Source organism: Corythoichthys intestinalis, chromosome 13, assembly GCF_030265065.1.
Source record: "Corythoichthys intestinalis isolate RoL2023-P3 chromosome 13, ASM3026506v1, whole genome shotgun sequence".
NCBI lineage: Eukaryota > Metazoa > Chordata > Actinopteri > Syngnathiformes > Syngnathidae > Corythoichthys > Corythoichthys intestinalis.
Genome location: NC_080407.1, coordinates 42,169,938 through 42,314,116, shown reverse-complemented (window position 1 = coordinate 42,314,116; position 144,179 = coordinate 42,169,938). Strand labels below are relative to the sequence as shown.

Here is a 144,179-nt window from a genome sequence, read left to right as displayed (position 1 = left end):
TCAAATCTCATCCGGCCCCCAGCCTCTGTCATAAAATCAATAACGTCTGGCCCGCACACAGACTTAATAAATTGGTCAGCAGTACTGCTACCAGCACATGAAGTAGTTTACACACAAAATGCTGCTCCTCTTTTACCCACTAAAAGGCAGCAGCACTCTAAGCAACACTACCCCATGTGACCCGTTACTCCCAATTTTGTAAAATGGCGACAATCAACAAAAAAAAAAGAAAGTTGACTGCGACGGCCGACGCTTCAAAGATAGGTAGAAATTGGACGATTACTTCACTAAAATACGCAACAACTGTGTCTGCCTCATTTGCAAAGAGACGGTCGCTATTTTTAAAGAGTTCAATGTGAGGCGATATTACCAAACAAGACACGTTGACATGTAAGACAAGATTACAGGGAAGGTACGTAGCGAGAAATTGAAGCTAGTTTAATTTTACAGCAGCAGTTTTCACAAGAGCCCGACAGTCAAAAGAGAACGCCACAAAGCATAGTTGCAAAATTGTTGAAATTATTAATTTAAGGCTGAAAATAAGTGTTTTTTTTTTAAGTGTTTTTTTTTTTTTTTTTGCATTGAAATAACAGTGAAAAAAAGGGGGTCGTCTTATATTCGTGGTCTAGACATTATACCCATTCACGACGCTAAATGGCGCCAGATATCATTGAAGCGATGTTCTGTCATGACAGATCTAAGCTACTCTCAAGTTTAACCAGTTAGCATTATTTTATTGCAATATTTTTCCTTATTCAGATTTGTTTCAAGACTACATTTACAGTTAGACTTCACTTTGATGGTCAATGCAGTTATTGCAATTTTGTCGTTTTATCACAATAGATTGGTTTATTTACATTTCAAAAACCAGAAGCCATTCATTTACGAATGTGATTGCACTTTAGTTTACATATTTAAATGTTCAGATATTAAGATTTGAATGAAGCAAAATAACATGCTTTTTCTCTCAAATATATTGTTATAATCATTTGTTTCGGATGTACCGTAATTATTTTCTGTATAAAAATTAATTTGGTGTTCAAAAAGTCTTTTTTTCAAACTTGAGTCTTGTAAAAGAGGGGGTCGTCTTATATTCGGGCCAATACGGTAATAAAGCAAATGTGACACACAGAATGGCTAAAATTTGCTTAAACATATTGTTCTACGTAAAGGACGTCAGCCAAGATCGGCCCCTCACATTTTTACCACACCAAATCTGGCCCCCTTTGCAAAAAGTTTGGACACCCCTGCCTTAGGGTTAGGGACAGTGTGACCAAGGGCGTAGGTTTGCATAGGGATGGTAGGGACATATCACTACCAACTTTTCAGGATGCTTAAAATGTCCCCACCAACTTTTACGCAACCTTATTTGCATTACATAATGACTTCAATTATATAGGTAATTTAAATTGTCTTCCCATGTTGTAAGGACAGAATTAACCCTACCCATATTAAGTGAATTACTATACTTTCAATATGTTCAGACTTACATTGACCCCTCTTCACTTGCTGAATGTGCTAGTCCATTTCCCCCCCCTCAAACGCAAATTTGATTGGCTGATGACTTGACCCCCCCCCCCCCCCCCACATTCACACAGCCGTTGTTCTGTCAAAATTTTCACCCTGATACTATTTTGCTCCCGAAGCTTTTGTGGTGGTGAATAAACACTCTTTTAAATTCAGTTGGACCCTCAAAGTTATCCAAAGGTGCTAAATAAACAAGACATTATCAGATTAATTAGATTGTTTTTGCCAGCGATGCCGAGAAGCTGTAAAAGCTGTAGTAGGAGCAAGTTGCTCTACCGATTTCACCAATGAGACGTCGCAAAAATCACATGACTCCATTATACTAATCAGACGCAAGCTTGCCGTTCTAGCTTCACGCCAGCCTGCTCAATCATGTGGTCTTTAGCACTTTTTATATTGAGCGCTGCTCCTAACATGACTCGAAAGTGCGGATTTCAACCTCTATCTCAGTTTTTATTTGGCACTGATTGACCAAGGAAAACCAGATATATGCTCGTTTCGATTTCCAAATAGTAATAATGAAGGAACGCTTCGCTATTAAAACTAGGAACTGTTTTCTCCACCAGAGGGCACTCATGCTCTTTGGACGAATAATGCCTCATTTATGTTTTTTTCCTCTCATTCAGTGGCGCCCCCAGGGGGTGGCCAGGGGTGGCCTCGGCCACCCCTAGAAATTGGTTGGCCACCCCACTGGCCACCCCGCTTGCCAGTATATCGTTAGATTGTTATAGCATCAGTTATGCATTTCATCCCAAATGAATGCATTTATTTTGTTTTGTTAAATGTAGGGCTGTCAAATTTATCGCGTTAACGGGCGGTAATTAATTTTTTAAATTAATCCCGTGAAAATATATATCGCAATTAAACCATTCGCGGTGCGACTCATTCACGCATTGCCGCAAACAGCCTACAATGGCTCCGTTTTACTTATATACACAGATCAGAGGCAGTGTCACGTGAGTGGAGTAGATACAAGTGCTTTTAATTGGCAAAAGTATATTTTAAAAAACTATAATTATTGTGGGAAGCAACGTGGGGAATGACAGGAGTTGATCTTTTTCCGAACACCCTGTGGTGTACCTAACGCAGAGAAGATATATAGCATTTGCAGCCACCACACACAGTCATGGTTGCACGACTTCCCATCATGCATTTGGGGAGAACAGTTAAGTCGCTACAGTATCGTTTACTGAAAGCTCAACAAATACACTAGATAGCAATATTTAGTCACAATATACAAACTCACATTTATCCTTTAGGAATTACAAGTCTTTCTATCCGTGGATCCCTTTCACAGAAAGAATGTTAATGGCATCTTGTGGATGTATTGTTATAATAAACAAATACAGTACTTATTTACAGTATGTTGAATGTATATATCCGTCTTGTCTTATCTTTCCATTCCAGCAATAATTTACAGAAAAATATGGCATATTTTAGAGATGGCTTGAATTGCGATGAATTAATCGTAATTAATTTTCAAGCTGTGATTAACTCGATTAAAAATTTTAATCGTTTGATAGCCCGAGTTAAATGTACACCTTATACCTGATATATACATAACACAATAAAATAGAATTGTTGTGGAACTCAAAATGTTGACTGGACAGTTACGGACTATGCACATTAAATCATTAGTAACATCAAATATTACACAATACACCAAAGTATATCAGTATCCGTGTCCTTAAGTCTTTCTGATAGTTTTCCCCTGTCCATTTTACTGCAAAAATATAATGAAAGCCTGAAATTATGGCTTTTAGTTTTGGCCACCCCAAGATTTTAAGTGGCCCCATCTGGCCACCCCTATGAAAAATTTCTGGAGGTGCCACTGCTCTCTTTGGAATTCAATGAATAATCTTTTTGTATTTCTTTGGCTGAATGTGGTTATGTAATGTGTTATTGTCCAGTATCATAACAACAATTCATATACCATTGTTTAAAAAAAAAAAAAAAATCAAACAAAAATAAGCAGTTACTCTTACTTGAGTATTCTTTTCACTGTATACTTTTTTTACTTGTACTTCAGTACATTTTGTGGCTGATTACTTTTACTCTTACTTGAGTAATATTATTTTGAAGTAATGGTAGTCTTACTTCAGTAAAAGTTTTGGCTACTCTACCCACCTCTGCGTTTAAATATTGCAATTTAAATTTGCTTATAAAATCCAGACACTTATTCTGGAAGTTTTCAAAATGTTTCTTTAGTAGTTTTTAAAAACAAAGATTTAATCAAACGGTTTACCACCGAAACCAATACATATGCACTGCAACCCCCCCGCCAAAAAAAGCTTCCCTCGTTTTCATTGTAACTCTACTAGAAATAAGTGAAATTATCTGCTAGTGCTTCAAGTAAATTTTACTTACTTAGATTTCTTGAAATGAGAAAAAATACCTAGCTGAAAATAAGCTTTAAAAAACTTGTCAGAAATGTTCTTAATTCAAGAATAGATATTGATCAAAACATTATTTGAAAGCATTTTTTCTTGATTTAGGTGAAAAATGACCAACTTATAGTTGTATGGCCTTAATAAGAACAAATACTGTAGTAATAGTAATATTTACTTAAAGTAAGTGGAAGAATCTGATGTATTAATCTGTTAACCAGCCTTTAACACTCAGAACAAGATAGGGAAAATTATTCGACTAGATTTAAGAAAAATGATCAGATTAAGACGTTATAAATTTGAAGTGTCGAAGTTAAATAAATTTGTATTGCTTTATTTTGCATTAATAATTTAGCCTATCAATTAACTTGGTTCACGGTAATCGGCACATGTCTACTGCGGAGTAAAGTCCTTTTGGCTGCTTGTATCCGGGATCTTGTTCTTTTGGTCCCCATGTACACTACCGTTCAAAAATTTGGGGTCACCCAGAAATTTTTGGGTTTTCCTTCAAATGTCACACTTTTATTTTCACCTCCAACAAGTTGGATTAGCTTGATGGGCACTTCTTCCGTACCATATGGTCAAGATGCTCCCTAACAGCTGAATGGGGTTGAGATCTGTTGACTGTGCTGGCCACTCCATTACAGATAGAATCCTAGCTGCCTGCTTCATTCCTAAATAGTTATTGCATAATTTGGAGGTGTTCTTTGGGTTATTGTCATGTTGTAGGATAAAATTGACTCCAATCGAGCGTTGTCCACAGGGTATGGTATGGCATGGCATTGCAAAATGGAGCGATAGCCTTCCTTATTTAAAATCCCCTTGACCTTGTACAAATCTCCCTCTTGACCAGCACCAAAGCAACCCCAGACCATCACATTACCTTCACCATGGTTGACAGATGACATCAGGCACTCTTCCAGCATCTTTTTAGTTGTTTTGCATCCCACAAATTTTCTTCTCTTTGATCCAAACACCTCAAACTATGATTCGTCTGTCCATAACACTTTTTTACAATCTTCCTCTGTCTAATGTCTGTGTTCTTTTGCCCATATTAATATCCATCCATCCATCCATCCATCCATTATCTTCCGCTTATTCCGGGGTCGGGTCGCGGGGGCAGCAGCTTCAGCAGGGAAGCCCAAACTTCCCTCTCCCCAGCCACTTCAGCCAGCTCCTCCGGCGGGATTCAAAGATGTTCCCAGGCCAGCCGAGCGACTTAGTCTCTCCAGCGTGTCCTGGGTCGACCCCGGGGCCTCCCGCCGGTGGGACATGCCCGGAACACCTCTCCAGGGAGGCGTCCAGGAGGCATCCGAACCAGATGCCCGAGCCACCTCAACTGGCTCCTCTCAACGCGGAGGAGTAGCGGCTCGACACCAAGCCCCTCCCGGATGACCGAGCTTCTCACCCGATCTCTAAGGGAGAGCCCGGACACCCTGCGGAGGAAACTCATTTCGGCCGCTTGTATCCGGGATCTTGTTCTTTCGGTCACGACCCACAGCTCGTGACCATAGGTGAGGGTAGGAACGTAGATCGACCGGTAAATCGAGAGCTTCGCCTTTCGGCTCAGCTCCTTCTTCACCACAACGGACCGGTGCAGAGTCCGCATCACTGCAGACGCTGCACCGATCCGCCTGTCAATCTCCCGCTCCCTCCTACCCTCACTCGTGAACAAGACCCCAAGATACTTAAACTCCTCCACTTGGGGCAGGATCTCATCCCCGACCCGGAGAGGGCATGCCACCCTTTTCCGGCTGAGGACCATGGTCTCGGATTTGGAGGTGCTGATCTTCATCCCAACTGCTTCACACTCAGCTGCAAACCGCCCCAGTGAGAGTTGGAGGTCACGGCTTGATGAAGCCAACAGCACCACATCATCTGCAAAAAACAGAGATGAGATGCTGAGGCCACCAAACCGGACCCCCTCAACGCTTCGGCTGCGCCGAGAAATTCTGTCCATAAAAATTATGAACAGAATCGGTGACAACGGGCAGCCTTGGCGGAGTCCAATCCTCACTGGGAACGAATTCGACTTACTGCCGGCAATGCGGACCAGACTCTGACACTGGTCGTACAGGGACCGAACAGCCCTTACCAAGGGGCTCGGTACCCCGTACTCCCGGAGCACCCTCCACAGGACTCCCCTAGGCACACGGTCGAACGCCTTCTCCAAATCCACAAAACACATGTAGACTGGTTGAGCGAACTCCCATGCACCCTCGAGGACCCTGCCGAGGGTGTAGAGCTGGTCCACTGTTCCACGGCCGGGACGAAAACCACACTGCTCCTCCTGAATCCGAGATTCGACTTTCCGACGGACCCTCCTCTCCAGCACCCCTGAATAGACTTTACCGGGGAGGCTGAGGAGTGTGATCCCTCTATAATTGGAACACACCCTCCACCACCACCCCGGTCTGCTAATCCAGAGGCACTGTCCCCGATGTCCACGGGATGTTGTAGAGGCGTGTCAGCCATGACAGCCCTACAACATCCAGAGCCTTTAGGAACTCTGGGCGGATCTCATCTACCCCCGGGGCCTTGCCACCGAGGAGCTTACCAACCACCTCAGTGACTTCAACCCCAGAGATTGAAGAGCCCACCTCAGAGTCCCCAGACTCTGCTTCATATTAATAGTTTAATAGTTTTCTTTTATTAGCCTGTCTCAGATGTTTTTTTTTTGTTTTTTTTTGCCACTCTGCTCTGAAAGCCAGCATCCCGGAGTCGTCTCTTCACTGTCGACATTGGCACTGGCGTTTTATGGGTACTATTTAATGAAGGTGCTAGATGAGGACCTGCGAGGCGGATTTTTCCTCGTTTGTGCAGTGGGGCCTCCCGCTTCTCTTTCTACTCTGCTTAGATCTCGTTTGTGCTGCTCTCAGAAGGGAGTGGTACACAGCGTTATAGGAAATCTTTTCAATTTCTTGGCAATTTCTCTTATGGAATAGCCTTCATTTCTAAGAACAGATTGTCAAGTTTCATGTGAAAGTTGTCTTTTTCTGGCCATTTTGAGAGTTTAATCAAACCCACAAAGGTGATGCTCCAGATACCAAACTAGCTCAAAGGAAGATCAGTTTTATAGCTTCTCTAACCACCTAAACGGTTTTGAGCTGTGCCAACATAATTGCACAAGGTTTTCTAATCATCTATTATCCTTCTAAGGCAACTAGCAAGCACAATGTACCAATTAGAACACTGGAGTGATGTTTGCTGTAAATGGGCCTCTTTACAAAATTTCGTAGATATTGCATTAAAACCGGACATTTTCAGCTAGAATAGTCATTTACCACATTAATAATGTATAGTGTCTTTCTGATTAATTAAATATTATTTCCATTGAAAATTTTTATTTCAGAAAGGAGGAAATTTCTAAGTGACCCCAAACTTTTGAACGGTAGTGTATATATGGTATTTTATGGACTATAAGTCACACTTTTTTTCAGTTAGGCAAGGCATACTCTTACCTCAGGTGCAAGTTTTTCACACAGACAAAACAAGATGGGCATTGTAAGTGTCTTTTTCTTCTAGAGGTGTTCAGCAATGAAAATGAGGGGTCTTAAACTCAATCTATCTGGGTCATACTGATGCTAACTCACTTTAGTAAACACTGATGTTACTATTCTGTATGTGATTTAGATGTAATATAGCAGGCCACAAAAATACTTTTGCATGGGCCACAATTGGCGTCCTGGCTGTCAATTCGATGACATTAACTGTGATAGATGTCCAATTCATTTGGGTGTGCATTTCAGAATGAAAGAGGATTGCAACAAGGAGACGTTGGGCATCGTGGTGTCCTACAGAGTCAAAGTGAAACTGGTTGTTTCTCGCGGGGGGTACGTAGACACAAAATGTAAACAAGCGTAACCCAAGTAAACTGAAAATGTCGTGTTCCTGTAGAGATATCTCATTGGAGCTTCCTTTTGTTCTAATGCATCCGAAACCCAGCGACCCGCAACCAGGTGACTCAGCCGCCAATCACCTTGATTAATCTGCATCGGGATTAGAGCTCAATTCAATTTGTGTCGTTTGCAGCGGCTCTACCGGTTGACGAAGCCGCGGCGGCAGAGCCCGCCGACCTCGTCACTTTTGACAGCGGGTAAGCCGACGTGGTTGAACTCGTGTTTGATTTGCTTTTCAGTTCGTCACCTCCTTCATCTTTGTGCAGGGCTTCATGTCAAGCCGACGAACTGGTGTTTCAAGACTTTAGTCGTCTGCGTTTAACCGGGGACGACGGTGACCCTCTCTTTTAGTGGATTAAACCATTGGATTGCAGTGACGTGTTTGTACATGATTAAGCTCTTTTTTTAATTGATGAATTCCAATCGTTACACACAAACTATAGTCCAGATGAATTTGCAGTTTTCTTGTTCTTGAAGTAAGTCCCAATAAAGATGGCAAATTGACAAAACAAGTTTTTTTGCTACAGTGGAGGCGGCGGCTCCAACATGACTTCGCACGTTCGTCCCAGTTCTCCCAGTTTGACTTTGGCATACTCTGCTCGGTTGAGCGCCATTTGACAGTCCTTCCGGGACGAGTAGGTGGAGCCCTCGTGCGGTTGCCCGGTGGCGACCTGGAAGAAGCGCAGGTCAATTCCAGTCGGCGTTCACGCACAGAAATGTAACGTGTGCGCGTTACCTGCGTCAGGTAACGGATCTGGCCGCTCAATTCGCTCTCCACTCGGTTGACTGAGCTCTGGAACTGGACCAGCTGTCTGTCCAGCAGACTGGCGTTGTGTTTGTCTTTGGAAAGTTCCATCACGATGTTGCCTGCACAAAAATGAAGTTTTCACCTTTTTCAAAGAGACTATACAACCCCTAGCAAAAAGTATAGAATCACCAGTCTCGGACGAGCACTCACTCATTTTATTATGTAGAACAAACTCCAATAAAAAGCTTGTAGAAATAATGAATTAGTTCAAAAGTGCTACTCCTTTGCATTCAGAAACACTAAAAGAAATGAATAAAAACATTGTGGTGGTCAGTAAATGTTACGTTTATAGAGCAAGTGCAGGGAAATATAGAATCACTCCATTCTGAAGAAAAAAATACGGAATCAGTCCATTTTGAGTAGAAAATACCGACAGACCCAGTCTATTTCCTTTCCTTAATTGTTCCCCTGCCTCAGATTAGATCTGCTCCTTAGTCAGAGGTTAAAAACAGTGCAGTTATCGAGAGCTGTCCCGACTAGTCGACGTTGTCGACTTCATCGATGACGTAAATGCGTCGACGGGCAAAATATACCGTCGACGGGTTAAAAAAAATTACATTCGGATGAAGTTTAGAATGGCAGGCGCTCGCGATACAAGCAGTTGTTACTGGCACCTCCAAGGGGGCCGCTGTTATTTCAATGTGACCGGCGTTGTCAGATTGAGCAAAGAGGAAGAAAGTGGGTGAGCGAGAGAAGGAGCGAGATCGGCGAGTTGGAAAAGTTGCGCGGCTAGCGCCGAGTTGAGTGGCTTCATCCCCCACGTTTTTGTTTTGGTCAATAAAAGTATCCTTAAAGAGCCCTCAGATGCCTCTCGGTGTTTTTATGCACGTCGCCGCCTTCCCAAGGAGGAAATCGGACGAACCCAGACGAATCGACGACAACGAGCCAAGTGAATCGCCGGTGAGGAGTTGAAAACACCGCCAATTTCCAAAAAGGGCAGAGATGGTTACACGTGAAAGCGGCATAAAGCCAAAAAAGCAGACCAGAATAACCAGAGGCTGGAATTATTTCAAGGTTAAATATGGAGGGTGCCACTGTGTGTACTCTTTGCTAAGCTGAGCTCGCATACCACGGAAGCAAGTCAGCTATAAACGAACACTTGAAGCGCCGTATAATTTTCGAAGACAACAAGAAACAACAAGCTAGTGGATTGTAAGTCCATACAACTAACAATTTTTTAAATGGAAGTTGCCCTTATGTGCGTCGTATCAACGCGCATTTTTATTTGATAAAATAATATAATTTTATATTTTTAAAAATTATTATTAAATTTATTAGGATCATGGAAGCACCCACGTATGGAAAATATATACATATATCCTATATATACAGTGGGAAGAACAAGTATTTGATACACTGCCAATGGGTTTTCCTGTTGGCAGTGTATCAAATACTTGTTCTCCCCACTGTACATAATATAAAAAATATATATGGAAACGCCACTGGCCTGCTTACTGTAATCCATGACTGCACTAATTACACTAGTCATTTAATAAATATATATCTCTTGAGACCAAGGAGAGGATTATCAAACTTCTTGAAGAAGGTAACGCTACACGTATGGTTGCCAAAGATGTGGGGTGTTCACAGTCAGCTGCAGAAGTGTGCGAAATTTCCAATTCTTAGATATTAAATATCTCAACTAAAGCTGAAGTAAAACACACTCAGCGCACCGCGCGGTCTTCGGAACGCAATGAGGAACTGAGCGAGAGTAGCTAAACATCATGCTTGTCATTACCCGGCCCCTCGGGTAATGCCAATGCTCAACTCATGCCGTGAGATAAAAAAACAACAACATACCTGACTGCTGCCGAAAGTTGCTACAATGTACGTCCACATAATGTTAAGGTAGATATCATATTTATATAGGACTACATGCAGAATAGACTCGGTGGCGATAGCAGCGCATGTAGAAAAAGCTAGATGCGGGCGTGAGTAAACGGCTGCCATCTTAAAGCAGACTTCCCTGCAAGGCTGTTGTAGCGAACCTTCCAAGCGAATCTAATTTACTTTTTATCTAAAATACTTCTAAATCGGTAAAATATTGACTTGAATCTATCTTTGAAATAGTTTTAAAACTTTCACATGTCGAAAGTAGACAAAAGGGAAATTATGGAATAACAGGAGCAACTTTAACGGTTGATTGACAACATTAAATTAATTGAATGTAGTTAAAAGCTGCTGATACAGAATGGGGATTCTAGTATATTATTTATTGTTTTTAACTGTTAAAGTGATACTGAAATAGTCGTTTATTTAAGCCTGCGAGTTTTAAAAAAAAAAATTTTTAGTTTTTGTAACTAATGTCCAAAACATTAGCAGCTAATAGCTGGGGGGGGTCATCAATAATCGATTTATAATCGAATCGTAGCCTCTGAATCGTAATCGAATCGTTAGGTGCCCCAAAGATTCCCACCTCTAGTCAGCTGTATCAAAAAATGGACCAAGTACAAACAGCATGGCAAGGTTGTTAAAGTTGAGCGTACTGGTAGACCGAGGAAGACATCCAAACGTCATGACAAACAACTAAAGGCCATATGTCTTGAAAAAAAGATATACAACAAGACAAATGGAGAAGAAATGGGAGGAAGCTGGAGTTAAGGTATGTGACAGAACTGTGCAAAATCACCTAAAGGAAATGGGATTTTCATCCATAAAAGCTAAAAGGAAACCATCATTGACACTAACACAGAAAAGAACAAGACTGCAATGTGCTAAGGAGATGCAATCATGGACTATGAATGACTGGATGAATGTTATTTTCAGTGATTAGTCAAGAATCTGCATTGGACATGATGCTGGAACTTTTGTTTGGTACCGTTCCAGTGAGATTTACAAAGACGACTGCCTGAAGAAAACATCAAAATTCCCTCAGTCCATGATGATATGGGGATGCATGTCAGGCAAAGGCACTGGGGTGATAACTGTTGTTAAATCTTAAATAAATGCACAACTTTACATTGAAATTTTAGACAGCTTTCTTATCCCTTTGATTGAAAATATCTCATTTTGCAAGATGACAATGCATCATGCCACAGAGCTAAAATCGTTAAAGCATTCCTTGGAGAAAGAGTCATACAGTCCTGCAAATAGCCCTGATCTCAACCCTATTGAAAACCTGTGGTAGAAATACGGAAAAAAATAGTCCACAGCAAGGCTCCGACCTGCAAGGATGATTTGGCAACTGCAATCAAAGAGAGTTGGCAACAAATTGATGAAGAACACTGTTTGTCACTCTTCATGTCCATGCCCCAGAGACTGCAAGCTGTCATAAAAGCCAGAGGTGGTGCAACTAGATACTAGAGATGTGTTTTGATTGTTATTTCTTTGTTTGTTTCTAATGATTCCATATATTTTTTCCTCAGAATGGAGTGATTCTATATTTATTTCCGTGCATTTACTCTGTAAAAGTAACATTTACTGACCACCACAATGTTTTCTATTCATTTCTTTTAGTGTTTCTGAATGCAAAAGAGTTGCACTTTTAAAATAATTCTTTATTTTTTTCAAGTTTTTTATCTGAGTTGTTCTACATGATAAAATGTCTGAGTGCTCGTCCGAGACTTATGATTCCATACTTTTAGCAAGGGATTGTAGTAACCTGATGATTGCTACGGAATGAGTACTTCTCGTTAAGTGATGGGCCTCTGCTCGTTTTGTAGACATTCAAAATGGGTTTTATATTCAAAACATGATAATTCACTGCTTTAGTTACAATAAACGAGAATGAAAAGCGTCTTCAACTCATCCACAGTGCTAAAAGGCTTAACTAAAAACCAAATACTCCTACACATTGCCTTTGTGTGCTTACCGGCACACTGCAAGACCATCGCGATCTCCTTCTCGACCTCCTCAAGAGCTCGCAGGCGCTCGTTCGCCATCAGAAGCACTAAAAAATAAGACCTACATTCAGTTTGGAGCCGAAATTCGTCAACAATAGCCCAAACTACGCATGCGTATACTGTCCGCCATGTTGTTTTGCTACGGATAGTCCTCTAAGACAAAATGGTATCGAATTAAGAGTAATAAAAAGCTGTTTTATTTATTTTTTTAAAAATTAAAAACAAATAAAATAACAATTTCTTAGGGTGAAATACAAACTCCTGTGTCCAGACTCATGAGAACCAGTGAAAGAAAATAAAATTTGTATCTCATCCGTCCAGCTAAAGTGACGTCACTTCGTCGCGCGTTCTTGACGTCAATTTGGCAGACGGGCAAGATGTCGGCAGCGTCCTGGTTAAACGGCGCGGCCGCGGCGCGTTTGACTGAAGGTTTGCTGTCGGTTCTGAAAGAACAGCGTCCAGAGTTTTTACCCGGCCTTTTGGAAAACTACCGCCAGCATGGCGTCTTTCGTTCGCAGGTAAAGCCGCAAAGCACGCACACACACCGGCCAATCGCTCGCGTGCTCGCTCGCCAAGCTAGCTTTCCTATCCGCTTTTGTTATCCATTTATATTTAAATGAGTGCGGGTACACCATTCATACGCAAAAGTAAGACTAGACTAAGTATAAAGTACACATTCTGAAAAGTACAAAAGGAAAAAAACGCATTCTTTACATGCAGATATTCACAATATGTGTTCTGAAATAATGTCACACCTGAAGAAATGACTTTTCTGGCTTCAAATGATAATTGAAAATGAATTATAATTAAAATATCGTCCTCAAAATTGTTAGGCAGCTACTTGTTTAGTTTATTCATTCACCGAAAATAACGGTCCTACACGAACCAGAGTTCCTTTAAAAAAATGCTACTATACAGTCCCTGACAAAAGTTGTCGCTTATCCATTTTGTAAAAGCAATTGCTAATAATCTGACTTTTAATTATTCAATTGGTTTCAGAAATGGCTCATATGAAAGCTAAGACCCTCCCAAATGATGTTGAATTTACAAAACTATATTTTTTTCACTGAAAAAAGATTTATCATTTAATGAAGACATAAAGATCACATTTTGGTAAGATAAAAGTTTTGTCGCCTACAGAAAGTAGTGTGAAAACTGAACAAAAAATGTACTTCAAAGTTCAAATACAAAAAAATGTTACATAGCATAAGCGAATTAAGTAGTGGTGCTGTGAGATCCAAATTTAATATTTTGTATGACTTCGATGGGCTTCAGCAAGGATTCATACAATTTATTGATGAAGTCATCAGGAACATCAAAGAAAGCAGTCTTGCATGCCTCCCAGAGTTCATCAACATTCTTGGGTTTTGTCTTCCATGCTTCCTCTTTCATCCTATCGCAGACATGCTCAATGATGTTCATGTCTGGTGACTGGGCTGGCCAGTCCTGGAGGATGTAGATTGAAGTATACGATGGAGCACCATCCTGCTGCAGAATTTGTCACTTTTTGTGGTTAGGAACGTAAGCAGTAGCTAAGATTTGTTGATATTTCAGACCATTTATGTTGCCTTCCACCCTGCAGATCTCTTGCACACCCCCATACTGGATGTAACACCAGACCATGATTTTGCCACCATCAAACTTCACTGTGTGAATGAGTGAATCTGTGATCCATGCGGGCTCCAGTAGGTCTCCTGCAATATTTGTGGCAAATGTGGTGTAATTCAATTGGAAGATTCATCTGAAAAGTCCACCTTTTGCCACTTTTCCAGCGTCCATCCTTTTGACAGGCTGTGGGCCTTGGCAAATGCCACACTTTTTTTTAATTGTCTGCACCCTGAGAGAGCTGCAGGGTGGAAAGCAACATAATTAGTCTGAAATATCAACAAATCTTAACTGCCTCTTACATCTCTAACTAGAGCTGGGAATCTTTGGGCACCTAACGATTCAATTACGATTACGATTCAGAGGCTCCGATTCGATTATCAAGCGATTATTGATGCACCCCCCCTCCTTTTTTTTCCCCTTTATTTATTTATTTATTTATTTATTTAAATGTTTTGTACATTAGTTCCAAAATTGTTCAAAAATACTCTCAGGCTAAACCACACTACTATTTCAGTATCAAGTTAACATATAGCAGTAAACAAATATACAAAAATAACATTAAATAAAAAACTCCAGTCCCCATTCTGTATCAGCAGCTTTAAACTACATTCAATTAATTTAATGTTGTGAATCAACCGTTAAATTTGTTAAAATTGCTCCCGTTATTCCATAATTTCCCTTTTGTCTACTTTCGACATGTGAAAGTTTTAAAACTATTTTAAAGATAGATTCAAGTCAATATTTTACCGATTTAGGAGTATTTTAGATAAGTTAATTAGGTTTGCTTGGAAGGTTCGCTACGACAGCCTTGCAGGGAAGTGTACTGCTTTAAGATGGCGGCCGTTGATAACGCCTGCATCTAGCTTTTTGTAGATGTGCTGCTAACACTACCAAATCTATATTGCATCAAGTCCTATATAAATGATATCCACTGTAACATTATATGGATGTACTTTGAAGCCGCTTTTCGGCAGCAGTCAGGTATGTTGTTGTGTTTTTTTATCTTGTTTCATGAGTTGAGCTAGAGCCGTGAGTTGAGCATTGGCATTACCCGAGGGGCCGGGTAATGGGAAGCATGATCTTTAGCTATTCTCGCTCCGTTCTAGGGCTGTCCCAAACGACTAATTTTCTCACGATTAGTCAGCCGACTATTTTTACGATTAGTCGACTAATCTAATAATTTAAAAAAAATTTTTAAAAACTAATTTAGCAATGAAATTTTTGTTGACGCTTATCAATTCACAAAAACATATTGGAACACTTATTTATTAAAGTACAAATAAACACGTAAATCACAATAATAAATCACAAATAAACAATGAGTTCAAATGCTGATAGAATTAACTAGTGCAAAAGAATGGAATGTAAACAGATTCAGAACACTGACTTCGCCTTTCCAACATGATTCAAAACAATTCTTAAAAAAAACACCTAGCATTCATAGTATAGCATAGTACTATATATAATAGTATTATAATAATTATAATAATTATTCATTGCCAATCAGATTTTTCATAAAGGGTGTCATTTTAAAGGCTTAGTGTAGAATTTGAATTCTGAAGTATGTGGGATTAACTTCAGAAATCGCTATTTATATGATGAACATGACATGCTTTTATTTTGAAATGTTCACCGGAAGTACGTTCGCTAAACCGCTAACTTCAGCTTTACATTCCTCAAAAAAAGCACTTTTTGTCATTGCATGTAGTGTCAATAATAGATTTTTTGGGTCATTTTTTTCGTTTGCAAATGCTGTTAACCAGCGATTTTTCATGTCTGAAGTGTCACCTTTTAACCGCAAGTTTGCTTTCACGAGACGACTGCCAAAGTTTTATAGCAGGCTAAAGTAAGTTGCCTTTTCGGAGTTTGGATGTTTGTGAATCCTTCTCGAATCTTCCACGGCCGAATCGCGAATAATCTAAGAATCGGAAATTTTGTACACCTCTATCTCTAACCATAAAAAGGGACAAATTCTGCAGCAGGATGGTGCTCCATCGCATACTTCAATCTCTACCTCAAAGTTCCTCAAGGCAAAGAAGATAGAGATCCTCCAGGACTGGCCAACCCAGTCACCAGACATGAACATCATTGTGCATGTCTGGGGTAGGATGAAAGAGGAAGCATGGAAGACGAAACCCAAGAATGTTGATGAACTCTGGGAGGCATGCAAGACTACTTTCTTTGATGTTCCTGATGACTTCATCAATAAATTGTATGAATCTTTGCCAAACTGCATGGATGCAGTCCTTCAAGCCCATGGAAGTCATACAAAATATTCAATTTGGATCTCACAGCACTACTACTTAATTCGCTTATGTTATGTAACATATTTTTGTATTTGAAGTAAATTTTTTGTTCAACTTTCACACTACTTTCTGTAGGTGACAAAACTTTTGTCTTGCCAAAATTTGACCTTTATGTCTTCATTAAATGATAAATCTTTTTTTCAGTGAAACAAATATATTTTTGTACATTCAACATCATTTGGGAGGGTCTTAGCTTTCATATGAGCCATTTCTGAAACCAATTGAATAATTAAAGGTCGGGTTATTAGCAATTGTTTCTACAAAATGGATAAGCGACAAGACTTTTGTCAGGGACTGTAAGTTATATTAATAAAACAAAATGGATGTTGAAAGGGCTCCAGCACTGTCGGTGGTCTGCTCGGTTTCAGCAACGTCAAAATGGCTTCTAGCAAAACCAAGTGAGTATCTTCTCCGTTGTTCACACACGTTGCCATTTTGCTTGCATCGTACTAAGTCACCTGTCGGCGTTTGGCAGATTTGAGGGCCTGTGTCTCCTCTCCATGCTGGTCCAGGACAGTTCGTCCGAGCTCTTCCAGCAACACTGCCTGTCGTGGTTGCGCTCGCTGCAGCAAGTCATTCAGGTGAAGCTCAACGCAGGACAGCCGCGTGTTGGATGACGTTGTCTTACAAGCTCTTCTCCAGTCGCAGGCCCCCGTTCAGACGGTCCAACTGGCCGTGTTTATCTTGCAAGACTTGCTGCAGTACTCGTCTCAGCTCCCGGAGCTGGCGCGGGAGGTGGGCCTCAACTGCATTCTGGGAATTCTCACTTCTCTACTCGGCCTCAAGACAGAGGTGAGTGACACAAGATGGCGCCGTGTCCTGTAGGCATGTGCCGGTTACAGGTTTCACGGTTTGCCGTGGTGTGAAAACGTCGCGGATTCAAAACCACTAAAATTCTCCGTCAGACCGTAGTACGGTATCCGCTATTTTTCATGTGTCAAAAATGCAGCCAGAAGTGGCTTGGTGCAGCAGTGCTCACCCCTTCCCGTTTGTTGCTGTGTGTGAAAGTGACGCTATCGGCTAGACAGCCAGCGAACCCAAAAACAAATACTCCAAACACAAGGCGTACTTTTCTTCAATTTATTGCGCTCTCAAATCGTGGTAAGTGGAATGTACAAAATGAATACATTTAATACGTTGTACAATTGTATTTTTCCATGTGTGACTAGCTTCAACAGATTAGCACCATGAAAAAGTTCGCTAAAAACAAAACACATTTTCCTTTCAAATTCAATATACAAACTAACTAAAAGCTTACAAAGACGAATGTTAGTCTAGGCTTAACTTCGTCGAGTCTTACAGTCGCTGAGTGAGAAAACAAGCTTGATTCGCTTGAATGAAGGGGAAAAGGAATAGCGTCAAAGTTCGCTAATTACGAAAGATGATCTTTCCCTAAGCACAGATCCACGTTCACTGGATCAAGGAGAGGTCTCACTCCCAATGTTTTTTTTTATTTTTTAGATGAAACCGTTCCACAACAATATTTACATTAGGGATGCAGCTATCGATTATTTTAGTAGACGATTAATCGATGAACCATTAGTTCAAATAATCGAGTAATCGGATAAGGAACAGGAAAAATTAAATTACTTGAGCTGAGCTGAGCCTAAAACGGTATAAACATCAATAAATAAATGATCTATGTACAACAAAAGAACAATTGGCTAACTTACATAACATTTTATAGCATTTAAACTAGCGGATTTTTGCTAACTGTTTTACAATGCTCTTAACAGATGGTTCAGACACATATTCCCACAAAAATGGGCTAAAAATACCTTTAAACTAAATAACGAATGCATTAAAAAAAATTAGCTCCAACAAAAACATAGCTTATGTTGGTCTTAACAGGGAGCACTTGGATTCAGCCATGTGAAATGAGGCAGACTAGAAGGCAGAGTATCCACCCAAATCAGGGTACCCGCGGGTTATTAAAAGTATTGAAAAAGCATTGAATTTAGTTTTCCATTATTAAAGGTATTAAAAGTCTTAAATTAGGTGTCTGGAATTTTTTCACCGTGGTTTAAATTTTCAAGAACATCTCAGTGCAACCTAAATTATATCCGTGACAAAGTTTTTTTTTTGTTTTTTTAAAAAATCCATAGCGAAGATGACGCGTAGAATTTTTACGATGCACTGCACCTCGTGCGTGCGCGCCGTTAGCATCAATATCACAACAGCAGGCAATTGCACAGTACTGTGTGCTAACGCAAGGAACTGCTCAGATGCCTTAGTTGTTATGTTCAAAGAAAGCCTCAATAAGACAACCAAGTCCGAACAGTTGGACAAGCATGTGAGGTATCGGATCGGCGACCAAGTCGCATCCAGATACTTTGGGTTGCAGTTTATGGGTCATGCGAAGGCAGTGGACCTGCTTAACATTTCAAAGTAAGTTGCCAATTTCTCCAATTAAAATGTGTTAGATGCAATAATGTATTTCTGCACGGTTTGCCTTTCGAATGAATGTGAATTTCGCAGTTTTAACTCAAGAGTTAGCCATGTTCATTGGGGGAATTGGCAGGTGCACTAGCCTTAGCATGGATAAACCGGAGTCGTAGATTCACCATCACTGTCAGATACACAACACGGTTGACACTGTCTATTATTGGAACGAGTGCGGGGTAACGTTGATCTGAATAACATGGCATGGTGATAGGCAAAGTATAATGTAGATGATAGTAAAACACCTCCTGGTATATTTGAATGTTTTTCTTGATTAAATAAGAGTATGGATTTTCTCTATCTGATTAAAAGAAATGTCTTCAATAGCTAACAAAGGATTAACATTGTTTTGCATACTTGTAATGTGATTAGAAAAAAACAATTCCCAAGGGAAATGGTCATGTGTAGCTTTTTTATTTTGTGGTAATTAATGGTAAACTACTGCCGTTTAGTGGCTGTTTTTTAAACTTTCACTGCCAATTGCAAGCACTTTACAGTTAAGGTGGCCAATTTGACAATCACCTATCTACCACCTTGACTAGGTCCTCTTAAAAGGGAAACCTGTTGTATTGCAAATGTAATTTCTGAAGTTGCTTTACAAAAATAGTGTAAAATCCATTTTATCCTGGGAAAAAAATTCTGAAAGACCTTATATCTAAATGTGTTTTAATTTTATCTTCAATAAATGTGCATTCTTTTGTCAAACACGCTTATTAATTGAGGTTAAATTTGATATTCAGTGCTTTATTGTTTTAATATGATTCAATATTATCAAATAATGGGTACAAGTATTCATTTTCAGTTGAAACGGCATTAAAAAAGGTCTTAAAAGTCTTGAATTTAGATTTATCAATCCTGGGGGGGGGGGGGGCCTGCAAATCAATAAAAATAAATCCAAACACTTTTAAGATAAACCATTGCAACACCACTTAAACGAATACTCTGAGCAGCAAAATTTAATTCGAATCTTTTTTTCGAATCGAATACTCGAATTAATTGATTATACGTTGCAGCACTAATTTACATTTTAACTAACTTATACATTTTTAACTAACTTATTAACTTATGAATTCTTTATGTTCTTTTTAACACAAAGGCATGACATCATGTAGACTAGAGTTGACACAGTGGCTGAAAATGACGAAACTTCACTTGAGCTTTTCTACCCTCAAAAAAAAGTAATGCATTATACAGGTAGATTTTAAAAATTTTATTCAGAAGTGTTTTTACTTTTTGGTAGAAATTATTTTGTTCTTGCTCTAATCTTGAGCAACTTGAGCTGTGGCTGTGGGTATAGTCTATAAGCTATATTTATTTCAATTTTATTTAAAATGTATATATTTTTATCGATAATTTATTTTAACAATATATTCATGTTCCAATTTGCAACTATGTTCTGAAAAATAATCCTGTTCAATAGAAATTTATTTATTTTCAACCCATACATCTCAAAATAACACATTTTGGAGCTATAATTGCCATCAGTGTTGTTAATAACGGCGTTACAATATAACGGCGTTATTTTTTTCAGTCGTGGGTAATCTAATTAATTAATTTTCTCATCTTGGCAACGCCGTTACCGTTACTGAGGACGGAAAGGCATGCGTTACTATGCGTTATTATATTGTTCGAAACGTCTGAGGGAGACGGACTCACCGAGACGACAGAGCAGAGCAGGAGTGGGGAGGAGGCAAGAAAGTTGTGACGCCGAGCAAACGCGATGCTAGGTAGCTCCAATAATACCTGTTGTAGCCGATAGCGTACAAACTACGCCCGCATGTTATAGTAGATATGCTAGACATGGTAGATGTACTGTATATAGATATAACTAGATGCAAAATGACAGAAACGGCACTAGATGCGGTAGTAAACAGCCACCATCTTAAAGCAGTAGACCTTTTATTACGGCTCTGTTGTAGAGAACCTTCCTAGCGAACCTAAGTAACTTTTTATCTAAAATACTTTTAAATCGGCAAAATCTTGACTTGAATCTATCTTTAAATGATGACACAGTTTTAAAACTTTCATACGTCGAAAGTAGAGAGAAGGGAACTAATGCAATAATGGGAGCAATTTTAACAACTTTTAACAGTTGATTCAGGGTAAAGGGTAAATTAGGGTAAAGAATTGGGCTGGGGCCAATTGTACCAAAAACCTTCACAAAAAACTTTACATAGTGTGGCCAATGTTTTTTTTTTGAGTAAAAAAAAAAGAAGTAATTATCACCAATTACTTTGCCAAGTAATTAATTACTCTTACATTCAGGTAATTGAGTTACTAACGCAATTACTTTTTGGGAGAAGTAATTTGTAACTATAATTAATTACTTTTTCTCAGTAAGATTAACAACACTGATTGCCATACCGTGATACCGCGGTATTTTTGCTCACGGTTATCGTACCGGCACATGCCTAGTGTCCTGTCAGCGACACTCATTGTTCTCTTGTGGTCTCAGTGCGAGCTGGCGGCCATGGAGGGAATGACGGCATGCATGACCTACTACCCCCGAGCGTGCGGATCCCTGCGGGTAACGCGCGCGCCGTCATGTTTCCGGCGCGGCATTTGTCTGATTCCAAAGTGCGTTCTTATTTTAGGACAAACTGGGGGCCTATTTTCTCTCCAAAATGGACAGCACCAACAAGAAAACCCAAGAGGTTTGTACCATCAGGGCTCCGTCGCCCCCGACGAATCCGCGCATCACATTCCGAGTTTGCAGATGGCTTGCCGCTGCTACGGGCGCCTCCCCTGCCTGGGCGGCCTCACCGACCGGGCGGGTGCCGGTAGAGCTGACCGCTGGACGGATCAGGTTCACTGCCTGTTGGCCTCTGCCAATGCAGTGCTCTCTCACCTCTACCGGAGCTCGGAGGCGGGTATGCTTTCCGCCCGGTTATCACGCCCGTCGCGCATTCGTGTGTGTTGAAACGTTGTTGTCGTTGTCTCCGTAGACAGAACAGGGCAATACGAAGGTCCCGGCATGGAACTCGGCTTCCCTCATCTCAACCAATCGGATGCACTGCTACCATTGCAGCTGCAGCATAGATACACAGCGGTGTGCCTCGCACTCAAGCACACACTCAGGTATGCAACCGTTGCCTGGATTCATTGGGGGACCCAACTCTACCCTACTGTGTAAAACCATGAAAGTGCTACCTGTGTGCCTTAGTGTGGACCCGTCGTCAGCCGTGCGTCTTCCCGTCAGACCTGTTCTCAACCTGGTGTGTCGAGCTCTCGCCATCAGCGCCAAAAGCATCGTGAGTATCCGTCCGTGCTGCACCCACGATGGCACGAACTCCCGAGTAATCCGCCTGTGTTTTGCGTCCCGTGCCAGAATTTAACAGGTGACGGCAGCGTGAGGCTTCTGCTCCTGCCCGCCGTTCACATAGGCACGCTGGAGGTCCTAACGGCGCTCTTCACTGTGTAAGTTGAGAGGCGCGTGTGCCGAAAAAGCCCAGAGATGTTGACGCCTCCTGTTGACTGCAGCGTGCGGACCAGCATGGTGCAGTACGCCGCGGTGCTTCAAAGACTCTTTGCCCAAACCCTGAGTGCCTGGACACCACCGCCTGAAGCCAGCCCTGGTCAGCAAAGAGCTTACTGGTACGTCAAGGTTCCTGACTGCTAGGAAATTGCATGACTGCATGTTCTTAATGGTCTTAAAGTGCGTACGACACGAGAAAAAAAGTCTTAAATAGGATTATTATGTGAATTAGAATCATATTTTGAGACTATTCGACTATATACAACAATATAGCAAAGCGCACATGACGAGAAATGAGTCTTTTAATCTGCCGGTTAGCCACACCTACCATTATAGGGCTCTAGCGTCCCCAACAGGTGGATGATGTCAGCGGAGTCACGATTTTATCTGATTTAGTATGCAGCCCATTGAGTGGGAATCATTCACAATGACGAAAACACGACGAAGAAAGCCGCAAAATGTCATTGTTTCAGTCTTTCTCCTCCAATATTTTTACAGGATATTCTCTTTATCAAAGTATTTTCCCCAATAGCTAAATAAATGGCTTGAGAAGGACCAGTCAGCCTGTTGAGGGGGAATTATTCAGAACGAGGAAAACGTGACGAAGAGAGCCGCAAAATGTCACTGTTTCAGTCTCTCTACTCCAATATTTTACAGGATATTATTTTTATCCAAGTATTTTCCCCAATAGCTAAATAAATGGCTTGAGAAGGACCAGTCAGCCCGTTGAGGGGGAATTATTCAGAACGAGGAAAACGGGACGAAGAAAGCCGCAAAATGTCATTGTTTCAGTCTCTCTCCACCAATATTTTTACAGGATATTCTTTTTATCCAAGTATTTTTCCCCAATATCTAAATAAATGGCATGGTCATGACAAATAAGTCTTGTGCTAAATGGTCTATGAAATAGTAAAAATGTATTTATTCAAGACGACATGGCAAAATGACTCCATAATGGTCAAAACTGTTGACTTCAACTTTACTGTTGCACCTCCTGAATGATATTTTATGCCACCTAAATCGGGTTTATGTCATTTCCCTTCCCCGGCTTCGGAGAATGTAAACAAACCAAGAGGCATGACAGCTAACCGACACGCTAACCCGAACCAAGTGATGTTTCAAAGTTTTCGAAGCGGAAAATCACACATAACTAGCCCGGATTATTTCACATGACGACTGGGTTGTCGATTGTCTTCGCTAATCGGCAAACCGCCCGGAGGAGAGCAATTTACAGCTCGTTCCCCTGCTAATACGGACAGGAGAGCTCACCGAGGAAGCAGCTGGACAATGACCGCTGAACATTTACATGTTAATCCATGATCAAACGTAATTAGTCCTTTATTTAAAGAAAGTTTGTAGTGTTGACTTTGTAATTGCTGTATTCGCAGCTATTTTTAACTCAAAGTTGCAATTTGTGATCGGTCGGAGAATTTGACAGATCACCGGGCACATGAGCACAATAAGCCGAATATAGTGCTCTCCCTGCAGGTGGATGTGCGACAAGCCACTGGTGTTGTGCCGTCATGCGCATGTCAGCCACAAAATGCAAGCCACCTACATATTAAAATGATCCCAGTATTTGACATAATACAAAACACGATGTTTACTCACTTCCTCTTAAGTCCCATGGTCCCACAGTAGTAGGGCTTGTTTTGGCCAACATCCACCGGTGAATGGGAACCTTTTGAAACCCCGAAAAGGCGCACACGCCTCTCCCTTGTACAGCAAGATTTTTCTGCAGCCGTTTGACTGGCGTGATGCGAAAAATAAACATCTTAATCCGCAAAATCAACTGAATCAGTCCTTATACAACAGTACGGCTGTATAGTGAAGAGGACTCCTTCCTCCGTACACGTCACAGCGCCCTCTTTCTCAACTTGAGACTTTTGCCGGAAGTCACTCATTTTCATGGCGTTTCTTCTTCTGTTTCTTCATGCAGCCTGGTGCGCGTGTCGGTCTACAAGAGCCTGGAGGCCTGGGTGCAGGTGGCCGGAGCGTCCGCAGGCATCCTCCAAGGGAGCCCCTCCCACACCGAGCTGCTTTACAGCCACCTCCTGGATGACATCACGCCCGGGGCGGAGTCAGTCAAGGTGTGGCGCGTTCTTTATCTGCTGCATTCGAGGGAGTTTTATGGGATCACTGAGGTCTTCCGGTCCCCGCAGCTCCGCGCTGGCTTGTTGGCCGACGTGGTACCCGGAGGCAAACCGGGCCCTCGCAGAACAAAACCATTGGTGATGGCGGATGCGGTCGGGCCATCCCTCCAGAGGAAGGGTGACACCTTGGCTAATCAGGACACCTGCCTTGCAGCTCTCAGGGGTAAGCCGATCAAACCTGCTCTCTTCAGGCATGAAAATCTCTCACCTTCAGGGCTCCGGAGTGGCTAAGCTAGCGCGAGTCAATGGTTGTTGAAATCAACTCCTTTAACTAATTAAACCCCCGCTAACTCGAATATTAAGCCTTTTGTGAAAAATTAAAATGGTCAAATTCGCCTCATGTAGGACGTTACGCCGACGGAGGACAATTTTGCAGAACGCCAGAACATATTTCCTCCATACCCTTCTCACCTTTTTAACCCCTGACCCATTTTCATGCCTGTCTCTTCTTTTCGGATAACGAACAAGTTCTATTACAGTGGGGCAAATAAGTATTTAGTCAACCACCAATTGTGCAAGTTCTCCTACTTGAAAAGATTACAGATGCCTGTAATTGTCAACATGGGTAAACCTCAACCATGAGAGACAGAATGTGGAAAAAAACCAGAAAATCACATTGTTTGATTTTAAAGAATTTATTTCCAAATGAGAGTGGAAAATAGATTTTTGGTCACCTACAAACAAGCAAGATTTCTGGCTGTCAAAGAAGTCAAACTTCTTCTAACGAGGTCTGACGAGGTTCCACTCGTTACCTGTATTAATGGCACATGTTTCAACTGATTATTGGTATAAAAGACACCTGTCCACAAACTCCGTCAGTCACAATCCAAACTCCACTATGGCCAAGACCAAAGAGCCGTCGAAGGACACCAGAGACAAATTGTAGACCTGCACTAGGCTGGGAAGACTGAATCTGCAAGAGGTAAAACACTTGATGTAAAGAAATTAACTGTGGGAGCAATTGTTATAAAATGGAAGACATACAAGACCACTGATAATCTCCCTCGATCTGGGGCTCCATGCAAGATCTCACCCCGTGGCGTCAAAATGATAACAGGAACAGTGAACAAAAATCCCAGAACCACACGGGGGCACCAAGTGAATGACCTACAGAGAGCTGGGACCACAGTAACAAAGGCTACTATCAGTAACACAATGCGCCGCCAGGGACTCAAATCCTGCACTGCCAGACGTGTCCCCCTGCTGAAGCCAGTACACGTCCAGGCCCGTCTGCAGTTCGCTAGAGAGCATTTGGATGATCCAGAAGAGGACTGGGAGAATGTGTTATGGTCAGATGAAACCAAAATAGAAACACAGGTTCTCGTGTTTGGAGGAGAAAGAATACTGAATTGCATCCGAAGAACACCATACCCACTGTGAAGCATGGGGGTTGAAACATGCTTTTGGGCTGTTTTTCTGCAAAGGGACCAGGACGACTGATTTGTGTAAAGGAAAGAATGAATGGGGCCATGTATCGAGAGATTTTGAGTGAAAATCTGCTTCCGTCAGCAAGGGCATTGAGGATTAGATGTGGCTGGGTCTTTCAGCATGACAATGATCCCAAACACACAGCCAGGGCAACAAAGGAGTGGCTTCGTAAGAAGCTTTTCAAGGTCCTGGAGTGGCCTAGCCAGTCTCCAGATCTCAACCCCATAGAAAATCTGTCGAGGGAGATGAAAGTCTGCGTTGCCCAACGACAACTCCAGAACATCACTTCTCTAGAGGAGATCTGCATGGAGGAATGGGCTGAAATACCAGCAACAGTGTGTGAAGAGTTAGAGAAAACGTTTGGCCTCCGTTATTGCCAACAAAGGGTACATAACAAAGTATTGAGATGAACTTTTGGTGTTGACCAAATACTTATTTTCTTCCATGATTTGAAAATAAATTCTATAAAAATCAAACAATGTGATTTTCTGTTTTTGTTTTCCACATTCTGTCTCTCATGTTAGAGGTTTACCCATGTTGACAATTACAGGCCTCTAATATTTTCAAGTGGGAGAACTTGCACAATTAGTGGTTGACTAAATACTTATTTGCCCCACTGTATTTTCTTCTCTTACAAAGCCTTAAGACAAATCATCCTGACCAGCGGAACCCTCCTTAAGGATGATCTGCACAAGGTAAATGCTTCTTGTTTAGAGAAACTTCAACTCGCGGCCCAACAAATTTGTATTTTGTGCGGTAGCGTCTCCACGAGGTTTTGCTGCCGTTGTGCGTGCGCTTGCAGCAACAGCAGTCCAGCTGCTCTGCCGCAGAATCCGCAGCAGGTGTCAGTGGGCAGTATGGTGGTGCTCTTACACGACGGGAACTCTACAGGTACGCCATGAACACATTCATACAAGTCATAGGGACATTGTATTGTTAGCTCATCGTGTGTTTGGACTTTCAGGTTGCTGCTGGCTCTGGTCTTGGTCCCGTCCCCCTCGTGGCCACCCCCTCTAACTTGCGGCGTTTCCATTTTCAGCAGAGGACGCATGGACCGCAACCTTAAAGTGCGTACGACAGGATAAAAATCGTCTTAAATCGCATTATTATATGAATTAGAATTATATTTTGAGACTATTTGACTATATACAACAATTTGGCAAAGCACAGATGATGAGAAATTAGTCTTTTAATCCACCGTTAAGCCACACTTACCATTATAGGGCTCTAGCGTCCTCAACAGTTGGATGACGTCGGCAGGGTCATGGTTTCATCTGATTTAGAATTCAGCCCATTGAGGGGGAATTATTCAGAACGAGGAAAATGCGACAAAGAGAGCCGCAAAATGTCATTGTTTCAGTCTCTCTACTCCAATACTTTTACAGGATATTCTTTTTATTGAAGTAACTCCATAATGCTCAAAACTGTCGACTTCACCTTTAGTGTGACACCTCCCGAACGAGATTTTATGCCACCGTAGTTAGTCAGGCTTTTGCCATTTTTACTTGCCCCGGCTTCGGAGAATGTAATCAAACTAAGAGGCACGACAGCTAGCCGACATATTAACCCGAACCGAGTGATGTTTCCAAGTCTTCGCAGCAAGAAATCACTCAAAACCAGCCGGGATCATTTCACGCGGCGGCAAGGTTGTCGATTGTCTTTGCCGATCGGTAACACGCCCGGCGGCGAGCAGGTTAGAGCTCGTCATTCCCCTGCTTCGGGCAGACGGCTCGCTTGCGTGGAAGCAGCTGGAGAGTACCGCCGGACAAACTGGCCGACGTCGGAGGAGCGCGTAGCTGTCACATGGTCAACACGAATATTGCGTAAAATAATGCTTTACTACACGGCGAAGACGTAAACAGTGAGTCATACGAGAGCGGCTGCATTTGTTGTGCAGCTAACATGGCAGAAAGTGTCTGAGGAAAACTTCTCTACATGTCAGTCCATGATCAAACTTCATAGTCCTTTGTTTAAAGAAAGTTTGGAGTGTGTACTTTGTAATCGCTGCATTCGCGGCCATTTTTAACACAATGTTGCAATTTCTGATGGGATTAAAAATTTGACAGAACACCTAGTATAAGAAGAGGGCAATAAGCCGAGTATAGAGGGGGGTGTGCAAACAAGCCGCCGGTCGTCGGCCGAGTGATATTCTCGGCGGACAATCAGCCACAAAATTCAAGCCGTATTAAAACGTGTGCCATGATCCCAATATTTGACATTATACAAAATACGATGTTTACTCACTTCTTCGTAAATCCAAGGGTCCCACAGTAGTAGGGCTTATTTTGGCCAATATGCGCGGTAAACGGGAACCTTTTGAAACTCAAAAAGGCTCACACGCCTCTCCCTGGTGCGGCAACAATTTTCTGCAGATGTTTAGCTGGCGTGATACGAAAAAATAAACAAATAAATCCGAAAAACCAGCTGAATCCGCAGTCCATCTGCATGCTATGAAGCAATGCTATACTGTGAGACGCTGACCCGGGTGACGTCACACCTGCATTTGTTCTAAACCTGAGACTGAAGCCGGAAGTCACTCATTTTCATGGCGCGGGATTCACAAATTGAATATATAAAACGATCGCTTCCAGGCACATCCAAGCGGTCCATTTCATTCAGGAGCATAAAATACGTGCGTGCATTATGAAATAAATATTCGTGCCGTTTTCTTTCAGGTGTCTTCGTTCTGTGCTGAGGCGTTGACTGTTTGTAACTCCCTGGTGCACCCGCGCGCTCCCTCCATCGCCATTCCCTTACCGCCCCTCACACTGAAGGCCGCGACCTCCGCTTCGGTCCTCCCGTCCTCCCAGGGCCCGACCCCCGGTCTCCCATTGCCGACCCTTCTGGGAGGCCCGGGTGCTACGGGGCCCTTTCCCGCCCGCCACTCGCTGGGTCTGCTCGGCTCCCTGGAGAATCATCTTTCTTTGGTTCCGGGCCACGCTTCTGGTGATATGATCCTGTCCCCGCACGCGCACCAGCAGCCAGAGCCGGCTGGCCTGGGCCCTCCGGAAGGCCAGAGACCCATTTTTGTACGCTACGACAAAGAGGAAGACGAGGACGCGGAGATCTCGCTGGACAGCGACTCTGACGACAGCGTGGTCATCGTTCCTCCGGGAATGCTCACCGCGGAGGCGCGTGAACCCGTCGAGACTTCCGCGGCGCCCCCTCAGACCCCAGCTGTCGCACCCGCCCCTTCCGAGCCTGCCGCGGTGGCGCCCGTGGCGATGGATGCGGTCTCCCTCCCCAATGACTTGGCCGCCGCCTCCTCCCCTCTTCCCAGTGCCCCTATCAATTCTTTCGCCCCACCCGCTTCCTCAGTGGTAACCCACTTCCCTCTGGGTGCGGCGGGAGCGGGCGAGACGCCGGCTGCCAGACCTCAGCTTCAACAGATGCTGATGCAGCCCGCGCCCCCCGGAGGCCTGGGGCTGCAGATGCACCAACTTCAGAATCAGCTGGCCGCCCCACAAGGAAGACTCCCCTCCGCCGCCAGCAACGAAGACTCTGCCGTCATCAACATCAACAGCACAGACGAGGAGGAGGAAGACATGGAAGACGACGAAGAACTCGAAGACGAGGACGAGGAGGAGGAAGGCAGCGATTTTCCCGAAGGGGAGTTTTACGAGGGCGAGGAGTTTGACGAGTTTGACGAAGAAGGGGAAGAGGAAGAGGAGGAGGATGAAGAGGAGGATGAGGATGAGGAAGATGGCGACGTGGATGGGGAGATGCCTCCGTTAGAGGGGGCGGAGGACAACGCCGACGTCGGTGGCATTGAGGAGGAGAAGGTGATGAGGGTGGAACCTGCGCCGCCGGCTGCGGACGGAGAAGCCGTCGGAGGCATCCAGGAGGTCCGGCTCAGTAGGGGAGAGGAGCGCGGCAAGGTGCAAGAAGTGGAATGTATCGGCGTCCTAGAGGGCGCCAGAGAGGACGAGGAGGAGGATAGCGAAAGAATGGATGACCCGACCATGCCTCAGATCCTGTGCGTGACCGGAGGAGCGCTGGAGGAGAGGGAAGAGCCGTCGTCGCAGGAGGAGGAGGACGGCCTCCGACAGGATCCGCCTGACGTCGAGCTTCAACCGGAACAGCAGGTACATGCGTCATTTGCTCCCTAACGGAACCTGCCGCAAAACTTTAATCAAAACATGTTCGCGCCGCCCGCAGGACGCGGCGTCAACGCCTGCGCTGGAACTGAGCGTGGCGGACGACCAGCCGCCCGTCCTCCAAAACGAGCTCCTGGTTCCCTCTCCCGAAGCCGGCGCCCCGCCGCCTTCTGAACCCGCTACCTTGTCGGGCCCCGAAGAACGGCCCGAGGAGGAGGACTGCGACAAAGACGCGGTGACGGAAGGAGGCGGGGACGATGAAGAAGGAGACCAGGCCAAAGGAGTGAAGCGCAAAAGAGATGACGAAAACCCAGAGGAAGAGGCAGGACCAAGCACAGACAAGGAAAAGGTCAACTTTGCACCATTTGTCTTTTCTTAGTTAGAATTGAAACACTGAACCACGGCTGTACTTTCTCCTCCAGATGCAAGACGACGCCATCGCCTCCATGTTGGCTGATTTCGTCCCCTGCCCACCTAACGATGACGAGGTTGCGGGGTCGGGGTCATGCAAAAGTGTTGACGAAAGTTAAACAAAATAAAATAAAACGACTTCCCGTCCTTACTCAATGAGTGACGGATGGCACATTTTTCTTTTTTTCTTAGGTCAATCATCGCAAATGAATTTTCTGTATCGGAGCGGTTTGTTCTCGAGAAATTTTTTCATGTGTCCTTACGGTTATTGTGGTTTTGTGCATTGATATCAAGCAGTAAAAACATTGAAAAGATGCTTCTGTCTTTACTTCTATGAGTGATAGACGAACTGTTTAGCTTCAAAACTGTCTCAAGATGGCGCCATTGTACGCTGTTGCTTCTCTGTTCACTTCCGGGTTAAGTGCAGTGGGCGCGTCCTGAGCAATGTCCACCAAGCTTGGGTTTTATAATTGCTCGTATTGGTTCAATGTTTACAAAACGGCGACGACAGGTAAGACGAAACTTGTTACCTGTGCTTTCTTGAAGAGTTACAAAAGTACTTGTTTGAAAACGAAGAGCTAACTGAGCAAATAATACTGACGGCTTTGAGTTTGACATGTGGACACGGTTGTGTGTCAGTGACTTTGCCACATTTTGACAAGGAAAAGAACTTGAACTTTACTCTGCTTTGATGACACGGTGAAGTTTAATCGACTTTAACCCGAGTTCAACGAAAAGGACCATTTAGACACTAACGGGAAAATTTGTGTTCAAGTTTGCTAGCATAATAGCTAACATAACTTTGGAACCTTGATGAGAAATACTTTTATAAACGAACAGAACCGTCCTCCCTCTTTTTTTTAATTAATATATTTTAATTAAAAAACAACACATGATTAAAAAGTTTATCCAGGACCATAAGATAATAATTACCTTTAAATTTCCTCTACTTAAAGCCACACTAGGTAAATTTTCATAACATCTGTGATGGTATGTCAACTGACAAATTAGTGACACCTCTTTATATATGGCGGAAAACACTCAGGTGACTTGAAGTTCTGCTCTGAGACCCCCAATTTGGCCAACTTTCAAAATTGTCCGATATGCATGTGTGATACATCATTGGAAAGCTTAAAATCTCAATTTTCTGGGGAAAGAAACATTTTGAACAGGAGGGCATCTTGGAAAAAAAAAGTTTTTTAAACAGCAAAACCCTATCTGGAGGTGAGAGCACGCAACAGCAGAATTACAGACGCCATGACTTTAACAAGATACTATCGCGTACTTACCTAGCATAAATCATTGAGTGTCAAGACACAGCTGTGAATGGCCATAGCTGGATATATTTGGGATTTTATGGGTGAAACATGGTAATTTAACAAGGCTTGCGATGCAGAAATAGCAGACATCGAGGAGTGGCCGAGATCTTCTTTTTCATATATTTACCCTTTAAAACATTTTTTCCCAATTTTTCTTTGTTTGGATCGATTATTTATCATCTGACATCAGAGAAAATGCAACAGTAACAAAAAAAATACAATTAAGTGATAGTTATGAGGTTGATATCCGTGACTTTTTTACAGACGCCATTTTTTTCATTGTGACTTAATTTGTTTAAAAGTTTAAAAAATTATTCACTCACATATTTTAAAGTTTTGTTTTTTTTTAAACGAGATATGAGACATCAATTAATGATTCTAAGTTAAAAACGACAGACATTTTGAATAATAAATATGATTAATTTGTTTTATGGCTGGGTTGAAACAAAAGTGATTGCGCGACGTCTGTAAACGGGGGTTTTCAGGGTAAAACGGACTAATTTAAAATAGTTCGGGGGCTTAATGCGCCATGAATCTGCTATGGCAGCATATAGAAATATTGTTCTATCAAACACAACGGTTCTTTTGGCTTAAAATACAGCAGTTTATTTTAAAGAGGAGTGCAAGAGCAGAAACTGCTTTTTCAGTCTTGTCTGTGTTTTCGCCATATATCTTGAGGTGTCTGTATCGAATGTGACAAACGTGGTGACTGCTTTACGGCATACGTCACTTACCCCTGTCCCCAGTCGATATAAAGACTGAAGTCGATGCTAACGCTTTCGCGTGAATTCTGCAAAGATGGGAAGAGCAACAGAGACAAAAGGTTTTGTTTGAGGAGGAAAATGAACGGGACTCTACCAGGATATGGCGGAAAACACAAGGCTGAAAAAGCAGTTTCTGCTCTTGCAGCCCTCTTTAAAATAAACTTCTGAATTTTAAGCCTAAAGATATGTTGTGTATGAAAGAACAATATGTCTATATGTTACCATAGCAGATTCATGGCGCATTAAGCCCCCGAATAGGGCTGCAGCTATCAATTATTTTAGTAGTCGATTAATCGATGAACTCGTTAGTTTGAATAATCGAGAAATCTGATAAGGAACATGACAAATCAAAATACCTGAGCTGACCCTCAAACCGTATAAAAAAATGAATAAATGATCTATATAAACAAAAGAACAATTGGCTAACTTACAGAGCAAAACTCCGCCAGCTTAAATGCTATAAAATGCTAACTTTTTTTTTTTTACAATGCTCTTAACAAATGGTTCAGAGGCATATTCCCACAAAAAACATCTAAATGTATCTATAAACTAATTCACGAATGCAAAAAAAAACATGAGCTCAAACAAAAACTTAGCTTACGTTGGTCTTAACAGGGAGCAGTTGGATTCAGCCATGTGAAATGAGACAACCAGAGGGCAGTGTATCCACCTTAATCAATAAAATGAAATGCAAACACTTTCAAAATAAATCATTACAACGCCACTTTAATTAAACGAATATTCGAAGCAACAAAATTTAATTTGAATATTTTTTTCTAATCGAATACTCGAGTTAATCGATTAATCGTTGCAGCACTACCCCCGAACTGTTTTTAATTTGTCTGTTTACCCTGGAGACCCCCGTTTACAGTTCATTCGCTGCCACCCTCCCAGTTCAAATGGATTGGACGTCTACTAGTGATAAACTAATTCCAATTCACACTAGAAGCTTGTTTTTCTGTTAATTAGTTGTTTGTAGAATATCATAGAATGATTTCCTGACCAATGTATCGATAATCGTTGTATCGCCATATCGTCAGATCATCGTTATCGTGACCTTTGTATCGCAAATCGTATCTCATAGTGAAGAGGTTCCCACTCCTACTACACTACGTCCCCGAAGGAGGAACCAGACTTTTTATTATTTTGTATATACAAGAGGTGCCGGATCTGCCCAAATAGGTCCCGGAACACAGGGAGGCCAAAATCAAGAGGTGCCAGATCTTGTTCCGGCAAGATCCGGCACAAATGAACCCCTGCTAACCGTCATTTGCTATTGTTTCGCCACAACTGGATTCATTACCTTATTACTTTTCATGCTTCACACAGCCGCTGGAAACACAAATGTTGGTTAAACCATCTGCAGACGACCATCATAATTTTCAACACAATGTGCATATGCGCTGGTCCTCATAGGAAACGCAGTCTTCCTTAAGGCAAAACACTACCGCTTTTGTGCACCGACGTTGCTAAAATTGACCAAAACTGAAAAGTTACCAAGTGTTGCTGTAAATTACAGCTTCATTTATACAGTGGGGCAAATAAGTATTTAGTCAACCACAAATTGTGCAAGTTCTCCCCCTTGAAAATATTAGAGAGGCATGTAATTGTCAACATGGTTAAACCTCAACCATGAGAGACAGAATGTGGAAAAAAAAACATAAAATCACATTGTTTGATTTTTAAAGAATTTATTTGCAACTCATGGTGGATAATAAGGATTTGGTCAATACCAAAAGTTCATCTCAATACTCTGTTATGTACCCTTTGTTGGCAATAACGGAGGCCAAACATTTTCTGTAACTCTTCACAAGCTTTTCACACTCTGTTGCTGGTATTTTGGCCCATTCCTCCATGCAGATCTCCTCTAGAGCAGTGATGTTTTGGGGCTGTCGCTGGGCAACATGGACTTTCAACTCCCTCCAAAGATTTTCTATGGGGTTGAGATCTGGAGACTGGCTAGGTCACTCCAGGACCTTGAAATGCTTCTTACGAAGACACTCCTTTGTTGCCCTGGCTGTGTGTTTGGGATCATTGTCATGCTGAAAGACCCAGCCACATGTCATCTTCAATCCCCTTGCTGATGGAAGGAGATTTTCACTCAAAATCTCTCGATACATGGCCGCATTCATCCTTTACACAGATCAGTCGTCCTGGTCCCTTTGCAGAAAAACAGCCCCAAAGCATGATGTTTCCACCCCCATGCTTCACAGTGGCTATGGTGTTCTTCGAATGCAATTCAGTATTCTTTCTTCTCCAAATACGAGAACCTGTGTTTCTATCAAAAAGTTCTATTTTGGTTTCATCTGACCATAACACATTCTCCCAGTCCTCTTTTTGATCATCCAAATGCTCTCTAGCGAACCGCAGACAGGCCTGGACGTGTACTTTCTTCAGCAGGGGGACACGTCTGGCAGTGCAGGATTTGAGTCCCTGGCGGCGCATAGTGTTACTGATAGTAGCCTTTGTTACTGTGGTCCCAGCTCTCTGTAGGTCATTCACTAGGTCCCCCCGTGTGGTTCTGGGATTTTTGCTCATCGTTCTTGTTATCATTTTGACGTCACGGGGTGAGATCTTGCATCTAGCCCCAGATCGAGGGAGATTATCAGTGGTCTTGTATGTCTTCCATTTTCTAATAATTGCTCCTACAGTTGGTTTCTTTACACCAAGCGTTTTACCTATTGCAGTTTCAGTCTTCCCAGCCTGGTGTAGGTCTACAAGTTTGCCTCTGTTGTCCTTTGAGAGCTCTTTGATCTTGGCCATAGTTGAGTTTAGAGTGTGACTGACTGAAATTGTGGACAGGGTTCTTTTATACCGATAATGAGTTAAAACAGGTGCCATTAATACAGGTAATGAGTGGAGCCTCGTTGGACCTCGTTAGAACAAGTTAGACCTCTTTGACAGCCAGAAATCTTGCTTGTAAGTACAGTGCCCTCCATAATTATTGGATTTATAATAATTATGTGTTTTTTAGCTTCTAATAATTGTTTTTTTTCTAAATAATATGGGACCTTAATGGAAAAAAAGAGAAAAAGCCAACCTTCAATACAATAGCATTTATTCAGTGGGGAAAAAATCCCACATAAAGAAATAATTATTTGACATCAAATAATGTGTGTCACAATTATTAGCACCCCTGGTGTTAATACTTTGTACAACCCCCTTTTGCCAACAAAACAGCACCTAATCTTCTCCTATAATGTTTCACAAGATGGGAAAAGACAGAAAGAGGGATCTTCAGCCATTCCTCTTTGCAGAATCTCTCTGAATCATCCAGAGACCTGGGTCCTCTCTTCTGTAGTCTCCTCTTCAGCTCACCCCACAGGTTTGAGACTGAGATGGCCATGGGAGGAGCTTGATTTTGTGTCTGGTGAACCATTTCTGTGTAGATTTGGCCATATGTTTAGGGTCATTGTCTTGCTGAAAGACCCAGTGATGACCCATCTTCAGCTTTCGGGCAGAGGGCAACAGATTTTGATTTAAAATGTCCTGGTATTTCAAAGCATTCATGATGCCATGCACCCTAACAAGGTTCCCAGGGCCTTTGGAAGCCAAACAGCCCCACAGCATCACTGACCCACCCCCATACTTCACAGTGGGTATGAGGTGCTGTCTACACGCCAACAAGCTGTTTGGGAGGCGTGCACGGAGAAAACCTTTCCTCACTCACAATCATAAACGCAAACGTCTGGATTTCGCCAAGTGGTATTGGGGCTTCAACTGGGACCGTGTGCTTTGGTCAGATGAGACCAAGATTGAGCTTTTTGGCAACAAACACTCTAAGTGGGTCTGGCGTGCCACGAAAGATGCGCATGCTGAAAAAATTTGATGTCAAATAATTATTTCTTTATGTGGGATTTTTTCCCCACTGAATAAATGCACTTGTATTGAAGGTTGGATTTTTCTCTTTTTTTTCCATTAATGTCCCATATTATTTAGAAGAAAGAAAAAAATATTAGAAGCTAAAAAACACATAATTATTATAAATCCAATAATTATGGAGGGCACTGTAAGTGACCAAATACTGTCTCTCATGGTTGAGGTTTACCCATGTTGACATTTGCAGGCCCCTGTAATCTTTTCAAGTAGGAGAACTTGCACAATTGGTGGTCGACTAAATACTTATTAGCCCCACTGTACTAGGGACACAAATGGCACCCTATCAATAAAATAACCTAAGTCTCAAATACTCACTATAGCTCATCAAAATACTATCAAACATACTGAATGAATGCTAATGAATACTACTAAAAATGTTATAAAAATGACTAGATCTCTTCCAGAAATACCGACTAATGTAATTGACCAAACAAAGACTTTAAAAATGAGCTATATTTCCATTGACCCACACTGGTGAACAACCATATAAAAGCAAATATTTGTTCAGGAAATTAGAAGACAATGAAGCATGAAGTGGCTGACCTCCCCAACGGGCCGTTGGACATCTACAGACAAAAAGCTTGCTTCCCATGGAAGGACATGCTTCTGTTCTTGGATGGGGAAGAAGTGACAGCGTTAAAGGTAAGGTTCTTCTCTCGTGGCCTTTGCTCCTCTGAGGTCGGCTTTTTTGCCGCAGCAACGCATCTTCGCGGCGTTGGAGAGCGACCCTCTTTTCTCCAGGACGCCGGGTGAAGACCTACCTATGGAGAAGATGCGGGAGCTCACCTTTCTCAGGTTCATTTGTCCGATTTTCGAGGGGCTATATAAACTCAAACATTTTGTCCGTAAACCCACAGGGTAAAACAGCTGTTCCGTTACGACTTCCTGACCGACGAGGAGGCCATGATGGACCCGTGGAAGACGGTGGTCCTCAATGACTGCTTGGGAATGTATGACTGGTCTTTAGCGGCCAAGTTTTTCCTCAACAAAGGCGTGAGTGTGTCATGATAGCGCCTAGAATCCCCTCATACATTATCGTTGCTAGACGAGTACATTTCAAAATGTGTTTAGATGTTTGGGGCGACAGTCGCTAGCAGTGGCTCGGCGCGACACAGCAAGTATGTGGACTCTACTAACGACATGACAGTAAGCTTGACGTCAAATCATACGAACGCCATCCGGCCGGGATCATATCTCCATTTCTTCCCCTCGAGACGTTCGGATGCTTCGCGCTGACCGAGCTGAGTCACGGTAGCAACACCCGAGCCATGAGGACCACCGCCACCTACGTGCCCTCCTCGCAGGTTTGCACCGTCACTGTCACATCCCGGTTTCATCCGATCATTCGCGATGATTTCCTTGCAGGAGTTTGTCATCAACTCTCCAGATTTTGAGGCAGCCAAGTTTTGGGTGGGCAACCTGGGAAAAACCGCCACCCATGCGCTAGTGTTAGCACAGCTCTACACGCCAGACGGGGCCTGCCATGGCCTGCACTCTTTTGTGGTCCCGGTATGTCAGTTGTTGCCCAGTAGTGCTTAAGACCCAATGTAAGTGAGTGTCCCACGCAGGTGAGAGATCCCAAGACGTTGCTGGCTCTGCCTGGCGTGTTGGTCGGAGATATGGGCAAGAAGCTGGGCCAGAACGGACTGGATAATGGGTATGTCCCTACACTGCTGGTCCTTTAAAGTGCGTACGACAGGATAAAAAAAGTCTTAAATTTGTGATGCACGATAAGCAGTGGCGGTCGTGGCTACTTTCGCGCCCTGGGCGAACCACCCCATCAGCGCCCCCCCCCCCCCCCCCCCACTCACCCCCACCGACATCCAAACTACCCAACCCCCCCCCCCCCCCCCCCCGACATCAAACACAACAATGTGTTACGTTTTTTGCGTTATTTTATTAAAATAGTCTATCCCCCGCCCAAAGGCGTAGCAAGGGTCCCCGGGGGCCCTAGGCAACAGGCAACATGGGGCCCTTTGAGCATGTGCAAGTAAGAGGGACAGTTGGACTTGTAGCAATAGCATATTTAATATAAGTCTAATAAAGCCTCGCTCTCATAGAGCGCTTTTTTGGACACTCAAAGTGCCCCCCCCAATTGCATTATTCATTCACTTCACACTATCCTTAATTATTTACACACATTTGCCTTAATAAACAAAATGTACTTCAGATTATTATTATTATTATTGTGCTTAGTACACATACCTTTACACATACCGTATTCTACTGACTAGCTGGTAAGTTATATTGCGTTTACTTAATAAGGATAACATTCTGGCACAGAAGTGAATCATGTAACGTCTTATCAGTCTGGCTGATCAGTGTGTATGGTGATTCTAAACACTGATTTAATGTTCTAGGTAACATCTTTATGTATGAAGAAACGCTAGCATGCTGCAATGCTGTTAGCAAACGCTAACAAGCTAGTTACAACAAGTTAAGGCAGTTAATTGGTTTACTACTACTAGTCTGCAGTGCTTCGACTACATTAGGACATAAAACTACAGTAACATAGTACACTCACCGCTGTCTTGCTTCCTTTTCTCCTCTTCTGCTTTTTTTCCTTTCTTTTTTCATTTCCAGACGGATAACTTTTCATTTTGCCAATTAAAAAAGCGCCCGATCGGCGCCCACTCACTCTGAGTCACGGGACACACATACATATTTGTGCAGTAAAATGAACACGAAGGTGGGGGCGGGGGGTTCGAGTGTGCGCTGCGTGCGGTCATCTTGGCCATAAAAGTGGCGAAAACTAAGCACTTTACACTCATATGGATGTACAACATCATTTTAAGATGCTAAACTAACACCTTCCCTCTTAAAGCAAATGTGCAATGCGAATATAAAGTAAAGAACGCTCTCCTCGACGCAGCGAGAACGAGTGGGATCAACCACTCTGCTCAAAATGCGCACCTTACGCTTACGCCTATTCTCGTTCTCAGAATATGCAGCGCTTTTGACGTAGGACAATAACAGGACTGGTTGCTATGGGAACGTACGCAGCGGCATACCGCATACCCAAGTAACCTTGCTAAAAGGAGTATTAAAATTGCTAATAAAATCGTTTAGGATTATTTTAGATGCATATATGTTATATTTTTCTTATAGAGTACTGAACGAGGAATATGATTGACCCATTAATGGACTTTCTTGGAAAAAATCACCATTTCTTTAAGTAGTCACATCATGAATAATGAGGTGGCCTGTGAAAAGCTATACAGCATATGGTGCCCCGCCACCCTCCTTACTTACCCTATGAGAATGAGTGCGACTCGTCTGGCTCATTCACTTAACATTTGCGAACAACTGATCCCCTCCCGTTTCCAACTGCCTTTTCCTCTGACACACACAACTCTCTGCAGCAGTTGATAATGATAGTAAGGGGCGCCCTAGCGCCCACTCTACCAAGCTGACGTGGAAATGAGCGGTAGTAGTCTAGAAAACTAGCGGATTTTTTTTTTTTTTTTTTTTTTTTTTTGTTCTCGAGGGCGCTTGTGCGCCCCCAAATAGATTGCGCCCTGGGCGGTCGCCCACATTGCCCATGGCAAAAACCGCCTGTGACGATAAGACATTTTTCAACCGATAATGTCAAGCCCATAATTCTAGGAAAAGATTGATGTAAAATTTTAAAGTATACACAAGAGAAAATATTACTGTGCAAAAATAGAATTTATTGCTTTTTTTCAACATCAAATGGGAACAACTAGTAAATTCCAACATCTAAATAAAGACAGGTTGTCTGACAGTGTGCAATGGCAATGTTATTTTGGCAACAATAACTTACAGAGTAAATACCTAAGTTGCACAAAAATGCCTTTAAAAGTAAGCCATTCCTAACGTATAACATTACTACACTGCAAAAACACACATCCTTAAAACTAGTTAAATTCCCTTTTTTTTAGTGTAAATCTATTGGAAATAAGTGAAATTATCTGCCAGTGCTTCAAGTATATTTCACTCAGATTTCTTGAAGAAAAATAGCTGCCATAATTTCCCGAATATAACGCGCACTTTTTTGCCCCCAAAATCAACTTGTAAAATCATGGTGCGCATTATACATGGGTAGCCTACAGGGATGGAGACAGAAATATCTATATTATATATATATATATATATATATAAAGACTTTTTTTTTATTGAGACGGCCATGTTGTGTTGAAGAAAACGTATGCGGCGATCCGTTGCTGACCATTACGGTACGTGACGTCACCATTTTGTTTCGGTAATACTTCACTCTGATTGGTTGAATGATTTCGTCTGTGTTAAATTCTGCTTTTTTCACTCTTCATAAAGCACAGAATTTAGTTTCTTGAACTCATTTGAGTCACCGTTTATTGCAACTCGGCAACTCGGACCATAACAAACGTAACACAACACAGACTATCTGTGTCCGTCAACTATATCTGTCCCTTGGGAACTCAAACTCAAATAACAATAGTTCCTCTTGTTACAGTAGCGATGCGCTTGTTCCGATTTCCGACTTCGAGCCTCACTTTTATTTTATCGTATCAATCCATGGAAGAAACATTTATTCATAATGATGAAACAAGCAAGTTATACAGCAGCCTTTAAAAGAAAAGTCACATCTGTTTTGTTTTCTCCTAGATTCTTGTAAGTTGGAGAAGTTGTCAAATCATATTATTACCGTGCACATTTTCAGTTTACGGTAATGTTTTGAACTACCAATGTGCTATGCTTGCGCAGTTATTTCACCAGTCAGTAAAATGACATTTCTGTATCTGTACAAGAGCTCTGTTTTCTTGTTTTCTTCTATTTATTGGTACTAAAATTAGGGTGCGCGTTATACACGGGTAAGATAATTTCCCCTAGATTTTACAAGTAAATTTGGGGTGCGCGTTATACACGGGTGCACCTTATATTCGGAAAATTACGGTGGTTTAAAATAAGCTTAACAGCCTTATTTTAAAGTGCGTACGACAGGAGAAAAAAAGTCTTAAATAGGATTATTATGTGAATTACAATCATATTTTGAGACGATTCGACTATGTACAACAATTTAGCAAAGCGCAGATGACGAGAAATGAGTCTTTTAATCTGCTGGTTAGCCACGCCTACCATTACAGGGCTCTAGCGTCCCCAACAGGTGGATGACATCAGCGGAGTCACGATTTCATCTGATTTAGTATGCAGCCCATTGAGGGGGGATTATTCACAACGAGGAAAACGCGGCGACGAGAGCAGCGAAATGTCATTGTTTCAGTCTCTCTTCGCCAATATTTTTACAGGATATTCTTTTTATCCAAGTATTTTTTCCCAATAGCTAAATAAATGGCTTGAGAAGGACCAGTCAGCCCATTGAGGGGGAATTATTCAGAACGAGGAAAACGCGACAAAAAGAGCAGCAAAATGTCATTATTTCAGTCTCTTTACTTCAATATTTTTTTACAGGATATTCTTTTTATCCAAGTATTTTTCCCCAACTGCTAATTAAATGGCATGGTCATGACATATAACAGTCTTGTGCTAAATGGAATTTGAAATGATAAAAATGCATTTATTCAGGACGACATGGCAAAATTACTCCATAATGGTCAAAACTGTCGACTTCACCTTTACTGTCGCACCTCCCGAACGATATTTTATGACACCTAAATCGGGCTTATGTTATTTCCCTTCCCTGGCTTCGGAGAATGTAAACAAACCAAGAGGCGTGATAGCTAGCCGATGTGCTAACCCGAACCGAGTGATGTTTCAAAGTCTTCGAAGCGGAAATCACACATAGCTAGCCCGGATCATTTCACATGACGACTGGGTTGTCGATTGTCTTCGCCGATTGGCAACCTGCCCGGCGGCGAGCAAGTTAGAGCTCGTTGTTCCCCTGCTGCGGGCAGATGGCTCGTTTGCGGGGAAGCAGCTGGACAATGACCGCTGGACAAACCAGCCGACGTCAGAGGAGCGCACAGAGCTGCCCCATGATCAACACGAATATGGCCTAAAATAATGCTTGACTACACGGCGAAGACGTAAACAGTGAGAGAGTCATACGAGAGTGGCTGCAATTGTTGTGCACCTAACATGGCAGGATGTGTCTGAGGAGAACATTTCTACATGTCTGTCCATGATCAAACGTAAGTACAGTAAATAGTCCTTTATTTAAAGAAAGTTTGTAGTGTTTACTATGTAATCGCTGTATTCGTGGCCATTTTTAACACAAAGTTGCCATTTCTGATGGGGTTGAAAATTTGAACACGGGGCACACGAAGGGAGCAATAAGCTGAGTACAGCGTTCTCTCTGCGGGGCAGGTGTGCGACAAGATGCCGGTCGTCGGCTGAAGTCAAATGTTGCTAGCATTTATTAGTGCAAATGAATGAAATGTAAACAGATTCAGAACACTGACTTTGCCTTTCCAACATTATTCATAACAATTCTTAAACTCAGTTTTTTTCTCAATTTTTTCGTTTGCAAATTATGTTAACTAACGATTTTTCATGTTTGAAGTGTCACTTTTTAACCGCAAGTTTGCGTTGTGGAGAAGACTGCCAATGTTTTATAGCAGGCTAAAGTAGGTTGTTTTTTTCCCCCCATTACCGTATTTTTCGGACTACAAGTCGCTCCTGAGTATAAGTCGATCCAGCCATAAAATGCCCAACGAAGAGAAAAAAAACATATACAAGTCGCACCGGAGTATAAGTCGAATTTTGGGTGGAAATTTACTTGATAAAATCCAACACATAGAACCGACATGTCATCTTGAAAGGCAATTTAATGTAAAAATACAATAGAGAACAACATGCTAAATAAGTGAACAGTGTAAAGTGCATGAACAACGAAATGTGAATATACTGTCCTACGCTACGGCTCAGTCCTGGCTATACAGCGAACTCCCAAAAGACAATGCTGGACGTCTGTATAATTTGCTGAATCAATTTGGTCCTCGATAGAAAACAGGTTCGCATCAACGTAAATAAATGATAATTAGGTACTATTAGTAATAAGTAACAGGTTAGCATGCGTTCGCTATCATTAGCACATCGTTCAAACAACCACACAACTGGCTCTAAGTGTCAGATCGCGGGTGGAAAACACACAACAACAACAGAAAAGATGATACACGCAGGCGTTTCCTCTGTAGAGATGATTTAAAAGCATAAACAATGAAAGTAGGTTCGCAGCCGTCTATTCTCTGTCGCTAACTCGCCCACTCACTCACTCAGCTACGTAGCTGCCTGTCTTCTTCTGGCGTGTGAGCACTCTTCTTCACGTAAACAAGTGCGAGTGCGCCGTCACTTGGGCGTGAAAGCGCCACAAACTAAATGCATCCATTTCAAGATAAAGTCAATAATACAATTGAACATACACTGCCAAAGGCAGAACGCGAACGTGGCCATAGCTATAAAGAGTTATTCAGATAACTATAGCATAAGACATGCTAACAACTTTACAAAACCATCAGTGTCACTGCAAAACACCAAAATAACATGTGAAATTATATCATAATGTGTTTATAATTCCACACATAAGTCGCTCCTGAGTCTAAGTCGCACCCCCAGCCAAAATATGAAAAAAAAACGCGACTTATAGTCCGAAAAATACGGTACTCTCAATGTAGCAATGCTAACGTTTACAGTGTTTAATATACACGTGTTTCCTTATTTTGTATGTCTGAACTGTAATTCTATGGCGTGTTGATGACCAATAAACATCTGTAAAATGAACTGGAGTCTCATATGTCATCTACACGCACGCACAAATGTATGCAGGCATGCATTTGGTGATAAAACGCAGCAGTGAAAATGATCGCCCTCATTTTTATTTACCTTGTGACAAATGGACTCATTGCATATCGCGACAGGCTTAGCAACTTCAATAAAACATGTCGTTAGTTAGATGGAATTTTGACCCCCCCCCTTAAAAAATGTTCTCCTCTGATCTACACAATTCACATAGGTCACCCTTTTTAACTTCAAAACAGCAAATTTTGCCAAAAGGTGAGTGATTTTCATGCCTGAATGACTGCAAGTCACTTTGTTGTCATTTTTCCTTGTAAAGTGAAGACACAGTTTCGGGCGTTTGAACATGCGTGTTGTCATTGCTATGTTTACGGCTGCAATGCTCGTGCTAAACCATTGTAACCTTTCAAATTCACCCTCTTTCCTGGTTGAAGTGTAGCCAAACTTTGGAGCGAGTGGTTCTTGGCGCCATGCTAGTTTGATGCGTATGGACAACAAGACGCGTCACGTCACTTGTTGACGCAATACACATCTTTAGGAATCGTTAAGGGTTTTTCATTGTGATGTTGAAGCCTTGAAACACTAGGAACGGGTTCAGATTTGGAATCGGATTTCGATGCCCATCCCTAATGGTCCCACAGTTTTCGCAGACTTGTCTTGGCCGATATCGGGGTGAACAGAAACTTTCTGAAACCCAAAAAGGCTCACGCGTCTCTCCCTGGTGCAGCTACAAAAGCCTGCAGCCGTTTGGTTGGCGTGATGCAAAAAATAAAAGAATTAACCAGCAAAATCAGCTGAATCCGCAGTCCATCTGCATGCTATATAAAGCAATGCTGTTTTGTGAGATGCGGACCCGGATGACGTCACATTCGCATTCGTCCTAAATCCGAGACTGAAGCCGGAAGTCACTTTTTTTTTTTTTTTTTTTTTTTTTTTAAAACCTGTCCTGTTCAGCTGTTTGACACAGAGAATGGAAGTCTAAGTGCCCGGTTGGTCTGAACAGTTTTAATGTTTAACATTGGGAGTATGACATACTCCTATTGTGATCATTCAACATACCTCGTTTATTATGAGAAAGCAGCGAACAGGAAGGGGTTATGGTGGGACAAAAGAAAAGAAACACAAGAGAAGAAAGACAAGAAACACAAACAACAACAAGAAATACATTGAACGTGTACATTAAGTACTAATACTGTATGTTGGTGCTATCGTCAGCTTGATGTATTTCCGGTTGACACCATGTGGGGGGCCTGTTGACCGGGGAGAAAGGGGACGGGGGTGGGGGAGTCTATAAACTAAGTGATTGAAAGGGGTAGAGTGTACACAAATTAGCTCTGTTATCTAGAACCCAGTAATCGTGTGAATCCCTTGTGAGTGTAAGCTCGTTGGCGATCGACCCTAAGCCGCCCCATCACCTATTCCTGCACTGGGACCCCCCACCCGAGCGCGCTATATCACATCCAAAAATTGAATATATAAAACGATGGCTTCCACGCACATTCAAGTGGTCCATTTCATTCAGGAGCATAAAACACCGCATGAAATATGAAAAAAAAACATGCTTTTTGGTGTCATACGCACTTTAAACCTCGATGTCAAATTTTGAATTCACAGTTAAAACTGCTAAGACTCCTTGGTACCAATCCCTGTGAAAAATCACCTTTGGCACTGAATGAGAGAGTAAAAATAGGCCTTAATGTTCCATTAAAAGAACTCGTACAGTGCACAGGTCAATGAACAAGGTACTCCGTGTCAATGAATGACTCTGGTGCAGGTTTGCTTTGTTCCACAATGTGAGGATCCCGCGGGAGAACCTCCTGAACAAGACTGGTGACGTGACCTCCGACGGCACCTACGTCACACCTTACCAGGTAAATTCAGTCTTTTTCTTGAAAGTGACTTTGATACAAAGAGTTGGCACTTGTGAAGGACCCAAACAAGCGATTTGGGGCGTCGCTGGGGGCGCTGTCCGCCGGCCGGGTTTCCATTGCCCGGATGGCTCTTGTCAACCTCAAGCTGGCCTTGATCGTGGCAATCCGCTTCTCCGCTACCAGGAGACAGTTCGGACCGAAGGACTGCGAAGAACTTCCCGTACTCGAGTACCAGTTGCAGGTCAGCGGTGATAGCCGTTTTCGAGCCGATGGTCCCGAACTCCGGACAAAGACAAATGCTTTTATGTTTTCTGCGTCGGTAGCAATGGCGTCTGATCCCATATGTGGCGGCAGCGTACGCTCTGGAGTGTTTTTCAAAATCACTCTTCAGCAACTACGTGGAGTTCCGTATTGGGCAGATGATGAAGGACCAAGTAGATAGACAGGTATCTTGCTCATTTGCTTGTTCCGAAATGTCCGCACGTTTAGCTGGAAACCCCTGTTTTGAAGGCCGAGCTAGGACGGGAGCTCCACGCGCTAGCCTGCTCGGGCAAGCCCTCGGCCGCGTGGACGGCTCAGCGGGGAATCCAGGAGTGCCGGGAAGCATGCGGCGGTCACGGTTACCTGGCCAGTGAGTGTTCGGAGCCTCGCTTCCAAACGCGGACGTGTCGCTGACACTTCCTGGTCCTCCGCAGTGAACCGCTTGGGAAACCTGCGTGATGACAACGACCCCAACTGCACCTACGAGGGGGACAACAACGTCTTACTTCAGCAAACCGCCAACTACCTCCTGACATGGATGGACGTGAAGCGACGCGGTCAGTCCTCAGTCTCTCCTTGCCGCTTCTTCGAGGGTCTTCCGCCTTTTGCCTGCTCAGTTTGCGCTCACGTTTGAGTCAGGCGGCGTACGCGTCCAATCTCCACTTCACACGGTGGACTTCCTGGATGATTTCCATAAGATCCGAGAGAGTCGCTTCACGGCGCGCACCCTTGAGGACTGCGCCGACTCCGCGGGTATTTATTCCCTTGGTCTTGCCGTAAAGTTTAGAAAAACTCCGACTTCTTAGCTTTATGGCTTCCCCAACAGTGGCGCTGGCGGCCTACAAATGGCTGGTGTGCTTCCTTCTGGAGGAGAGTCACAAACGACTAGAGCAGCACCGGACTTCGGGCCAAGATGACTTCCAAGCCCGCAACAATAGCCAGGCAGGGTGACGACCTTCTGAACGATTTTACATTCAACTATTCATCTTATAGTGGGGCAAATAAGTATTTAGTCAACCACTAATTGTGCAAGTTTTCCCACTTAAAAATATTACAGAGGCCTGTAATTGTCAACATGGGTAAACCTCAACCATGAGAGACAGAAGGTTGTTTGATTTTTAAAGAATTTATTTGCAAATCATGGTGGAAAATAAGTATTTGGTCAATACCAAAAGTTCATCTCAATACTTTGTTATGTACCCTTTGTTGGCAATAACGGAGGCCAAACGTTTTCTGTTACTCTTCACAAGCTTTTCACACACTGTTGCTGGCATTTTGGCGTATTCCTCCATGCAGATCTCCTCTAGATCTCCTCATTGATGTTTTGGGGCTGACTTTCAACTCCCTCCACAGATTTTCTATGGGATTGAGATCTGGAGACTGGCTAGGCCACTCCAGGACCGTGAAATGCTTCTTACGAAGCCACTCCTTTGTTGCCCTGGCTGTGTGTTTGGGGTCATTGTCATGCTGAAAGACCCAGCCACATCTCATCTTCAATGCCTTTGCTGATGGAAGGAGATTTTCACTCAAAATCTCTCGATACATGGCCCCATTCATTCTTTCCTTTACGCAGATTAGTCGTCCTGGTCCATTTGCAGAAAAACAGCCCCGAAGCATGATGCTTCCACCCCCATGCTTCACAGTGGGTATGGTGTTCTTCGGATGCAATTCAGTATTCTTTCTCCTCCAAACACGAGAACCTGTTTCTACCAAAAAGTTCTATTTTGGTTTCATCTGACCATAACACAGGATTTGAGTCCCTGGCGGCGCATTGTGTTACTGATCGTAGCCTTTGTTAGTGTGGTCCCAGCTCTCTGTAGGTCATTCACTAGGTCTCCCCGTGTGGTTCTGGGATTTTTTCTCACCGTTCTTGTTATCATTTTGACGCCACGGGGTGAGATCTTGCACGGAGCCCCAGATCGAGGGAGATTATCAGTGGTCTTGTATGTCTTCCATTTACTAATAATTGTGCCCACAGTTGATTTTAGTTGGTTTCAGTCTTCCCAGCCTGGTGCTGGTCTACAATTTTGTCTCTCGTGTCTTTCGACAGCTCTTTGGTCTTGGCCATAGTGGAGTTTGGAGTGTGACTGACAGAGCTTGTGGACAGGTGTCTTTTATACCAATAATGAGTTGAAACAGGTGCCATTAATAAAGGTAACGAGTGGATCCTCGTTAGAAGAAGTTAGACCTCTTTGACAGTCAGAAATCTTGCTTGTTTGTAGTTGACCAAATACTTTTTTTCCACTCAAATTTGGAAATAAATTCTTTAAAAATTAAACAATGTGATTTTCTGTTGTTTTTTCTCCACATTCTGTCTCATGGTTGAGGTTTACACATGTTGGCAATAACAGGCATCTCTAATCTTTACAAGAAGGAGAACTTGCACAATTGGTGGTTGACTAAATACTTATATGCCCCACTGTATATCCGTGCAGGTGTATTACTGCCGCGACCTGGCCTTGGCCTACATCGAACACTGCTGCCTTCAGAGGTTCCACGAGCAGACTCGGCACGAAGACACCCCGATCCGGCTCCGAGGGGTCCTCGGGAAGCTGTGTGCGCTTTACGGACTGTGGAGCCTCAGTGGCCACATGGCCACACTGTACCAAGGTACCCAAAATTGAACATTTGGACAAGAGAATCGAGGACAGTTTGTCCGGTTGTGTGCAGGTGGGTTCTTGAGCGGAAAGGAGCCGGCCCACTTGATCCAGACGGCTATTCTCACTCTCTGCACTCAGGTCTTGCTCGCTTGACAATACGAGTATCAAAATGACTGCTGTGACACTCCAATAAAGCCTAGTTGTTTGCAGTTGAAGGACGACGCCGTGGCGCTGGTGGACGCGATGGCACCGCCGGACTTCATCCTCAACTCCCCCATCGGCAACGCTGACGGACAACTGTACAAGAACCTGTGGTCTACGGTGATGCAGGGACGCCAAGCGCTGGAGCGGCCTTCCTGGTGGAAAGAATTCTGCTCCGACAAGCCCGCCGTCGGATCTCTGCGACCCAAACTCTAGACAAGTGCACGCTCTCCGTTTTTCGAACTTCTTTAACGTGCCTACTCAGCCCAAAAAAACATTTTCCAAGGTTAAAAATGGTCTTATCATTGTGAATCTCATGACTTTGAGTGAATTGGATAAATACTCTCCCCATGTAGTTATGGTATCACTTACTAATTAGTGGTTGCGCAATAAAAGAACATTTTAACATGTTAATAAATTGTGTTTTCGACATAATTAAAAAGTGTGTACAGGATAGAGAATGCGCATTAGGGTGTGTCAAGAAAAAAAAAGGTAAAATGAGAGGGGTCCCTATGTTTTCAAGTTGTCTAATGATATGCTTAATCATCATCAAAAGGAAAAAAATGCATTCTGCAGATATTGAAGTATATCTTTTCATGGGACAAAACTGACAAAATGGCACTTTGACGCAATGAAAAGTAGTCTGTATGCAGCTTAGAGTTCATTTATTTTCCTCTTATAATAACTCAAAATATAGCCATTAATATCTAAACCCCCTGGCAACAAAAGTGAGTACGCCCCTTAGAAACTACGTACATCCCTAAATGTTCAAATTGAGTACTGCTTGTCATTTTCCCTCCAAAATGTCATGTGACTGGTTACAGAAGTGCTGTCAGTATTGCTGCAGAGATTGAAAAGGTGGTGGGTCAGCCTGTCAGTGCTCAGACTATACACCGCACTCTACATCAAATTGGTGTGCATGGCTGTCACCCCAAGAGGAAGCCTCTTCTGAAGACAGTACACAAGACCGTCTAAGGTGCTTGTCACATAATTTTGACCCATTATAAAAATATATTTTTGTTCATTTCATTGATTTTGTTTGCTATGATGCTTTACAACATACAGTGGGGCAAATAGTATTTAGTCAACCACTAATTGTGCAAGTTCTCCCACTTGAAAATATTAGAGAGGCCTGTAATTGTCAACATGGGTAAACCTCAACCATGAGACAGAATGTGGAAAAAAAACAGAAAATCACATTGTTTGATTTTTAAAGAATTTATTTGCAAATCATGGTGGAAAATAAGTATTTGGTCAATACCAAAAGTTCATCTCACCACTTTATGTACCCTTTGTTGGCAATAACGGAGGCCAAACGTTTTCTGTAACACAAGCTTTTCATACACTGTTGCTGGTATTTTGGCCAATTCCTCCATGCAGATCTCCTCTAGAGCAGTGATGTTTTGGGGCTGTCGTTGGGCAACACTGACTTTCAACTTCCTCCACAGATTTTTTACCTGGTTGAGATCTGGAGACTGGCTAGGCCACTCCAGGACCTTGAAATGCTTCTTACAAAGCCACTCCTTTGTTGCCCTGGTTGCGTGTTTGGGAACATTGTCACGCTGAAAGACCCAACCACGTCTCCTCTTCAATGCCCTCGCTGATGGAAGGAGATTTTCACTCAAAATCTCTCAATACATGGCCCCATTCATTCTTTCCTTTTCACAGATCAGTAGTCCTGGTCCCTTTGCAGAAAAACAGCCCCAAAGCATGATGTTTCCACCCCCATGCTTCACAGTGGGTATGGTGTTCTTCGGATGCAATTCAGTATTCTTTCTCCTCCAAACACCTGTGTTTCTACCAAAAAGTTCTGATAGTAGTCTTTGTTACTGTGGTCCCAGCTCTCTGTAGGTCATTCATTAGGTCCCCCCGTGTGGTTCTGGGATTTTTGCTCACCGTTCTTGCCATCATTTTGACGCCACGGGGTGAGATCTTGCATGGAGCCCCAGATCGAGGAGGATAATCAGTGGGTTTGTATGTCTTCCATTTTGTAATAATTGCTCCCACAGTTGATTTCTTTATACCAAGCGTTTTTCCTATTGCACATTCAGTCTTCCCAGCCTGGTGTAGGTCTACAATTTTGTCTCTGGTGTCCTTCGACAGCTCTTTGGTCTTGGCCATAGTGGAGTTTGGAGTGTGACTGACTGAGGTTGTGGACAGGTGTCTTTTATACTGATAATGACTTAAAACAGGTGCCATTAATCAGTGTTGTTAATCTTACTGAAAAAAAGTTATTATAGTTACAAATTACTTCTCCCAAAAAGTAATTGCGTAACTCAATTACCCGAATGTAAGAGTAGTTACTTGGCAAAGTAATTGGTGATAATTACTTTTTTTTTCCCTCAAAAAAAAAAAAAAAAAAAAAGAACATTGGCCACACTATGTGAAGTTTTTTGAGAAGGTTTTTTGTACAACTGCCCCGAGCCCAATTCTTTACCCTAATTTACCCTTTACACTGAATCAACTGTTAAAAGTTGTTAAAATTGCCTCCATTATTGCATTAGTTCCCTTCTCTCTACTTTCAACTTATGAAAGTTTTAAAACCGTTTCATCATTTAAAGATAGATTCAAGTCAAGATTTTGCCGATTTAGAAGTATTTTAGATAAAAAGTTACTTAGGTTCGCTAGGAAGGTTCTCTACAACAGAGCCGTCCTAAAAAGTCTACTGCTTTAAGATGGCGGCTGTTTACTAACGCATCTAGTGCCGTGTCTGTCATTTTGCATCTAGTTATATCTATATAGAGTATATGTGATATCTACCATGTCTACCATATCTACCATAACATGCGGGCGTAGTTTGTAAGCTATCGGCTACAACATGTATTATTGGAGCTACCTAGCATCGCGTTTGCTCGGCGTCACAACTTTCTTGCCTCTGTAGGTTCACTATCCTATTCCCCTCACTTTCCACTCGCGGGGGCCTGCGATTGTCAGTGACGTTCCTTATTCTCGCTATATGATTATAGAACTTTATAACATTTGTCAATAATACGTTCTGTGTGGAGCATCATCCATTGCTTTTCCTTTTTAAATGGCCACTTTAAAGCGAACGCAAGAAGTAACAATGGGAACATTTTTAAACAGGCATTTCACGGGAGAGCATTTCGACTCTTCGGCCAATCATATAGCGAGAGCGAGTGGATAGTGAGGGGATGAGGATAGTGAACCTACACCTCCTCCCCACTCCTGCTCTGCTCTGTCGTCTCGGTGAGTCCGTCTCCCTCAGACTTCGACCAATATAGTAACGCACGCCTTTCTGTCCTCAGTAACGGTAACGGCGTTGCCAAGATGAGAAAAGTAATTAATTAGATTACCCACTACTGAAAAAAAAGAACGCCGTTAGTAACAACACTGCCATTAATACAGGTAACGAGTGGAGCCTCGTTAGAAGTTAGACCTCTGACAGCCAGAAATCTTGTGTGTCGGTGACCAAATACTTATTTTCCCCACTAATTTGGAAATAATTTCTGTAAAAATCAAACAATGTGATTTTCCGTCACCCCCCCCCCCCCCCCCCACACACACACACATTCTGTCTCTCATGGTTGAGGTTTACCCATGTTGACAATTACAGGCCTCTCGAATCTTTTCAAGTAGCATACCTGTTAAGTATCACGATTTGATCGGGAGACTCCCGATTTTGACCCCAATGCTCACGCCTCACGATTAGAAAGCCAAATCTCCCGATTTTCCCAAAATGTCTTTTTTTTTTACGTTTTTGTTTGTCACCGTTTTGTAACGATACCATTCGGCCCGATTCAGAAAGTGACCAACAACGAATAGCCTGGCCGTCTCCGACTTCCCTGCCCTCCCTCCCCTTCAGAGCTGGAAAAGCCCAACCAAACATCTGACAGGGAGGGAAGAGGCGAAGCACCACCGACTTCCCAAGATGCTGGCACTAATAAACCGGCTTTTAGACTGGTTCAAGTCTTTATTTTGGAAGGAAGAGATGGAGCTGACCCTGGTCGGCCTCCAGTATTCGGGAAAAACGACGTTCGTCAACGTAATTGCCGTAAGTCTTACCTGCCAGCGATAGCTAACTAGCCTAATGCTAATAGCATTAGAGCTAATGATGGGAGAACGATGACGAGGAAGAAGTCGCTGCTTTACTCTGTGTTTTCGTGGATCAAACATCATGGAATATTAAACCACTGCGGTCCTACCCCCACAATATATGAATTTAAGTGAGAAAGCGTATCGTTACTTACTTGAAGTTTAATCATTTAGATTCGCTATTATGCTAAAGCTAAAGTGTATACTATACACTTTATTACATTATATCATTATTACTGTGCTGAAACAAAGAATATAAAGTTTCAATTCTAGGTTACAATTCAATTAAAAAACTGCCATGACAAAGATACTTTTAAAAACAAATATGATGAATTTTCTAAATGATGTAATTAATGTTTTTAATCTTGCTGATTTAGTCTGACGAAACCCTAATTGGAGTGATGGTTGATGAGATGAAGAGGCTGCTGAGGAAGCTGATGTCCAAATTTGTGCAAATGGATGTGATCAGGAAAGCTGAGGATATCCTAGATGTTGATTACAGGAACAAGGAGAACTGGCATGACACAGGCAACATAGCAGTATCACATGATGCCAGACAATACATTGAGCAAGTTGAAGACCATCTCTGATGCCACCAAAAAGAGGTTCTTTGACAGTGTAGTTATTTTTTACACAAGTGTTGTGACCAAAATGAACTTGAAAAAAAATGGTTGCATTTTGTCTTAGCGATTGTCGCGCGCGCGCGCGCGTCATCAGGGTTGGCAAACATTAATCTTCCTATTTGCAATTTCTACAACTTAACAGGTATGACGTAGGAGAACTTGCACAATTTAATTGGTGGTTGACTAAATACTTTTTTGCCCCACTGTACCTACTTGAGGTGGGAGACACAATGTATAGACCCTACCCACGTGACGTCACAACTCCGCTCTCCTGAATGGTACCGCCCAATTGTCCGTCAAAACATAGTGTTAACCTGTTACGGCTACGTACATTCCTCCTATTTACGGCGTGTTTTTCTGCTCCTTAACATTAATAATCAAAATGGTGAAGGCGTGTGTGGCTGTTGGTTGCACTAACAGAGAAAATGGAAGGAGAGACTTGAAGTTTTACCGTATTCCGAGGGATCCAAAGAGGAGAGCGAAATGGACGGCTGCAATTCGACGTGAAAACTGGGCACCAAAAAAAATCACCACAGACTATGTAGTAGTCATTTTTATATCCGGTAAGATGCATTTAAGATATACTTAGAGGGTTTTGGGCTGACAAATAACCACAATTAAGATCATTGCTAGGCTAATCGCCGACAACATACACGTATGTATGTAGTGAGAGTGCTATCGCTATACCATATAAACATTAAAAGCCTTAACTCCATTGACAAACGACATGAAATACATTAGACTTGACAGTGGATGTTAGCAATAACAAAAGATTTTGAATTGAAAATTTCGTAACTCACCTTTCCAAGCACAAGATAGATTCCTGCCGAATTTTCGTGGACGAGGACCTGTTTCACCCAACCAGCAACGAAGTATTTATAAGCCTCCAAGCTCTTGAAGTTTTTCAAATTTTCGTGAGAATAGGCTGATTTTGTGTGGACAAGATAATTGTAAATATCAGCGTAGCAGATGTCAGGCAGACAGGGCGAAGACAGTGGGTCGAAAAACATCGATTTGGGCATCAAATATGGATCTGGCGACTGTATAGAACGAAGCTTTTCCACATAACGCCTTTTATGCAACACATCCAGTGAGTTTACGGCATCAGAAAGCACCGGGTCTTCCATGAAATGCATTTTAAATTCCTCGATCAATTGAAACCAATGCTAATACAGAGACAAAATGACGGACAAATGGGCGGAACCATACAGCGAGCGCGTGGTTTTGTGTCGACGGTGGGTAGGGTCTATAGCTGCCCCACATCTGTGCCAACCTAAAGGAAAAAAGACAAAAAGAGATCATTAATAAACCAATGGCAGAAAGCAAACTTCATAAACAGAACCCAAGTCAAAAACATGACAGGCTTCACCAAACCAACACTACCGAATTGAGAGCTGCCACTGCCTCCCCTGAACAAACCAAACAATTCAACTTGTATAGCAGAAGGAAGAAGACATGATTGGATGATAAACTGATGATGAAGTGGTTCCAGCTGTGGAGGCCCTCCCGGATCACACAGGTGGAACTTAATGCAAAGGAAGAATACAGGTGAAAACTTAAATAAACCAGTACAAAGTAAAAGGGAAACACCTGAACAAAAGCATAAATTACTGCCCATCCATCAGTCACACCCTTCCTTCTTAATGCGAGGGCAGTGCCACTGGAAGTGGGGTGCTGTAGCACCCTCTAGTGTTATGAAGAAGAAAAAAAATTGTATATATTTTTTTGGGGTGGGGTGGATAAAAACTTAAGAGCATATTGAAACTAGGGCTTTTAAATGATTACAATTTTCAATCAAGTTAATCACAGCTTCAAAATTAATTAATCATAATTAATTGCAATTCAAACCATCTCTAAAATATGCCATATTTTTCTGTAATTTTTGGGGGGAATGGAAAGATAAGACACAAGACGGATATACAGTGCCTTGCAAAAGTATTCGGCCCCCTTGAAACTTGCAGCGTTTCGCCACATTTCAGGCTTCAAACAAAGATATGAAATTTAATTTTTTTGTCAAGAATCAACAACAAGAGGGACACAATCGTGAAGTGGAACAACATTTATTGGATAATTTAAAGTTTTTTAACAAATAAAAAACTGAAAAGTGGGGCGTGCAATATTATTCGGCCCCTTTACTTTCAGTGCAGCAAACTCACTCCAGAAGTTCAGTGAGGATCTCTGAATGATCCAATGTTGTCCTAAATGACCGATGATGATAAATAGAATCCACCTGTGTGTAATCAAGTCTCCGTATAAATGCACCTGCTCTGTGATAGTCTCAGGGTTCTGTTTAAAGTGCAGAGAGCATTATGAAAACCAAGGAACACACCAGGCAGGTCCGAGATACTGTTGTGGAGAAGTTTAAAGCCGGATTTGGATACAAAAAGATTTCCCAAGCTTTAAACATCTCAAGGAGCACTGTGCAAGCCATCATATTGAAATGGAAGGAGCATCAGACCACTGCAAATCTACCAAGACCCGGCCGTCCTTCCAAACTTTCTTCTCAAACAAGGAGAAAACTGATCAGAGATGCAGCCAAGAGGCCCATGATCACTCTGGATGAACTGCAGAGATCTACAGCTGAGGTGGGAGAGTCTGTCCATAGGACAACAATCAGTCGTACACTGCACAAATCTGGCCTTTATGGAAGAGTGGCAAGAAGAAAGCCATTTCTCAAAGATATCCATAAAAAGTCTCGTTTAAAGTTTGCCACAAGCCACCTGGGAGACACACCAAACATGTGGAAGAAGGTGCTCTGGTCAGATGAAACCAAAATGAACTTTTTGGCCACAATCGAAAACGATATGTTTGGCGTAAAAGCAACACAGCTCATCACCCTGAACACACCATCCCCACTGTCAAACATGGTGGTGGCAGCATCATGGTTTGGGCCTGCTTTTCTTCAGCAGGGACAGGGAAGATGGTTAAAATTGATGGGAAGATGGATGCAGCCAAATACAGGAACATTCTGGAAGAAAACCTGTTGGTATCTGCACAAGACCTGAGACTGGGACGGAGATTTATCTTCCAACAGGACAATGATCCAAAACATAAAGCCAAATCTACAATGGAATGGTTCAAAAATAAACGTATCCAGGTGTTAGAATGGCCAAGTCAAAGTCAAGACCTGAATCCAATCGAGAATCTGTGGAAAGAGCTGAAGACTGCTGTTCACAAACACTCTCCATCCAACCTCACTGAGCTCGAGCTATTTTGCAAGGAAGAATGGGAAAGAATGTCAGTCTCTCGATGTGCAAAACTGATAGAAACATACCCCAAGCGACTCGCAGCTGTAATTGGAGCAAAAGGTGGCGCTACAAAGTATTAACGCAAGGGGGCCGAATAATATTGCACGCCCCACTTTTCAGTTTTTTATTTGTTAAAAAAGTTTAAATTATCCAATCAATTTTGTTCCACTTCACGATTGTGTCCCACTTGTTGTTGATTCTTGACAAAAAATTAAAATTTTATATCTTTATGTTTGAAGCCTGAAATGTGGCGAAAGGTTGCAAGGTTCAAGGGGGCCAAATACTTTCGCAAGGCACTGTACATTCCACATACTTTACATAAGTACTGTATTTGATTATTATAACAATAAATCCATAAGGTGGCATTAACATTACTAACATTCTTTCTGATAGACTTATATTGTAGGGGGGGGGTGTCGTTTGGACGTCCACTTTGATCCAGATCCTCTGCCAAAGCTTCCAGTTTTTTGATACGATCATCTCTCTCGTTCATCATCTTCAGTTGCTCATTTTCAGCCCAAAGCAGTTGGATTTCCTTCAAGATGTCTTGATTCTGCTTCATGAGGTTTTTCATGAGGTCCCGGTTTTGGACCAAGAATTCAGCCATAATTTGCTCTAATTTTTGCTCTAATTTTTGCATAAAAGATTTTAAATCTTCCTTGTCTTCAGACTTGTCACCTTTTCTCATTGTATTAGGCATATTTGGACGTAATTGCCAGATGACAAAAAATGGCATGTCATAAGCATTCATTAACGCTCATTGCAGTGTCATGTCATAATTATAATGGTCTTATGACAGGTTTATGGCACAGATGTCAAATAAAGTGTTACTGAATACCATAGTGGAACAGCAACTGAAGAAATAATTAGCAGAGAACATTAATTTTGATTGTTATTTTCATCTGTAGCACTGCACTGCATGCTAGGAGGCATGTTGGATGACAATAGTGTTGACAGCAGGTGGCAGCAGAGGTTCACGGTCTCCAACAAGGGCTTATAGTCCAGTGTGTCTTATCAATGAACAAATGACATTTTCGGATCAAATTTGATGGGTGGCGGCAGATGCGCGTTATAGTCCGAAAATTACGGTAATAAATGTCAGCTGTAAGAAGACCTATGGTGTGATCGGTGTTACCAAAGGGAACAAATATCTATTTTAACATGGTGTATAATACATGTTTTTAGATAGTTATTTTGAGATTTAGAGGGTACTTACATGGTTAATTCCAAAGATGTTATTTGCTGTAACTATTTAATAAACCATAATCCATCTGAATTCCAAATTTAATGAGATCCTGGTGTATACACAGAAAACATAACTGATTGTGAACTTTTTTTGCATTATATAAAAAATATCACACATACTTTAAGTCTTCATTTTTTTTGTACAAAAGAAATATTTGAGTCATTGGTGTCATCTTAGAGATGAGTGGACGCACTTGAATCCTTTTCACACATGCTGTAGTGTTTCTGTGGAAGGAAGCCAGTGATATTCTAGGTGAGACTCGCATAAAGAAATACGTCATGTAAAAAGATGCTTTTACAGCAGTGCACCTTCAAATTGTTGTAGTGCTTCCTGCTTCTGCAGTGCACCTCTTTGGCCGTACTCTCTTTCAAGTAAAAGACGGAACAGAGATCGCAGAAAAAACCCGATTCTAGGCAGACGAACTCTGTACCTGCACAAAAATAAAAAGGATACAAATTTGAGGGAAAAATAAACACGGAATAAAGAAATCGTATGTGCTTTTTCTACCAAGGGGGTGGTCAGGATTATAGGGCGGAAGTACAAAAGCAGTGGGGCAAAACGGAGACTCTGAACGTGGTCGTTTAACTGCCGGTGAAACAAGCTCTTCCATCCGTTGGTCTACAGGAAGACATTATTAGTCACTCTGATAGCTAATAGAAACAAGCCCTGTTTTGCAATTTTCTTAGTTACCCAGTTTTTGTTGTGAAGATTCCTCGTTTTCGTCATCCTTCAGACGAGCATTATGTGAGGCTTCTTCTTCTGCCTTTTTCTGGTCTTCGCTGGTCGAGATCCCCACTGCATCGCAGCGTGTTGCAGTTTATTTTGATTCATATCACATTATCACTACATGACACTAACCATGATACGGTTGGTGCTCCGTCTCGATGCCGCATCTCAAGAGGTCTTCTTCAAAGTGTCCCATCTGGTCCAGCGTCACTGAGGATGTGGACATAAAAAACAAACGTGTTGGATGCTCTTTGAGCCAAAAGTCCGCTGAATATAAAAGCTTACAAAGTTATGAACTGTTTCGGTGACAAAAGGCAGTCCTCGCTGGAAACTAATCAGACTTACTGCCAGATATGCAACCCTGACACCAGTCGTACAAGGACCGAACAGCTGATATCAGGGGGTCCGGTACCCCGTATTTACCCAGCACCTCTCACAGAACATCTTCAACAAGTCCACATAAGACATGTAGACTGGTTGCGAAAACTCCCATGCCACCTCGAGTACACCTCTGCTTTTCCTTTCGGCACAGGACTCACCGAGGCGCACGGTCGAACACCTTCTCCAGATCCACAAAGCACATGTAGACTTGTTGGGCGAACTCCGATGCACCCTTAAGGACCCTGCTGATGGTGTAGAGCAGGTCCACTGTTCCACGGCCGGGACAAAAACCACACTGCTCCTCCTGAATCCGAGATTCGACTTCCCGATGGACCCTCCTCTCCAGCACCCCTGAATAGACTTTACCGGGGAGGCTGAGAAGTGTGATCCCTCTATAATTGGAACACACCCTCCGGTCCTCCTTCTTAAAAAGGGGGACCACCACCCCGGTCTGCCAATCCAGAGGCACTGTCCCTGATGTCCATGCGATGTTGTAGAGGCATGTCAACCACGACAGCCCCACAACATCAAGAGCCTTTATAAAATCCGGGCAGATCTCTTCGACCCCCGGGGCCTTGCCACCTAGGAGCTTTCCAACCACCTCAGTAACTTCAACCCCAAAGATCGGAGAGTCCGCTTTGGAGTCTCCAGACTCTGCTCCCTCAAAGCAAAGGGTTTCGGTGAAATGAGAACGTCTTCAAAGTATTTTTCCCACCCTCTCACGACGTCCCGAGTCGAGGTCAGCAGTACCCCATCTTCATTATACACAGTGTTAATGGTGACCTGCTTTTCTCTCCTCAGACGCCGGATGGTGGACCAGAATTTCCTCGGAGCCATCCGGAAGTCGTTTTCCAGGGCCTCGCCAAATTCCTCCCATATCCGAGTTTTTGCCTCTGCGACCGCCGAAGCTGCAGTCCGCTTGGCCAGCCGGTACACCTGTCAGCTGCCTCCGGAGTCCCACAGTCCAAAAAGGCCCGGTAGGCTTCCTTCTTCAGCTTGACGGAATTCTTTATGGCTGGTGTCCACCAGCGGGTTTGGGGATTGCCGCAACGACAAGCACCAACTACCTTACGGCTACAGCTCCGATCGCCTGAACAATGGAGGTGTGGAACATGGCCCACTCGGACTCAATGTCCCCCACCTCCCCTGGTACAAGGGAGAAGTTCTGCCGGAGGTGGGCGTTGAAGCTCTTTCTGACAAGGAATTCTGCCAGACCTTCCCAGCAGACCCTCACAATACCTGTGGGGCTGCCAGGTCTGGCCAGCATCTTCCCCCGCCATCAGAGCCAACATACCACCAAGTGATGATCAGTTGACAGCTCCGACCCTCTCTTCACCCGAGTATCCAAAACATGCGGCCGCAGGTCCGATGACACGATTACAAAGTCAACCATCTAACTGTGGCCAGGGGTGTCCTGGTGCCAATCGCACATATGGACACCCCTACAGTGGGGAGAACAAGTATTTGATACACTGCCGATTTTGCTGGTTTTCCCACTTGCAAGCCATGTAGAGGTCTGTAATTTGTATGATAAGTTCTCTTCAACTGTGAGGGACGGAATCTAATATAAAAATCTAGAAAATCACATTGTATGATTTTTTAAAAATAATTAATTTGTATTTAACTGCATGAAATAAGTATTTGATACATTACCAACTAGTAAATATTTCGGCTCTTAGTTCTTTTTTAAGAACCCCTCCTGTTCTCCACTCATTACCGGAAGTAACTGCACCTGTTTGAACTTGTTACCTGTATAAAAGACACGTGTTCACATGCTCAAACAAACAAACAAACTCCAACCTCTCCACAATGGCCAAGACCAAAGAGCCGTGTAAGGACATCAGGGATAAAATAATAGACCTGTACAAGGCTGGGATGGGCGACAGGAAAATAAGCAAGCAGCTTGGTGAGAAGGTAACAACTGTTGGAGCGATTATTAGAAAATGGAAGAAGTTCAAGTTGACGGTCAATCTGCCTCGTTCTGGGGCTCCATGCAAGATCTCACCTCGTGGGGCATCACTGATCATGAGGAAGGTGAGGGATCAGCCCAGAACTACATGGCAGGACCTGGTCAATGACCTGAAGAAAACCATCGGAAACACATTACGCCGTCATGGATTAAAATCCTACAGCGCACGCAAGGTCCCGCTGCTGAAGCCAGTGTATGTCCAGACATGTCTGAAGTTTGCCACTGACCATCTGGATGATCCAGAGGAGCAACGGGAGAAGGTCATGTGGTCGGATGAAACCAAAATTAAACTTTTTGGTCTAAACTCGGCTCGTCGTGTTTGGAGGAAAAAGAAGGATGAGTACAACCCCAAGAACACCATCCCAACCGTGAAACATGGAGGAGGAAACATCATTTTTTGGGGCTGCTTCTCTGCCAAGGGTACAGGACGACTGCACCGTATTGAGGGGAGGATGGATGGGGCTATGTATCGCCAGATTTTGGCTGACAACCTCCTTCCCTCAGTGAGAGACCTGAAGATGGGTCGTGGCTGGGTCTTCCAGCATGACAACGACCCAAAGCACACAGCCAAGGCAACTAAAGAGTGGCTCCATAAGAAGCATCTTAAGGTCCTGGAGTGGCCTAGCCAGTCACCAGATCTGAACCCGATAGGAAATCTATGGAGGGAGCTGAAAGTCCGTGTTGCCCGGCAGCAGCCCCGAAACCTGAAGGCTCTGGAGAAGATCTGCATGGAGGAGTGGGCCAAAATCCCTGCTGCAGTGTGTGCAAACCTTGTCAAGGACTACAGGAAACGTTTGGTATCTGTAATAGCAAACAAAGGTTTCTGTACCAAATATTAAGTTTGATTTTTGTGCTGTATCAAATACTTATTTCATGCAATTAAATGCAAATTTATTATTTAAAAATCATACACCGTGTTTTTCTGTTTTTTTGTATTAGATTCCGTCCCTCACAGTTGAAGAGAACTTACAGGTCTCAGTGTCATTGCCTTCGTGAGCATCGAAGTCCCCCAGGAGAATAAGGGAGTACCCAAAGCGGACGCTCTCCAGCACACCCTCCAAGGACTCCAAAAAGGGTGGGCACTCTGAACTGCTGTTCGGTGCATAAGCACAAACAACAGTCAGAACCCGTCCCCCCACCCGAAGGGGAGGGAGGCTAACCTCTCGTCTACCGGGTAAACCCCAACGTACAGGCGCCAAGCCGGGTGGCAATAAGTATGCCCACACCTGCTCAGCGCCTCTGACTGTGGCCAACTACAGAGTGGAAGAAAAGTCCGACCACTCTTGAGAGGATTGGTACCCGAACCCAAGCTGTGTGTGGAGGAGAGTCCGACTAAATCTAGTCAGAACAGCCAGGGATTTTGGGCCCCATGAAAAGATATCACTTTGGGCCCCACCACCAGTGCCGGGACACACATACACACACATTTACAGTATCAACTACGTAATTTCCTGCATTCTGGTGAATCTTCACACACTAATTTGTGCATTTTCTGGATTGATTTAAAATGAAAATATAATTTATGTAAACATACAGCGTATAGAGCAATAATGAACAGACTGATATCATCTATAAGAAATGTACTGAAGGTCATCTTTTACAATCTAAATATGTTTATTATAAATATTCTCAAAGCAAATACCATAACGAATGACTTAGAATAAATGTTTTGTTTTAACTTAACTAGTAACTTAACAGTACACATTACAGTATTCAGCTGTTTTAGTATGAAGAGATTGCTAAGGATTTGCCTGCTGTACTGATTAAATGTAAGCTAAAAGTGGAGCAAATACTAGCTAGCAAACAATTACTGTATTTCATTATGGAGTAGGCTTAGAAGAGAGGTCCCTTGTTAACAAACTAAATTCAAATGAAAACAAAAAAATTCAATAAATTCTTGACAAACTGGATTCAAGCCAATTTTAAAATGGAAAATTTCCACACCAACTTTCAACATCTGTAGGATATCCAAAAATGCCGTCATGATTGTGAATTAATGTTTTCGAATAGGGGAATGTTGCTCATTGAGGCCAGGAAAATCCCGTATTTCTTACGGAGAGAGCTGGGAGCTCGTTTCGGAGCTAAGATAACAGGTTAATTTTCAGCACTACACTAACACAAGACACCAACCTTCCTTTGTGAAGTACTTTGTCACGTCCTGTTGGCCTTTTCGACCCATCTCCTGTTTTGCTTTCTTCTCTTTCCTCTTTTGAAACCCCGATTTTTGTTTCGAAAACATTTCTGCTCCGCGCACTCCGAGTCATTGACTGGTATATTTATGCTCACCGCTGCTCCCGGTCTGATCGAAGGAAGGACGGACCAAACCATTTAATGAAAATACAGGGGTTGGGGGGGGGGGCTGGCAATATATATACTTTCTGGGTGTTTAGTTTTTGCCAAGAATAAAACAAGAAAAAGAAACCCTTCGTTTTATTCCTATTAAATTATAATGATTAATATTTTAATTTGCAAACAATTACCTAATGTTCTAATTTTCATTGTGGGCCCCCATCAAAGCATGGGCCCTTAGAATCAGTATCACTTTTCCCCCCTATATGGCGCCCCTGCTCACACACCAGCTCTGGCTCCTTCCCTGACAGGCCACCAGACGCTTGCCTTCGAACCCCACCTCCAGACCTGGCTCCAGAGGGGGAGCCCTGGCAACCCGCGTCCAGGCAAGGGAAACCTGAATCCATTTATTTTACTCATCATAAGGGGTCATTTTGAGCCATGCTTTGTCTGGCCCCTCACCTAGGACCTGTTTGCCATGGGTGACGCTGCCAGGGACTTAAAGCCCCAGACAATATAGCTCTCAGGATCTTTGGGACATGACTCATGGAGGGTAAATGGGGGCAATGAGTTTGAAACACTACTTACAGCTGTGTAGCATAAATACAGGGGCGCCGTATAGGGGGGAAAAGTGGTACTGATTCTAAGGGCCCATGGCCTGAGGGGGCCCACAAAGAAAATTAGAGCATTAGGTAATCGTTTGCAAATTTAAATATTAATCATTATAATTTTAAAAGGTATAAAACGAAGGGTTTCTTTTTCTTGTTTTGTTTTTGGCAAAAAGTAAACATCCAGAGAGCATATGTATTGCCAGCAACCCCCCCCCCCCCCGCGTATTTTCATTAATTGGTTTCGTCCGCCCTTCCTTTGATTAGACCCCGCGCAGGCTGAGCAGCGGTGCACATTTACACCAGTCAGTAGCCACGTTTACATGCTGACTTTTATTCATACCGATTCAAATCATTCCGAATGGAAATTTCACATCAGCTGTTTACATGTCACTTCATCTATTCCGATCCAGCGTTTACATGTGTCTACCTTTATTCCGAAAAGACGTTTGACAACTGCCGTCTGACATGCGCAGATTAATCAAAACAAAGCGTCACGTTGCAAAACATGGAGATCGATCGTCAGATCAGCTGCTGTTTTAACTTTTCGAGTGGAAACAAAACTTCAGAATGACACGCCGTTCATTTAAAAAGTTGTGTGGGTGCGCTGTGCGTGTGCTTGGAAGCCATGTTGCATGTGACGTTACTTACGTCACCAAGTGACGTCACCACGTCAGTACGGAACATGTGCAGAAAGAACGCAAGCAGACACCATTCCGCTTCCGTGTTTACATGATATAATTTTACTTCTAATCGGTTTGGGAAAAGGAATATTCCACCCCTGTGAATCGGAATGAAATTCCATTCGGTTTGGGCCTGTTCATTCCGAATGAGGTGTTTATATGGAACACATTTATTCGGTTTGAACAAATATTCCGATTGTAATTGGAATATTTGGCTCCATGTAAACGTGGCAAATGACTCTTGAGTACTGTGCGTGCGGTAGGCTACATCAAAAATGTTTTCAAAACAGAAATCAGGCTATCAAAAGAGGAAAGAAAGTAAAGCAAAGCAGGAGAGGGGTAGAAAAGGCTAACAGGATGTGAAAAAGTACTTCACAAGGGAAGGTTGGTGTAAATTGTGTCAGTGTAGTGCTGAAAATTAACCTGTTATTTTAGCTCACGCGACGTCTATTAGAAAGCTCAGAAGCAGGTCCCAGCTCACTCCGTAAGAAATACGGGATATTCCCGACCTCAGTGAGCGACATTGACCAATTCAAGAACATGAATTCCAAATAATGACGGCATTTTTTGGTATCATATAGATGTTGAAAGTTGGTGTGGATTTTTTTTTTAATCTGGTTGAATCCAGTTTGTCAAGAATTTATTGAATTTAGTTTGTTAACAAGGAAGGGACCTGGCTTCGGAGCTGTAGCCTATAGTGGAGATTGTAAGTTTTCAAATGGGGCTAAGCCTACTCCATAATGAAATACTGTAATTGTTTGCTAGCTAGTGTTTGCTCCACTTTTAGCTTACATTTAATTAGTACAGCAGGTTAACCCTTTCGCAAGCTCTCCACACCAAAACAGTTGTCTCTGCCCTCGCCTGTTGTAATAGGCACAAGCACAACTCCTCTTGCTGCGTCTGGCTCAGCAGCCCTGTCTCCTGACACCCTTTATGAGCCAGCCTCATCTTTACTCCCAACTGAAGGAGGTGAGGAATCACCTTGAACACTGCCACACCACACATAAAATATCAGTGGCTAAGAGACAAATAGTAATAAGTAATAATAATTATTATTATTATTAATTAATGATACATAATTAATAATTAAATTAAGATACTAGAATAATATAGAAGATATTGTTATATTTGTCATTTTATGTACACTACAGAGCCATGACCATCTTCAGTTTTGCTAATAAAAATATATTTAGATTGTAAAAGATGGGCTTCAGTACATTTCTTAAAGATGATATCAGTCTATTCATTATTGCTCTATACGCTGTATGTTTACATAAATATATTTTCATCTTAAATTAATGCAGAAAATGCACAAATTAGTGTGTAAAGATTCACCAGAATGCAGGAAATTACGTAGTTGATACTCTAAATGTGTGTGTGTGTCCCGGCACTGGTGGTGGGGCCCAAAGTGATATCTTTTCATGGGGCCCAAAATCCCTGGCAGCGCCCCTGCATACATACCTGTATATTCTATGAAACTTACCATGATCTGTTAAGCTTTTCTTATCGATGCCCCATGTCAAGATGTCCTCTTCAATATGTCCCACCTGGTCTAGTGTCAGAGCGCTTGTCACAGGCGATGTGTCGTCTTTCCTGACGTGTGGTAGGGTTTGAGGGGAGTGTTGTTGCGTCTTGGCGTCTGTTTGGGAAGGCTCTCTGATGTCAAACTCTAATTTGTTTCCACATCTTGTTGCTTTGTCTCCCATTTCAGTTTGTGGTTCCCCAGTCTTTCCTGACCCAGAAGCTTCTGTGGCACTTGTCTCATCTGGAGTTTGATCTTCCGCCAAAGAATCAACAACTTGGTTTTTCCCTTCCTCCTCAACCTCTTGCCTTACGGGAGACATCTTGTTGATGACATCTTCCTTTTTTAGACTGCTCTGCATCTTCCCAGTAGATGTCTTGTCCTTCAAAGAGTCCAGGTCCTCAAATGCTGCTGCTGCTTCTTCATCATCAGCTGTGTCCTTTATTTCTCTTTTAATCTTTTTCACATCTTTCTTAGCGCTTCCCTTTCTTCCTTTTCTTTTTGGCGCTGAAACCTTAATTTGGTTCAGGACCTCTGTGGTGGGTTCCTCTATGACAACAACCTCCATCTTAGCGATTGGCGCTTGTTTCTTAGCAGTTTCAGGTGATATTGTCAAAACAGTTTCTTCTTCACTACCTGTGTCTTTCTTAGGTGGCCTTCCTCTTTTTCTGGTAGCCCTCGTGGTGATGCATGCATCGTCTTCCATAGAGTCCTGGACAAATATTTTGGCAGTGTGCTCTTGTGTCCTTACCCGGGTACTCCGCCTCCTACCAGACATAGGAGTGTTATTAGAATCGTTAGCTTGTACACAATCGACCACAAGGCACGTCTCATGCTCAGGAGTTTTGGCAGTGGTTCGCTCCTGCTTCTTTGGAGATTCTTTACACTCCTGACTCTTAGATACTTCTGAGACCTTCTGCTCATTGCCAGTGGAAGCTGGCTGATCCTCCACAGAATCAATCTCTTGGTATGTTTCTGCTTCTTCGTCTTTATGTTGCGAGAAAGTCGTGTCTTCTTCGGCCTCTTTGAATTGACTGTCAAGGTCGGCCGAAGGTTTATCCTCAACCACGTCCTCGATTGCTGAGTGGGATTCTGAAATCATTTTAGTCATCTCCTTTATTCTTTGGCTCTCATTTTGCTCTTCAAGTGTTGGTACGTCAACTGTTGCAATCTGCTCTTTGTCGGCATTTTCAACTTGACTAATGTTTCCCTGCTTATAAACTTCTTGAAGCTCAGTGGGGCTATCTTTCGATACATCAAGTTTCTCGTCTGAAGGAGGTCTGTGGTCATCACCCAGCACTATCACCAAATTCTCTTCTTCGCAAGTAGTGGTAGTCTGCTGTGTTGGAGATCCCTGGAATATATCCTTTGATTTTTTAGCTTGAATTTGCGCTCTGGTGCACTCTCTAACAGGTGAAGACACATTCCCTGAAGAGAGGCTCATTCTTGATGAGCTTCTGGTGGTCCTTGAGGAAGCTGGAGATGATGATTTAGAGTTATTAGACTCGTTTGAGGCTCTTGTTTTGTTCTGTATAGAATCAGGTGGAGGTCTCTTGGAATGAGAGGGGGCTTCACCACTGCTGTCCTCTTGGTCACCAAATTCATTGATTGTGGCAAAGTCACCAATGTCAAAGGGTTGCTGGTCACAAAGATCAACATTGTTGTTTTCCACCTGAATGGAGACAACAGAACTCAACATTTTCCAAACCTAAACACATAAATCTGAAGGGCAAATGAGATGACGGGGGTCCACGTCACTTTTTGTGCGTAGCTTAAGAAAATCATACACCGTAATTTTCCGACTACAAGCTGCTACTTTTTTCCTCTCATTTTGAATCCTGTGGCTTTGACCATTTGCATTTGACCATTTGCACGTGATGTCACGCTCTTCATTGACACGCCCCCGACACCAGAACGGACAGCAAAAACACTGCATGTAGCGTACGGCGAAGACAGCAATTGTTCGTATAAGTCACCAAGTTGTTAATGTCCGCGCCCAAAATTGGGTTATTTCGTGCTGCGCAGTCGGTTGCCTGACCCGACAAGGTGGTAAAACGAAAGTGTGATTTTACAAGATACCTGTAAATGACAACAGGAGACGGCGGTGGATTGCAGCCATCAATCGCATAGACTGACGTATTCACGCATATGCAGCGAACACTTTTTTACAAGGTAAGACAATAGACATGTATTTCATGGAAGTAACACTTGTACTCTGTAAACTATTATAAATTGGTATTTGAACTTTAAAAAAGTCAGCTGACCTATTTTCTTTTAACGTAATTTTATATCAGATACACATGTTGATGTCTCTGTAAAAATTTGAAAAAGAAAAAAAATCAACATACAGTTAATTACACATATTTATTCAAAAGGAAAGAATAGTCAGGATCCACTGTCACCAGATCACGTGTCATCGGTGTTTGCCCACACAAAGTCCCCTGCTAAAAGGCATGCCCTGGGTACGCTCCAGGATTATGGCAGAAGGCAAGAAATGAAAAAAAAGAAAGCTTCAGCAGGCATTCACAATTAAAAAATGTTTAAAAGAAAAAACGTAAAAACAGTGTGTTTGTAAGTAGGGTTGTTCCGATCATGTTTTTTTGCTCCCGATCCGATCCCGATCGTTTTAGTTTGAGTATCTGCCGATCCCGATATTTCCCGATCCGATTGCTTCTTATTGCTCCCGATTCAATTCCAATCATTTCCGATAATTTTTCCCGATCATATACATTTTGGCAATGCATTAAGAAAAAAATGAATAAAACTCAGACGAATATATACATTCAACATACAGTACATAAGTACTGTATTTTTTTTTATTATGACAATAAATCCTCAAGATGGCATTTACATTATTGACATTCTTTCTGTGAGACGGATCCACAGATAGAAAGACTTGTGACTTTGTATATTGTGACTAAATATTGCCATCTAGTGTATTTGTTGAGCTTTCAGTAAGTGATACTGTAGTCATGCCCAAATGCATGATTGGAAGTGGAACCATGACTGTGCGTAGTACTACCAATTGATATATCTTCTCTGCGTTGGCAAATATCATTAGGTGTTAAGATAAAGATCAATTGCTACCTTGCTTCCCCACATTGCTTCCCATGATATTTCTAACCGTAGGGAGAGGGATTGTAAGGTTTTAGCATGATATTTCTAACCGTAGGGAGAGGGATTGTAAGGTTTTAGCCAATTAAAAAAAGGCTCCAAAGGCTGCAGAAATTCACGCTACTCATTTTACGCTGCCTTTTATCTCTCTATACAGTGGTACCTCTACATACGAAGTTAATCCGTTCCAGGACCTTGTTTGTAAGTCGAAATGGTCGTATGTCGAGCAGGATTTTCCCATAGGAATACATTATAATTCCATTAATTCGTTCCACAGCCCAAAAACCTTCACTAAATCCTTAAAAAATACTGCTGGTACTATTACAAATGGAAATTACACATAGCAAAACAAATAAATTATAAATGAAAATCGGAATAATAATAATAATAATTCCTGTACAGTATTAATTTAACGAATCGGGTTCTAATGTGGCGGATGTTTTTTGCTGACCCTGAACGCACCGCGGGGCTGACGTGCCAGAGACAGACCGGTGAGCTTGAGTTTCACTTTCACTTTGAATGTTTTCTTGAGAACAATTGCGGCAGACAGAAGGTGTTTTTGTTTTGAATAAGTTGTGAAATAAATGTTAAAAACGTGGCGAAGTTGGCGATTTCTCTGGAGATGTTACCACTATAAGAATTGTCAGCTTAACTTATAAAGACTGGCGAACGATGGTCGGAGGAGGACCGTGGAGATGTATTGTTGAGCCGTTTCACGGATGCCCACCCTACGCTCATATTTTTCTGTCATTTGCATCTTCATTTAGAAGGTAAGCATCAACTTTTTCCTTGTTTCACCATCTGTACCAACCTTTTCTGAAACCAGTGTTGATTTGTCACACAAGAAAATCCGCCGTGCATTCGTCTGCGGTGCTGCCATTGTCGTCGTATTTCGAGCATGTCGTCGGATGTAGAAACAAATGGCGAGTCAAATTTTACGTCGGATGTCGAAAAGTTCGTGTGTCGAAGCGATCGTATGTAGAGGTGCCACTGTATAGGTAAAACGGCGCCATTACAGATTGAGCGCGACAATGTGTGAGTGGGTCGTGCAGCGCATGCATTAATTGCGTTAAATATTTTAACGTGATACATTTTTTAATAAATTAATTACGGCCGTTATTAGCATAAATTTGATAACCCTACCTTAAGCCTAAACTAAAGACTCTGGAAGAGTGAAACATATTAGAAAACGATTTAATTTAAAAAAAAAATAAAAATTTTAAAAAGGCATGGCCGATATTTTTTGCCGATTCCGATACTTTAAAATGACGTGATCGGACCCCATTGATCGGCATCCCGACATCTCTAATTGTAAGTACGGTGAACTAGTACAGCGGGGCAAATAAGTATTTAGTCAACCACTAATTGTGCAAGTTCTCCCACTTGAAAATATTGGAAGGAGGTCTGTAATTGTCATCATGGGTAAACCTCAAGCATGAGAGACAGAATGTGGGAAAAAAACTCAGAAAATCACATAGTTTGATTTTTAAAGAATTCATTTGCAAATCATGTTGGAAAATAAGTATTTCGTCAAGACCAAAAGCTCATCTCAGTACTTTGTTATGTACCCTTTGTTGGCAATAACGGGGGCCAAATGTTTTCTGTAACTCTTCACAAGTTTTTCACACACTGTTGCTGGTATTTTTGCCCATTCCTCCATGCAGATCTCCTCTACAGCAGTGATGTTTTGGGGCTGTCGTTGGGCAACACGGACTTTCAACTACCTCCACAGATTTTCTATCGGGTTGAGATCTGGAGACTGGCTAGGCCACTCCAGGACCTTGAAATGCTTCTTACGATGCCACTCCTTTGTTGCCCTGGCTGTGTGTTTGGGATCATTATCATGCTGAAAGACCCAGCCACGTCTCATCTTCAATGCCCTTGCTGATGGAAGGAGATTTTCACTCAAAATCTCTCGATACATGGCCCCATTCATTCTTTCCTTTACACAGATCCGTCGTCCTGGTCCCTTTACAGAAAATCAGCCCCAAAGCATGATGTTTCAACCCCCATGGTTCACAGTGGGTATGGTGTTCTTCGGATCCAATTCAGTATTCTTTCCCCTCCAAACACGAGAACCTGTGTTTCTACCAAAAAGTTCTATTTTGGTTTCATCTGACCATAACACATTCTCCCAGTCCTCTTCTGGATCATCCAAATGCTCTCTAGCGAACCGCAGACGAGCCCGGATGTGTACTGGCTTCAGCATGGGGACACGTCTGGCAGTGCAGGATTTGAGCGCATTGTGTTACTGACAGTAGCCTTAATTACTGTGGTCCCAGCTCTCTGTAGCTCATTCACTAGGTCCCCCCGTGGGTTCTGGGATTTTTGCTCAATGTTCTTGTTATCATTTTGACGCCACGGGGTGAGATCTTGCATGGAGCCCCAGATCGAAGGAGATTATCAGTGGTCTTGTATGTCTTCCATTTTCTAATAATTGCTTCCACAGTTGATTTCTTTGCACCAAGCGTTTTACCTATTGCAGATTCAGTCTTCCCAGCCTGGTGCAGGTCTACAATTTTGTCTTTGGTGTCCTTCGACAGCTCTTTGGTCTTGGCCATAGTGGACTTTGGAGTGTGACTGACTGAGGTTATGAACAGGTGTCTTTTATATCGATAATGAGTTAAAACAGGTGCCATTAATAAAGGTAAGGAGTGGAGCCTCGTTAGAAGAAGTTAGACCTCTTTGACAGCCAGAAATCTTGCTTGTTTGTAGGTGACCAAATACTTATTTTCCACTGTAATTTGGAAATAAATTCGTTAAAAATCAAACAATGTGATTTTCTGTTTTTTCCCCCGACATTCTGTCTCTCATGGTTGAAGTTTACCCATGTTGACAATTATAGGCCTCTCTAATCTTTTCAAGTAGGAGAACTTGCACAATTGGTGGTTGACTAAATAGTTATTTGCCCCATTGTAAATACGGTGACCGAGAGGTGTCAGATGAAATGCAAAGTCCAAACACTTTTCAAATAGAAAAAAGTACGAACCCCAATTGCAAACGCTTTGCAAAAGAAAAAAGCACGAACGCAAACTGCCACAACACAATCCCCAATTCCTATAGTGGACTGCAAATTGGCAAAAATACGAACCCCAATTGCCACAACACGACAGCAAAAGGCTCGCAGCACAACAGCAAAATCATGCAGCACGACGGCAAGAGGATGACCGAGAAGTTAAAAAAAAAACGACACTTCATATATTCATTTATGTGCTTTGTGACTATCTCTACGGACCTATGGAACAGGTAACCCCCCCCCCCCCCCCCATCAGACGCAAACATACACTCACCGTCCACTTTATTAGGTACACCATGCTAGTAATGGGTTGGACCCCCTTTTGCCTTCAGAACTGCCTCAATTCTTCATGGTATAGATTCAACAAGGTGCTGGAAGCATTCCTGAGAGAGTTTGGTCCATATTGACATGATGGCATCACACAGTTGGTGCAGATTTGTCGGCTGAACATCCATGATGCGAATCTCCCTTTCCACCACCTCCCAAAGATGCTCTATTGCAGTGGTGTCCAAACTATTCCACATAGGGCCGCAGTGGGTGCTGGATTTCGTTCCTACAAAACAAGACGACGTCTTTTCACCAATCTGGTGTCTCACAAGTGTAATCAGTTGATTCCAGTCAGGTGCTGCTTGATTTAGTACAAACTTCATTGGTTAAACTGTCTGTGCTCGATTGGTAGGAACAAAAACCAGGACCCACAGCGGCCCTTGAGGACAGGTTTGGACACCCATGCTCTATTGGATTGAGATCTGGTGACTGTGGAGGCCATTTGAGTACAGTGAACTCATTGTCATATTCAAGAAACCAGTCTGAGATGATTCCAGCTTTATGACATGGCGCATTATCCTGCTGAAAGTAGCCATCAGAAGTTGGACATGGTCAGCATCAATACTCAGGTAGGCTGTGGCGTTCCAACGATGCTCAATTGGTACCAAGGGGCCCAAAGAGTGCCAAGAAAATATTCCCCACACCATTACACCACCACCAGCCTGAACCGTTGATACATGGCAGGATGGATCCATGCTTTCATGTTGTTGACGCCAAATTCTGACCCTACCTTCCGAATGTCGCAGCAGAAATCGAGACTCATCAGACCAGGCGACGTTTTTCCAATCTTCTATTGTCCAATTTCGATGAGCTTGTGCAAATTGTAGCCTCAGTTTCCTGTTATTAGCTGAAAGGAGTGGCACCCGGCGTGGTCTTCTGCTGCTGTAGCCCATCTGCCTCAAAGTTCGACGTACTGTACGTTCAGAGATGCTCTTCTGCCTACCTTGGTTGTAACGGGTGGTTATTTGGGTCACTGTTGCCTTTCTATCAGCACGAACCAGTCTGGCCATTCTCCTCTGACCTCTGGCATCAACAAGGCATTTCCGCCCACAGAACTGCCCCTCACTGGATATTTTTTCTTTTTCGGACCATTCTCTGTAAACCTCAGAGATGATTGTGCGTGAAAATCCCAGGAGATTAGCAGTTTCTGAAATACTCAGACCAGCCCTTCTGGCACCAACAACCATGCCACGTTCAAAGTCACTCAAATCACCTTTCTTCCCCATACTGATACTCGGTTTGAACTGCAGGAGATTGTCATAAACCATGTCTACATGCCTAAATGCACGGAATTGCCGCCATGTGATTGGCTGATTAGAAATTAAGTGTTGAAGAGCAGTTGGACAGGTGTACCTAATAAATTGCCCGGTGAGTGTATTTGACAGCGGCGTCATAAGACTGCAATAAGACAGTCATAATTATGACATGACATTATCATGGGCGTTAATAAATGTTTATAACAGATGTCGTTAAGTGTCATCCGGCAAATTATGTCACTAACTCCATTTATGTCCAGCTCGGATCTTTTATATCCATTTAAAAGGGAGATCATTTGCCGGAGGACACCAAGTGACATCTGTCACTAGCATTCATTAATGCCCATGTCGGTGTCATGTCATAATTGCGATGGTCTTATGACAGTCTTATGGCGCCACTGTCAAATAAAGTCTTACCAAATTCCATAACCAGCAATTAATAAAACTAGAACAGTAACTGAAGAAATAATTAGCACAGAATATGAATTTTGATTTGTTATTTACATCTGTAGTGCTGCCATGCATGCTAGGAGGCATGTTAGACGACTACAGTGTTGACAGCAGAGGTTGGATGTCTCCCCCGAGAGAACAGCGATGGCCAAATTAAGCTTCTTGAAGCAATGAAGCTTTGCAGCCAATTGGTTCAAATCTTCATGGTGGTTAATTTGGTTTTATGACAGTCCTATGATGCCGCTGTCAAATAAAGTGTTACCGGTTGATATCTTTTGGTGTAAATATCCCATAATACAGTGAGGACAGCTGCAGCTTATAGTCCAGTGCAGCTTATCGATGAACAAATGCCGTTTTCGTGTCAAATTTGGTGGGTGGTGCCTTATAAACCTTACTCACCGACGTCACAGAATGACGTGTCGCTGTATCCGGCCGCCATATTGTCCGTCTCTGTTTAGCCCTATTCTCAATGGTTTCAATTAGTCGTTCAGTTTATACAGCAATTCATGGAAGCCCCGGTGCTTTCAGACGCTGTAAACTCATTGGATGCATTGCATAAAAAGCGTTATGTGGAAAAGCTTCAGTCTATCCATTCGCCAGATCCATATATGATGCCGAAATCGATATTTTTCGACCCGCTGTCTTCGCCCTCTCTGCCTGACATCTGCTACCCTGATATCTACAACTATCTTTTCCACAGAAACTCGGCCTTTTCTCACGAAACTTTGAAAAACATTAAGAGCAGCACTCTAAGCAACATGACCCTGTGTGATTTCTAAAATGGCGACAATCAAAAAAAAAAAAAAAAAAAGTTGACTGCGATGGCCGACGCTTCAAGGATAGGTGGATATTGGACTATTTCTTCAACAAAACACGCAACAACTGTGTCTGCCTCATTTGCAAAGAGACAGTCGCTGTTTTCAAAAAGTTCGATGTGACGCGATAATAACAAGACACGCTGACATGTACGACATTACAGGGAAGATACGCAGCGAGAAATTATAGCAACTAGAAGCTAGTTTAATTTCACAGCAGCAGTATTTCGCAAGAGCCCGAGTGTCGAAAGAGAACGCCACAAAGGCGAGATTGTTGAAATTATGAATTAATGAAAAAAAAAAAAAAAGTAAATGTGACACACAGAAGGGCTTGCTAAAATTTGTTTAAATATATTGTTCTATGTAAATCAGCCAAGGTAGCCCCCCGCATTTTTACCACACCAAATCTGGCCCCTTTGCAAGGAGTTTGGACGCACCTGTTTAACTGATGATCCGTAGACGAGGCCAGCTTCTTTCACTTGGTACCAGCTAAATATTATTCAAAATGTAATGATGGTGGAAGGAATAAGCATCTTGAATTTGAAACTGTATGTTGTCGGCGATTAGCCTCGCAATGATCTTAATTGTGGTTGTCAGTAAAGTTGCACCGATACCGATACCAGTATCGGCAGGGGGCGCCGATGCAGCCCAAATTGGTGGTATCGGTTTCGACGAGTACCAACATTTAGGGCGCCGATACCATCTACTGGCATCACTTGAACGCAAATGTACTGTCCTCCTCACTTGAGCTAACTTCCCAAATCCCGATGCATGACATCTGTATGTCTTTGTCTCGACATTACCAAACGAAATTAACTCCTTCGTAGAGCTAGGCGGTAAACCGAAAATTTACCGTTACCGAAATTCTTCACGATGACCGACGTAATTTTGACCATGTCGGTAAATTCGGTAATTTAATAAAAGAAGAAAATATAGTCTTTTCATCCCGCTTTGACTCTGTGTTGTTCGGCTATGTTCATTCCCCTTTAAGAAAGCAGACAGTGTGCTTACGTTTGGAGTCACATGGTTTTCAGGAAGCCAATCAAACAGAAGCCCGGTAGGCTAACGCTAGCTGCTAACGCTAGCGGCTAACGCTACAAGTAAATGGGATGAAGTCGGGCTTAAGTTAGCTTCGCCAAACTTTCACCAGACATTAAGTAAACTCTTGACGGGTTCCAGATAGGGATGGAAAAACCGAGGCTTTCTGAAACAATGAACCTCTTTTATGACAATTGCCCTAAATTGAATCACTGTTTGACACACAGCAAGAGCCCCATCTACTGGATAAACAGTGCACGTTTCTTTTTAAAAGTAAAGTTGACAAATTGCCTCAGCATTTCATACTGTATCTTCAATAGAATTGAGTGGATATCGTCTATTTCAACCAGGAGATCGTGTCGTCATTAAGTGTGATTTACACAATTAAAGTTGACCTCTTTAAGCCTGTGTAATTGCTTTTGTCTGTGAAGATGTGTTCAAAGCAGTATTTGTAATACACGACAGTGCTAGTCTTGTAAGTGGCTCGTCCTAGATGACGGGGAGTAACTATGTATTGTTTATTTTTTGTAAAAATTACAGTACAGTAAGCACAGTGCTTGGGAACAGGAATATTATTTATTGAATACTGTAAGGATTTCCAAAATCATAAGATGTAAATAATTGAGCCGAATAAAAGAAAGGTTTGTGAAACATTTTTTAATTAAGTATAATTTCTGGGGGGCGGGTGGATATGTCGTATTTGTATCTATTCTAAATATCGAAACGTATGCCACTATCTAGTGTATAACAATGCGGAATGAATTTCAATGAAATTCAAGTGATGATATTTTTCAAGTCATACAAGCTGTTATAAATGTTCACACAAGAATTCTTATTGTTTTCCAAGATTTTTTTAAATACTTAATGTTTAGACTGCATGTGCAATTGTTAAATTGAAAGCTGGTAAATAAATTTAACGAGAAACTGTTAATTTGTATTCCATGCATTGATTCAAATTTTCAAATTATATAACAGTTTGCTTGGGCGAATTTATCGTCATTTATCGTTATCGAGGTAAATCTGCTCAATTTATCGTGATACGTACTTAAAGTGCCTGTGACACGAAAAAGCATGTTTATTTCATAATACACGCGGTATTTTATGCTCCTGAATGATATGGACCGCTTGGATGTATATGGAAGCGATCGCTTGATTTATTTAGTTTTTTTAATCCTGCGCCAGGAAAATGAGTGACTTCCGGCTTCGGTCTTGCATTGAGGAGGAGCGCGCTGTGACGTGTACGGTAGAAGACGTCCTCTTCACGCTACAGTGTACTGTTGTGTATGAGGATGAAGGATTCAGCTGATTTTGCGGATTAATACGTTTATTTTTCGCATCATGCCAGCCAAACGGCTGCAGAAAAATCATTCTGTATGAGGGAGAGGCGTATGCGCCTTTTTGGAGTTTCAAAAGGTTCCCATTCACCGTGGATATTTACTGTGGGACCATTGGACTCACGAGAAAGTGAGTAAACATCTTGTTTTGTATTATATCAAATATGAATACAGCGATTACTAAGTAAACACTACAAACTTCCTTTAAATAAAGGACTACTTACGTTTGATCATTGATAGGCATGTAAAAAGCTCTCCTAATGCTCATTAGCAGCAGCATGTTAGCTGCACAACAATACCAGCCACCCTCCTCCCGGGAACGAACTGTAAATTGCTCTCCGCCGGGCGTTTTGCCGATCCGCGAAGACAATCGACAACCGGGTCGTCATGTCAAATAATCCAGGCTAGTTATGTGTGATTTTCCGCTTCGAAAAACTTTGAAACATCACTCGGTTCGGGTTAGCATGTCGGCTAGCTGTCACGCCTGCTGGTAGGGCTGGGCGATATGGCCTTAAACATGTATCACGATAAATTGAGCAGATTTATCTCGATAACAATAAATGACGATAAATTCGCCCAAGCGGACTGTTATATAATTTGAAAATCTGAATCAATGCATGAAATACAGATTAACTATTTCTTGTTGATTTATTTACCAGCATTCAATTTGATATACTGTATTTAACAATTGTACATGCAGTCTAAACATTAAATTTATAAAAATTAGGGCTGTCAAAATTATCGCGTTAACTGGCGTTAATTAATTTTTTAAATTAATCACGTTAAAATATTTGACACAATTAACGCACTTGCCCAGCTCAGACATATTTAAATGTCACTAGAGTGAAAGGCCACCTGTTAATTGTGTTTTGCGGAGTTTTGCTGCCCTCTGCTGGCGTTTGGGTGCGACTGATTTTATAGTGTAAGTAATTATTGCCATCAACAATGGCGGGCTACTAGTTTATTTTTTGATTGAAAATTTAACAAATTTTATTAAAACGAAAATATTAAGAGGGGTTTTAATATAAAATTTCTATAACTGATTTAGAACTGATTTATTGTTATAATAAACAAATACAGTCCTTATGTACCGCATGTTGAAAATATATATCCATCTTGCGTCTTATCTTTCCATTCCAACAATAATTTAGAGAAAAATATGGCATATTATATAGATGGTTTGAATTGCGATTAATTACGATTAATTAATTTTTAAGCTGTAATTAACTCGATTAAAAATTTTAATCGTTTGACAGCCCTAATAAAAATGTATTGTAAGCAATAAGAATTCAAGTATGAACATTTATAACAGCGTGTATGACTTGAACAATGTACATTGTCAAAATCAATATGCCTGTGCAAACATGTAATTGTAACACAAATGACTTGCAGCTTGAACAGTACACTTCAAAAAGACAACTTATTGTTAATGGCTGCTGTGATATAATTATTAAATACAAGTGTTTACTTTATGGTTTAAGGGTCCCCCCCAGTGCATTTTTTCATAAATGCACGCACAATAAAAATAGCTGGGGCCATTTCTCGGTCATTTTAAGTTTTGCCGTTGGATTGTACTTTATGCAGAATTCTTTACCATCACAAAAGCTATCAGAGGAATCACACACACACAGACAGATACAAAATAACGCCACATAGTAATTGCTAGATGCAGTCCGTGCCCAATCCACTCATTAAATTCAGCCGTTTCGACCAGGTTAGAGCCTCTATCCGACTCCATAACGTTCATTTGTAGCGTTAGCCGCTAGCTAGCGTTAGCCTGGCTACCAGTAGAAAGCACTGAAAGCACCATCTCCGGAAATCGTGAGAACAAAGGAGGACAGCGGGTGAAAGCCCGTCTGGATGCCACCAAGAGTCTACTAAATGTCGGTTGAAAGTTTGGTGAACCTCCCTTAAGCCACACTCCATCACGTTTTGCTTGTAGCGTTAGCTGCTAGCGTTAGCTTACCGGGCTTTTGTTTGATTGGCTTCCTGATGATCACGTGACTCCCTACGTAAGCACATTCACTGCTTTCTTAAAGGGGAATGAACATAGACGAACAACACAGAATCAAAGCGGGATGAAAAGACTATTTTCTTGTTTTATTAATTTACCGAATTTACCGACATGGTCAAAATTACGTCGGTCATCGTTAAGAATTTCGGTGACGGTAAATTTTCGGTTTACCGCCCTGCTCTACCTGCTGGTTTGTTTACGTTCTCCGAAGCCGGGGAAGGGAAATGACATACAGTATGTCCGATTCAGGTGTCATAAAATATCGTTCGGGAGGTGCGACAGTAAAGGTGAAGTCGACAGTTTTGACCATTATGGAGTAATTTTGCCATGTCGTCCTGAATAAATGCATTTTTATTATTTCATATTCCATTCAGCACAAGACTTATTTGTCATGACCATGCCATTTATTTAGCAATTGGGGAAAATACTTGGATAAAAAGAATATCCTGTAAAAATATTGAAGTAAAGAGACAGAAAGGATTACATTTTGCCGCTCTCTTCGTCGCGTTTTCCTCGTTGTGAATAGTTCCCCCTCGACGGGCTGACTGGTCCTTCTCAAGCCATTTATATAGCTAATGGGGGGAAAATACTTGGATAAAAAGAATATCCTGTAAAAATATTGGAGTAGAGAGACTGAAACAATGACATTTTGCAGCTCTCTTCGTGGCGTTTTCTTCGTTCTGAATAATTCCTCCTCAATGGGCTGAATAGTTAAACCGATGAGCCCAGTCTACCGCTGACGTCATCCACCTGTTGGGGACGCTAAAGCCCTATAATGGTAGGCGTGGCTAACCGGCAGATTAAAAGACTAATTTCTCGTCATCTGCGCTTTGCTAAATTGTTGTATATAGTCGAATCGTCTCAAAATATGATTCTAATTCACATAATAATGCCATTTAAGACTTTTTTTCTCGTGTCATATGCTCTTTAAGGCCATATCGCCCAGCCCTACTCCTTCGTCTTCGATTTTAAGGATGTGAACTACAACTCATATCCGCGATGTTACGCTGCTCATCTAACATGGCATTCACAAACGATTAGCATGCGTAAGCTAATGCCTGCTATTATAGCGCTGATGGGATCAGAAAGCTTAAAACCGTGGGAGACTAAGCAAACTCATGGTTTCATGATGAACAATGAGTGGCAAATTAAGAGCGCCGTACTTCAAACTCGTCCTGTTTATGAAAGTCGATTGTCATATGTGTTGTGCAGTAATGAGCAGAAGTGACTTCTGTGGCCAGAAAACACTCAGGCGGCGCAGCCGCAGCGCGCACACTAGATATCATCAAATAGCAACGTAGATGTGCTACATTACATCCCATGCCATTAGCTGCGTGAGCCCAGAGCGACGCGTAGTCCATATACTACATTGATGAATTAGAAACCGCCATGACTGAATGGAAATTAAGCAGGCCAAATCAATCCATACCAGTGACTATAGATAATGCTGCAAATACTGTTAATTCAGTACATGTTACAGATGGACTCTGACCACAAATAGAATGTTTTGCTTGTATGGTAAATATAGCTGCTAAGAGAGCTGCAGCAATCAACAGTGTGCCACACTTTACAAACAGTAAAGATTGTTCTCAGCACTTATATACAAAATTTCTTCAGATCAGTAAGAAGTAAGCACATAAATATTATGCACTAAAATGCTTGTTTATATGATGTTATTTTTGCTTGTCAGCAAATAATACCAATAATAATAATAATAATAACAGTTGTATTTTCTGTTTCAGAGCATTTAATGTATTGAATTGTATCTAAAATCGTACCAAACCATGACTTAACTATCGTTGCATCCCTTATACGTACATATATACATTTATATGTATATTTATACAGTACTGTGCAAAGGTTTTAGGCAGGACACCTGGCTAAAACTTTTGCACAGTACTGTATATATATTTTTTTAATTATTAAATTCATTAGGATCATGGAAGCTTCCACTTGGGGTAAATATATACATACAGTATATCCTGTATATACATAATATAATAAAAATATACAGTACTATATATATATATATATATATATATATATTTGCTAACAGAGTGGTATCGGAATGGTATCCAGGCATGAAAATGGGTCAGGGGTTAAAAAGGTGAGAAGGGCGTAGAGGAAATATGTTCCAGTACACTGTATTGTACACCCCAACAAAATATTGAGCTCTGTCGACCCACACTGTGTTTCAGCAGGGCCATGCAGAGACCGGTGGAGGGGTGGGTGCTCGTAGATCAAAAGGGGCACATGAACAAGTATTTAATACACCTTAAAACAACATAACTTCAATTTTAACCAGCTTTAGATAATAATTGGCTGCGACTGTGACATACTTTAATTGGGAGGGGGCAACAGTGAATAGCCATCAACACTTTCTGGCTGTGACTCAGTCAGTCTGCCTCTTTTCTTCCTTCAACCTCTGCATCAAAACTTCCTTCCTCAACTTGTTCATCTGAGAACAAACCACATCAGATGGTCACTGAGCCACCAACAGCACAGTTTTCTTAAAACTATTATTTCATTATTATCCATACTTAACAACTCTAGCACCTAATGATTAATAAAGCAATGACATAAAAATCTTATAGAAAAATAACATTGTAATTGTGTTTATAATTGGATTTAATACCCGACTATCCTTGCAAACATGTTCTTACCAGGTCTGCTATTCACCCAGCTGATGAGGTATCCACTGCCTTTAGCAGCCTCATCTAACTCCTTTTTTTATCCCTCAATCTCCCTTCCCTACGACGCATGTCTATGTAATGAAATATAAATATTTAAAAAAACAAACAGACTCCCCGGTGGCTTTTAGTTTTAAAGCTTTCTTAATTTCTTTCTCACTCAATAACGATGGAGTTAGAGTTGCGTTTTTATTATTCAATCAAAAAACAAAGTTACTTCTATCAAAAACAAAGTTGCTTCAATCAAAATACAGTATATACTTTTAATCCCAAAAAGTAGCTTCAATTAAAAAAAATGTTTTTGATTGCAATAATAAATTTCAGACAAAAAAAGCATTTGAAAATTATTTTTCTTGATTGAAACAAATTTTTCCATTTAAGTAATGTTTTGCGTTTGGGCCACATTTTGGCTAGGACATTTGTGCCTTTATTATTCAATCAAATAAGTTGCTTCACACAAAAAAATATATATAAAAAGAAAAACTTTGCACATGTGCCAATCACCGTTTACCAAAGCCTGAGAGGGTTTGAGTAGACTCACTATGAAGCTTTTAATAAAGCCAAGCATTTTCTAACTACTTTATTCTTGTTTAAAAATAATTCGGTGGGGCAGTAACATGTTTAAAACTTATCATAATTCTTACATTTTGAAGTGCTTGAAAACCATTTATAAATGATACTTTGGTGAAAAAAGTGAAAAAACATGTCTTATATATATATGTATCTTTTTTCCAATGTAAAATCTGAATAAATGCATTGAACACGCACAAAAAAAAAAAGGGGGGGGGGGGGGGTTGGGGCGCTACTTCGCGGTTTTCACTTATTGCGGCGGGTTCTGGTCCCCATTACCCGCGAAAAACGAGGGATCCCTGTATTTCTGAAAAGCTTTAAGAAGCAGGACTCATTCCCACCACTCGTCGGGCCGCTGTTGTGCCGACACCGGCCGTCAGCTCAAATCCAAGCCGAAAATAACGCGTCTCCGGCGGACGACGGGAGCGATGTAAGGCGCCCCCTCCATCCGAGAGAATGCCGCTTAATTTGACTCAACAGTGTGTTTCTTCGTTTATATTACCGCTAAATACACAAGCTTGACGCCAATTTAACGGGAGCTATTTTTTTTCATGGGAGATTTGGCTAGCTCTGGCAGTGTTCAACGCAAGCTGCAACGAATGGCATTAACTTTTTTAGATCGCAAAACGTGAAAACGATTGAAACCATTACTCACCAAATTCAATCTGCTGGCAAATACAGGCAAGTGTGTATGCTGCGCTCTGGTCTGCCCCGATGTGGATAAGGCCTGCTTTTTAGCTTTGCAATGCAACCGAAGGCTCTCCGAGCACTCCATGTACACGCGTAAGGAGTGCGCGCGTTTGGAATCATGGAACGCAGCTTGGGCCGATGATTGGTTCTCGTCAGCGAAGCATCTAGAAGGATTTGCTGACTGTGTTCTTAAGTGCTCAGTTTACGTACTAAGTTAATCACATGATGATAATAATAATAATTAAATACAACCTCCCGACCCCCCCCCCCCCCCAAAAAGAATTTCTCCTCGGATCTACGCAATTCACGTAGGTCGCCCTTTTTGACTTCAAAACGGCGAATTTCGCCGAAAGGTGAGAGATTTTCATGCCTGGGTATCGGTATCGGCCGATACTGCACAGCCAGGTATCTGTATCGGTATCGGGCCCAAAAAATGGTATCGGTGCAACACTAGTTGTCAGCCCAAAACCCTCTAAATATATATTAAATGCATCTTACCAGATATAAAATGACTACTACATAATCCGCAGTAATCGTTTGGAGCCCAGTTTTCTCATCGAATTGCAGCAGTCCATCTTGCTCTCCTCTCGGGTCTCTCGGAATACGATAGAACTTCAAGTCTCTCCGTCTATCTTCTCTTTTATTGCAACCAACCGCCACACACGCCTTCACCATTTTGATTATTAATGTTAACGAGCAGAAAAACACGCCATAATAGGAGGAATTTACGTAGCGGTAATGCGTCAAAACGACCAGTAGACGGACAATATGGCGCGGAGGCGTGGTTGTGACGTCATGTGAGTAGGGTCTGTATAGTCAAGGTGCTCCTCATAGTGTGAAAATAACGGTGCATCAGTTTTATGTTTTGTGCCAAAATGTGAGGTTCAGTAGATTCTAAAGCAAAGACTTACCAATGCGTCAAAACGTTTCAGTAGTGTTGTATTCAAAGTTGGATCCTGAAGACGCCAGTTCAGGCTTTGAATGCTAAAATCAAACAAACTGGTTGCAATTCTCATGACTTGATGGAAATATGTTCACTTATTTCTTACCTCTCAAACCTTTGAATGTCCTTCCTGGAATAAGAATGAAATGGGTTGGTGAATATTATGTAATATAATGTTGAATACACAAACACTTGCATTAAAAGAAAATGGAAACCAACCATTCGAGCTGCTGGTATTTCGGAATCTTCATTGAAAAATATTTAGATTCCTCCAGGACGCGCGCAACTCCCGCTGAGTTGGCCATCTCGATGCATATCTACAGCGAGATCATCATTAAAACAGAGTGGCAATAACAATCGTTGGTCTGGGTACACAATCACAGGTATTTCTGTTCTTGTACCCGGTTGGCCAATGGGAGGAAGTTGATGACCTCGGCACGTCTGGAGATCAAAGGCAGAAGTAGTCTTATGTTTTCATTTCGGGACCTGGTGATCTCTACACAAAGTAGGCGCTCGGCCAGGGACTCCATCTCACTAATGCGCTGAAAGACATAAAAGCAAAGCAGAATCCCTGAAGTTGTACCCAAATGCTACCTCTCATAGCATACAGTAGAGTACCTGACAAAAGTCTTGTCGCTTGCATACACATGGACCTGAAGTGTCCCTCTAATACAGGGGTCCGGCCCCCTGAACAATTTATTATTTTTTATTTCTTTTACTTGTGTTATTTATTTCCTGGCTTTTTCTGTGAAGAACCCAAAGAGGGTTATTTGGTTATTATCTATTTAATTAATAGTGTTAATATTATATTATATTATATTTAGGGCTGTTAAACGATGAAATTTTTTTAATCGCGTTAATTACAGCTTAAAAAGTAATTAATCGTAATTAATCGCAATTCAAACCATCTATAAGATATGCCATATTTTTCGGTAAATTATTGTTGGAATGGAAAGATAAGACAAGATGGATATAAACATTCAACATACGGTACATAAGTACTGTATTTGTTTATTATAACAATAAATCAACAAGATAGCATTAAAATTATTAACATTCTGTTAAAGCAATCCATGAATAGAAATTTCTTCTTTCTTAAAAGCTAAATGTTCGTACAAATTATAGAAATTTTATATTAAAACCCCTCTTAATATTTTCATTTTAATAAAATTTGTTAAATTTTCAATCAAAAAATAAACTAGTAGTAGCCCGCCATTGTTGATGTCAATAATTACACAATGCTCATGGGTGCTGAAGCCCATAAAATCAGTCGCACCCAAGTGTCAGCAGAGGGCAACAAAACTCCAAACACACAAGGAACAAGTGGACATTGTACTGAGCTGTCATTTTAATTAAAGATGTCCCGATCGATCGTCCAATCACGTCATTTTCAAAGTATCGCAATCGGCAAAAAAATATCGGACATGCCTTTTGTAAATATATATATTTCTTAATTAAATCGTTTTCCCATTGTATTAACGTTACAGACAAAATGTCTTACACTCATCCAGAGTCTTTAGTTTTGGCTCAAAGTAAGGTTATCAAATTTATCGCGTTAACGGCGGTAAGTCATTTTTTAAAATTAATCACGTTAAAGTATTTAACGCAATCAACGCATGCGCAGAACGATGCACTCACGCAATGTCGCGTTCAATCTATAATGGCGCCGTTTTACCTATATGCAGTATAAAGCTGAAAGGCAGCGTAAAATGAGGAGAATGAATTTTGGCGGCCTTTAGAGCCTTTTTTTAATTGGCTAAAGTCTTACAATCCCTCTCTCAACAATTAGAAATATCGTGGGAAGCAATGTGGGGAAGAAAGGTAGTAGTTGATCTTTTTCATAACACCCTATGTTATTCCCCAACGCAGAAAACATATATCAATTGGTGTCGCTTTGCACAGTCATGGTTGCACTTCCCTTGCCTGGCTCTGCCAGACTATTCTCCCTGTATTTTTCAAACACTGAGAGAAATAGTCTGGGAACCATCCCATTAACGGCCTTTCGAGCAGGTACAAAATCAATCGACAAATCAGATTCGTTTATTTGCGTGACGTGTTCTTCACGAGCAACGTCACTCTTGCGCGCCGAAAGTCGTCTCTACAACAACACGGATGGCGAACGGGATAACCGAGAATATGTTCCAATCCGCGGTAAATTCTGTTTTAAATTACCAAAAACACATCGACACGAGTCATTGACAACAGTCTGTCTCGCGCTAGCCATGTTGAATAAACTCCGCTATCTTCGTATGTTTACTTCCGCGCGCAAGTCCCTCGTCATTTTGCTAACGTCACGTCTGCCCGTTGCTGATTGGTCCACTCCGCTGTCTGTTTGCTGTGGCTTGATCCGCCCTGGAAATTGTATCTGCGGGAATGGTGGCCAGACTCAATAGCTGGAACAGCGGTGAGTCTGGTGTACCAGGCAAGCACTTCCCATCATGCATTTGGGCAGAAGTTAAATGGCTGCAGTATCATTTACTGAAAGCTCAACAAATACACTAGATGGCAACATTTAGTCACAATATACAAAGTCACATTTATCCTTTAAGAATTACAAGTCTTTCTATCCGTGGACCCCTCTCACAGAAAGAATGTTAATAATGTAAATGCCATCTTGAGGATTTATTGTCATAATAAACAAATACAGTACTTATGTACTGTATGTTGAATGTATATATTCGTCCGAGTTTTATTCATTTTTTTCTTAATGCCTTGCCAAAATGTATATAATCGGGAAAAATTATCGGGAATGATTGGAATTGAATCGGGAGAAAAAAAAAAAAAAAAAAAAAAAAAAAAAAAAAAAATCGGATCGGGAAATATCGGGATCGGCAGATTCTCAAACTAAAACGATCGGGATCGGATCGGGAGCAAAAAAACATGATCGGAACAACCTTAATTTTAATCTGTTTGAGCGGAGCAGGTGCGTTAATTGCATCAAATATTTTAACGTGATTAATTTAAAAAATTAATTACCGCCCATTAACGCAATAATTTTGACAGCCCAAATTATATATTATATTATTTTATACTATTTTTATTTTATTTACTTTTGTTCCGTGAAGAATCCAGAAAGGATTATTTGATTTTGTCAAATAACGCACACAATCCCAGATTAGAGCTTCACCTGTTACCAATAATGGATCAATTAACTTTCAGGTGTGTACAAAAAGAACCCCAGTGCACTAGACTGCCACATCAACTGCAACCTGACCTCTGACAAGATGCCTAAGATTCTTCCTGAGACCAAGGTGTTAATTATCAAGAGCTTGAAGACCAGATCCACTACAGATGTGGCAGACACCTTCAATGTGTCTCAGCGTCAGGTACAGAGGATAAAAAAAAAAAAAAAAAAGATATGAACAGACTGGAGACGTTTTTGACAAGCCCAGGTCAGGCAGACCCCGAAAGAAAACTGCTTGGGAGGAACAGTTGTTGGCTGGAAAATCCAAAACCAGCCTGTTTTCCACTGCAGCAGAGCTCCACGAGACCTGGTCACTTGAAGTCCTTGTGTCAACAAGAACAGTCTGCCGAATTCTGTCTAGAAACTGCCTCCGTGGTCGAATCAGTGCCCAGAAACCAGCATTAAACAAAAGGCAATTAAAAAACCGTTTGGCATTGGCTGAGGCCCACAGCCTGTCAAAACGATGGACGCTGGAAAATTGGCAAAAGGTGGATTTTTCAGATGAATCTTCCATTGAATTAAACCACAGTCACCGCAAATATTGCAGGAGACCTACTGGAGCCCGCATGGATGCGAAATTTCCTCAGAAAACAGTGAAGTTTGGTGGTATCAAAATCATGGTCTGGGGTTACATCCAGTATGGGGGTGTGCAAGAGATCTGCAGGGTGGAAGGCAATATAAATAGTCTGAAATATCAACAAATTTAGCTGCCTCTTACATTCCTAAGCATAAAAAGGGACAAATTGTGCAGCAGGACGGTGCTGCATCGCATACTTTTATCTCTACATCAAAGTTCCTTAAGGCAAAGAAGATCAAGATCTTCCAGGACTGGCTAGCCCAGTCACCAGACATGAACATCATTGAGCATGTCTAGGGTAGGATGAAAGAGGAAGCATGGAAGACGAAACCCAAGAATTTTGATGAACTATGATAGGCATGCAAGACTGCTTTCTTTGATGTTCCTGATGACTTCATCAATAAATTGTATGCATCCTTGCCGAAGCTAATGGAAGTCATACAACATATTAAATTTGGATCTCACAGTACCACTACTTAATTTGCTTATGTTCTGTAACACATTTTTGTATTTGAAGCACATTTTTTGTTCAGTTGTCACACTACTTTCTATATGCAACAAAACTTATGTCTTGCCAAAATTTTACCTTTATGTCTTCATGAAATGATAAATCTTTTTTCAGTGAAACAAATATATTTTTGTAGCCCAGTCACCAGACATGAACAGGATTAAAGAGGAAGCATGGAAGACCCTGACTTATCGTTTAAAGCACACATTAAACAAACCTGTAGAACGGCTTTCTTTCACCTGCGCAACATCGCCAAAATTAGAAATATTTTATCTAAAAGCGATGCAGAAAAATTAATTCACGCGTTCGTTACATCGAGATTGGATTACTGTAACTCCCTACTAGCAGCTTGTCCTAAAAGTTCTCTAAAAGGTCTTCAGCTAGTCCAAAACGCAGCAGCAAGACTTTTAACAGGAACCAATAGAAGAGAGCACATCACCCCTGTGCTCCAGGCACTTCACTGACTTCCAGTCGAGTTTAGAATTAAATTTAAAATACTCCTTCTTACATTTAAGACCATTAATGGGTTGGGGCCATCTTATCTCACCGATGCTCTGGTTCCTTACCGCCCCAACAGAACACTCCGATCTCAGAATGCAGGTTTACTGGTAGTTCCCAGGGTTTATAAAAGTACTGTCGGAGCTAGAGCCTTTAGCCACCAAGCCCCTGTTTTATGGAATCAGCTTCCAGCTAGTATTAAAGAAGCCGAGACAGTCTGCACATTTAAGATTGGATTAAAAACGTTCCTATTCGACAAAGCTTATGGTGAGGCTAGTTGAAGTCGGAGTAGACTCACAGTTTAGTCTAAGCTGCACTAGAAGCTATAATGCTGGGGGAAGTACAGCCGCTGAGTTCTATCTCCTTTTCTTACTCTACCTACCACTTGTCTTACTTTATTTCTATTTTCCAATGTTAATATCTAGTTGTCTAGTCTCTTCATCACTAGTCACCCGGTGTCCCCTTTCCCCCCTCCCCTCTGGGGAGGGGCAATTTTTCAGCTGCAGCCTCCTGACTGTCCGGATCCCTGGGTGGATAGAGGTCCTCGCTGCTTCCCCCGTCTCATCTGGCTAGATGGACACCTTCTTGCTCCTTTACTCCACTGCATTTTTACGGACTGTAACTTCGCTTGCTAACTCCCACTAGCAGTTCTGGGGTTCCTGTCTATCCGTCCTGGGAGTGGATCTCTCCTGACTGTGGTATACTCCCCGAGGTTTCTCATTTTTCTCCCAATTGACTATGGAGTTTTTGGAGTTTTTCCTTGCCGGCATGGAGGGTCTTAAGGATAGGGGATACCCAGGACTTGAATTGTATCTATTCATTTTTGTTGCTTCATTTCTGTAAAGCCCTTTGATACATTGTTGTTGTGATTTAGGGCTATACAAATAAAATTGAATTGAAGACGAAACCCAAGAATGTTGATGAACTCTGGGAGGCGTGCAAGACTGCCTTCTTTGATGTTCCTGATTACTTCATCAATAAATTGTATGAATCCTTGCTGAGGCCCATGGAAGTCATACAAAATATTAAATTTGGATCCGACAGCACCACAACTTAATTCGCTTAAGTTATGTAACAAATTTTTGGATTTGAAGAATATTTTTTGTTGAATTTTCACACTACTTTCTGTCGGCGACAAAACTTTTGTCTTGCCAAAATTTGACATTTATGTCTTCAATAAATGATAAATCTTTTTTCAGTGAAACAAATATATTTTTGTACATTTAACATCATTTGGGAGGGTCTTAACTTTCATATGAGCCATTTCTGAAACCGATTGAATCATTAGAAGTCAGGTTAATAGCAATTGTTTCTACAAAATGGATAAGCGACAAGACTTTTGTCTGGGACTGTACAGTACATCATATAAACTCACAGAGTTGCTTAGCTGCATCATCGACTTGTACATGTTCTCCTGCGAACAGAGGACAAATCAAATGGTTATTGACACCATCAATAGGTAAACTTACTCAATAGCATACCTCACTGTTTGGAGCACACATGGGCTGCAGGACAAAGTGTAGCGCGAGCCTGTTGCGCCTCACCTTAAATTCACAACCCAAGTGACGGCGGACGAAGCGGCAGGATGCATCCCAATCACTAAAATACACAAAGGCCTGTAGAGAAAGGCCAGGAGAGAAAGATGTGCGATGGGTACTCGTTGCTCAAACACTGTGCAACTACGCAAGCGTGAAGTTTCCTCACCCTCCTCTGGAGCGGCAGCACAATCACATTGTAGTACAGAGATCGAAGGTCTTTCTGAGAAAAATACGGCCACGCAAGATTGGCTACATCTTCGTGTTTGAATGAATCTTCGGGCAAATTGGTCAACATGATTGTTGGGGACACACCAAGCCGCCTGGCCTCATTGATGTCACCTTCTTTTTTGACGGTCAGGAACTCTGCAAAAGACCAGGCGGGCATTACTTAGTCCTGACATTACACTGGTGTCTGGAAAAGCAGGATCATGGCTCTCACCGGGGATTATAAACCACGGGGAAAAAGTGAAGAAAAGATAGGGACTTGTCCTCATTGTCAGGTAAAATGGGGACAAGGTCAATTCAGGGATGCCAAATGGACACGTCTCAACGGTTGCCCCGGCAAATGCCAAATCAGGCATGGCTTCAGGAGGAAACGTTTGTGCTGAAGAGAAGAGTATGTGTGCCCACCTTTAATCGTCATTTTACATTGTGATGGTGGCCGTCTGTCCTGAGGAACTTACGTATGTCTGAAACACCTCGAGGGATGTTCAGCCGGTATATGCTATAGGCAGGACATTGATCGTGAAGGGTGTACCAAATTCCTATGCGATCCGCAGATATTTCAGACTCAAATTCTACAAAGACCTGCAAGAAACAAGCTCAACGTCAATGACTTTTCAAAGTAGCGTTCCCAAACAACAATTTACCTTGTTGTGGAGCGGCAGAAAATTGTTGACAACGCCAATCTTCCGCAAAGCTTTACGGAGACTCGCCGTCTCACTTAGTGTGATGCCTTTGATTAAGATGGTTCTGGGGCATCTCTCTTCCACAGGCTAAGGGTCCGGTCAAAGTTCAAAAAGTCAAACACACGTTCATTACTAGAGGTGTGCATCGGCACTGCCCTCACGATTCGATTACGATTTGGAGGGCCACGATTCGATTCGGTTCGATTCGGCAATGCATCACGATGCATTAAAGCCTGGGATGCATAAAATTCTAAAGCAAAGCATATTTTTCATGAATCATGAGGCAACACAAGCTGTCAGACATTAAACAACTTTTTATTGGCTCTTGTGTCACTCCTGGTTGAAGTCAAATGAAAATACTTTTAGATATATATATTTAAAAAAACCGATCACAGCATTTAATTGGTGCTTTGAATGAGACCAGGGCTTTCTCTTTTTTTTCTTTACACACAGTAGCAGCCTTTCACACAGTGCAACATTTGAACTCCTGTGCAAAATCAGTAATAACAGTCACGGTATTTTAGTCACAACGGCCCATCAATAAAAATATTTAAGTAAATATTAAAGAAAACGACAAAGAAAATATTGTAGTACAGCAGCATCTTTATCGCAATATCAATCCAGGGATCAGTTCAGTTGCAAACAAAACATCAACTAAATTGCAATGTAGAACAAAAGTAAAATGTAGGCCTAGCCCACTATATATGTGCAATAGAGGTTAGATCGGGCCTAAAAAATCCAACCCAACACGGCCCACTGGTATTGAAGCCTGACCTGGCCCGGGCCGAGCCCGATCAATTAGATTTGCAGGCCCAGCCCGAAAAACCGGAATTTAAAAAAAAAAAAATTATTGGAGTGACGCGAAAAAAAACACGCAGCAACAGCAATTTATTTTCATTTCTTCGAGTTGGCAGAAAAAACGCAAGTTTTCTTAATGTTTAAATAGTCTACATATTTTTATGATCATTATGAAAGCATTTACACAACGAAATAACACTAGGAAAGTTTTATATAAAAAAAAAAAAAAAAAACGGTTTTGCAGACACACAGAGAAGATTCAAAAGGATCATATTTGCGTTGACTTTGTGTGCATAAATAAAAGTGTCCTTCGTAACGAATTCTCAGTTGGCAGAAAACAAACGCAAGTTTTCTTAATGTTTAAATGGTCTACATATTTTTATGATCATTATACAAGCATTTACACGACGAAATAACGCTGGGAAAGTTTAATATTAAAAAAAATTAACGGTTTTGCAGACACACAGAGGAGAAGATTCAAAAGGATCACATTTCTGTTGCCTTTGTGTGCATAAATAAAAGTGTCTTTCGTAATGAATCGCAAGCGCCACAGTGGGAGGAGGAGAAGAAAAAGCGGGCGGCGCCACGGCGTTCATATGCGTGCACAAGCAAATGCACAATACAGAGAGCCTGCTCTCGGTTTTATCCCTTTTTTAATTTTTTTTATATATATATAATTTATTAGTCGGCACGGTGGACCGACCCGAACGTGAATGCTTAACATTTTGGGCCCGACCCGGGCACAAGATCTAACCTCTAAGAGATAGGACATAACATAACAATGGCTGAAGCGGAGAAAGAGGGAGCGAGAAAGATTATTGATGCACCTAAGACATTGAAAGCAGACATCTGGAGACATTTTGGCTTCTACCAGGTTGGTGGGAAACTTGACCAGAGTTACGCAGTGTGTAAAAAATGAAACATGAGAATAATAATACAAATGGGCAAACCAAATCCATTGAATCACCGGAATTGCGCAGGGAAGATTTTTGAACGTACTTATATATTTTAAAATGCGCTGAATCGATTCGGCCTGTTGCCCGCATCGAATCGAATTGTCCATGCCCCGCATCGGGATGCATCGCCGGATCGATTATTGTTGACACCACTATTCATTACATAAATTACTGATTTACTTACTAAATGCATCTGCCTCATCACCCAATGATAGAAGCCTCTCTGGAATATAAACATCAGATTAACATCTGAATTCAATTTAAATCGCTCATACTGAGTAATTTTGTTCCGACTGTTTACCGGCCACATGGGAACTTCTGCACTCAGGACACACGCTTCCAACTTCTGGTCTTTGAGAGTTGGCTTATTGGTTTTCCAGGCATCCATGGCAGCAACCACTCCCTTCTCTGTCGTCAGCTCAACAAATGCCTGAGACAACAGTTTTCAAATTAGACGTGATAAGTTCTCAAAAGGCATCTGCCATATCTGGACTGAGGTCCCTACCATCCTTGATTGAGGAAGAACATAGATCTTATCAGCGAACAAATCAAAGCCAAACGGCTTAACTAACTGGATAATGTCTTCGATGCAGTAGCTGTCGTGCTCAACGGGCAGGTTGAAGATTAACAACTGCCTCCGCTTTCCCTTTAACTGCAAAGACAAAATAATGACTGCTTAGTTGTCAACTTACCAAAATGTTTGGTGGCATCTTACGATGTTTTTTTTTAGGTCGGTGAGTCCAAGTACCGCTGCAACAGAACAGAATTGAAATTTTAATATCCATGAGCAGCATTAGTTGACAACATGTTGAGACTTACCGATCTTGTGTGGAAGCAGAAATTTGCACATCATCTCTCCTTTGGTGAGTGTCAACTCAGAATCATGAACAGACTGACAACTTTCAGATTTCGGACAGTCCTCTTCAGCCACCATTTCTACCTTCTGTGACTCTGACACAAGCCCCTTAGTGGGTTGTTCGGAGTAAACTGATGGAGCGCCGGTAGGCACAGGGCCCACCGTTGGTTCACCCGCAGCCGGTGGGACGGGCTCAAGGCTCCTGCCCTTATTGCCCTCCCCGAGATCCCAGGTAATCACAGTTGGATCCTGAAGGCGCCGGTTCAGGCTTTCAATACTGAAGTCAAACAAAACGGCTGTTATTCTGTCATGACTTGATGGCAATATGTTTTTGGAAATACTTACCTCTCAAACCTTTGAATTGCCTTCCTGGAACAAGAACAAAATGAATTGGTGAATATTATGTAATACAGTCCCTGACAAAAGTCTTGTCGCTTATCCATTTTATAGAAACAATTGCTAATACCCTGACTTTTAATTATTCAATTGGTTTCAGAAATGGCTCATATGAAAGCTAAGACCCTCCCAAATGATGTTGAATGTACAAAAATACAGTGCCTTGCAAAAGTATTCGGCCCCCTTGAACCTTGCAACCTTTCGCCACATTTCAGGCTTCAAACATAAAGATATAAAATTTTAATTTTTTGTCAAGAATCAACAACAAGTGGGACACAATCGTGAAGTGGAACAAAATTTATTGGATAATTTAAACTTTTTTAACAAATAAAAAACTGAAAAGTGGGGCGTGCAATATTATTCGGCCCCCTTGCGTTAATACTTTGTAGCGCCACCTTTTGCTCCAATTACAGCTGCAAGTCGCTTGGGGTATGTTTCTATCGGTTTTGCACATCGAGAGACTGACATTCTTACCCATTCTTCCTTGCAAAACAGCTCGAGCTCAGTGAGGTTGGATGGAGAGTGTTTGTGAACAGCAGTCTTCAGCTCTTTCCACAGATTCTCGATTGGATTCAGGTCTGGACTTTGACTTGGCCATTCTAACACCTGGATACGTTTATTTTTTAACCATTCCATTGTAGATTTGGCTTTATGTTTCTGATCATTGTCCTGTTGGAAGATAAATCTCCGTCCCAAGTCTCAGGTCTTGTGCAGATACCAACAGGTTTTCTTCCAGAATGTTCCTGTATTTGGCTGCATCCATCTTCCCGTCAATTTTAACCATCTTCCCTGTCCCTGCTGAAGAAAAGCAGGCCAAAACCATGATGCTGCCACCACCATGTTTGACAGTGGGGATGGTGTGTTCAGGGTGATGAGCTGTGTTGCTTTTACGCCAAACATATCGTTTTGCATTGTGGCCAAAAAGTGCAATTTTGGTTTCATCTGACCAGAGCACCTTCTTCCACATGTTTGGTGTGTCTCCCAGGTGGCTTGTGGCAAACTTTAAACGAGACTTTTTATGGATATCTTTGAGAAAGGGCTTTCTTCTTGCCACTCTTCCATAGAGGCCAGATTTGTGCATTGTACGACTGATTGTTGTCCTATGGACAGACTCTCCCACCTCAGCTGTAGATCTCTGCAGTTCATCCAGAGTGATCATGGGCCTCTTGGCTGCATCTCTGATCAGTTTTCTCCTTGTTTGAGAAGAAAGTTCGGAAGGACGGCCGGGTCTTGGTAGATTTGCAGTGTTCTGATGCTCCTTCCATTTCAATATGATAGCTTGCACAGTGCTCCTTGAGATGTTTAAAGCTTGGGAAATCTTTTTGTATCCAAATCCGGCTTTAAACTTCTCCACAACAGTATCTCGGACCTGCCTGGTGTGTTCCTTGGTTTTCATAATGCTCTCTGCACTTTAAACAGAACCCTGAGACTATCACAGAGCAGGTGCATTTATACGGAGACTTGATTACACACAGGTGGATTCCATTTATCATCATCGGTCATTTAGGACAACATTGGATCAGTCAGAGATCCTCACTGAACTTCTGGCGTGAGTTTGCTGCACTGAAAGTAAAGGGGCCGAATAATATTGCACGCCCATCTTTTCAGTTTTTTATTTGTTAAAAAAGTTTAAATTATCCAATAAATGTTGTTCCACTTCACGATTGTGTCCCACTTGTTGTTGATTCTTGACAAAAAAATTAAATTTCATATCTTTATGTTTGAAGCCTGAAATGTGGCGAAGGGTTGCAAGATTCAAGGGGGCCGAATACTTTTGCAAGGCACTGTATATTTGTTTCACTGAAAAAAGATTTATCATTTAATGAAGACATAAAGGTCAAATTTTGGCAAGACAAAAGTTTTTTCGCCTACAGAAAGTAGTGTTAAAATTGAACAAAAAATGTACTTCAAATACAAAAATATATTTATATTTCAAAGAAAAACATTTTCACAATGGCCAGGTTGGGTCCCTTTTTTCAGGACACCATAACCTCCATGTCCAAACTGTTGTTTTCTTCACTGACCATTTATAATCAACATTTTGGACCCAAAAAGACAAAAAAAAATATCCCAAAACCTTTTTTCAAAATTTGTCATGTTGATGTCCTATTGACAACTAAAGATGCTCGACCAACTGTTTTGAAGCTTGATAATATTTATTCCACTTGTTAGCATAAACATTCTATAGAAAAAGACTGAATAGTTTTATGATTGACAATTCAACACAAACAGAAGGTATGGTCATAAGCGTTTTTTGCCTTTACACATACTATGGTCAAAACAGGTTATATACAGTGCAAAATTCTGACAATTAAAAAAATATATATATGCATACATCATCTAACACAATAAGGGTTCAGAGGACTCTTTGTGAGGTTAGGTATTGTACCCATCACCTTATCAAATGTATATGCATGCAATCAAGCTTCTCGAACACACACATCTAAATAGAAATTGAGGTTGATAATAAAGAAAAAAAACAAATATAACCTTGAAAAAAAGTATTTAAAAAAAATAATGACAAGTAGTTCAGTTCATTTTTTTCAGGCAAGCGACCCAAAAAAGCTTTTTTTTTTTTTTTGCGACTCAATAAAGTTTCCTCTTGAACAGGACACGGAGCAACGTCGTACACGTCGCAGCCGTTTGCGCACTGTCACTTTTACTCGCCGAGACTCACCCGAGGAAAACAACGAAAAAAAGTCATCCTCTTCCTTGAGTTAATGAAATAATGCATTAGCTTGCGCTAAATTTAGTTTTCGATACATTCCGCACGTTTCACTCACTCAATCCAACCGGCCGGTGCTCACTTCGCATGCCTCCCTTTGCTTAGGTGGCGCTTCGCTCGGCAATTTATTAAGATTTTCCCATTAGGTTCTTCATTCTTGACCTCACAACGGCTCTTGGGATATGAAGTCCTTCGTGCTGTTTTCGGTTTTGAAAAAGGACAAGAAATTATGGAAATATGGCGATAAACACATGGTCCATGCAGCGTTTTAATGCTTATTTATGAGTCCAATAAAACTATAAAAATCAAATGACATTATCTCCTGTTTTACTTGGTCGATTGACTTCAAATAAAAACTGGTGTGGACATCAACTTCCGCACTTTCAAATGAGAGCAACCAGCGGCACGTGGGTGACGTAATTACAGCGTGACGAGGCTTAAAAGATGATATGCGTGAACACGTCGCCGCCAACACGTTCGCTGTTAAAGGGTTAAGTAGTAGTGCTGTGAGATCCAGATTTAATATTTTGTATGACTTTCATGGGCTTCGGCAAGGATTCATACAATTTATTGGTGAAGTAATCAGGAACATCAAAGAAGGCAGTCTTGCATGCCTCCCTGAGTTCATCAACATTCTTGGGTTTCGTCTTCCATGCTTCCTCTTTCATCCTGTTCATGTCTGGTGACTGGGCTATCCAGTCCTGGAGGATCTTGATCTTCTTTGCCTTGAGGAACTTTGAGGTAGAGATTGAAGTATGCGATGGAGCACCATCCTGCTGCAGAATTTGGCCCTTTTTATGGTTAGGAATGTAATAGGCAGCTAAGATTTGTTGATATTTCAGACTATTTATGTTGCCTTCCACCCTGTAGATCTCTCGCACACCGCCATTCTGGATGTAACCCCAGACCATGATTTTGCCACCACCAAACTTCAGTTTTCTGAGTGGATCCCTGATCCATGCGGGCTCCAGTAGGTCTCCTGCAATATTTGCGGCGACTGTGGTGTAATTCAATGGAAGATTCATCTGAAAAATCCACCTTTTGCACTTTTCCAGCGTCCATCCTTTTGACAGGCTGTGGGCCTTGGCAAATGCCACACGTTTTTTTTTTTAATTGTCTGCACCCTGAGAGATCTGCAGGGTGGAAGGCAACATAAATAGTCTGAAATCTCAACAAATTTAGCTGCCTCTTATATTCCTAAGCATAAAAAGGGACAAATTCTGCAGCAGGATGGTGCTTCATCGCATACTTCAATCTCTACATCAACGTTCCTCAAGGCAAGGAAGATCAAGATCCTCCAGGACTGGCCGGCCCAGTCACCAGACACGAACATCATTGAGCATGTCTGGGGTAGGATGAAAAAGGAAGCATGGAAGACGAAACCCAAGAACTCTGGGAGGCATGCAAAACTGCTTTCTTTGATGTTCCTCATGACTTCATCAATAAATTGTATGAGTCCGGGCAAAAGCCCATGGAAGTCATACAAAATATTAAATTTGGATCTCACAGCACCATTACTTAATTTGCTTATGTTATGTAACATATTTTTGTATTTGAAGTACATTTTATTTGTTCAATTTTCACACTGCTTTCTGTAGGCGACAAAACTTTTGTCTTGCCAAAATTTGACCTTTATGTCTTCCTGAAATGATAAATCTTTTTTCAGTGAAACAAATATATTTTTGTACATTCAACATCATTTGGGAGGGTCTTCGCTGTCATATGAGCCATTTCTGAAACCAATTGAATATTTAAAAGTCAGGTTATTAGGAATTTTTTCTCCAAAATGGATAAGCGACAAGACTTTTGACAGGGACTGTATAATGTTGAATACACACACAAATACTTGTATTAAAAAAAATGAAAACCAACCATTCGCTGCTCGATTTCTTAAAATTGACTGAAAAACGTTTGGATTCCTCCAGCACGCACACAACTCCCACCGAGTCTGCCATCTCTATGCATATCTACAGTGGCGAGATCATCATTAAGACAGAGCGGAGATAATCATCGTTGGTCTAGATTTGCAATCAGGGATATTGCCGTTTTGGTACCCGGTTGGCCAATGGGAGGAAGTTGACAATCTTTGCATGCATGGATATCCAATGTAGAACACATTTAATGCTGGCTTTGCGGGACATGGTGAACTCGACGCAAAGTAGGCGCTCGGCCAGGGACTCCACCTCACCAATACGCTGACAGGCACAAAAGCAAAGCAGAATCACACAAAACACACATTTTACCTCTCATAGAATACACCATATAAACTCACAGCGTTGCTGAGCCGCATCATCGACTTGTACATGTTTTCCTGCGAACAGAGGACAAATCACATGGTCTTGACGCCGTCAATAGGTACAGTGGTATGAAAAAGTATCTGAACCTTTTGGAATTTCTCACATTTCTGCATAAAATCACCGTCAAATGCGATCTGAGCTTTGTCAAAATCACACAAATGAAAAAAACAGTGTCTGCTTGAACTAAAACCACCCAAACATTGATAGGTTTTCACATTTTAATTAGGATAGCATGCAAACAATGACAGAAGGGGGAAAAATACAGAAGCCTAAAGAGACTTAAAGAGCAATTGAAAACAAACAATTTAAGTCAGGCGTGTACCCAATCACTGATGAGTGGTTTAAAGCTGCCCCGCCCACTATAAAACACACACCTGGCAAGAAATGTCTTGATGGACAAGCATTGTCTGTTGTGCATCATGGCTCGGTCAAAAGAGGTGTCTGAAGACCTGCGATCAGAGGCGTCGCGTCCCATTAGGCAAACCATGCAATTGCCTAGGGCCCCCAGCCAGCAGGAGCCCCCAGAGGGCCAACAGATTTAGCACACGCAGCTTTACTGCACTGTCCCAGCGACAAATATAGCGAGTGTTTCAATACCATGGAATCATTTGGCAGATTATCTAACGATTCTGTTATCAATCCCAATCAGCACTAATCATGTCACGTAGATTATACATGTTTAAGAAAGTCCAACCAGCTATTAATACCAGATGATTGTCTAAAGACTCACCAAGTACTCTCTGGAAAGTCCTTGCGGAACTGTTTTATGTTGATTTTCACAGGCCACCTCATTATTCATGTGACTACTTAAAGAAATGAGGATTTTTCCCAAAAAGTCTATTAACGGGTCTACCTCGTCGAATAGTGTATAAGAAAAATATAACCTATATGCATCTACAAAAAATAGTAAACAATTTTATTAGCAAATTTAATACTCATTTCGGTCGGTAGTCCACCAATCAGTGGTTTTTACGGAATAATTTGAATTTGGTGGGTCGTAGGGCCAATCTGACTACTGATTTCATACAAAGGTATATACCTCCGCATCCGATGGTAGCATTTGGTGTTGCTACTCTTTCTTCTATTGCTCAAAGTCCAACTGTCCCCCTTACTTGCAAACGCTCGAAGGACCCCATGTTGCTTGTTGCCTGGGGCCCCTGGGGACCCTTGCTACGCCTCTGTATATACCTCTGCATCCGATGGCGGTATGTTTGGGTTGGTACTCTTTCTTCTATTGCTCCAAGTCCAACTCACCCTCTTACTTGCACACACTTGAAGGGCCCCATGTTGCCTGGGGCCCCTGGGGACCCTTGCTACGCCTCTGCCTGCAATCAAGGATTGTTGATTTGTATAAAGCTAGGAAAGGATACAAAACCAGCTCTGAAAGTCTGGATGTTCATCAATCGACAGTCAGAGAAGTTGTCTACAAATGGAGAAAATTCGGCGGTCCACCAAAGATGACGCCAAGAGTTTAGCGCAGAACACTCAGAGAGATAAAAAAGAACCCTAGAGTGTCTACTAAAGACTTACAGAAATCACCGGAACAGTCCAATATCTGATAATGTTGCACACATCAACTATAAGTAAAAGAATGGTCAAGAATGGTGTTCATGGGAGGACTCCGCGGAGGAAGCCACTGCTGTCTAAAAAAACATTTTTGCTCGTTTAATGTTCGCAAAAAGGCACTTGGACACTCCATAGAAGTTTGGGCTAAATATTTTGTGTACTGATGAAACCAAAGTTGAATTGTTTGGGAGTAACACACAACGTCACCAACATCAACACCTCATCCCCACCGTGGTGGAGGGAGCATCAGGATTTGGGGCTGTTTTGCTACCTCAGGGCCTGGACAACTTGCAATCATCAATGGAAGAATGAATTTGAAAGTTTACCAGGATGTTTTGCAGGAAAACCTTAGGCCGTCTGTCAGACATTTGTAGCTAAAAAGAGAATGATAGGTATAGATAGATTTTTATTAACAGACTCAAGGTCCAACAACACAACACAGGAATAGATTAAAGAAAATAAGAATAAAGAAATAGTAAAACAATAACAAAGCACTGGGTCTCCTAGCGACCCACATTCAAAAGGCACCAGTGCCTCCAAAACCGTGAAAAGTAGCGTGTACAGCTGGACAAAATGTTGGTCAGGCCCAACACAATCAGTCAGTGATCATATGGCCGAAATATTTCACCTGACTGCAGTACTTTAACACTTGACCTGCTAACTTAAAGTCAGGGAAGACCAATTATTAGAATTATTAGATAATATTAGATAATATTATTAGAATGGATGCTGCAACAAGAAAATGATCCAAAACACCGAAGTAAATCAACTTCAGAATGGTTTCAGAAGAACACGCTCAGGAGTGGCCATGTCAAAGTCCAGACTTGAATCCCATTGAGATGCTGTGGCATGATCAAAGACAGCGATTTATGCCAGGCATCCAGGAGTATGACTGAACTACAGCAGTTTGCAGAGAAGACTGCGCCAAGGTGAGTCCTGATCGATGTGCCAGACTGATCGGCAGCTCCAGGAAGCGTCTGGTTGAAGTTATTGCTGCCAAAGGGGGTGCACAAATGATTAAATCTGATGGTTCACTTACTTATTTCCCCGCTCCTGTCATTCTTTGCATACTATTTTCATTGAAATATGAAAACCTATAAATGTTTGGGTGTTTTAGTTAAAGCAAACACTGATTTTTCATCTGTTTGATTTTGACAAAGATCAGACCACATTTGATGGTGATTTCATGCAGAAATGTGAGAAATTCCAAAACGTTTAGATACTTTTTCACCACTGTAACATGGCTCGGGAGCATACCTCGCTGTTTTGAGCACACATGGGCTGCAGAACAAAGTGCGGCACAACCCTGTAGCCCTTCAACCTAAAGTTAGGATTGCCCAAAAGACAGCGGACGAAGCGGCAGCACGCATCCCAATCACTAAAATGCACAAAGGCCTGTAGAGAGAAGCCAGAGGAGAAGAAAGGCTGTCAAAAAAACTGAGCAACTCTGTAAGGCTGCAGTGTCCTCACCCTTCTCTGGAGCGGCAGCACAATTACATTGTAGTACAGAGACCGAAGGTCCCTCTGAGAAAAATATGGCCACGCAAGCTTGGCTACATCTTCGTGTTTGAATGAATCTTCTGGCAAATTTGTCAACATGACTGTCGGCGAAGCACCACGCCGCATGGCCTCTTTGATGTCGTCTTCATTCTTGACGGTCAGGAACTCTGCAAAAGACCAAGCGGGAATTACTTTGTCCTGACATTACACTTGTATCTGGAAAAGAAGGATCATGGCTCTCACCGGGGATGATGAACCACGGGGAAATAGTGAAGAAAAGATAGGGACTTGTCCTCATTGTCAGGTAAAATGGGGACAAGGTCAATTCAGGGACGCCAAATGGACATGTCTCAACGGTTGCCCCGGCAAATGCCAAATCAGGCATGGCTTCGGGAGGAAACGTTTGTGCTGAAGAGAGAAGTACGTGTGCCCACCTTTAGTCTTCATTTTACATTGTGATGGTGGCCGTATGTCCTGAGAAACTTACATGCGTCACATATCCGAGGGTTGTCCAACCTGTATATTCTATAGGACGGACATTGATCGTGAAGGACGTACCAAACTCCGATGCGATCAGCATAAATGTCAGAATCAAATTTTACAATGACCTGTAACAAACAAGTTCAGCATCAATGACTTCTGAAGGTAGCGATCCTACAAAACAAGTTACCTTGTTGTGAAGCGACAGAAAATTTTTGACACCGTCCATCTTTCGCAAAGCTTCACGGAGAATGGCCGTCTCGCTCAATGTGATGCCAATGATGATGATGGTTTTTGAGCATTTCTCCTCCACTGGCTGAGGGTCAGGTCAAAGTGCAAAAGGTCAAACTCACGGTTATCATGTTTAATGACTGGTTTACTTACAAAATTCGCCCAATTCATCACCCATTGGTAGAAGCCTCTCTGGAATATAAACATCAGATTAACATCTCAATGAACTTAAGTCGCCCATACTGAATGATTTTGTTAATGGCTGTGGTGTCAACAATAATCGATGAGGCGATGCATCACGACGCGGGCCATTGACGATTCGATTCGGGCAACAAGCCGAATCGATTCAGCGAATTTTAAAATATACAAGTACGTTCAAAAATCTTCCCTGCGCAGTTCCGGTGATGCAACGGATTTGGTTTCCCCATTTGTATTATTATTCTCATGTTTCATTTTTTACACACGCATAACTCTGGTCAAGTTTCCCACCAACCTGGTAGAAGCCAAAATGTCTCAGATGTCTGCTTTCAATGTCTTAGGTGCATCAATAATCTTCATCGCTCCCTTCTCCGCTTCAGCCATTGTTATTTTATGTCCGATCTCTTAGAGGTTAGATCTTGTGCCCGGGTCGGGCCCAAAATGTTAAGCATTCACGTTCGGGTCGGTCCGCCGTGACGACTAATAAATTATATATATATATAAAAAAATTTAAAAAAGGGATAAAACCGAGAGCAGGCTCTCTGTATTGTGCATTTGCTTGTGCACGCATATGAACGCCGTGGCGCCGCCCGCCGCCCGCTTTTTCTTCTCCTCCTCCCACTGTGGCGCTTGCGATTCATTACGAAAGACACTTTTATTTATGCACACAAAGGCAACAGAAATGTGATCCTTTTGAATCTTCTCCTCTGTGTGTCTGCAAAACCGTTAATTTTTTTTATATTAAACTTTCCCAGCGTTATTTCGTTGTGTAAATGCTTGTATAATGATCATAAAAATATGTAGACCATTTAAACATTAAGAAAACTTGCGTTTGTTTTCTGCCAACTGACGAAGGACACTTCTATGTATGCACACAAAGGCAACAGAAATGTGATCCTTTTGAATCTTCTCCTCTGTGTGTCTGCAAAACCGTTAATTTTTTTTATATTAAACTTTCCCAGCGTTATTTCGTTGTGTAAATGCTTTTATTATGATCATAAAAATATGTAGACTATTTAAACATGAAGAAAACTTGCGTTTGTTTTCTGCCAACTGAGAATTCGTTACGAAGGACACTTTTATTTATGCACACAAAGGCAACACAAACGTGATCCTTTTGAATCTTCTCCTCTGTGTGTCTGCAAAACCGATTTTATATTTAACTTTCCCAGCGTTATTTCGTTGTGTAAATGCTTTTATAATGATCATTAAAATACGTAGACCATTTAAACATTAAGAAAACTTGCGTGTTTTTCTGCCAACTAAGAATTCGTTACGAAGGACACTTTTATTTATGCACACAAAGGCAACACAAATGTGATCCTTTTGAATCTTCTCCTCTGTGTGTCTGCAAAATCGTTTTTTAAACAGGCATGCAAACTGGTTAGGGGTGAAAAAGGTGACAAAGTAACATGGACACACGGCATGCGCAGAAAAGTGCATTTCATAGTGCAACCAGAGACATCTCGAATTAAAAACAGTACATAATAATTTAACATATACAAGTCAATCTCTCATCCTGAAATCAGAACATATAAGACGCATTAAGTATCACATTATACAAAATCTAAATTATAAAATATACAGTATGTCCCATTTGCATTAAGCAGAGAACAGCTGTACAGCATAAAATATAAATGTACAGGTACAGTATAAATTCCATTCACTTAACTATTATGTGTAAGATAGATAGATAGATACAGTGGGGAGAACAAGTATTTGATACACTGCCAATGGGTTTTCCACTGCCAATGGGTTTTCCCATTGGCAGTGTATCAAATACTTGTTCTCCCCACTGTAGAATAAAAAAAAAAAAAATACAAGTCTTCAAAAGCATTAACTGTAGTGATCATAACTTTATTTACATTCAACCAAAGCAATTAGTCCCATGGTCCTTAACTTCGATTGATAGGGCATCATACTGGATAAACAGACGTACACCTATAGGCTGTTTTATGAACGAGGGTGTGTACGAAGAACGCGGGAATGGGGGTACTTTCAAATGCAACCTGTAGCGGAGCTCTCCGGTTTGATAAACTCTCGATGGCTAAACGAATGAAACGACCTCCACAACAAGGCAAAACTCTTCCCTTTATGTAATTATCGGAAAGTATAGAGGGGCCTTAAATAACTCGTTGTAAAAAATAACTGGTGACCATTCAGAACTTTACTGACAAAGCCCTGAACATGACTTGTATGGAAGGCACTAGTTCATCACTCTAGTTACCTCATTGCTCATGATTTTTGTTTTTTATCATTGACAAGCGCTTTACAAAGGGGCCTTAAATAACTCGTCACAACGCCAACTGGCGACAATTCAGATCCCAACTGACGTTCGCTAACTTTACTTACAAAGCCCTGTGTGAAAGGCGCTAGTTAGCCCCTCCGCAGTTAGCGCTACCTCGAGTAACCGCGTTCTACGAGGCGGTGAAATATCGAGGACTATCTGAAGTCAGTTATCAAGAAATTAAGCGAATACTTGTGTTATAGACACCATTACAAGCGCAGGAATTGATCGAACAACACGATTGAATGATTTATGAAGACTATTATAGGCCGTCACTCTCAAACTTTTAGCTTTAAGAAGTTAACCATTTTTGACATTAATCCCTTACCTTGCCGCAATTTCCAACGGGTCCGGGCGAGAAGCTGGGATGGGGAGGGGTTCCGCCTCCTCATTGCTGATTGGTGCTAACTGTGCTCACTATTGTCAGTCATTTGTTGTCACGAGAAGAGAGTGGCGGTGATAGGTCTAGGTCATCGGACTAGAGTGTAGTTTTGAGCATGGACTACAGTTTTGAAGTTAAGTTTCACTCGCTCGTTGACAGACGCCCCTGACCCCCCCCCCCCCGCCCCATTTTTTTTCTCCTCGGATCTACGTGATTCAGAAGAATGACCCATTTTGATTTCAAAACGGCGACATTTCGCCGAAAGGTGGCAAGTTTGCATGCCTGTTTAAATATTAAACTTTCCCAGCGTTATTTCGTTGTGTAAATGCTTTTATAATGATCATAAACACATGTAGACTATTTAACTCATTTGCTCCCGGAAACATATAAATACGTTCTATTTTTAAATGCTTAACTGTCCCAGAAACGTATTTATACGTCTTTTGCGTTTTTTTTTAATAAGAAGCACATATACCTTCCACTGTATCTGAGAAACAAAGAACAACACTCCAAACCCCTTTTAAAGCAATAAAACTGGCCACTGGAGGGCAGTACCCGATTCAACAGCAGTGAACGGCCGGGCAGCATGGTCGGAGCGCTGCCGGCACGATGCCAGGCGGCGCTCCGACCGAATAAAACAACGAGAGGACGCCTGGAAGGCCAGGCGTTGCAAAACTGCGCAAAAACGAGTGAGACCCTCAGTAAAGCGGCTCGCCAAGCAGACCCCGCAGAAACGCAAAAATAATCCATCTTTGTGAGAAGTTTACACGGCTGATGTGGCGACAACGGCGTTATCTCGGCGACAAACCGTCATCTCTCAGTAGTCATGTGTGAATAAATTGGTACTTTGCTATCAAACGCTCTATTTGGCTGGTTGTTCATGTTATTTTGTAAAAGGAAAACATTATTGAGATGTTTGGGATGTCACTGAAGCAAAAAATAGCCGTGTTAAAGTCAAACTTATGTTTGAAATGTATGCGTTTACAAAAAGCTCATTTTCTCCGTTTTTTCATCAGTAATTGGAAAATTGCTCAAACTAAGATATTTTCTAATGCTGATTTCTAAAGAATGGAAAAAGATATGAACTTAATTTTTTTTTCTGCTGAAAGAAGAGAGTCTAATCTTTCTTTTGGTGGGTTCTATGTTTATATAGCAATGAAACAGAATTTTCTGTGGGCCTTGAAAAATCAGTCAAAATCTGGAAAAAACGGCTGGGAGCGAATGACATTAAGAAAACTTGCATTTTCTTCTGCCAACTGAGAATTCGTTACGAAGGACTTTTATTTATGCACACAAAGGCAACAGAAATGTGATCCTTTTGAATCTTCTCCTCTGTGTGTCTGCAAAACCGTTTTTAAAAAAAAAAAATTATATTAAACTTTCCCAGCGTTATATCGTCGTGTAAATGCTTTTATAATGATCATAAAAATATGTAGACCATTTCAACATGAAGAAAACTTGCGTTTTTTTTCTGCCAACTGAGAATTCGTTACGAAGGACACTTTTATTTATGCACACAAAGGCAACAGAAATGTGATCCTTTTGAATCTTCTGTGTGTCTGCAAAACAGTTTTATATTTAACTTTCCCAGCCATATTTTGTTGTGTAAATGTTTTTATAATGATCATAAAAATATGTAGACTATTTAAACATTAAGAACACTTAAGTTTTTTTCTGCCAACTCGAAGAAATGAAAATAAATTGCTGCTGCTGCGCTTTTTTTTCTGCGTCACTCCAACAAAAAATATCGGTGGTTTTCAGGCTGGGCCTGCAAATCTAGTTAATGGATCGGGCTCGGGCCGGGTCGGGCTGGATTTTTTAGGCCCGATCTAACCTCTATTGCACATATATAGTGGGCTAGGCCTACATTTTACTTTTGTTCTACATTGCTATTTTGTTGATGTTTTGTTTGCAACTGAACTGATCCCTGGATTGATAATGCGATAAAGATTCTGCTGCACTACAATATTTTCTTTGTCGTTTTCTTTAATATTTGCTTGAATATTTTTATTGATGGGTCGTTGTGACTAAAATACAGTGACTGTTATTACTGATTTTGCACAGGAGTTCAGATATTGCACTGTGTGAAAGGCTGCTACTGTGTGTAAAAAAAGAGAAAGCTCTGGTCTCATTCAAAGCACTAATTAAATGCTGTGATCTGTTTATTTGTTTTTTTTAACATATATATATATATGAAAGTATTTTTATTTGACTTCAACCAGGAGTGACACATAAGAGCCAATAAAAAGCTGTTTAATGTCTTACCGCTTGTGTTGCCTCATGATTCACAAAAAATATGCTTTGCTTTAGAATTTTACTGCATCCCAGGCTTTAATGCATCGCGATGCATTGCCGAATCGAACTGAATCGAATCGTTGCCCTCCGAATCGTAATCGAATCGAATCTTGAGGGCAGTGCCGATGCACACCTCTACTGTTTACCATTTTCATGGGGACTTTGTCTCTCAGAACACACACTACCAACTCCGTGTCTTTCAGAGTTGGTTTTTTGGTTTTCCAGGCATCCATTGCAGCAACCACTCCATTCTCATGTGTCAGCTCGACAAATGCCTTAAGACAAAGGTTTCAAATTAGAAATAAAAACTTTGCAAAAACATTTCAAAAGACTGGATCTGAGGTCCCTACCATCCTTGATTGAGGAAGAACATACATCTTGTCAGCCAAGGAATCGAAGCCAAACGGCTTGACTAACTGGATAATGTCTTCGACACAGTAGCTGTCCTGCTCAACAGGCAGGTTGGAGAATACCAACTGCCTCCGCATTTTCTTTAACTGCAAAGACAAAATAATGACTGCTTGGTTGTCAACTTAGTAAAAGTCAAAATGTCTAGCGACATCTTACTATACGGAAGTTGGTGAGGGAACCGACTACCGCTGCAGCAGAGCAGAACAGAACAGAACAGAGAGTTTAGTGTCTGTGCGCTCCATACAGTGGTATGAAAAAGTATTTGAACCTTTTGGAATTTCTCACATTTCTGCATAAATTCACCATCAAATGTGATCTTTGTCAAAATCACACAGATGAAAAAACTGTCTGCTTGAACAAAAAACACCCAAACATTTATAGGTTTTCATATTTTAATGAGGGTTGGATTGCAAACAATGACAGAAGGGGGGAAAATAAGTAAGTGAACCATCACATTCAATATTTTGTGGCCCCCCTTTGGGCAGCATTAAGTTCAACCAGACGCTTCCTGTAGCTGCAGATCAGTCTGGCACATCGATCAGGACTAATGTTGGCCCCTTCCTCTCGACAAAACTGCCGTAGTTCAGTCAGATTCCTGGAATGTCTGGCATGAATCGCTGTCTTTAGGTCATGCCACAGCATCTCAATGTGGTTCAAGTCTGGACTTTGACTTGGTCACTCCAGAACATGGAATTTGTTCTCCTGATTTACTTCTGTGTTATGGTTCATTGTCTTGTTGCAGCATCCATCCTCTTTTTAGCTTCAACTGTCTGACAGACGGCCTAAGGTTTTCCTGCAAAACATCCTGGTAAACTTTCAAATTCATTCCAACATTAATGATTGCAAGTTGTCCAGGCCCTGAGGCAGCAAAACAGCCTCAAATCATGATGCTCCCTCCAGCATGCTTCACGGTGGGGATGAGGTGTTAATGTTGGTGTGCTGTTCCATTTTTCCTCCACACATGACGTTGTGTGTTACTCCCAAACAATTCAACTTTGGTTTCATCAGTCCACAAAATATTATGCCCAAATTTGCCCATATTTTCTGTGGAGTGTCAAAGTGCCTTTTTGCGAACATTAAACGAGCAACAATGTTTTTTTTAGACAGCAGTGGCTTCCTCCGTGGAGTTCTCTCACGAGCACCATTCTTGTCCATAATTTTACATATAGTTAATGTCTGCAACATTATCAGACATTGGACTGTTCCAGTGATTTCTGTAAGTCTTCAGCAGACACGCTAGGGTTCTTTTTTTACCTCTATGAGCGTTCTGCGCTGAACTCTTGGCATCATCTTTGGTGGACACGGTCACTTGGGAGAGAAGGAAGAGTGCCAAACTATTTGTAGACTGTCAATTCCTAAATCACTATTCGCTGCTCAGCCTTCACCGTGTACAGACGCACTCTGAGCTCCTGAAGCACTCTCTTATCTTAACCGATAAGCGCTCAGGGCCAGCAAGCTCGACTCCCAGTATGGCGCCAAAAAATTTGAAACCTGGAGACTTGGATGAAATAAAATCCTCCATACAGAAACCAGAATCAAGAAATCGTCAGAGAGCTCCAGTTAATTTGCGCTGAAAACGAGAAACTCAAGCAGGCGGTCGAGGAGAGAGATGTTCGCGTCAAGAGGCTAGAAATTTTGGCTGACGATCTCGACCAGTGCTGACGCGCAAATGAGCTCATCATTTCTGGATTACAACTGACGCCTAGCCCAGGGGACACAGTGGCGCAACTGGCAATTGCTAAGCTGAAAGAGTATGGAATAAACATGGAACCGCTGGACATCCGTCGCTGCCTTCTGCTCCCATCTGAGGGGGAGAGGACCGGCGACGGTGCTCATGAAGCTGGCAGACCACAAGACCAAGACTGCCCTGCTTAACCAGCGCCGCCACCTGAAAGGGTCGAAGATTGGGAAAATAGCCAACACCTGGGTCTCGGATTGCAGGATCCTTGTCAAGACGCAAGATATGAAGATAAAAGCTATCACGAGTCTTGACCAGCTGACTTTAATAGCTGGATAACTGTAAATACTACACAGCGGACCAGTATAACAACTCGTGGATGTGGACGGTACGCTGAAACTTATCAACGGTAGGAGTCTCTACAAGAATCTCGAACACACTAAGGATTATCTACTAATGATAACAAAGGCTCTGACTTTAATTTGCACGGACATGACATGACACGAATGAATCGGGCATCTAAGGGGGGAGGGGGTGTTGCAATTATGATTGACAATCTCCTGGAATGTATCACAATTGAGCTCCTAATCCCCAATTGTAAAAACATAATTATCTGCTGTGTCTACCTAGCTCCTGATTCAAATGTCTAGTATATGGAAAAGATACTGTATAAAATGAATAATAAACATATTTTCGTTGTGGAGACATTAATCTTGGGATAAAATACGTACAGCATGTTGTTTGATTTTATACATTCATGTCTGATGAAACTGTTAAAGTGACCTTTGTGTGCGCCAATTGTTGCCGCTACTCACACCAGCTGTGATAACACATAATCACTTCTGCCACACACATAGCCACAACAAAATGTTCCACAGCAAACAGATGCAAAAATGTCAGGGACATGACTAAGCCATAACCTTGTACGCCCTGAAATTAATTGAGCTGCTTGACTGGACGCTAAGTTACTAAACTCAGATTGTTGATTGTGTTATTGTACAGTTTTGATGTATGTTCCATGCCTGAATGTGCGTCTTAAGTTGTATGGGGGACGGGAAACTGATAAGCATATGCTTCATCCCGTTTGCCTTTGTCTTCTTCTTCGGTTCCTTCGGCCAAATCATATCACATTTTGTAATTGTCTATGATTGTCAGTAGCCACGTTTACATGCTGACTTTTATTCATACCGATTCAAATCATTCCGAATGGAAATTTCACATCAGCTGTTTACATGTCACTTCATCTATTCCGATCCAGCGTTTACATGTGTCTGCCTTTATTCGGAAAGGACGTTTGACAACTGCCGTCTGACATGCGCAGATTAATCAAAACAAAGCGTCACGTTGCAAAACATGGAGATCGATCGTCAGATCAGCTGATGTTTTAACTTTTCGAGTGGAAACAAAACTTCAGAATGATACGCCGTTCATTTAAAAAGTTCTGTGGGTGCGCTGTGCGTGTGCTTGGAAGCCATGTTGCAAGTGACGTTACTTACGTCACCAAGTGACGTCACCACGTCAGTACGGAGCATGTGCAGAAAGAACGCAACCAGACACCATTCCGCTTCCCTGTTTACATGATATAATTTTACTTCTAATCGGTTTGGGAAAAGGAATATTCCACCCCTGTGAATCGGAATGAAATTCCATTCGGTTTGGGCCTGTTCATTCCGAATGAGGTGTTTATATGGAACACGTTTATTCGGTTTGAACATCTAAACCGATTGTAATTGGAATATTTGGCTCCATGTAAAAGTGGCAAATCTTTGATCGCAGGTTTTCAGACAGCTCTTCTGACCGAGCCATGATGCACATCAGACAATGCTTCTCATCAAGACAATTCTTACCAGGTGTGTGTTTTATAGTGGGAAGGGCCGTTTTAAACCACTCGTCAGTGATTGGGCACATACCTGACTTAAATTGTTTGGTAAAAAATGGTTTCAATTGCTCTTTAGGTCTCCTTAGGCAGAGGGTTCACTTACTTATTTCCCCCCTTCTGTCATTATTTGCATGCTATCCTCATTAAAATTTGAAAATTTGGGTGTTTTTAAATAAAGCAGACACTGTTTTTTCCATGTGTGTGATTTTGATAAAGATCAGATTTTATGCCGAAATGTGAGAAATTCCAAAAGGTTCAGATACTTTTTCATACCATGGTATGTTGACAACATTTTGGGACTTGCCAATTTGATGTGGAAGCAGAAATTCACATGTCCTCTCTCCGAGGGTGAGCATCAAATCAGAGTTGTATGGAGATGGAGATTCATCCTCCTCCATCGTTGCATCGGCGCAACAGTTTTCCAACAGATCATTTGTCACGGCTCCATCAAAGGCCGCAACAACAGCCTTCGGAGGAACGTCGGAGCTTTTTGGGAGTACTCCGTCCTTCGCCAACCTTGCCCTAGAATTTTGTGAAGGTGCAGTTTTCGTCTTTACGGATGTGTCAGTGACGCATGTGGGAGGATTCTCTGCTTTAGAGGTACACGAGGGCATCGAATTCGTCTGAAGCGTCGCATCAGAACCACTGGTGGGTACCAGATCTACACGCTTGAACTCGGCCTTCTTTTTTTTCAGCTTGCTTGGGATAGTCTCCGCTTTAGTCTGAGTAGCAGGTGCACCAGAGGCACTTTTTGATGTTTGCATCTTAGAGACTTTGGTCAGCGAAAGGGGATTCCTAAAAAAACTAAGATAGCGATATTATGAAGGTTTTCAAATTATAAACACTCACAAGAGCAGTAATGTGTTACTTACCTCTGAGGATTGTGCTTTTGTACACTGGGGACATCCTCCTACAGCAGAATAGAAACCCATTTAAATATTTCTACAGAGAAAACCACACAAATATGCAATCAAAATGCCCACTTTTTCTTCCTGAACAGAGACAAGGAAACCTTTAATTTTGATGTGTCTTTCCTTCCGCAGTTTGTCTGCGTCTTCCTTTCCCTCAAAACACACAATTGCCTGGGCAAAAACACAAAAAGACACAGATGGTGACCACGTTGGTGCTTCCCAAGTCAATGTAACACTGAACATGTTCTTCATGCTTCTTGTAGAAAGAGCATTTTCACGTGTTGTCACTGCACTTCCGCCAAAAGGGCACCGGCCATCTTGGACCTCACGCCACGCTTCTCGTTTGTACGCACGACGTAGCTTTGCAAAGCTAAGTTTTTAGGCGGCAATCACCGCTCAAAGTAGATACACTGCGACAAAATACGTATCCGTGAAGTACTGCGTTGTATTTGGCTGCAGTTGCCGTATTTTTCGGACAACAAGTCGCAGTTTTTTTCCTAGTTTGGCAGAACGTGCGTCTTATACTCTGGAGCGACTTAAGTGTGATTATTTACGGTCGGGTCGGGCCGACTTCTCTCTCGCTAACTTTTTTTTAAAATAAATATATAGTGGGGCAAATAAGCATTTTAGTCAACCACCAATTGTGCAAGTTCTCCTACTTGAAAAGATTAGAGAGGCCTGTAGTTTTCAACATGGGTAAACCTCAACCATGAGACAGAATGTGGAAAAAAAAACAGAAAATCATATTGTTTGATTTTTAAAGATTTCCAAATTAGAGTGGAAAATAAGTATTTGGTCACCTACAAACAAGCAAGATTTCTGGCTGTCAAAGAGTTCTAACTTCTTATAACAAGGTCTAACGCGGCTCCACTCGTTAGCTGTATTAATGGCACCTGTTGTAACTCATTATCGGTATAAAAAGGGGGCGGCCGTGGCGCAGTTGGTAGCTTTGCATGGCAAAAGCCCCATTGGTGTGTGAATGTGTGCGTGAATGGGTAAATGTGTGCTAATGTAAAGCGCTTTGGGCATGGTAACCATGCAGATAAATGCGCTATATAAGTACTGTCCATTTACCGTTTTACCATAAAAGACACCTGTCCACAACCTCAGTCAGCCACACTCCAAACTCCACTATGGCCAAGACCAAAGAGCTGTCGAAGGACACCAAAGACAAAATTGTAGACCTACACCAGGCTGTCAAGACAATCTGCAATAGCTAAAATGCTTGGTGTAGAGAAATCAACTGTGGGAGCAATTATTAGAAAATGGAAGACATACAAGACCACTGATAATCTCCCTCGAGCTGGGGCTCCATGCAAGATCTCACCCTGTGGCGTCAAAATGATAACAAGAACGTTGAGCAAAAATCCCAAAACCACACGGGGGGACCTAGTGAATGACCTACAGAGAGCTGGGACCACAGTAACAAAGGCTACTATCAGTAACACAATGCGCCGCCAGGGACTCAAATCCTGCACTGCCAGACGTGTCCCCCTGCTGAAGAAAGTACACGTCCAGGCCCCTCTGCGGTTCGCTAGAAAGCATTTGGATGATCCAGAAGAGGACTGTGAGAATGTGTTATGGTCAGATAAAACCAAAATAGAAATTTTTGGTAGAAACACAGGTTCTCTTGTTTGGAGGAGAAAGAATACTCGATTGCATCCAAAGAACACCATACCCACTGTGAAGCATGGGGGTGGAAACATCATGCTTTGGGGCTGTTTTTCTGCAAAGGGACCAGGATGACTGTTCTGTGTAAAGGAAAGAATGAATGGGGCCATGTATTGAGAGATTTTGAGTGAAAATCTCCTTCCATCAGCAAGGGCATTGAAGATGAGACGTGGCTGGGTCTTTCAGCATGACAATGAAACCAAACACACAGCCAGGGCAACAAAGGAGTGGCTTCGTAAGAAGCATTTCAAGGTCCTGGAGTGGCCTAGCCAGTCTCCAGATCTCAACCCCATAGAAAATCTGTGGAGGGAGTTGAAAGTCCGTGTTGCCCAACAACAGCCCCAAAACATCACTGCTCTAGAGGAGATCTGCATGGAGGAATGGGCCAAAATACCAGCAACAGTGTGTGAAAACTGAAGAGTTACATAAAATGTTTGGCCTCCGTTATTGCCAGCAAAGGGTACATAACAAAGTATTGAGATGAACATTTGGTATCGACCAAATACTTATTTTCCACCATGATTTGCAAATAAATTCTTTAAAAATCAAACAATGTGATTTTCAGTTTTTCTTTTCCACATTCTGTCTCTCATGGTTGAGGTTTACCCATGTTGACAATTACAGGCCTCTCTAATATTTTCAAGTGGGAGAACTTGCACAATTAGTGGATGACTAAATACTTGCCCCACTGTAATGTCCTTAAATGACGATTTTGGCAACAAATATGGATCCGTTCACCCCAATTTGTTTCATTTTGTGAATATACCTCTCACGAGTTATGCTAGTAATTGTTGTAGCTTGTTGGAAATGATGGCAATTTCAATTTTTTCTTCCCTTCGACGTAAAATAAATTACAAAAAAAAAACCGGCGTTTGAGATCCAAAATGGTAGGCGGAAATACGCCAGGATTCCCGTGACGGTGAAAAACCTCTAGAGATTGCTTCCAGTGTGTGGTGAAGAAACACAAAGAAAGCTACCTGCGATTTCTGGTGAAACAGGACAACGGATTCGATTTTTCCGTACACCTCAACAGCAGTCAAAATGTCTTCGTAAGTGATAGAACTGAGGATTCCTTTCAGGGTCACTATGGTTGGGCCTGAGGTTTTGACTGACTGCAAAGGCAGAGAAGACTAGGGTATGACTTTGAAGGAAATCAGAAAGATCGCCAAGCCTTGCACCAAACCTCGGTCTTTGCAGAGGACAATTTCTGCTGGTCAGACGTTGTTTTGCCCACCACAGGCTTTTCATTGGCTGCAGAGGCGGCTGTGGATGGTTCAGCAGGTCTTGCTTCGGAAGAAGTTGGATTTATCTTGGCTAGTTCTACGGACACAGCGGGGGCTAGAGTTTTGGCCACAGCCTCCGAGTCAGTTTGCTTCGACACAGACTGGACAAATGGACAGAAGACAAAATGGTGAAATTAATTCATATGCTTTTTGACATCTCGCAAGCACGATTCCAGCAGTCTGGCTAAAAGGTCAGATTCCTGCAATACATCCTAATATAATAGATTGTGGCGCACCAGCAAACCAAAATAAAAGCTGCCATGCCTTGCTACTGTTTTTTAAGGCCATTTCAAACTAGCGGCAACGTATTCATTTTGTATTGTAATGTCCGTAACTAATCGCGGCCCCCTTAAGATGACGATCGGACTGGGGAGCAGTGACGTAGACGGAAGCAAGCAGGAAGAATGGGAGAACAGGTGAAATAGCGAGAGATAGCGGTCAGACGTCGCGGCAACCAGTTGTTATTTTGTTTTTTTTTACTTTGACGAGCGGTCAGATGACTTTTGTTAACGCTGCCTTTATTTGGTTAACAAGACTCAGGCACAATACAACACACACGCGGGTATGCAAGCTCAAACAACGGCCTAATAGTATTACCCAGAGCCGTATTACCGTGTATCGGATTAGCTGCAGTAAAGCAAGTGCCGTTATTGCCGCAAATGTAAACAAAGCGCTGCATAATGGATACATGTCAGACAGCGGCTAGTTCCGGTGGCCCGTCAGCGGCGGTGACGTCGTCAGCCCGTCCGGCGTCAATCAGAGTACGCCACGTTGGGAGGGGAGTCACCCAGTTGGCGGACGCGGCGATCAGATGACTGACAGTCTCAAAAATGAAAACAATTAAACGGCCAGGGCCATCGCACCACTCAGAAGTGCAGTGAGCAGCGTGGGTAACGGTTAAATGTTAACATGGAAGATGGTTGGCTCTCTGGGTGGGGAATTCAATTAAAAAAAGAATATAGATGGAACAACTCTTCACTTCAGTGTTGCAACTGTTCAATTTTGCACATCAGATATTTATCTTAAAGGAAAAGTCTTAGCCAAAGTTATTTTTATTTTGTTTTTCAAAATATCTATATTTCAGAATATTGTATTTTCTATTTTTGAGCAGAATTCTAGCTTTGTATAGTCTAATGATCCTATTGTTGAAAGCACAAAAGTGTGTAATAAACAACTAGCACATTTATATTTTGCATTTTGTTTTCTTACTGTACCGAAAATGAACCGAACCGTGACCTCAAAACCGAGGTATGTACCGAACCGAGATTTCTGTGTACCGTTACACCCCTACCAGCCAGAGCTAGTTTTCCAGGTCTACTCAAGATGTTTTTTATGGAAAATCCCCAGGTTGGGCTGTAATAAGTTTCACTTCTGTTTCACAGTAAGCATCCTTAGGTAACGCCCTTTCAATAGTATAAAGGAACTTGGCTCACTTTGCCTCACTGTACTCCTGAGTGTTCAAAGCACCTGGCTGGAGCACATGGATATATATCCTGTTCTCTATTAAGTCTTCAAAGCAGGCAATCCTTGGCTGTGTTGATTAATTTCTCATTTGAGCTATTGATTGCCACTTGTCTTGCGGTTCAAAATTGAACTTCTCTGACAGAGGGAAGACCAAGTTTGAATGAATTTGTGCCGAGAGGCGGGGCTCAAAATAGCACCGTCACGCTAACGTCAACAACGCATCCAATAGCAGAGGGGCAGGCGTACTTATAGCTGTGCTATTAGGCTTTTTCGGTAGACAGATATACGCAATCGCGGCTGACCAAACCTTGATAAATGCACTTTTTTTCAAGTTTCGCAAGCTCTGGGACACTCGAAAAATGACTCTCATACCTCTCCTTGCTAAATTAATAGTACCTTGATGTGCATTTGTGTGAAAATGTAGTTCACGAACGACAAAAAAAACTATTCACCTTCTCACCGAAACTAGTAAAACTCTTTACACGGCTATTAGAATTTTCCCCTATTCCTTGAAATGGGTCCGTTAACAGGACTATTATTTTTGTGGTAATTTAGTATGTATTAGGGCCAAATAAAAGGAAAAAGAACGACTACGAGATGTAAGTCGTACGATTGCTACGAGAAAAAAAATGTTGTATTATTACGTAGGATAACGTAGCTGTAATCAGCGACGCATTTTACGTACTTGTACTGTAGCTGAGAGCTACGACATTAGCCTAACTAATGATATATTTCAAATATATCTTTGTTATGATTCTTCTTGGGGGAAAAACATCCTATTTGTCATGACATGACACAATTACGACTGTGGCACAACATGGTGAGGCTGTCCGACTCCGATGCAGGCCACCACCACAGCTTCAAGAAATCCTAGGGGAAACCCTGCAGCTCAACAAAACGCTGGTACAACTCCCAAAAAGTACAACACATTACAATAGTGCAGTGATGTGTATGTACAAAATGTGACAAAGAGAGAATTAAGCAGCCATAGGGAGAAGAAACAACAAAGCAGATGTCCACTCACCTTCAAATGGACACACTCTTTGTGACACAAAGAACACGAGTGTGGAAAGACCTTTGCCGTGGCTGCAGAGTAGTCCCGCATCAGGACAGCTGTGGAAAAACCCGGAAGGACCGTCTCCTGTGCCGGTTTCAGGTCCTGTGCAACGCCGGAACTTAGACCTGGGCTGCACAACGGATCTGGACTCACGCTCAAGATGCTAGGAATGGGGAATGTTTTCGGTACGGGGTGAAACTGCTGACTCTCCATCGGAACAAATTGCAGGTTCGCTGGCAAGTGCTGCTTGTTGGCCGAGATCGACACCTGGGGCGTCTTCTTGCTCGGCGGCTGCTGCGTCTTCTTGACCTCCAGTAGTTTCTGTTTGTACACCTCCTTTTGTGGCTGCTCTTCCTTGATATTCTGCCATTGTGAAGGCATCTGCGGAGTTTTGGACTTATTGTCACTAGCTGGAGCTATATTTGAAATCAGGTCACAGCTGCTGCTCATATCATCTCCTCCAAGCACCACGAGATGAGGTCTGCTGGGATGGACGCTACGTCGAATTGGTTTCGGGGCTTGTGGTTGTGGCTTTAATAATGATTTAAGCAGAGGCTGTACTTGTTTAGAATCACTGGATTTCGGGGTATGAGATTTGATGTTTCGAAGATCTGGTTCCTTTTTCGGTAAAGAGAAATATGGGGAAACGGACTTTACAATAGCTGCCGCTGGTTTGACTGGATTGTGACTTTTGGGAGAGGCGGATGTCAGGATAGAGCTGAATAAAGAGCTGGAACTCGTCTGTTGATTCAAGGAAGAATTTGCACTTCTTCCCACCTGCTGCACCAGGTCTTGACTGCAACTTCTGTCCAAGTCGTCTACTGTCAGCAAATTGTCACCTTCAACTCTTTTTGCTATGCCCTGAACATCCTCCTCCATCCTGCTAGCATATTTGTTAACTTGTCTATAGTCGATGACTTTACTTGACTGGCGAAGAGGAGATGGTGTGTCCTTTTGTGCCAGGCCAGGACTTCTCCAACTGTCCCCACTAGCATGGGCTCGGTCGGGGGGTGGTTCACGCAAAGGTTTGGAGCAATTGGGATTAGAGACCCTTCTGTTCTTCTTAATGCGAATTTCTTGCAAGATGAAGGGCAAAGTCTCAGGGGTGACCTGGTCTTCTGGGTAGGAAAAAAGATGTTCTAAGTCTTCGTGTCCAAGTCCAAATTTCAAAAGGATGTCGGCGGCTAACTCGGCCGTGTATATGGGTTGAGAGGGCTCAGATGATTGGTCCGTGTCAGGCTTGCCGTCAGGTAGGCGTGGAATGGAGGAGACGTTGTGATCCTCCTCACTAGCAAGCAAAGAACGTCCTCCTGATATTGATGGTTGAGAATAGTGAGAAGAAGTGGCGGCGGTGGAGGAGGTTCGGCCGTAGTCAAACAAGCGACTGACGGAGCTATCGCCTTCGTCAGAGTGTCTGTTGATCTTTTGGGAGGATCTTGCTGTCACACCCGAGGAGAGGAAGTCCTGCCCGCAATCGTTTTCCTTTGAAGAATAAATGTCTTGACTGGTGTTGGCTCTTTCCCGGTAACTGTGAACCAACGTGGAAATCTCATCGCTGTCAGAAACTTGCGAAAGACCCCCATAGGAGCTGAGGCCAAGTCTTTCACCAGAGAACGACGGATGGGGGTCTCTCTCAGTCTGCCTTCTTAGGGTCGAAAATGGGTCATATTGGTTGTGGGCCATGGTTGCCCGTAGGCCAATCAGAAACCGGTTTTCAGCAAACCATGCACTGTTTAGTGGGGACTGAAGCAGGAGGACTGGTGCAATATTTCGATGTCAATTCAACACTGGAAAAAAGTTAAAAAACAAAACGATGTCACTTAAATGAACTCGAACGGTGCTCCATGGACAGTAACACTTTCCTGGTGGGAACGTCTAGTCCACTGAGCTTCGTTTTGCAGGTCAAGTCGCACGGTCTTGGACACTGTGTCTTGCAAAAAAAAAAAAAAAAAGAAGGAAAAAAAAAAGATGACATATACATTTGGTGATGTGCGATATAACAATATACATCGACAAAATGATATAAAATGACATACTGTCATGAGGATCTTATATCGCCAACATCATGATATGTTGGGCAGAAAGTAAATGTATGAGCTTACAGTCTTTGTGCATGGAATGGTACGAGTTTAGCACATCAGCTATGCCTAAAATGACCCCTACATGTTGAAAGAATGAAATATTGGTCAATCACAGGGTTATCCCTACACACAAAAGATTTTGGCACACCGCCACATCAAAATAGAAGCCGCCACGCCTTGCAAATGAGAGTTTTTTTTAAAGATTTAAAGATATATTCTTACAGTGCCTTGCAAAAGTATTCGGCCCCCTTGAACCTTGCAACCTTTCGCCACATTTCAGGCTTCAAACATAAAGATATAAAATTTTAATTTTTTTGTCAAGAATCAACAACAAGTGGGACACAATCGTGACGTGGGACAAAATTTATTGGATAATTTAAACTTTTTTAACAAATAAAAAACCGAAAAGTAGGGCGTGCAATATTATTCGACCCTCTTGCGTTAATACTTTGTAGCGCCACCTTTTGCTCCAATTACAGGTGCAAGTCGCTTGGGGTATGTTTCTATCAGTTTTGCACATCGAGAGACTGACATTCTTGCCCATTCTTCCTTGCAAAACAGCTCGAGCTCAGTGAGGTTGGATGGAGAGTGTTTGTGAACAGCAGTCTTCAGCTCTTTCCACAGATTCTCGTTTGGATTCACGTCTGGACTTTGACTTGGCCATTCTAACACCTGGATACGTTTATTTTTTAACCATTCCATTGTAGATTTGGCTTTATGTTTTGGATCATTGTCCTCTTGGAAGATAAATCTCCGTCCCAGTCTCAGGTCTTGTGCAGATACCAACAGGTTTTCTTCCAGAATGTTCCTGTATTTGGCTGCATCCATCTTCCCGTCAATTTTAACCATCTTCCCTGTCCCTGCTGAAGAAAAGCAGGCCCAAACCATGATGCTGCCACCACCATGTTTGACAGTGGGGATCGTGTGTTCAGGGTGATGAGCTGTGTTGCTTTTACGCCAAACATATCGTTTTGCATTGTGGCCAAAAAGTGCAATTTTGGTTTCATCTGACCAGAGCACCTTCTTCCACATGTTTGGTGTGTCTCCCAGGTGGCTTGTGGCAAACCTTAAACGAGACTTTTTATGGATATCTTTGAGAAATGGCTTTCTTCTAGCCACTCTTCCATAAAGGCCAGATTTGTGCAGTGTACGACTGATTGTTGTCCTATGGACACACTCTCCCACCTCAGCTGTAGATCTCTGCAGTTCATCCAGAGTGATCATGGGCCTCTTGGCTGCATCTCTGATCAGTTTTCTCCTTGTTTGAGAAGAAAGTTTGGAAGGACGGCCAGGTCTTGGTAGATTTGCAGTGGTCTGATGCTCCTTCCATTTTAATATAATGGCTTGCACAGTGCGCTTGAGATGTTTAAAGCTTGGGAAATCTTTTTGTATCCAAATCCGGCTTTAAACTTCTCCACAACAGTATCTCGGACCTGCCTGGTGTGTTCCTTGGTTTTCATAATGCTCTCTGCACTTTAAACAGAATCCTGAGACTATCACAGAGCAGGTGCATTTATACGGAGACTTGATTACACACAGGTGGATTCTATTTATCGGTCATTTAGGACAACATTGGATCATTCAAAGATCCTCACTGAACTTCTGGAGTGCGTTTGCTGCACTGAAAGTAAAGGGGCCGAATAATATTGCACGCCCCACTTTTCAGTTTTTTATTTGTTAAAAAAGTTTAAATTATCCAATAAATGTTGTTCCACTTCACGATTGTGTCCCACTTGTTGTTGACTCTTGACAAAAAAATTAAATTTCATATCTTTATGTTTGAAGCCTGAAATGTGCCGAAAGGTTGCAAGATTCAAGGGGGCCGAATACTTTTGCAAGGCACTGTATTTATAATTTATATAATTTAACAATACGTCTACAGGGATGTATATAGCTCATTATGCACTATTTGCCAGATGTCGTCTGTTTTTTTGTATAAAGCTACATTCACACCGGCCGCGTCATTTGCTTGTGGCGCGTCGGGTTTCCATTGAAAGTCAATGTAAACGCGCCACAAGGCGCGTCAAGCTGCCTTGCGTCACGCGTCGGGGCGTCGCGATGACGCCAAATCGACTGACGCGCGTCAAATTTAACGCGCCGCAAGGAGATGGTTTGGTTGAACTTTTGCGCGCCAGAGTTCGGCGTCGAGGGGGAAGCAGCCAATCGAATACGTTTTCTCATTCACGTGACTTTAGATACCCCGGAGCCGGAAACATGCCGCCACATCTGGTGAGCAAAAGTCAAAACATTTCGAACTACTCAGAAAATGGAAGGCGCTTTGATAATTGCTGTGAGTGACCATAAAGTCCTTTACAACACGACATTGCCAACATAGAAAGACCGGAACAAGAAGGACGCTGCCTGGAGGGAAATAAGCGATGTGCTCAATGTTTCTGGTAAGTACTGAACGCCGCAGCTAACGCAAACAAAGGTAGCAAACGCTAAATTACGGGCTACAGTACTTAAAGCCAACAACTTACTACAACTCGGACAAAACGGGAAAACTGCTATGCTTATTTGTTTATAATTATTTAGCGCAGCAGCGGCTGGTTCGGCGCTGGTCTTTTTTTTTTTTAAATTTATTCGGCACAACGCCGGCCGACGTGGAAATGCACGATATTAATGGCGTTCCTTGATAAATTTGTAGCATCGAGAAAGACCTCTACCAATTTCGGTTCGTTTGTATGTGCATAAAGTTTCGATTGCATGTGCATTTAAGGTTTCTGTGCGATATGGAAGAAATTAATAAGGAACAAAAAACTCCTCATATCTGCTCATAGGAATGCCATGACCCCTATATGACACTGACAAATGCAGCATTGTTACTATGTTTTGGTTTTTATTTTGTTTTTTTAATTGACCTATATCTATTTAAATTTTTTATTTTATTTTTTTTAACATGAGCCAAGACGAACATCAGAGTTTGATGGGGGATTCCACTCCTTGCATAGAGCCTATCCGTCCTTCGACTACACCCTCAATGGACTGGCCTCCTGGAACACCTGCCTTGGGAAGCACGCTGACAGACTGCACACCAGCCATGGTTCACATCGCAGAAAAGCCAGCCGTTCTGTGCTACTCCCCTTCCACAGTTAGCTGAGGACCCCTCCTCTCTCACCCCGGCAGTCACACCACAAAGGTCGCGTGGTATGTATTAGGGGTGGGCGATATGGCCTTAAACATGTATCACGATAAATGGAGCAGATTTATCTCGATAACGATAAATGACGATAAAGTCGTCCAAGCGGACTGTTATATAATTTGAAAATCTGAATCAATGCATGAAATACAGATTAACAGTTTCTTGTTGATTTAGTTACCAGCATTCAATTTGATATATTTAACAAATGTACATGCAGTCTAGACATTAGGTTTATACAAATGAATTGTAAACAATAAGAATTCAAGTATGAGCATTTATAACAGAGTGTATGGCTTGAACAATGTACATTGTCAAAATCGATATGCCTGTGCAAACATGTCATTGTAACACAAATGACTTGCAGCTCGAACAGTACACTTCAAAAAGACAATTTATTGTTAATGGCTGCTGTGACATAATTATTCAATACAAGTGTTTACTTTATGGTTTCAGGGCCCCCCCCCCAGTGCATTTTTTAATAAATGCACACATACATGAACCCCCAAACAGACAGACAGACAGACACACATTAAAGCTATATTGATCTTCTGCAAATGAAACACTTAAGATTTTATGATAGCAATAATGACACAGAATTAAACACATACAGAAAAATAGCTGGGGCCATTTGTGCTTTATGCTGAATGCTTTACCATCACAAAAGCTATCAGAGAAATCACACACAGTCAGATACAAAATAACGCGACATAGTAATTGCTAGATGCAGTCCATGCCCAATCCACTCATTAAATTCAGCCGTTTCGACAGGGTTAGAGCCGCTATCCGACTCCATCACGTTCATTTGTAGCGTTAGCCGCTAGCGTCCGCTAGCGTTAGCGGCTAGCGTTAGCCTGTGGCCTGGCTACCGGTAGAAAGCACTGAAAGCACCATCTCCGGAAATTGTGAGAACAAGGGAGGACAGCTGGTGAAAGCCCGTCTGGATGCCACCAAGAGTCTATTAAATGTCGGGTGAAAGTTTGGCGAACCTCCCTTAAGCCACACTCCATCACGTTTTGCTTGTAGCATTAGCTGCTAGCGTTAGCTTACCGGGCTTCTGTTTGATTGGCTTCCTGATGATCACGTGACTCCCTACGTAAGTACATTCACTGCTTTCTTAAAGGGGAATGAGCATAGACGAACAACACAGAGTCAAAGCGGGATGAAAAGACTATTTTCTTGTTTTATTAATTTACCGAATTTACCGACATGGTCAGAATTACGTCGGTCATCGTGAAGAATTTCGGTGACGGTAAATTTTCGGTTTACCGCCCAGCTCTAGTATGTATAAAGTTTATTAATCGACGTAACCGATGTTTGTGTTGGACTTTTTTTTAATACAGGTAAAAAGCGAAAGGCGGGAGACTCCGTGGGAGTCCGTGGGAGAATGAGATTATCCAAGCCATCAAATTCCACGGAAACGATGCACCAACCCACAAAATAAACCACTGTCTTCTGGCAATTCAAGAGCTTATCGACACACTTCCAAAGATGAAGCAGCAGGAGCTTCGATTAAAGTTGCATCAGCCTGCGTTTGAGTTTGTGAAGGCACACGGGAGCTGTGTGAATTTTTTCTTCTACAACTATTGTACTGTGTGTATTTTGCAGTGGGGAATTATAGTTTTAATTTGTACCGAATTGATCTCTTGCAGTCTGGTCTATTATGTATGGTGTATCAAAGGAGTCAAATTACAATCAGACTTAAATGATTTGCAGTGTAGTTGAAAAAAGGGCTTACATAGGTTTTTGCATTCTTCTATGTATATAGGTTTGTTAAAAAAAAAAAACTTTTCTTTTCAAAATTGTATTCATTCCTACTTCATTTGTTACCTAGTTAGGTACTGTACAGCTACACTCATAGTTAGTTACAACTTGGGTTTTCATTTATTATACCATAAATTCTATTTCCGTTTATATGAGCATTAAAACATCAGGCATCAACTAAAAAATAGTAGTTATTTTCTTTTAAATTTTTTACTGTGTGATTTTTTTTTTCTTTATCCTACAACTATTTTACTGTGTGTATTTTGCAGTGGGGCATTATAGTTTAATTAGTACCAAATTGATCTCTTGCAGTCTGCTCTATTATGTATGGTGTATCAAAGGAGTCTAATTACAATCAGACTAATATGATTTGCAGTGGAGTTGAAAAAATGGCTTACATCGGTTTTTGCATTCCTCTATGTACATAGGCTTGTTAAAATTATTTTCAAAATTGTATTCATTTCTACTTCATTTGTTTCATAGTTAGTTACAATTTGGGTTTTCATTTATTATACCATAAATTCTATTTCCAATTATATGCGCATTAAAACATCAGGCATCAACTAAAAAATGAATAAAGGAGTAGTATGAAATGTGAACTTAGAAAATCCAACCCCCCTGCACCAACAAACTAGCTGACAACTGTCATAAGTACATAAATACTTGATTACAAATATTATTTATCCACACAAACATTTTTAATGTAACTAACCTCTTCGTTTTCAAACAGGTGGTTAGAAGCAAGGAACGTAATGAATTGTATAGAGTTTGTAATGATTGTGTGTTAAAAATAGGATAGGCCTTAGCAAGAATTGAAATACTTGGTGATAGATTGGCTTGGACATAGCTAATGTAGGGGTTCCAGCAGATCTTGTCATCGATTAATACTAAATAAACTAAATAAGAAATTTACAAACACTTTAACATCACATTATTAACTTGTATGTTGAAATCAATATCATACAACTTAGGGGTGGGCGATATGGCCTTAAATACGTATCACGATAAATGGAGCAGATTTACCTCGATAACGATAAATGACGATAAAGTCGCCCAAGCGGACTGTTGTATAATTTGAAAATCGGAATCAATGCATGAAATACAGATTAAAAGTTTCTTGTTGATTTAGTTACCAGCATTCAATTTGATATATTTAACAATTGTACATGCAGTCTAGACATTAGGTTTATAAAAATGTATTGTAAACAATAAGAATTCAAGTATGAGCATTTATAACAGCGTGTATGGCTTGAACAATGTACATTGTCAAAATCAATATGCCTGTGCAAACATGTCATTGTAACACAAATGACTTGCAGCTTGAACAGTACACTTCAAAAAGACAATTTATTGTTAATGGCTGCTGTGACATAACTATTCAATACAAGTGTTTACTTTATGGTTTCAGCCCCCCCCCCCCAAGCTCATTTTTTAATAAATGCAGGCATACATGAACCTCCAAACAGACAGACAGACACACATTAAAGCTATATTGATCTTCTGCAAATGAAACACTTAAGATTTTATGATAGCAATAATGACACAGAATTAAGCACATACAGAAAAATAGCTGGGGCCATTTCTCGGTCATATTACAAGTTTCACCGATGGATTGTGCTTAATGCTGAATGCTTTACCATCACAAAAGCTATCAGAGAAATCACACACAGTCAGATACAAAATAACGCGACATAGTAATTGCTAGATGCAGTCCGTGCACAATCCACTGATTAAGTTCAGCCGTTTTGACAAGGTTAGAGCCGCTATCCGACTCCATCACGTTCATTTGTAGCGTTAGCCGCTAGCGGCCGCTAGCGTTAGGCGCTAGCGTTAGCCTGTGGCCTGGCTACCAGTAGAAAGCAATGAAAGCACCATCTCCGGAAATCGTGAGAACAAGGGAGTACAGCAGGTGAAAGCCCGTCTGGATGCCACCAAGAGTCTATTAAATGTCGGGTGAAAGTTTGGCGAACCTCCCTTAAGCCACACTCCATCACGTTTTGCTTGTAGCATTAGCTGCTAGCGTTAGCTTGCCGGGCTTCTGTTTGATTGGCTTCCTGATGAACACGTGACTCCCTACGTGAGTACATTCACTGCTTTCTTAAAGGGGAATGAACATAGGCGAACAACACAGAGTCAAAGCGGGATGAAAAGACTATTTTCTTGTTTTATTAATTTACCGAATTTACCGACATGGTCAAAATTACGTCGGTCATCGTGAAGAATTTCGGTGACGGTAAATTTTCGGTTTACCGCCCAGCTATAATACAACTGCCAAACACCATGTTTTGTCTTTTCCAGGCTCTAATTACTGCACACACAGAACAAGAGTTGCCAGTACAAGTCAATTCTAATTTTAAAATATTATAAAAATGAAAAGTTAATAAAAATTTTCATTACAGACAATGCAGGCATGGCAAATGTCCATGCGGGGTATTTATTAACACTTTGTAAACAATTTACAGTCTTGCTACTGTAATGCAACTTCATTTGTGAAATATACGGTGAATGCTTCCCGCACTGCAATGGCCTCTCGTGTTGCGTTGTTGGCAGAAAGTCTGCTAACATCAGGGAGAGGATGGCTATCAACATTAGCTTTGGCATTTGGTGTTTCAGCTGTTCCTGGTGAAGATTTCCTAATGATCATCGACATCTTCTCTATGCCATTTTCAACGATGCGTCTATGGTTTCACCGGATACAAAACAAGGGCTGAACCGGAAGTAGTTCAGTCTCGCGGTCTGACTTCTCGAGCTCGGTGTGAATGCTTTTGGCGACGGCAATGCACGCGTCACGCGTTGTCACGCGTTATTTCGCGGCCGGTGTGAATGCAGCTTTACTCACACTTAATATAATCAATCAGGGAATAGTATCTTTTCTCATATTCTGTATGACTGCTTTTATTACTCTAACACACCCAATATACAGTAAAACACATAGCATTTATACTATAGTTTAAGAAAAACAAGCAGAATATATTTGATATTATGACCAGTTGGACTTCAAATGATTGTAATTTGCAGCGCCAAGACAACGGGCAGATAAGGGCAGAACAGATACAGGACGCATTCTGACAACGGAAGTCCAACGCGCGCGTCATGCAGCTGACTGAGCAAGATTGACGCTGACAAGCAGGGACATCTTGTCTTTCCACAAGGAACATTTGATACGGAGGAACCCGCGACCGAGAAGTGAATACTCAGCACTCACGTGGCACTGAGGATGGCAAAATCCTTAACTCTCGTTGCCCTGACACAGAGTAGGGCGGTAAACCGAAAATTTATCGTTGCCGAAATTCTTCATGATGACCGACGTAATTTTGACCATGTCAGTAAATTTGGTAATTTAATAAAACAAGAAAATATAGTCTTTTCATCCCGCTTTGACTCTGTGTTGTTCGGCTATGTTCATTCCCTTTTAAGAGAGCAGACAGTGTGCTTACGTATGGAGTCACGTGGTTTTCAGGAAGCCAAACAAACAGAAGCCCGGTAGGCTAACGCTAGCGGCTAACGCTACAAGTAAACAGGATGGAGTCGGGCTTAAAGAGCATATGACACCAGAAAAAAAGTCTTAAATGGCATTATTATGTGAATTAGAATCATATTTTGAGACGATTCGACTATATACAACAATTTAGCAAAGCGCAGATGACGAGAAATTAGTCTTTTAATCTGCCGGTTAGCCACGCCTCCAATTATAGGGCTTTAGCGTCCCCAACAGGTGGATGACGTCAGCGGTAGACTAGGCTCATCGGTTTTACTATTCAGCCCATTGAGGGGGAATTGTTCAGAACGAGGAAAACGCGACGAAGAGAGCCGCAAAATGTCATTGTTTCAGTCTCTCTACTCCCAATATTTTTACAGGATTTTCTTTTTATCCAAGTATTTTTCCCCAATAGCTATATAAATGGCTTGAGAAGGACCAGTCAGCCCGTCGAGGGGGAACTATTCACAATGAGGAAAACGCGACGAAGAGAGCGGCAAAATGTCATTGTTTCTGTCTCTTTACTTCAATATTTTTACAGGATATTCTTTTTACCCAAGTACTTTCCCCAATTGCTAAATAAATGGCATGGTCAAGACAAATAACAATCTTGTGCTAAATGGAATATGAAATAATAAAAATGCATTTATTCAAGACGACATGGCAAAATTACTCCATAATGGTCAAAACAGTCGACTTCACCTTTACTGTCACACCTCCCGAACGATATTTTATGACACCTAAATCGGACTTATGTCATTTCCCTTCCCCGGCTTCGGAGAATGTAAACAGACCAGAAGGAGTGACAGCTAGCCGACATGCTAACCCGAACCGAGGGATGTTTCAAAGTCTTCGAAGTGGAAAATCACACATAACTAGCCTGGATTATTTGACATGACCACCCGGTTTCTTTGTGGATCGGCAAACCGCCCGGCGGAGAGCAATTTACAGTTCGTTCCCTGGAGGAGGGTGGCTGGAATTGTTGTGCAGCTAACGTGCTAACAGCTAACTGCTAATGAGCAAGAGGATAGCTTTTTACATGCCTATCAATGATCAAACGTAAGTAGTCCTTTATTTAAAGGAATTTTATAGTGTTTACTTTGTAATCACTGTATTCGTATTTGACATAATACAAAACAAGATGTTTACTCACTTCCTTGTAAGTCCAATGGTCCCACAGTAAATATCCACGGTGAATGGGAACCTTTTGAAACTCCAAAAAGGCGCATACGCCTCTCCCGCATACAGAATGATTTTTCTGCAGCCGTTTGGCTGGCGTGATGCAAAAAATAAAAGTATTAATCCGCAAAATCAGCTGAATCCTTCGTCCTCATACACAACAGTACACTGTATAGTGAAGAGAACGTCTTCTACCGTACACGTCACAGCGCCCTCCTCCTCAATGCAAGACCGAAGCCAGAAGTCACTCATTTTCATGGCGCGGGATTCAAAAAACTAAATAAATATAGCGATCACTTCCACACACATCCAAGCGGTCCATATCATTCAGGGGCATAAAATACCGCGTGTATTATGAAATAAACATGCTTTTTCGTGTCACAGGCACTTTAAGTTAGCTTCGCCAAACTTTCACCCGACATTAAGTAAACTCTTGGCGGGTTCCAGACGGGCTTTCACCCGCTGTCCTCCCTGGTTCTCAGGATTTCAGGAGAGTATGCTTTCAGTGCTTTCTTCTGGTAGCCAAGCCACAGGCTAACGCTAGCAGCTACCAGCGGCTACAAATGAATGTGATGGAGTCCGATAGCGGCTCTAACCTTGTCGAAACGGCTGAAATTAATGAGTGGACTGGGCACGGACTTCATGTAGCAATCATTATGTCGCGTTATTTGGTATCTCTGTGGGATTTCTCTGAAAGCTTTCATGATGGTAAAGCATTCAGCATAAAGTATAATCCAACAGTGAGGCCTATATATATAATATGACAGTTTAATGGCCACAGCTATTTTTCTGTATGTGTTTGCTTTATTCTGCCATCATAAAATCTTAAATGTTTCATTGGCATCAAAGCAATACAGCTTTAATCTGGTTGTGTCTGTGTGGTGGGTGCATGTATTAAAAAGTGTTCTGGGGAAAAGAAAAAAACCTGAAATCTTGACATAAACACTTGTGTTGCATAATTATGTTACAGCAGCCATTACAAATAAGTTGTCTGAAGTTTACTGTTAAAGCTGCAAGTCATTTATGTTAGAATGACATGTTTGCACAGTCGTCATATGGATTTTTATAACGTTGTACATTTTTCAAGTCATACAAGCTGTTATAAATGTTCACACTAGAATTCTTATTGTTTACAAGATTTTTTTAAATACTTAATGTTTAGACTGCATGTGCAATTGTTAAATTGAAAGCTGGTAAATAAATTAAACGAGAAACGGTTAATTTGTATTTCATGCATTGATTCAAATTTTCAAATTATATAACTGTCCACTTGGGCGAATTTATCGTCATTTATCGTTATCAAGGTAAATCTGCTCAATTTACCGTGATACGTACTTAAGGCCATATCGCCCAGCCCTACCCTGACAACAGTAAAGCCTGAATTCTCCTGTCCAACCCACAACAGACAATAATCCTAAACAACGCCCAAACACACCCTTCTTCCGCACCACAGCCCGCCTCAACAGAGACTTTAATAGACTAAATGTTTTAACTAATCGATATTGTGAGCCTGGATCCAGTTTTCCTCCTCGCCTGGGTCCCTCTGTGCTGTATGATTGCTGCTGACTTGGAATAAATTGTTAACTTGAGTTTCAAAGCCTCTTTCCAGCTTTTAAAATGGATTCAGTAAAAGGTGGGTCGTTGGAACTGCGCTAGCTCGGTTCCGGCAATTCAGCTGGCATAATTCTGGCAATCTGGCTAAAAGGTCAGATTCCTTCATTACGTAGGGGTAATGTAGCTGTAATCCGTGGCTGAGAGCTAGAATGAAGCTTTAGTATAAATCCTTCAATTGAATATATTTCGATGTAGAAGAGGCAAAGTACTAAAGTGCCTGTGACATGAAAAAGCATGTTTATTTCATAACACATTCTCCCAGTCCTCTTCTGGATCATCCAAATGCTCTCCAGCGAACCGCAGACGGGCCTGGACGGGTCTGGCAGTGCAGGATTTGAGTCCCTGGCGGCGCATTGTGTTACTGATAGTAGCCTTTGTTAATGTGGTCTCAGCTCTCTGTAGGTCATTCACTAGGTCCCCTCGTGTGGTTCTGGGATTTTTGCTCACCATTCTTGTTATCATTTTGACGCCACGGAGTGAGATCTTGCATGGAGCCCCAGATCGAGGGAGATTATCAGTGGTCTTGTATGTCTTCCATTTTCTAATAATTGCTCCCACAGTTGATTTCTTTACACCAATCGTTTTACCGATTGCAGATTCAGTCTTCCCAGCCTGGTGCAGGTCTACAATTTTGTATCTGATGTCCTTCAACCCCTCTTAATGTTTCTATTTTAATAAAATTTGTAAAATTTTTAATCAAAAATTAAACTAATAGCTTGCCATTGTTGACGTCACCGAGCGGTAGTGATGTGCCCTACTGTGCCGAGGCGTGTGCCGAGTAAACCGGAAAAAAATCTGCAAAGCGCGCATCGAGGCATGTGTTGATTACGCTTGTGGCCACGCCCGAAGCCTCGGAAGGCACGTTGCCACGTCCGAAGCCTCACGAGACGGGCTTCCTACGTCATCGCCAACACATAGTTTCGCCGGTGATTCGAAATGAAGTGGCGCACCGAGACGACAGGTGACACTGACACACCCAGCTCGCATCTTCAAACCTAAATTCAATCGGATTCGTTTTGCAATGGACGCACTGTCCAACATCGAAAAAGAAGAGAGCATCCCCTGTCTGGGATCATTTTGAGCAGTTCTCTCCTAAAAAGGTACAAATTAATAACCAGTGTGAATATATAATTGTAAATTATTGTGACAACACAGTGTATCCCTCGTTTTAATGTCTTTCTTCTACTTGCTGATTTTTCAAAAGGTGACGTGCAAACTTTGTTCTAAAGAACTTGGGTACCAAGAGAACACTTCATCTATGTTGAGGCATTGTACCCCGGCCTCATCCGTCCCTTGCGAATGACTATTTTCAAAAGCAGGAGAAATTCTATCTTTAAAAAAAAAAAAAAAAAAAAGAAACCGTTTCAAGCCAAAAACTTTAATTATTCCTAAGAAATTAGGAAAGTTTTCCTCAATAAAAATGAATGAAAGGTGTGCCTTGTTTCTTGTTTATGTGTCAATGTCTAATATAAGGCAATCATTCTTTCAAATAGAGCCTAGATCTTGAGCTCAGGTCGGGCCCAAAATGTCACTCATTTACGTTCGGGTCGGGTCGGGCCGGACTTCTTCTCTCGCTAACTTTTTTTTTTTTTTTTTAGAATAAATGTATATTTGTGTATGGATGTTAAACTAAGGAATACTTGTTATAAAATAAATAAATTGGATAAAACAGAGAAAGGGCGCTGTGGTAATCCAAAACATGAGCCGCATGCAGAGCCAGTGCATTGTTTGCGCACATGAAGGCTCAGCATGGGGCTCTCCGCGAGTCTGCAACTCTGCATCCTGATATTTCCTTTTCGAATTTCGATATGGATATGATATTAGTCAAACATCTTTATTATCATGTGTTTCGAGGGCCGTACCTCTTCCTGCAAAGCAGGACTTCGTGGTGTTCTTTAAAATGTTCTTATTTTGTTTCAGTGCTCCTTAAGGCAGGTTGTTCTTTTGGCTGTTCTGATGCGAGTCATTAAAATAAACAATGTTATTTAAAAGTATTTTAGTTTATTTTTGTATATGCTGCTGTTCCTCTCCTTGTCAGAGAGGTGCGTCCATGAGAGCACAATATCCCACACAGAAATATATTTAACAAACCTATCCAGCGTAATTTCGTTGTGTACATGCGTTTATTATTATCATAAAAATATGTAGACTATTTAAACATTAATAAAAATTGCATTCTTTTCTGCCAACTTGAAGAAATTAAAATAAATGTCTGTTGCTGCATTTTACCAAGGAAATGACGCATGAACTATCCACCTGATAGAACAGACACACAAATATGAAAGATATAAATGTTTATTGAATATGCATTTTACAGTCTTGTTCAACTGGGAGAATTTGTTATAAAAGACAGGCTTTAATTTGTTATCATTATGCACATACGTGTTGTCACAAATGTGATCACACAAAATGCAGCCATTTTCCAAGCAGTGCTCTGTCCAGGTCTGAGTGATGCATTGCATCCCTGCATTTCCTTCTTCTGGGTCCTCACAAATAAAAAATAAAATTTCGGCTTTTTTTTCGGGCTCGGGTATACAAATTTAAAAAATACAATTTCGGGTTTATTCGGGCTCGGACCTGACAGTTAAGTTAATTACTCGGGCCAGGCCAGGCTGGATTTCTTAGGCCCAATCTAGGCTCTATTTTCAAGTAACACACGCACATTCATTCACATAACAACTCCCTGCCCTTTTGACCCCATCAAATCCATGGTATCATTTTAATCACTCTCTCTGTCATGACATTTATTTTCCACATGAAGGCGCAATAGAACAAATGAAGCCTCATGATGCTTCGGCCCAGGAGCGAACCAGTTTGATGGAAAGCCTCATTGCTTCATGATGCTTCAGTTTGCCATCACTACCGAGAGGTGACGTCTCATTGGGCTACCTGCCGTTCTCTTCTCTGTCTCTGGTGTCCTTCGACAGCTCTTTGGTCTCGGCCATAGTTGAGTTTGGAGTGTGCCTGACTGAGGTTTTGGACAGGTGTCTTTTATACCGATAATGAGTTAAAACAGGTGCCATTAATACAGGTAACGAGTGGAGCCTCGTTAAAAAAGTTAAAGAAGTTAGACTTCTTTGACAGCCAGAAATCTTGCTTGTTTGTAGGTGACCAAATACTTATTTTCCACTCTAATTTGGAAATAAATTCTTTAAAAATCAAACAATGGGATTTTCTGCCCACCCCCCACATTCTCTCTCTAATGGTTGAGGTTTACCCATGTTGACAATTACAGGCCTCTCTAATCTTCTCAAGTAGGAGAACTTGCACAATTGGTGGTTGACTAAATACTTATTTGCCCCACTGTAGGTGTTTATTCTGTAATTATTGCCAAAAGTTCACCGTTCAGACAATCGATCATTTTTATAGATGATGAAATTTACTACTGGTTCACATTTGATGTAAAAATAAGAGCAAACAATTCTGGGTTTTTTTTGCACAGTAATATTTGCTCTTGAGTATAATTTAAAATTTTATATACAGTGCCTTGCAAAAGTATTCGGCCCCCTTGAATCTTGCAACCTTTCGCCACATTTCAGGCTTCAAACATAAAGATATGAAATTTAATTTTTTTGTCAAGAATCAACAACAAGAGGGACACAATCGTGAAGTGGAACAACATTTATTGGATAATTTAAACTTTTTTAACAAATGAAAAACTGAAAAGTGGGGCGTGCAATATTATTCAGCCCCTTTACTTTCAGTGCAGCAAGCTCACTCCAGAAGTTCAGTGAGGATCTCTGAATGATCCAATGTTGTCCTAAATGACCGACGATGATAAATAGAATCCACCTGTGTGTAATCAAGTCTCCGTATAAATGCACCTGCTCTGTGATAGTCTCAGGGTTCTGTTTAAAGTGCAGAGAGCATTATGAAAACCAAGGAACGCACCAGGCAGGTCCGAGATACTGTTGTGGAGAAGTTTAAAGCCGGATTTGGATACAAAAAGATTTCCCAAGCTTTAAACATCTCAAGGAGCACTGTGCAAGCCATCATATTGAAATGGAAGGAGCATCAGACCACTGCAAATCTACCAAGACCCGGCCGTCCTTCCAAACTTTCTTCTCAAACAAGGAGAAAACTGATCAGAGATGCAGCCAAGAGGCCCATGATCACTCTGGATGAACTGCAGAGATCTACAGCTGAGGTGGGAGAGTCTGTCCATAGGACAACAATCAGTCGTACACTGCACAAATCTGGCCTTTATGGAAGAGTGGCAAGAAGAAAGCCATTTCTCAAAGATATCCATAAAAAAAGTCTCGTTTAAAGTTTGCTACAAGCCACCTGGGAGACACACCAAACATGTGGAAGAAGGTGCTCTGGTCAGATGAAACCAAAATTGAACTTTTTGGCCACAATGCAAAACGATATGTTTGGCGTAAAAGCAACACAGCTCATCACCCTGAACACACCATCCCCACTGTCAAAAATGGTGGTGGCAGCATCATGGTTTGGGCCTGCTTTTCTTCAGCAGGGACAGGGAAGATGGTTAAAATTGACGGGAAGATGGATGCAGCCAAATACAGGAACATTCTGGAAGAAAACCTGTTGGTATCTGCACAAGACCTGAGACTGGGACGGAGATTTATCTTCCAACAGGACAATGATCCAAAACATAAAGCCAAATCTACAATGGAATGGTTCAAAAATAAACGTATCCAGGTGTTAGAATGGCCAAGTCAAAGTCCAGACCTGAATCCAATCGAGAATCTGTGGAAAGAGCTGAAGACTGCTGTTCACAAACACTCTCCATCCAACCTCACTGAGCTCGAGCTGTTTTGCAAGGTAGAATGGGCAAGAATGTCAGTCTCTCGATGTGCAAAACTGATAGAAACATACCCCAAGCGACTTGCAGCTGTAATATGAGCAAAAGGTGGCGCTACAAAGTATTAACGCAAGGGGGCCGAATAATATTGCATGCCCCACTTTTCAGTTTTTTATTTGTTAAAGAAGTTTAAATTATCCAATAAATTTTGTTCCATTTCACGATTGTGTCCCACTTGTTGTTGATTCTTGACAAAAAATTAAAATGTTATATCTTTATGTTTGAAGCCTGAAATGTGGCGAAAGGTTGCAAGGTTCAAGGGGGCCGAATACTTTTGCAAGGTACTGTAAATCTTTTAATTATCGGCTTGACATTATCGGTTATTGGCTGGAACGAGGAGGAAGTTATCGGTTAAAAAATGTATTAACGTGTATCATTACTTAGTTTAAGCCAATATAGATTTATTTTGTATTAATCATTTACCCTATCAATTATTTAAGTTCATATTGGTGACATATGTAGCCCTAACCTCTGTTCGGTCTTATTAATGTCCCGTCCCCAGAAAAAAGTGCATATGCAGGTTATTCTGTTAAATCATCCCAATTGACCAATATTTACCAACCCTACACCATTGCCTGTATATAACCTGTTTTGACCATAGTATGTAGAAAGAACAAAAACGCCTATGACCATACCTGCTGTTATCCAGTCTCGTCTTTTTCTGCTGGATGTTTATCTTAACAAGTTGCATAAATATCATCACGCTTCAAAACGTTTCGTCAAGCATGTTTGGTTGTCAATGGGAAATCAATATTACAAATTTTGTGTAATATATTTTGTGATTTTTTTTGGTCTTGTTTGTTGATTATAATTGGTCAGTGAAGCAAACAACAGTTGGGACATTAAGGTTATGCTGTCCTGAAAAAAGGGGCCCAATCTAGACAAAACAGGGTCAGGTATTAAAGGGTTAACAGGGACAGAAAACAGTATAACAGCACCTAATATGGCGCATGCACGCATGTAAGATTCCGACGATAAAAGTCCCTACCCGAAATAACATACAAGTGATGAAAATATAACGATAAAATAAGCAACGAAACGTTTTCGTGTTTACCTTTGCTGAACAGAAGAAACCACACGCTTTTTATCCTTCGTTAGCTAGTTGCGAGCTTGTTGTCGTAGCGGAAGTTTGGTTTCGTCTTCATCTTCTTCTTCTTCGTGTTTTTTTCTGTTTTGTTGCAGTTTACCCATTGAATCATGGGGTATTACCGCCATCCACTGGGTTGACAGTTTGGCAAGAGAGCTGGCATAAAAATTAAAATAAACATTGAAATCAATAAATGAAAATTCAAATGCATAAATATAAATTGAAAACAATAAAAAGTGAAAACAATAAATAAAAAAATGAAATAAATATATATAAATTGAAATAAATAAATAATCAAATAAATAAATGTTGAACGAAATATTACAATTAAAAAAAATAAATATTGAGATTTTTTTTGTTTAGTTGTGTATTTATTTATTTAAATTTTTATACTCCTGGTCCTCCATAAACAAGCGTGCAAGAATGAAATACATAAAAAGTAAAATAAATAAATGTTGAAATGAATAATGAAATAAATACAAATTTAAATAAGAAATATAAACGGAAATAAATAAGTAAAAATTGAAATATAAATTGATATAAATAAAAAGTGAAAAAAGAAGTAAAAATTGAAATAAATAAATATAAATTGAAATAAATAAATAAATATTTAAATAAATAAATAAATAAATAAATGATAAAATAAGGTGGGAAGGCGCTATACAAGCATTCTATTGACACTTTTATTTATTTAGTTAAGTGTGTATTTATTTAATTTTTTTCACTCCTGCACCTCCATACTTTAGTGCCATATACAGATGAAATTTCTGCTATTCTGATATATATTCACACACACACAGGAAAATTAATTTTATTTTATTTATTTATATAGCACAATTCAACACAAGGCAATTCAAGAAGTGGGAAAAAAATGGTACCGTGTTCTACTACAAAATAAAATTAAAACAAATTCAATAATAAAATTAATTCATGAAAAGAAGAAAAGCATTTTGTCTAACAAAAATATAAAATTATAATTTTATATATATTAAAGATACACGATCATATCGGTCGCCGATAATTATCGGCCGATAATGGCAATTATGACGTCACACAGATAATCCAGATAATAAAAAATTCAACCGATAATGCATTCCGATAATTATATACTTGATTTAGCCTCCAAATGTGCACAACCGAAGAATTCAGCACGCCGCCTCCTCAACCCCTCCCCTCTCTGAAGCCCCTGAGGGAGGAGGGGTTGAGGAGGCGGAGTTACACGACAAGAAATAGTTGAATTTTATGGCGGCTGTTACTAAAAAAACGACGCTCTCGCCATTTGCGAGACATGAAACAGAAGTTCCACGAGGCCGAAAGAAAGCGTCCTCATTCAAAACCACTAACCCAGCATCCATTTAAAACTGCATCACAAATATTTTTGGAACGAATACCAGGCTGCTGCTGCTAGCGGGAATGCTAAAGCTATTGTAAACACTAAGTTAAACTAGGGGCTTGTGACGATACACAGTCGGGTTGTTTGGGAAAGCAGCCCAAGGCGGGTGGTAAACTCGCATCTAAGGCTAAACACCGGCACGACTGGAGACCGATAGTCGGCAAGTAGCCGTCTTCCGACGGAGCCCGCCGCTCTGGGCGGTCCGGCAGGCCGCCGCCGCCTCGCTGTCGGCGGGGCGGGCAGAGCCCGGTTCCCCGGCTTCAGGACCTCCGGCGAACACCCCGGTTTCTCGAGCATTCCCTCACGGCGTGTGAGCAGAGCCAGGCCCCAAATACGCCGCGGCAAACCGGCCGGTGCGGGCGGATTATCCGGTACGAACGTAGCCGCCGCCGAGACGAGACACGATTTTTTTTTTTTTTTTACCGAAATGACCCGAGAGCCAAAGCCCTGGATAAAAAAATAATGCAGTTTATACGACCACCATTCTTCATGAAAAACATGCCAATCACATTTTCACCACTACATTTGGAAAAGTGATGTCCAGTAAGCAAGCTTATCATGACGGCACATTGGTTAGATGATAATTTAAACATGGAGAAAACGAAGTCAGCCCGTCAATAATGCATTCAGTATGTAAAATGAGCGGTCAGATGACTTTGTAATGCTGCCTTTTTTTTCGGCTTAACAAAACTCAGGCACAAAACAACACGCCCGGAGATGCGAGCTCCAACTGCATCCAAGTAGTACTGCCGTTTATCAGTTTAGCTGCTGTAAAGCGAATGTCGCGACTCGTGAGTGCCGCAAATGTAAACAAAGCGCTGCAGAATGGGTACATGACATCTCGCTCTTTTGAGTTAATCATTTTCACAGTGTGCAACAAAGCATATAACATTAGCAATCACTTTTCAAATTAATTTAACTTATTTGTCTGCTCAATTAGTCACAGTAGAAAATCTAAACTTATTGGCACTTATTAACACTTATTAATTTAAATATGCACATTCCTGTTGTAATGAAATAACAATAATATTCTGTAGCCACAAATATTCAAAATCTTTTCTTCTTCCAAGTTTTTTTTAGGATTAAGTATAATAATGTATTGCTTAAAATAAGGCTGTTAAGATTATTTTCAGCTAGCTATTTTTCTTCCAAGAAATCTGAGAGAAATACACTTGAAGCGCTGGCAGATAATTTAACTTATTTCCAATAGATTTACACTTAAAACTGACTAGTTTTAAGGAAGTGTGTTTTGCAGTGTATTAATGTTATGTTAGGAATGGCTTACTTTTAAAGGCATTTTTGTGCAACTTAGGTATTTACTCTGAAAGTAATTGTTGCCAGAAGTTTACCATTACACAATGTCAGACAATGCCATTATTTAGATGTTGGAATTGACGACTTGTTCATATTTTATGTTGAAAAAAAAAAAGAGCAATAAATTATATTTTTGCACAGTAATATTTTCTTTTTTTTTAAATTTTACATAAATCTTTTAATAGAATTATCGGCTTGACATTATCGGTTATCGGTAGGAATGAGGAGGAAATTATCGGTTATCAGTATCGGTTGAAAAAGGTATTATCGTGCATCACTAATATATATATACATATATATATATATATATATATATATATATATACAGTGCCTTGCAAAAGTATTCGGCCCCCTTGAATCTTGCAACCTTTCGCCACATTTCAGGCTTCAAACATAAAGATATGAAATTAAATTTTTTTGTCAAGAATCAACAACAAGTGGGACACAATCGTGAAGTGGAACAACATTTATTGGATAATTTAAACTTTTTTAACAAATAAAAAACTGAAAAGTGGGGCGTGCAATATTATTCGCCCCCTTTACTTTCAGTGCAGCAAACTCACTCCAGAAGTTCAGTGAGGATCTCTGAATGATCCAATGTTGTCCTAAATGACCGATGATGATAAATAGAATCCACCTGTGTGTAATCAAGTCTCCGTATAAATGCACCTGCTCTGTGATAGTCTCAGGGTTCTGTTTAAAGTGCAGAGAGCATTATGAAAACCAAGGAACACACCAGGCAGGTCCGAGATACTGTTGTGGAGAAGTTTAAAGCCGGATTTGGATACAAAAAGATTTTCCAAGCTTTAAACATCTCAAGGAGCACTGTGCAAGCCATCATATTGAAATGGAAGGAGCATCAGACCACTGCAAATCTACCAAGACCCGGCCGTCCTTCCAAACTTTCTTCTCAAACAAGGAGAAAACTGATCAGAGATGCAGCCAAGAGGCCCATGATCACTCTGGATGAACTGCAGAGATCTACAGCTGAGGTGGGAGAGTCTGTCCATAGGACAACAATCAGTCGTACACTGCACAAATCTGGCCTTTATGGAAGAGTGGCAAGAAGAAAGCCATATCTCAAAGATATCCATAAAAAGTCTCGTTTAAAGTTTGCCACAAGCCACCTGGGAGACACACTAAACATGTGGAAGAAGGTGCTCTGGTCAGATGAAACCAAAATTGAACTTTTTGGCCACAATGCAAAAGGATATGTTTGGCGTAAAAGCAACACAGCTCATCACCCTGAACACACCATCCCCACTGTCAAACATGGTGGTGGCAGCATCATGGTTTGGGCCTGCTTTTCTTCAGCAGGGACAGGGAAGATTGTTAAAATTGACGCGAAGATGGATGCAGCCAAATACAGGAACATTCTGGAAGAAAACCTGTTGGTATCTGCACAAGACCTGAGACTGGGACGGAGATTTATCTTCCAACAGGACAATGATGCAAAACATAAAGCCAAATCTACAATGGAATGGTTAAAAAATAGACGTATCCAGGTGTTAGAATGGCCAAGTCAAGGTCCAGACCTGAATCCAATCGAGAATCTGTGGAAAGAGCTGAAGACTGCTGTTCACAAACACTCTCCATCCAACCTCACTGAGCTCGAGCTGTTTTGCAAGGAAGAATGGGCAAGAATGTCAGTCTCTCGATGTGCAAAACTGATAGAAACATACCCCAAGCGACTTGCAGCTGTAATTGGAGCAAAAGGTGGCGCTACAAAGTATTAACGCAAGGGGGCCGAATAATATTGCACACCCCACTTTTCAGTTTTTTATTTGTTAAAAAACTTTAAATTATCCAATAAATTTTGTTCCACTTCACGATTGTGTTCCACTTGTTGATTTTTGACAAAAAATTAAAATTTTATATCTTTATGTTTGAAGCCTGAAATTCGGCGAAAGGTTGCAAGGTTCAAGGGGGCCGAATACTTTTGCAAGGCACTGTATATATATAATATTATTTTAAACCTTCATTTGTTATGTCAGACACCTTATGAATATATATGTTTGTTTGTTTTGTAAAATGGAAAAATATGAAATCATTTTTCTTATCAGATACAAGAGCGCGTGCTGCGTTGTGAAGTTGTTCAGCACGTAACATCACCGGAAGCAGAAGTTACTGTTTTTCCGCTTCATAAATAAAACTTGTGAAGTGAAGGCAGAAGTGAAATGTACATTTAGAATTTTCCATTGCAGCTGCTTTTCTGTCGATTATGGTCAGGTGAAATTTGACACATTTTTGTGAACTTTGAATTTATTATCAACCCTTTTGGGAGTAGTGGTAGTACTGTCCCGAGACTACATTTCCCATGATGGAATGCATTACCTGCGCAGCTCATAGATTCGCTGTGAGAGTGAAATCAGCTACATCAACTCGCTAATCGACAACTGTCAGCGGATCTAGCAACAAAAAACTAGAAGGCTACTGAATGTTCAAGGCAAAACAAACAACCGAATTCAACCTCTTTGCTGTGTGTTGAAATGCAAGAGAATGAACACACTGAGGGGGGGGGGGTCTCTTACAATGCCTGGCCATGCTCCTTATGAGGCAGCAAATGTTCCTCTGGGGGATCTCCTCCTAAATCTGTACCAGGGCATCAGTGAGCCCCTAGACAGTCTGAGGAACAACCTGACAGCCTGGAGGAGATACCAGGAGAGCTGGACAAGGCCGTTGAAGGTCCTTCAACCCTCAGCAGGATCTATATCAGCTCCTTTTTTTCAAGGAGGAACGGGATGAGCACTGATAGAGCCCTACAAAATGACCTTAAGCAGGCCACTGGTGTGAAAGTTTTTGATCAAACAATCAGAAAGGGGCTCCATGAGGGCCCTGTGCTCACTGCCCAGTACCGTAGACTTCAATTAGCATTTCTTATAGACCACCAGAATTTGCAGCTACACCAATGGCACTGTGCTTGTCACCGATGAGAGCAGTTTTAGCCTAAGCACATGTGAAATACGTGAAATGGTCCAGAGATGGTGTGGAAAACGTTGTGCTGCCTGCAACATCATTCAGCATGACCGTTTTGGTGGTGGGTCAGTGATGGTCAAGGGAGGAATATCCCTGGAAGGACACACAGACCTCTACAGGTTAGATAATGGCACCCTGACTGCTACTAGGTATCGGAATGAAATCCTTGGACCCATTGTCATAAGCTAGCACCTGGGTCCCTCCTAGTCCACGACAATGC

The 144,179-nt window shown here is 41.7% G+C and overlaps 5 protein-coding genes across 10 annotated transcripts in view; 3 read left to right on the top strand and 2 right to left on the bottom strand.

Moving 5' to 3' along the window:
• The window catches only part of LOC130928787 (arrestin red cell-like), a 15,414-nt gene extending 7,090 nt beyond the window's left edge, over nucleotides 1–8,324 (top strand). Inside the window, exons 12-15 of one of the 3 annotated variants that reach the window (XM_057855541.1) lie at nucleotides 7,664–7,747; nucleotides 7,812–7,873; nucleotides 7,947–8,010; nucleotides 8,080–8,324. In XM_057855541.1, coding sequence (XP_057711524.1) covers nucleotides 7,664–7,747; nucleotides 7,812–7,873; nucleotides 7,947–8,010; nucleotides 8,080–8,164 — 295 coding nt within the window. In that variant the 3' untranslated portion in view covers nucleotides 8,165–8,324. The remainder of the gene's footprint in view (nucleotides 1–7,663; nucleotides 7,748–7,811; nucleotides 7,874–7,946; nucleotides 8,011–8,079) is intronic. The other 2 variants (XM_057855543.1, XM_057855542.1) reach the window with 2 other exon arrangements.
• On the bottom strand, nucleotides 8,193–12,616 carry med11 (mediator complex subunit 11). Its single transcript, XM_057855544.1, has 3 exons — nucleotides 12,433–12,616; nucleotides 8,550–8,680; nucleotides 8,193–8,484 (listed from the first exon to the last, which is right to left on the bottom strand). The coding sequence occupies exons 1-3, from the start codon at nucleotides 12,500–12,502 to the stop codon at nucleotides 8,335–8,337; spliced, it is 351 nt and encodes a 116-aa protein (XP_057711527.1). The 5' UTR covers nucleotides 12,503–12,616; the 3' UTR covers nucleotides 8,193–8,334.
• Nucleotides 12,617–12,824: 208 nt separating this feature from the next.
• Nucleotides 12,825–30,704, top strand: pelp1 (proline, glutamate and leucine rich protein 1). Its single transcript, XM_057853898.1, has 19 exons — nucleotides 12,825–12,981; nucleotides 16,711–16,775; nucleotides 16,853–16,958; nucleotides 17,020–17,169; nucleotides 21,275–21,346; nucleotides 21,414–21,473; nucleotides 21,536–21,689; nucleotides 21,765–21,897; nucleotides 21,983–22,070; nucleotides 22,148–22,236; nucleotides 22,300–22,413; nucleotides 24,234–24,384; nucleotides 24,457–24,610; nucleotides 26,515–26,570; nucleotides 26,636–26,766; nucleotides 26,840–26,942; nucleotides 28,551–29,960; nucleotides 30,034–30,321; nucleotides 30,395–30,704. The coding sequence occupies exons 1-19, from the start codon at nucleotides 12,841–12,843 to the stop codon at nucleotides 30,500–30,502; spliced, it is 3,573 nt and encodes a 1,190-aa protein (XP_057709881.1). The 5' UTR covers nucleotides 12,825–12,840; the 3' UTR covers nucleotides 30,503–30,704.
• Nucleotides 30,705–30,776: 72 nt separating this feature from the next.
• acox3 (acyl-CoA oxidase 3, pristanoyl) lies at nucleotides 30,777–49,994 on the top strand. Of its 2 annotated transcripts, none has more exons than XR_009066527.1 (18): nucleotides 30,777–30,894; nucleotides 36,854–36,987; nucleotides 37,043–37,140; nucleotides 37,203–37,338; nucleotides 37,417–37,491; nucleotides 37,560–37,649; nucleotides 37,711–37,854; nucleotides 37,914–38,002; nucleotides 45,812–45,908; nucleotides 45,967–46,149; nucleotides 46,232–46,354; nucleotides 46,419–46,539; nucleotides 46,604–46,726; nucleotides 46,809–46,922; nucleotides 46,996–47,116; nucleotides 48,605–48,779; nucleotides 48,840–48,907; nucleotides 48,980–49,123. XR_009066527.1 is itself a non-coding variant. In XM_057853899.1 (18 exons), exons 2-18 carry the CDS (start codon nucleotides 36,868–36,870, stop codon nucleotides 49,184–49,186), a joined length of 2,079 nt encoding a protein of 692 aa, XP_057709882.1. In that variant the 5' UTR covers nucleotides 30,779–30,894; nucleotides 36,854–36,867; the 3' UTR covers nucleotides 49,187–49,994. The 2 variants fall into 2 exon arrangements, 1 of the variants encoding a protein (XP_057709882.1); XM_057853899.1 differs by having other exon boundaries at nucleotides 30,779–30,894; nucleotides 46,996–47,111; nucleotides 48,980–49,994.
• Nucleotides 49,995–57,977: 7,983 nt separating this feature from the next.
• LOC130927828 (uncharacterized) lies at nucleotides 57,978–138,377 on the bottom strand. 3 transcript variants are annotated; one of them, XM_057853896.1, is made up of 42 exons: nucleotides 138,244–138,377; nucleotides 120,976–121,039; nucleotides 119,077–120,900; nucleotides 116,489–116,689; nucleotides 116,283–116,417; nucleotides 113,707–113,805; nucleotides 113,596–113,633; nucleotides 113,028–113,527; nucleotides 109,323–109,354; nucleotides 109,106–109,252; nucleotides 108,902–109,030; nucleotides 103,747–103,785; nucleotides 103,553–103,678; nucleotides 103,370–103,490; nucleotides 103,126–103,290; nucleotides 102,853–103,049; nucleotides 102,640–102,777; nucleotides 99,792–99,830; nucleotides 99,574–99,714; nucleotides 99,392–99,486; nucleotides 94,744–94,767; nucleotides 94,362–94,675; nucleotides 94,258–94,292; nucleotides 94,048–94,194; nucleotides 93,844–93,972; nucleotides 93,727–93,765; nucleotides 91,750–91,875; nucleotides 91,564–91,687; nucleotides 91,320–91,484; nucleotides 91,047–91,243; nucleotides 90,824–90,958; nucleotides 90,718–90,756; nucleotides 84,977–85,117; nucleotides 84,795–84,892; nucleotides 84,682–84,705; nucleotides 84,544–84,616; nucleotides 66,280–67,990; nucleotides 58,999–59,076; nucleotides 58,831–58,935; nucleotides 58,648–58,758; nucleotides 58,449–58,570; nucleotides 57,979–58,364 (listed from the first exon to the last, which is right to left on the bottom strand). In XM_057853896.1, exons 3-42 carry the CDS (start codon nucleotides 120,790–120,792, stop codon nucleotides 58,314–58,316), a joined length of 8,046 nt encoding a protein of 2,681 aa, XP_057709879.1. In that variant the 5' UTR covers nucleotides 120,793–120,900; nucleotides 120,976–121,039; nucleotides 138,244–138,377; the 3' UTR covers nucleotides 57,979–58,313. The 3 variants fall into 3 exon arrangements, with proteins under 3 accessions (XP_057709880.1, XP_057709879.1, XP_057709878.1); XM_057853897.1 differs by having other exon boundaries at nucleotides 57,978–58,364; nucleotides 113,028–113,518; nucleotides 119,077–121,039; XM_057853895.1 differs by having other exon boundaries at nucleotides 119,077–121,033; nucleotides 138,244–138,350.
• Nucleotides 138,378–144,179: the final 5,802 nt, after the last annotated feature.

What these genes read in the sequence shown, in the direction of transcription:
- LOC130927828 (XM_057853896.1), bottom strand. Translation starts at nt 120,792, where the DNA reads ATGGCCCACAACCAATATGACCCATTTTCGACCCTAAGAAGGCAGACT. An exon ending in AAGAGTGTGTCCATTTGAAG is followed by an intron (nt 116,690 to 119,076) that starts GTGAGTGGACAT and finishes CCATTTGTCCAG; the next exon opens with TCTGTGTCGAAGCAAACTGA. An exon ending in TCTCTGTTCAGGAAGAAAAA is followed by an intron (nt 113,634 to 113,706) that starts GTGGGCATTTTG and finishes ATTCTGCTGTAG; the next exon opens with GAGGATGTCCCCAGTGTACA.
- acox3 (XM_057853899.1), top strand. Translation starts at nt 36,868, where the DNA reads ATGAAGCATGAAGTGGCTGACCTCCCCAACGGGCCGTTGGACATCTAC. An exon ending in GATGGACGTGAAGCGACGCG is followed by an intron (nt 46,727 to 46,808) that starts GTCAGTCCTCAG and finishes CGTTTGAGTCAG; the next exon opens with GCGGCGTACGCGTCCAATCT. An exon ending in CATGGCCACACTGTACCAAG is followed by an intron (nt 48,780 to 48,839) that starts GTACCCAAAATT and finishes GGTTGTGTGCAG; the next exon opens with GTGGGTTCTTGAGCGGAAAG.
- med11 (XM_057855544.1), bottom strand. Translation starts at nt 12,502, where the DNA reads ATGGCGAACGAGCGCCTGCGAGCTCTTGAGGAGGTCGAGAAGGAGATC. An exon ending in GATGGTCTTGCAGTGTGCCG is followed by an intron (nt 8,681 to 12,432) that starts GTAAGCACACAA and finishes ATTTTTGTGCAG; the next exon opens with GCAACATCGTGATGGAACTT. An exon ending in AGATCCGTTACCTGACGCAG is followed by an intron (nt 8,485 to 8,549) that starts GTAACGCGCACA and finishes CGCTTCTTCCAG; the next exon opens with GTCGCCACCGGGCAACCGCA.
- pelp1 (XM_057853898.1), top strand. Translation starts at nt 12,841, where the DNA reads ATGTCGGCAGCGTCCTGGTTAAACGGCGCGGCCGCGGCGCGTTTGACT. An exon ending in ATGGCTTCTAGCAAAACCAA is followed by an intron (nt 16,776 to 16,852) that starts GTGAGTATCTTC and finishes GGCGTTTGGCAG; the next exon opens with ATTTGAGGGCCTGTGTCTCC. An exon ending in CGCTGCAGCAAGTCATTCAG is followed by an intron (nt 16,959 to 17,019) that starts GTGAAGCTCAAC and finishes GCTCTTCTCCAG; the next exon opens with TCGCAGGCCCCCGTTCAGAC.